At 37.9% G+C, this 144,179-nt stretch overlaps 1 protein-coding gene across 1 annotated transcript; it reads left to right on the top strand.

Moving 5' to 3' along the window:
• Positions 1–43,196: 43,196 nt before the first annotated feature.
• Positions 43,197–135,080, top strand: LOC129250807 (calcium/calmodulin-dependent protein kinase type II alpha chain-like; the record flags this gene model as incomplete). Its single annotated transcript, XM_054890392.1, has 4 exons — positions 43,197–43,285; positions 79,226–79,320; positions 129,447–129,561; positions 133,925–135,080. Coding segments are annotated over 4 exons (447 nt in total), but the record flags the coding sequence as incomplete, so codon positions are not given.
• Positions 135,081–144,179: the final 9,099 nt, after the last annotated feature.

The following is a 144,179-nucleotide window of genomic DNA, read 5'->3' as shown; positions in this document are numbered from 1 at the left end:
ATATTCATAGCAAAAATAACACAAAAGAAATTATGTTCAAAATTTTACATAAAAAAATTTTACACACAGTAAAGCAAATTTAAAGTTTACTTAAAATGTATAGTTTTCAATAAGTCGTATGGTATCCATTTGTTTCAATTACACCCTTCAGTCGACTTTTCATGGAACATACCAGCTTTTTGGTTTCATCAGGCGAAATATTTTGCCACTCCTCTTCCTCTTCTCCTCTTCTAATTTTTTTTTCCCCCAAAATATCCCATTAATGCTTAATCGGATTTAAGTCTGGAGACTGGGGCGGGTGTGGGAGCACAGATTTACGATTGTAAGGCAAGTAAGTTCTTATAACTTCCGAACTTTGGGTCATTGTCTTGCACCACCCTGAAATCCGAGCCGAGACCAAAGCAGAGCGCTGCTTTAAATTGTCCTTTAGAATAGATAAATATTTGAATCTATATATAGTGCTTTCTACAAATGAAAGATTTCCAACACCGCTAGCCGCCATTATGCCCCAAACCATTACATTTCCGCCACCACACGTGGTCTGTCAACAGTTGCTGATATCTCACCGTAGCTCTTTCCTTCTAGCTTTAACTTTACAATTAATTTTTTAATATCAACTGATACTCCTAAATGCTTATTTGCTGCCCAACTCTCCATGTCGAAGTGTTAACGATCAAAAGTATAAAAACGCACTAAACAAAACGAGTATGGTTTCTTGGAACTGTACATATGTCACAAAAATATTTACCGCTATTTACAACAGCAAGCATTGAGTGATTTTCGCGATATATATTTGCTGAATGGACAATTATTTCAGCTAAGTTTAACGGAATGTGGGAGTTTACTAAATGAAAAAGAAATGGTTAGAAATTGTCAAAGGATTGTTAAAACTATTTCATCCTCATAAAGTTTACAATTAATCGAGCGTAAAAATGTTCACCAAAAATCTTTTAATCCTAAAGATATTATCACTTTCTTCCGAAAGTCAGTGCTGTATTTACATTTTTTTGATGCAGTGTAAATTTTTTCACACTTGCGTGTCACTCTCCCCTCTCATTTCTCTCCGGCAGCCATATTATCTAATTTCCTACTGTTAATTTGTGGTGAAGTAATTTCTGAGTAGAATTTCTTAGCCGTGTTTTGTTAGAGTCAAAATGAGGAACGGGCCGGGATTGAACCTTCTCTATGAATTTACCATACGTTCTCTGTACGAGCAAACACATAGTTTCTCGCGTTTCGAACTTGTTACAACGGTTCGCCCCTCCTCCCCGCGCCGAAAATAACTGACAAAAACAGTTCGTTTTTGCTTAATGGAGAAATTATGCGATTGAAATGTTTATAACTATTTGTCTAAAAATGAATTTAATTGAAACATAATAATTTAATTTGAAGTTTGTATAATTTTCCAAAACTTTTTACATCCTCTTCGGCTTCTACTTTTAATTCGTCTTGTGTACTTTTCTGAATACATTTTACATACATATAACTTTATTGAAAACAGTGTGTTGGTTTATGTCTGTAAATTTGTATATATGTAAGTATTTTATGGTTAAAAAGCGTAGGTAAGGGAATTTAATTTGCGTTTGAAATATTTTGCAAGCATACTTAACTATTTTTAGGTTATAGAAATTTCTATATAAGAACTTGTTTACACAGTTGAATTCTTTTAAATGGCACTGAAATTTTGAGTAATGCATTGGGTCTGCAGACCTTTTATACTGTTTGGAAAATTAATTTTTTAAATTCTTTAGATGCCTAAGCCGTTTGGTATGCCAGGTGTCTTACATATATACTTTCTTATGATACATATGAATGTGCTTCAAACACAGCTCAGAAACCTTAGTCTTAAAAAAATGAAAACAAGAGGTAACATCATTGTCATGGAAGGCATTATCCCAGTCAATACTTAGTAAAATTTCTTTAAAAATTGAGAAGTCGCATGAGTTGTAGTTGAATTTGATGTTAAGTTCAATTTGATGTTATCAAAGTCTAAGAAGAACTTTTCATATACACCGTCGAGCATTTAATCCGAAGTCCAGATATATTTTGAAAATACAATTTTAGTAATTTATTACCTACTAGTGATGGAGTTAGCTGCAGCGGTTACGGAATTAGAGGTGGAGTGAAAAAAAGTTGAAAAAGAAAGAGTTGAAAAAAAGTGAATGGCCGAATTTTTACGTTCGTAGGCCATATATTCGCATTTAAAAGCTTGTCATAAAAAAACGTAGAAACGCCTACCTTAAAGTTGATTTTCTTGCAATCCTTCTTGATAAGCATATAGCATGAAAGAAATTTACGGTCAATTTCTGCATGTTTCGCAACATAGTCCACAATATCGGCTACTGTCACAGTTCTTGAGAATGACGATATGTGCAGCCACTTCATGTTAGGAACTACATTTAATTCATTATTTTGGTTTGAACCGATAACTGAAGGTTGTTTAACCTTTTATCTATTAGCTCTAGTTACGGTTTTCCATTCACTTGTACGATTAGACAGATCATTCGAGACATCAGTCATGGCTAATTGAGCTGGCACTTCCAGTTGAATGCGATTTGATGTAGGTGGAAGAGAAGTCGGCATTGCCGGTGCTTTTTTGAAAGGTGATGTTGATGGGAAAACGGACGTAGTAGCAGCAGCAGCATTAATTGGCGTCAACTTCACTTTAGCTGTATTAGTAACAGAAGCGCTATAAGAGAGCGGTGCATCGCCAACAGCAGCATGAGAGTGCGAAGCAGAGGAAAACGAATTAGTCTCACCATGTGGAGCAGCAACAATAATCACGTTTGCAGGCGACGTAGCAGCAGTCACTGGTAGTAGTGTCTCCTGTGTCTTTGATTTGCTTGTCACATTTTTTGTGTTTCTTGCTTGACACTCACATGCAAGAACACAACCACGAAGGTCGTTCACCTCAGCGGTTAGCTGTACAAGAGCAGAGGAGGCATCAACCGTTTGATGTTTTCGTAATTCCTTTACTTCTGCACACAGTTCAATTGTTTGCGAAATCAGCAACTGCTTATCCTCTTTGAGAGAGGTAATTGCAGCAATCGCACAAACATTTTGTGATTTCAAAGCAGCAATTTATCTGATGATTGTTTTCAGACTGATATCTGAATTGTTTACATCTAGTAATACAGCTGACCCTGATTTCGGCACTTGTTGATGTGGTGATATCTGTGCACTTAAGTTAGCTGGATTTACTGGTACATTATCAGCAATAGCAATTTCATCACCCTGGTTGATGAGAGCTGATGGTGCACGAAGGGATTGACGTCGAACAGCGGCACATCTATGACAAATAAATTGCCTACCAGTTTTAAGCAAAAACACTAAGTCAACAGGTTGTAGATTGATAAACTTTATGTGAAAAAGATCATCACTCTATTACTTTTCGTTTATTCGCGTACACGTTTATCTTACTACTTATGTACATGTGATTAATAACTATCGTAATTTCTAGATTTGGCAGCTCGTATCTTCTGACGAGTTCTGCTGTAGCTTACTAGTCACCTGTCGTCTACGTCTTACTCATTTAGCGGTAGGCCCTCTGCGTAAGTCTGATCCGATTAGACATCAAATCTTTCGATCTAAATAGAGCCAATCAGTCACGATGCACTACTTTGACTTTTCCCTGTTGAGTTTTGCATTGTTGTATTCAATTCACCACTTCATTCAATCTTTTATGGGCCTTCCCAGAACGCTTGTAGTTATGGGGAAATCCCTTTTTTCTTTGCGGATTATAGCGAAGTACTAAACTTCCTTCGCTGAATCCTTCAGAGTGTGATCTGTTCTTCATCTTGTTACTATTTAAGTGGGTATGTTGCCTCACATGATGGTGTAATTCTTCTATTGCATCCTGCCTACGTCCATTTCAGGAGCGGCAGCTCTTCCGAACGATAAATCACCCGGAAGTCTTAAATTGTTTCCAAAAATGGCCCTAGCAGGCGATCGGCCAGTAGTTTCGCGTACAGATGAGCGATAGGCCAACAGCAACTTCTGGATGTGCTTATCCCAATTTCGTTCGTGCTTTTCTACAACCTTTCGCAAGCGCTCCTCCAGAGTGCGGTTGAATCTTTCGACCATTCCATCTTGTTGGGGGTGGAAGGGTGTTGCATGTTTTTTCTTAACTCTCAACAAGCAACACATTTCTTTGAATACTGCGGATTCGAAGTTGCTTTCTGGTTTGAATGCAACTCAGTAGGTACTCCAAACTGACTCGCCTAATTCACTTCTGGCCACTTACTGAAGTAATCTGTAACAACTAGCACATATTTATTGCAGGAATCACTTGTTGAAAGCGGGCCTGCAACATCCATGGCCACTCGCTCGAATGGCGAACCTGCACTGTATTCCTGTAATCTTCTACGACTTCCCTCCTTTGGACCGTTCGCTGCCATACACTCCGCGCAATTTCGAGACCCATCAGCTGTTCAAGCTCTTTCTTAAGCTGCTAAACCCTGAGTTCGCCTAGTTTTGCTATTTTCACGATCCTGTTCTTGGGACTTTATTCGACAATCCCACTTCTGACACCAATTGTTACGAATTTTCTTACGTTAAAATTCAAATAAATCTCTTACAGTAACTCTCTGAGTTCCATCACTGGATTGTGGAACGAAACACACAAATGAGTGGCAACACACTTGTTCTACTTTATTTCCAATACTATACTTCTCAAGGTGCACGCATACCTTAAGACTGAATCACTTTATAACTTTTCGTTTATTCGCTTACACGTTTAATTTACTACTGAGTACCCCTTTCGCCTGCACCTCGGCTTATATACAGGGCCCGCCATCTATCGTTACGGATTTGAACTAGGTATTATTTGAAGAATGGTAACACTTAGCTGTCATCTGATTTGACAGAAAATTAGTTTTATTCTTCCGCTGAACGAAAATGGTTGTGTATACGCTCAAAGAACGCTGGGAAACATTGCGACATTACTTTGAAAATCATGGTAATGTTGCAGAATGTGTACGAAAATTACGTCATCTTTTCGGATGAAGCTCATTTCCATCTCGGCGGGTATGTTAACAAGAAAAATTGCCCCATTTGGGGCTCAAAAAATCCGCACGCTCTCGAAGAAAAGCCGATGCATTCACAACGAGTCATTGTTTGGTGCGGATTTTGATCGAGAGGCATCATTGGTCCATTTTTCTTCAAAAATGAGAGAGGAGTGGCCGTAACCGTCAATGGAGAGCGTTACCGGGCCATGTTGAACGAATTTTTGTTCCAAGAAATTGAAGAGGAGGATATTGGTGTCATTTGGTTCCAACAAGATGGCGCTACTTGCCACACAGCGAATGCTACGATCAATCTTTTGCGCACTGTCTTCGAAGATCGCATTATCAGCCGAAATTCTGATATCGTTTGGCCGCCTCGGAGCTGCGATTTGACGCCGGTGGATTATTATCTTTGGGGTGCCGTCAAAGATCAGTGTTATGCCAACAAACCAGCAACAATTGATGCGCTGAAGACCAACATACGCGATGTCATAGCTAAAATACAGCCGCATACAATCGAAAATGTGTTGAAAAATTGGACCGATCGTATGGGAGGGTGCATGGCTAGCCGAGGCAGCCATATGAATGAAGTTGTGTTCCATCATTAAACGGAATGATTGTACTTCAAAATAAAAAAAAAAAACAATTTGGAAAAATATTGAGTAGTTTCTTTTTTATAGCATTTTTAATTCCGTAAAATTATATGGCGGACCCTTTGCATGTGCTAATAATTATCGTAATTTCTAGATCTGGCAGCTCGTGTCTTCTGGAGAGTTCTGTTGTAGCAGCAGCTTACTAGTCATCTGTCGTCTCAGTCTAACTCATATAGCCGTAGATCCAGGAAGCGAGCAAAGTCTCACTATCTGCTGTCGCCATCAAGGCCAATTCATGTTTTTGTTATGGCCTTTCGTTCGTTATTGTTGCCAGTCGGTTCGCAAAACTTCGCGATTGTAAAAATATGTTCAACTGAAGTACCGGTATTTCCGTCGGTTGGCGTTTTAAAAGTCTTTCCTCCCAAAGTATTAATTTATATTTCCTTTTTATTTCTTTCAGATATGCCGGCATTTCCATCGCCTGGCTGTTTAGAATATATTTTCGAACTAAATATATTTTGTTCCTTACCATTTACGGTTAATTTTCCGTTCTTCAAACGAAAGCATGCTTGAATCTTCTTCAAAAAATTATATCGCAAGAAAAAATCAGCTTCTAAATTTTCTATTTCGTAGAAAATTTTTATCCTATTAAACATATGTATTTCATGGAAAAATTGTATCATAGTGTACCCATTTATGGTTTTAACACTTTTGGGCACAAGCAACATTTTTTTATTTTTATACAATCCTTTTCTTATATAGCAACTGGTTGCTCCTGTAACGATTTAAATTAAAGTCCTTCCGTAATGCTTTGCCCTTTTTTCAAATATAAGGAATTCCGCTATTATCTCTATGTTTCTTATTCAATTCATCTACATTGGGGTATCAGAGCTTTGTGTAATTATTGTTTTATTAATTAAAAGAGTTAATTTCTTATTACCCTGATTATAATAATCAATGAAAGACATACTGCCTTATCGCAAGATGCTAAGTTCCTGCTCGATAATGTGAATAGGACATTTGTCGGCATAGGCAAAGTCAAGTTTGTAAGTACAGCGTCAAAATTTATAACTGCTACATGATTCGTCAGTACATTATTAACTTCCCATTGAATTTTGTCATTGGGGCAGGCTACATTTGGATCTATCGTTTGCTTCGTGTGTTCTCAAACGTTAATAACGTTAACTACTGCTACTAATTTCCTCCTTCATTTCTGCTGTATTCGTAGCTATTAACCTTGCAACAAATTTCCAATATCTCTAAAGTCTTCTCCGAATGCCCTTTTTTAGCCCTTTTTTAGTTATATAAATTTTTTTTATCTTACAATTTTTATAGCGTCAAACATTGAGTAAGTACTAAGATAGAGTCATTATCACTCAATTTTTGGTAAACGGGGATATTGATGCGGTCGGTCGGGTTAAAAGAAGAGGAAGGGCGAACCGTTGTAACAAGTTCGAGACGCGAGAAACAATGTCTTTGCTCGCATACAAATGCTTCAGAAAAAACATTTTTAACTTTCATTTTAGACTTAATTTTATCGAAAATATGAAAGCTATGAAAAACCAAAAAACAAACCCGAATATAAAGGATTCAGCGTAGCCTGGCTCACTAAGGAAATAATTTTTATCAAAATTCCTTCGTTTTTTGCCCACTGTTTATATTGAGCTTCACTCTTTGCGTTTACGAGCAAAGTCATCATTGCTCGGCATTATGATATGCGTATATTTATGCATTGAGTAAGTAATATTATGATATTACCACCAAGTCGAACCAACATGCTTTAAAAGAGTTAATTTTGACACTGCCGTTCTTTTAAGGCTTTGTCACCATAAACAGCACATAACTTTTTATAAGCTTGCGATGCGGTTTTCCCTTTGCGGAAATAAAAAAGCAAGATATGGCGAAAATGTTCCTTTTGATTTTCCATTTTTCAATGAACGCCAAACGAAAACTACGCAACCGATCAAACAAATAAGAAAATGTGTTGTACATTTGTACTACGTGTGCAAACCTAAAAATTGAACTGAAGCCATCTATGAGTGAAATCCGCAATTGCTTAGTTACCCAATAGATTACAAAAAAAAAATTTGATAAAATACCGCACAGTTGGTTAATAAAAGTCTTGAAAATATCCAAAAATACATCCCAGTTACTTATTTAATTCTTCAAAAAAATATGACAAACTGGGTAACCAACATTCACCTGCAAACTCACTTAGAAAACATCATCACAGAAAAAATAGCAACAAAAACAGGAATCTTTTTGGAAGTTATGGTTCTGCATATGTTTGAATTCTCTCTCAAGCATACTGAATAGAACAAAATACGGCTTTAATAAAGGGTTTTCCAATAAGGGGTGCTATTTTGAAATTCAAAGAAAAGTTATATATTTTAATATAAATGATCAGATGTTTATTTCATTATAAAGAGGAAGGTATGTCGTTAATAGTGGAAAATAACATCAGGAATTTGACGCTTACAGGACAATGTCCTTTTCATGAAAGTTTTCATAACCGAATTGCAAAGTGGCTGCCCTATGCCCTCGATATCCTCATGAATTCCATCTTGAGGCCTTGAATCGACCCTGGGCTGTTGGCGTAGACCTTCTCTTTTACGTGGCCGGCCCCAATGAAAAAAGTCACAAAGTGTTAAATCACAAGATCTCGGTGGCCAATTGTGATCACCTCTTCGAGAGATAACACGGTTCGGAAAGTTTTCCACTAAAAGATCAATGGTTTCGTTGATTGTGTGGCACGTAGCGCCGTCTTGTTGAAAATAAACGTTGTAAAGATCAATACCATCCAATTCCGGCCATAAAAAATCGTTAGTCATCTCCCGATAGCGCAGCCCATTCACCTGTTATTGGAAAACCCTTTATTATGTAGAATTGTAGACATATATGTAGGGTGTTTTCTTACTCTCATATCGTATATGAATGATTTTTTCAAACTTCAGAATTTTTACTTCATTTTGTGTATTTAAGTCCATGATTACAATAACCTCACAGAGTTATATATTTATTAAAAATTAATTTCGCTAGATGCTAGAATAAAAGGGAGCTATTCTCGAATCCAAAAGAAAATTTGACGTAGTAAAACTTAGGTCAAGTAGTCTGTAGATACTATTTAACTCAGTAAGAGCCCTCGTAATGGGGGCAAAGTTATAGTAGTTTAATTCGACTGTTTTGGCGTTAAATGGATAGTAAAACCGTAAAGTTTTGTTAGGAACATTGAAGCCAATCGGTTTCAGAACTTGGGGATAATCAAGATAAACGCAAATAACATCACAGGTACGTTTATTGGCAATTTATGCCAGATTTATTAACATCCACCGAGAACTTTAGGGTGGTGATGGCTCAGAGAAATGAAAAGGTTGCAGAGTGAATCGAATAAAATTTCGGTATACCCTTTCAATTCTATTTGAGTATAAATTGGATTCCAAACCAAATATGCATATTCGTGCTTAGAACGGCTAGGGAGTTACATAAAATGTTTGTACTATAGGGGTTTCGTTGCTAAAAATACTTTTCGAAAGACATTTTACATTTATTTTCATACCAAGTATAGTAAAGTCGATAACTGATTTGAAATGTTGTACTCGTATTAGATTGTATTATCGTTTATCAAATAAAATACCACCCGTCTTCAGCAAATACACATTATTCAACTGCTCTGTGTTTGTTATTTCAATTGATAGCAGAAAAGCAGTAAAGGATATTCATTAATAAATGCAGATCTGTAAGCTTTCCCGAATTTACAGTGGTTTCTACGATATATCTGCTTTCTGCAATTTATACTCGTTTAGTACATAGTGATATCCATTAAGAAACAATCGTTTAATGTAATTAATTTCACAGGATTTAATTCACATTGTAGTACTCACACGAAGAGTTTCGTTCTTTATTCATTGTTATAAATCACAGAAACCGCGAAAAGAAAACCTAAACCTCTCGAAAATTGAACGAAACTTAGAATTCATCTTATTACTTCGGACCGTGTAGCAATATCTAAAGAACAATCATTCGGAAATTAAATATTTCTAGAATCCTTTTTATGAATTCTACTTTCCTCTTTTGTCGTGGACGGATTTCTAACCGGAGTCAAAAGTGCGAATGACTAGTACATCGCTATGTTCAGATTTTCTTTCCAATAAACGAGTTTTTAGCTGGCAGTTGTCTCAGTACATATGTATGCACATTTTAATCGCTTTTGCTTATAAAATTATGGGCGTCGTTTTGGTTAGTTACCTGAACATATAGAGATCAGTATATTTTCGTATTTAAAAATCATCCTGTTATTTTTATAAACGTACATAAGTGCAGTCAGTAGCTCCGATCACGGTAAGAAACCGAGCCAAACGGTAAAATTTGTTTTGAACCTCGCGGTAGCAACATTGCAATCCTTCTAGATATTTATTTCTTTTATAATCATTCTAACAGTATTCTGGGATAAACCGTGAAGGTCTGCTGTAATACAGCAACATTAAGAAATTTTATTTAGCAAATGTAATAACGCTCTATTAACACTTTATCGACCGGTAGCCTATTTATAGGCTTTTCGATTGCCAGTGCTTATTGACCGGTAGCCTATTAATCGGCTTTTGGTTATCGACGGTTTTTGTCAGTGGGTTGCTCTTTTTATAACTACGCAGCGCCAACGTCGTTAATTATTTGCAGCTTTGTATTTTGCAATAAATTAAATAAAGTATAAATATCAATAAAATTCCATTACTTTAAAACAAAAGGAATAAGCACAACACAATGCATAGTGAAAATTTAGCCGGTACTTACTGAGTGGCAGCCTCAAACACAACCGGTCGATAAAGTGTTAACACACATTAATTTTCCCCTAGAAGTACAAGGAACTTGTATGCTCGCTCGATCTTGTGAATTCTGCAATGACTTTGTCAAACTGATTACGAGAATAAAAAACACTGTAGTCTAATTGAAACAGATTTGCCTGTTTTTATAAATTGTTGTCTTTTCCTTTCAAAACAGTTCACATTTCCAAGTAGATTATCTACCGTTTCGTACTTAACTCTCAATCCGTAAATAAAAAGCGAGATTACCCATACAAAATTTCTCTCCCGAAATCTGAGAGGAGCACCCAGCTGTGTCGATGGAATCTCAAAACTTACAATCTTGGAGTTATTTTCGCATTAAAGGGCTGCACAAATACATTTAAATAGCCCAACAAGATATTTGTTGGCAGGGCAATTACTTACTCTCTTTGTCTCTCCTTTCTCTTTTTAAGTGCGGGCTTGCCTTGCAAGCGACAATTACGTTGCCTGAAAAGTATTCGCAAGTACAGAACTCTACTTGCAAGTACTTGAGTATTTTCATAGAACTGCTTATTGTTGGTGATTTTGTGTGGCTAAATATGTTATACCTACTATGTATGTACAATACATCGAAGATATTTTTGATGTTTCCAACAATTGCTGTGCAAATATATTAATATGTTATTTTATGTAAAAAAATATGTGTATATGTATACTAGCAAACCCCGCTCCCTTCGGTGGGCACACTAAAATAGAATAGATATGGTTTAGAACAGAAAATATATGGTTTTCATATTATTTATTTCTTTATTCTTTATTCAAGCGCTTTGGCATAAACAATATTTTTTGTTTTTCTATTTGTTTTTGAGTAAATATAAAATATAAATTGAAAATCAGGAAAAAAGAAGATTGTTTTTAAATTTCAAATCAACGCATATGAATAAACAATCGTCTTTTTTCCTGATCGTCCATGAATTTTTCGTTTCAATTTATATGTTTTATTAAGCATTGGAGCTTTTTTAACCATTATCCATTTATATTTTTCAAAAAAAAAAAAACGAAAAAAATTGTTTTTTCCACGAACACATAATTTCATTCGGATTTCACATTAAATTCTCAAATTTCGTAAGAAATTATTCACTGTTCCAAAATCCACTCCAAAAAAATTCACAAACAATTTTTACATGTTGCACTTACGTTTTTTCCTTATGGCATCCAAATCAGAAAGAAATATTGACACATTGTAACTCACACTGTCAATTTGACAGTTCAGTTCCGCCCCAAGCGTTAAAAAAGTAAGCGACATTATGGCTGGCTCAAAAGAACGTTGTACCCGTTGCCACTGCTCCGAATTACAACCAAACTTTACGAAACCCATTTTCAATACTTACTTAACAATGTGCATAAGTTTGGTTTAATTTGGTGCAAAGACACGGCGGGTCCATGTTTTGGCATATATTTCGAGACCCTAGTCATCAATAGGTATGAAAATTACCCCGTATTAAAGCACTTATCAACAGCTTTCATTTGATACCCATATTGTACATACACAACCAAAGGTTATCCGGGTCCACGTTTTGACCTATATCTCGAGACCCCAGTCACGTAGCGGCATGAAAAATAATCTGTACTAAGGCATTCACCAACAGCTTCAATTTGATATCCATATTGTACAAACACATTCTAGGCTCCACGTTTTGGTCTCTATCTCGAGACCCAAGTCACGGAGCGGCATGAAAAATACTCTGAACTAAAGCATTCACCAACAACTTCCATTTGATACCCATATTGTACATACACGTCCGAAGGTTACCCGGGTCCACGTTTTGACCTATATCTCGAGCCCTATCCACCAATAGGTATCCAAACTATACGGAAACCATCTTCAATACCTTCTTAACAATGTGTGTAAGTTTGGTTTAATTCGGTTCAAAGACACGGCGGGTCCATGTTTTGGCATATATTTCGAGACCCTAGTCATCAATAGGTATGAAAATTACCCCGTATTAAAGCACTTATCAACAGCTTTCATTTGATACCAATATTGTACATACACAACCAAAGGTTATCCGGGTCCACGTTTTGACCTATATCTCGAGACCCCAGTCACGTAGCGGCATGAAAAATAATCTGTACTAAGGCATTCACCAACAGCTTCAATTTGATATCCATATTGTACAAACACATTCTAGGCTCCACGTTTTGGTCTCTATCTCGAGACCCAAGTCACGGAGCGGCATGAAAAATACTCTGAACTAAAGCATTCACCAACAACTTCCATTTGATACCCATATTGTACATACACGTCCGAAGGTTACCCGGGTCCACGTTTTGACCTATATCTCGAGCCCTATCCACCAATAGGTATCCAAACTATACGGAAACCATCTTCAATACCTTCTTAACAATGTGTGTAAGTTTGGTTTAATTCGGTTCAAAGACACGGCGGGTCCACGTTTTGGCATATATTTCCAGACCCTAGTCATCAATAGGTATGAAACTTACCTCGTATTAAAGCACTTATCAGCAGCTTTCATTTGATATCCATATTGTACAAACACATGCTAGGGTCCACGTTTTGGCCTCTATCTCGAGACCCTAGTCACGGAGCGGATGGAAATACTCTGAACTAAAGCATTCACCAACAGCTTCCATTTGATACCCATATTGGACATACACGTCCGAAGGTTACCCGGGTCCACGTTTTGACCTATATCTCGAGCCCTATCCACCAATAGGTATCCAAACTATACGGAAACCATCTTCAATACCTTCTTAACAATGTGTGTAAGTTTGGTTTAATTCGGTTCAAAGACACGGCGGGTCCACGTTTTGGCATATATTTCGAGACCCTAGTCATCAATAGGTATGAAAATTACCCCGTATTAAAGCACTTACCAACAGCTTTCATTTGATACCCATAATGTACATACACAACCAAAGGTTACCCGGGTCCACGTTTTGACCTATATCTCGAGACCCCAGTCACGGAGCGGCATGAAAAATACGCTGTACTAAAGTATTCACCAACAGCTTCAATTTGATACCCATATTGTACATACACATCCGAAGGTTACCCGGGTCCATGTTTTGACCTATATCTCGAGCCCTATCCACCAATAGGTATCCAAGCTATACGGAAACCATCTTCAATACCTTCTTAACAATGGGTGTAAGTTTGGTTTAATTCGGTGCAGACACGGCCGGTTAGCGAACACACACAAAAAGTTGACTTTATTTTATATATAAGATGTTTTTCAGTTTGTGCCCGAAAAATCCACATATATTTCGGAACCCTATTTTTTTCCAAAATAAAATGTAATCCATGTTACTTGTGGATAATGTAGTTTTCGAATGGTGAAAGAATTTTTAAAATCGGTCCAGTAGTTTTTGAGCCTATTCGTTACAAACAAACAAACAAACAAACAAAGTTTTCCTCTTTATAATATTAGTATAGATTTGCATATGTAGTTATTTCAGCGAATGCCTTTTTTGCATAAGGTAAAGAGAACTAGTTAAAATTTAAATGTTAAAGAATACTTAAGAAAAGAAAATACAAACTTGAAAAGAAACGCTTTTCAAAAATAAAGATTATAAATTAAATGAACTCGAATTCTGGCTTTTTTAATATAACTTTAATCTATGCTGGAATGCAAGAACATTATCTTGTTTATTGCACTGTCATTACAACTAATACTGCAGCGTTTCTCGGTGATAATATTCTGGGCGGAGCTGAGGATGCTGGAGTTGCTAAAATTCGACAGATCAGTTTATACAAAATTGGGAAATCACTTTTATGACCGTCCCACCACCGTACAATATCGAAATCATCGTAAAATTCGACGTCAGTGTTCTCGTACTTATGTATTTCCCTGATAATTTTGCTTTCAACATTAAGCGTTTGTCTTGTTTGAACAAAATCTATAAATAACAAACTATTTTCAGTAGAACACGACGGCGTAGAATCTGACTCAGTATATAATTAGGGTGACCATAAATTAAAATTGAAAAAACAGAACAAATATTTTTTTTCTTGGAAATTTTTTTTTTATTAATATAATAGTAACATAAAATTTGTTTGAAAAAATTCACATTTCATAGATCACATTTCATAGATTTTGACTTCAGTTTAAAACTATGTAACAAAAAAAAAAAATTTGTAATCACTGATATTTTTCACAGCTATAAATTTGCTTAAGTATATTTTCCTCATTTTGTAAATATTCCTTAAACTAAGCAATTAAGTTCATAATTGCATCTTGTTATTAAAATTGATTTAACAGTCTCAATTATCATTTGTGATTTTTCAGCAGTCCATATATTGTTTAATATGGAAAATACCCTTTCGGTGGGGGCATTTGAACCTGGTAAACACAAATTAAATTCTACAATTTTTAAAATATTTTCATACGGTATAGTATTTTCTATAAAATGCTGGAATATTTCAGTCCATTTACTGTCGACTAGCTTTCCAGCGTCCGCCCATTCCTTCAATTTGTTAGGAGTAACATAGGTTTTAACACATGTGAACTCATCAAATAATTCGCTGTCATTAATTTTAATATGGCTTCTCTTGTCTAAAACATAAATCAAGTTTCTTTCAACATCATGCCAAGATGGCACCGTACGCAGAAGAACCCATTGATTTGAATATTATACGCAATTAATATAAAAATGTTGGACATTATCTCTTATTTCACTTATATTTTCAGTTCCTGTTTTCTGAAACTCTGAAACTATTTTCTTCATCGTGAGTGGTAAAAAAATTTCATCTCTGCGTTCTGCGAGTTTTAGCTTGAGTTCTTTTATTAGTGATGCAACCTCGACCATACAAATATTATTTGATTCAATTGGCGTAATGTAATATAATTATGGAAAAGAGATGCTTGGCAATGTGTAAAAAAAAGCCACATTTCGGAGTTGGAATTTTCAAAGAATGCTTTTAAAATGTTTGGGCAATGAGGTTGTTCTAAAAAGTATTTCTTTAATGGTTTAAAAAGTTTTAAAGTTCGTTCAATTGCTGGCTTTAAAGTAAGCCATCTTGTTTTACTAAATCCCAGCAATTTTTTATATTCAACATCAACAGTATAAAAAATTTCCTTTAATTGCTCTACTCTAACCGTATAAATGTAAAAGTATGAAAATATTTTTACGACAATGACTTCAATGTCCATTGGAAGGCAATCTATCGATGCTTGTATACAATTATTCACAATGTGAGCAGCACAATTTACGCCAATAAGTGTACTTCCGGTAGACGCAGCTAGTTTATGAAAAAGATTATTTTTTCCGCGTCTTGCGGATCCCCCGAAGTTACAATTAGTATTGTCTGCACAAAGGGCGAGTAATTTCTGACTTAACTCAAACTTTGCCATGAGATCAAAAATATATTTTTTGAGTATATCTGATGATTCACCGCGCAGGTCACTTACTTGTAATATTTTTAATTGCACACCTTTTTTCGGTAAAAAATATCTAACTAGTACTGGGCATACTTTGATACAACCATGATTCGAGCAATCAGAAAAAACAGTAACAAAACTAAGAGCATTCAAATCTGCTACGACTAGTTGCATTGCATTTGGTGCTAATACATTACAGATAATAGCTTCATACTTTGCGCGACCTGATAAATAATTTTCATCGAAGCACCTTTTTATTAGTTTCGATGTGCAGTCATTTGATCGAAAAGAAAAATTATGTTTCACAGTATGGAATGCCCAGGTCCCTTCATTTATACTTGTTTGTTTTCCTTGAGCATTCATTGTACGAGTCCGCACAAAGTTCAGTACACTTTTGCTGGTTGAAGCTGCAATATCAGCATTACGATGTTTTCGTGTTTGTAAATGGCGTAGCACATCATGTTTGCCTCCATTAGCAGTAGAAAATACAGCCATACATTTTAAACATTGCAGTTCACTGGTTTGGATTCTTTTTAAGAACTTGTATTGGTTTTGCATTTTCTAAATAAATATCCACTTGTGAAGCTAAAGTTTTATATCTACTTGCAGTAAAACTTACCTATTTTTATAATTTTAGCGGTGAAATGCAAAAAGCAACTTAGATTCAATTTATGTACATATATTGCACAGTCAGCTGTTTAATAGGGAATGCTAAGTGATATCGATAGCAACATACATTTTGATTATTAAAGAGTTGCCACCGCGAAAAAAACACAACAAAAAAGGTACATTTTCGCAAAACAGAAAATTCTTGATTATATTTCTTAAAAAAAAAATACGCAGAACAAGCGTTTTAAAAACAGAACGGTTCTGCTAAAAACAGAACGGATGGTCACCGTATATAATATAATGCATCTGCAGTGAATTCTGCCACTAACCGCTTACATTCACTTTTAATAGAAGTTTTGTCGAGTTCGGAAAATAGTAGAAGTTTATTTGCAGGAACGAATAGAAAAAAGTGCAATTTTATGAATAATGCTTAGATTTTCGATGACTGTAGACTGTATAAATGTGCACAACTTTGTCTTGAATTCTTTGATAAGTTCGGAGTCGGTGATGGTAACAATACAGACTTTTTGTAACCTATGAATTAAAACATGTACGAGATAAATTGTAGCGTATTTTTCTCCCTCCAATTTTTTAGACGCTTGTTCGAAATACTCCAAAATAGCAATTAAAGCGTCCAAGTTATTTAGCTAAATACTGCGGAATGCTGCAACCATATTGGATCCTCTGTCTGTCACAATAATTGCTTTATCGTCAAGACCCAGATTGAACTCTTCAAGGATTTCGGAGACTTTCGTATGGATATTTATACCTGAAATTAATACAAAAGGAAAAATGGGATTGTCTAAAAAATAACTAAATAAATTGAAACAGTAAATATTTTACATAACTAACATATGTGTAGTTTGGGATAATGAGCAGATAGCACAGCTTGCAATTGCAGGCTATGTGGTGAAGGTTCACAAAATTCTTGGAACTTCAACTTTCAACTAACCATATGTACTATTTCATATGTAACCAAACCCAAAGTAGGTAGTGCAGTTTTTGATGAAAACTCCTTTTAAAGGGTTAAAATATATTTATTAATGTGTTGAAATTTGTTAAAAATATCCTTGAAAGGGGCAACAGCACTCAGGCAATTTTTTGGAATTTCCCTTTTAAACACAACTGACTACTTTTCATGTATGTATCTATTTCCAACAAAAAAAAAATAACATCATTGGTCATGTGACTAAAACATTACCTGCTCTAGCGTTGACTGTTTTCGTACAGTTTTATAAAATCACAAATGAGATTCATATTCAAATTCTAATATGTGTGTATTTGTAGGCAAAATGTTTAGCTGCACATTCTGTCGATCTATCTTTTTTATTTGGCTGTTACTCTTGAAAGGAATTCAGTTCTATTTCTAAATTTATTTTAAGAAAATTCTATTTGTTTGCTATTTTCTATAGTTAATACATAAAAGTTATATTCTTGTATTAATCTTAATCAAGATCTTGGCCGATTTTATCATAAAACTATAATAGCATAATAGGCAAAAGGTGGTTGAAATGTTTGATACATACTAGTATGCATGATAGAAACGTGCTTTTAAATCTTCGAAAATGACTTACTTGTATTTTTTTCTTCGCCCATAGATCGCAAGCCAAGAAGTCTGTTTATAATATTTCCATTTTTAATGTATTGTACTGTTACCGCCAAATAAGTTTTCCTTAAAAAATTATCTGTCCAAAGATCTGTTGTCAGTCCATATCCATAAAACTTGCAATATCCAAGGTCGGCTCTAACATTGTTAAAATATTTGTCGTATATATTTTCTATCTTTCTTGAAATTGATGCGGCAGCGCGCTTTGCACATTGATATACTGGCCATATGACACACCAATATGAGCAAAATATTGCAATAATTTATGTAGCCCAATGTCTTCAACTATTTTGCATGGCCTGCAGTTCTTTATGACCCATTCAGTTATAATTTCCAGTGCTTCTTGTTTACGTTCTGCGCTTATATCCACTTTATTGATATTTTTGCTGTTATTATTTGTTGAATAATTTATAAAGCACTTGTGTTTCAATAAGTTCGATGTTGATTTTTTGCAGTGCTTAAATATATTGAAGCACGTTTTGCACGCCACAATATTTGGAATTTGTTCATTTACTGCACTAACTACTATTCCATATACCTCCCAAACTTGGCTTTTTCCAGTAACTTTAGATATTTTCAATTCGCCTCTAATAATTTTTTCTCGTATGGCACTATTATTTAAACTGCTATTAAAACTAACGTTTGTAGTAGGTGAATCACTGGTAAATGACTGCAAATATTAATACATTAAAAGAAAAGAAACAAAATATTTAATAATATACTTACGTTGTCAAGTTCCATATTGTTAATTAATATTTATGAAATTTCAATGGTCACAGCATATGCGGTATCAGTTAAGCCGCAAACAAAACAAATTGCAAATACACAAGTACTTGCGAGTAATAGGTACAAGTAAGCATGTATTAATTTTTGTAATCGCTGTTCTCTAGTTCGAGTATATGGTATTCGTGATCAGACAAGACGCGTACACAATTTACTTCAACAGAAAAAGTACGATTAGTATTTATACTGCCAATGCAGAGTAGCGGCCTTGCGCGAAGAGAGATTTGTATTCAACTTTGAGTAGAGTACAATGCAAAGAGTACTTGAAGCGTAGAAGAAGCAAATGTATTTTTGCAGCCCTTTATTTCGCATTGAGTATTTTCGTTAGTCCATCGCAGGCACAGCACCTCGGACGTCGTTGACCAAGTCAAGGTCATCTGCAAGCTATGAGTGCATAGGTGTCAACAGATTTGGATACGTTACGAATAGTGACGGCGTCATACCTGAAGAGTAGCTTTTATTTCTCTTTTCGGGAGCCGGAATGGCGTTCGTGGCATAGTGCTGTTTGCTCATGACCGAGGTTGATCTTAACGGGAGCAGGTGTATGCAGAAGGGCGGTGTGTCCCATCTGGCAGCCATCAACCGCACACCTACTCTTCAAATTGCATCGGCAAACATAGTGAAAATTTGAAAGAGCTTCTGTAGGATGTGTGTATGGCGTTAGTAAGAAATTGCAAAAAAAGGGCATAAAATGTAGCTTTAAAACTGAAAACGGAATAGATGTAATAAGATTTCAAGAAAAGGGGAACAACAATACATTTACACCCTTGTACGAGTATATAAGAGGAGCAGCTTGGCATGAGGAAGCAGAGTTTGTGAAGGAATTTTTCAAGGAAACGCCAGAGAAAATTGCAGTGGTTATGGGTGACTTGAATGTCAGAATTGGAAATATGCAACAAGAGATCGAAGACATGTACATAACCACTTTCAAAGCAGACATCGGCAAAAGGACCTCTAGAGATGATGTACTAAATAATGAAGGTAAAAATTTCTTGGAATTCTGTAACGATTATGGCCTTATAATCTTGAATGGCAGAACAGTTGGTGATGAGGAAGGCTATTTTACGTTTATTAGTGCAGTAGGCAACTCTGTAAATAACATCTGCGCAGTTTCGCATGAAGGATTGAGCTATGTTGAAAGATTTGAAATCGAATCAAAAGTATGGTCTGATCATATGCCAATTAAACTGACACTACAGCAATAGAGCGCCGAACGAAATGGAAAATATAAGCCTGTTACCAAAAGTAATACTCAAAGAAAAAGATGTATAAAAATATCAATTCAACCTAAATAAAAATCTGATTAAGCTGGCAAAACGAGGAGAAATGATAAATCTTGAAAAACTTAGCAAGTAATAAAAATGTCGGTGCCGAAGACAACAGCGAAAAACACTAAATCCGTTTTGAAAAGCGCTTGGTTTAATATGAGATGCTTGAATGCAAGGAAGCTTTCCTTTAAATATTTGAATGAGCTCAGCAAATCCAACAAAATAGACGACAAGCAAAAATATTTGCAGGCAAAGCAAGATTATTATGAAGAACTGGAAAAGAGAATCAATAAAACCGTAAATTCAAAAGAATGGTGGAGCCTTGCCAAAGAAATAAGAGGAGAATCATTTAAAGTTGGTGTAGATATTACACCATTATGCACCTGCTTTGCTTACAGATACGGCCCTTGATAAAGATGTAACGATAATCGAAGTCCAACAAGTAATTAAAAATGCTAAAACAAACAAAGCACCTGGAGAAGACATAATACCTTATGAGCTACTAAAGGCTGCCTCAACAGAATTTATCACGGAGCTAGCGAAAGTATATAACATCATCTTCGAGACCGGAAGAATCGACGAAGCATTATGTAAAACCATCGTTTTTCCAATCTTTAAAAAGGGAAATGCAAATACAGCAAGTAACTATCGGGGAATATCCTTTATGAACTGTATCGCAAAAGTTTTAATGGGATTGATTAATAAAAGACTTACAAACTGGATTGAAAACATTAACATTCGCAGAATATAAATATCTTGGTTTCATTCTCACATCCAAAATGACGTTTGCTAAACATGTGCAAGCCAGAAAGAATTCAGCAAAAGCTAGCATTAATAGTACATGGAACGATTTCTTAGCTAAGCCATACATCTCATACAAAGCCAAATGGAAGCTGTTTCAGGCTGTGTGCAGAGCCATACAAACATACGCCGCTCAAATCTGGGGTTATACGCTGTTCGAAGAAGTAAATAAACTTCAGCGTTATTTTATTAAAAGAATTTTCAAATTACCTGACTTCACCCCGAATTATGCAATAACGCTAGAAACTAACGTAGAAGATAGCTAAATACTTATATTCGTTAGAACTACATATGAAATATATTTGGAAAACTATCTATAAATACAACAGCAGTAGACTCCCGCACAAACTTACACAGTGAATATTACGAAAAAATGTGTTCTGGCTCAAACAACTCAATGACTTAGGGATGGAGTTTGGCATAAAACTTGAATAAAATATATCTGCTACGGACTGGCAAGATCGCTGTACCCAGCTTTTATCAAACATTAAACTACAAAATTTAAACACGGCAAAAGTACAAAAAGTACTATCAAGCACCACACGAATATATAAACACTTAGATCACTCAAAAGGAGAATCATACTTTAGAGAAGATATGCGGTTAGCTGACATATCAACAATATTTAAAGTAAGATGTGGTTTGTTAAAACTGAATGCAATAGCTTATGGAAACGCGGTAAAAATTTGCACACTATGCAACTCAAACGAAGAAGAAGACATATACCACTTCTTAGGAAGGTGCCCTGTACTGAAGGAAATCAGACAAAGATACTTAAATGCAGAGAAGCTAAACGACGCTGAAGTAATATATATACTAAATGGCCAAAATTGGAGAACACTAACTGGCTTCATATACTCAGCCTGGCCCTATAGAGATTTTGTTACAGCAGAGTTCCATTATTAATTAATTTAAGAGCTGTGACAGACAACATCGTTATTGTCACAAACATTTTTATTTATTTCTTTATTGACGTGATAACGTCTTATAATTCGATTTAGCCGGCTGCACGCACGAAAAAATGTGTCGTTACCTTGCTCATTAGTGTTACCTTGCTCATTTGTCGTTACCTTGCTCAATGAACTGCAAGCGAAAGCGCGGAACGAACAAAGCAAACGAACGGCAACGTTCGACATCTTGCTCTCTCCTATTAAAGTGAGCGTATATATGTATGTATATGCGCATATGTACATATTATATATAAATTCACGTATTTGTATTTGCATATGCCTTCTTATTGATTATTATTAATTTCATTTACTTGAAGAATTTAAAATAAAACCAAGTTTGTTAATAATACCTGTTGTTTTAATGTTATTAGTATTAATTTTTTTATTATATATGAAGGAAAAAATGTATGGTAATATTTACCATATACCTTATAAGATATGTTGTATACTAATATATGTATGTATATAAACATGCATATATGTACATATACAATTTCGCGCAATTTTCAAAAAGAACAAATCTATATGTAAAGATGCATACAAATCATATGGACATATCAAATATACGAATCTATTCCGTACGCAAGCAAATGTAAGCTAATGTGCTTGAACTGCAAGCGAGAGCGCGGAACGAACGACAAAGAGCACAATCGGCCCCCGCGTTCGGCAACGTTCGACATCTGGCTCTGTCCTACTTGAGTGAGCATATGTAACATATGTATGTATATGCGCTTTGTATATAAATTCACATACTTGTAAAGCGTTTTTCAGTAAGAGCGCTTCAACTTTTTTTTGAATAAAACACAAACGGTTTGACATTTTTAATTAATTTTTTTTTTATTATCGAGTTTGAACATATACATTTAAGTATAAAATTCGATTTCTTTTGCATGATCACCGCGTGCACGTTTTACGAAGTCCAATCGTTGAACCCAATTTTCGACCACTCTTTTGCATAAATCGGCTGAAATTCCAGCAATTTCGCGTTCAATATTGGCTCTGAGCTCACAAATCGTCGCCGGCTTGTTACTGTAGACCAATGACTTCACATAACCCCAAAGAAAATAGTCTAGAGCCGTCAAATCACACTAGCGCGGCGGCCATTCGACCGGTCCATTTCTGGAAATAATGCGCTCATCGAACTTACTCTTCAACAAATCAATTGTAGCGTGTGCTGTGTGGCTTGTGGCCGCGTCCTGTTGAAACCACATGTCGTCTAAGTCCATACCATTCAATTGCGGCCAAAAATAATCGTTTATCATGTCGATTTCCATTCACAGTTACGTGGCGATCGTTCTCGTCAACGAAAAAATATGGGCCAATTACGCCGCCGGCATGTAAACCGCACCAAACAGTGATTTTTTCGGGATACAACGGTGCCTCATGAATCACGTGTGGATTGCTTTCTGTCCAGTAACGCATATTTTGCTTGTTGACAAAGCCATTGAGCCAAAAGTGAGCTTCATCACTGAAGATGATTTTTTGGAAAAAATCTGGATTAAAGTAGCAGCAACAGAACGATTACTTTCATAAAAAATTTGCACGATTTGCAATCGTTGCCCAAGTGTGTAGCGTTCCATGATAAAATGTATACTAATGAAGTTTACAAATGACAAGCGAAAAATAAAAAATCTTGCGTCGTTCGCCCTCCCTATCGGAAAAAAGGTGCGCTTCACCTATTGAAAAACGCTATATTTGCATATGCCTTCTTGCTGTGTACATGGTAATGAACCATTTCTCTGTTGAGAATAGGACGATGATAGAAAAAGTAGGAAATGAAATGAAAATGTCTTGAAAAAGGCAAATCGATGATGGTGCCTCTTAGTGTTGTTGACTTATTAACGTCTGATGCACAATCGAAATTGAAGATATCTTTCATGAGTTTGATAAATGTTTCGTCATTTTGCACGTTTGTGTAAATGTACAATAACTTGACCTATTCCATTGCAATTTCATTTACCTCCTTCTCTATATCCATACAAAATATCTATCAAACAAATAAAATTAAAATTTTGTTTTGAAAATTGCAACCATTCCACCAATATTTTCTTATGACGTTGTCACGTTAAACTATCGTCAGTAAATCGACTTTACAGACAACCTCTTTTTTTACTTTAATATATTAAATGGATTAAGGTATGAATCAAATCAATTGTTAACCATAATTTTTTTATAGATTAAATAAAGAATTACCTACCTACCTACCTACATAGTGAAAATTGAAACAGCGTAAGCAAAGTTTTTTCTAAAATTCTCGCCTTGTGGGAATTGCGTGGAATTGCGGGCACCTCTATTTATTTCAATATTGTCAAAAGTGGCTGTGGTTGTCGGTGGTTCACATCCTGCTATATACTTGACTCGCGCATGTAGCAAGTCCAAAAAGCCAGTCATCAAACACAGCAATGTCGACGCGACTGAGCGACATACTATGATAACTGCCAACACCGATAACACCAATTCAGCTTTTGATCGCTTAACAATTTAGCAACTAGGTCACTAAGCAGCACAGAATCGTTTAAATAATCAGCCAGGCCAACAGTCTGGATTGTAGCGCGATAGTTTTGCACTGCATTGTGCACAACAATTGCAAATTAATCCAAGATATAAGAATGTTCCAGAATCCAAAGCTAGCGAAGTATTTCTGATTCCGAAAAAGGCAACATATTTCAGAATGTTGTCCCGACAATTGGCGGACAGCAATTCATAGAATACTTTAGTTTCCTTTTCAATGAGCTGAAATCTTTACTGAATTCAATTGTTTTGTATGGTACTTATGCCTTAAATACCATGTGGTCAGTCTATCTTTCCCAATTGTTAGAAGGTGGATAAGGTTATTCCTATTAAGAAATCCAATGGAGATTATAAACCTATCGCAATTTTATCTTTTGAAATCTTTATTGAAGCATTGAGCATATGTGGTAACAAAAATCGTGCACAATTTGTTATGAGGCTAACGCTGAAATTTCAACCCAACTTTTTAGACTTCGTGGTTCAATTGCTTGATCGAATTTTTTTATGAATAAAATAATTTTGTATATTCTGTGACAAGCTCTTGAAATAGTAAACCTAAAGTTTAAAATTTGATGAAGCATAACAGGATTTTTCGTTCTTCATTTTTTTTACTTTACTCGCACGTTAAGTGTCTAATAAAAAAAAATTTAAAAACAATCGCTACCTAATTCATAATTTTATTGAATTTCGAATGAACCTATCTTCGTAAGCAAAAGATATGGCCTTCTTTACACACTTTTTCATAGTGAGACAAGATAAGCTTTAAATGACCGTAATTCCTAAGGTATTCGAGTTGGGCCCCAACGGTTAGATCACTTTCGTCATCAAATTAACTACAGAATGCAATCTTCAAATCTTCTCACTTTCCTCTAGTATCGGATAATAAGTCCCGTTAAGGGGGGGTAGGGTCACAAAATCGAAATTTTTTTTCTTCACTCATCTTATAGTAAATCATTTCAAGAATGTTGTGTCAAAATTTTAAGTGGATCGGAGCAGAACTCTCAAAGTTATAGCCTTTGTAGGCACTCTACCTCGAATGCGGAGCATCGATAATTTTTCAGTCATTTTTTCAAACGCGTTTTTCCCGAAACGACTTCTTAAAAGTCGGTGCCAATCACAACTGCGAAACTATTCAACCGATTCTTTTCAAATTTGGCACACGTTTTCTAAATTAAAAATACCTCCCCCCCCACTGTTTTTTTTTATTTTTTTTTTTTTTAAGGTTGTTTTTCACTTACAAATATGGCGAAATTTTTCGCCAAAAATGCTCGTTTTACGTTTTTTGCCACCAAAACTGCAAAAATGAAAAAAAAAAAATTTTATTAATGTAGGGGGGAGCATTACGTCATACTTTAACTGAAAAATTCGACTTTTTTAGTTTCAGATGATTCTACGACGAATGCCGATTGGCACCGCAGAGCACCTCTCGAAAAACATATCTCCAAAAAAACTCTGTCATGGGCTTATTTGTCAATATTTTATTATTAATATTTTTTAAAAACTTATTGAAAAGATGTACAATAACATGCAACTGATTTTATTAAAGTATCTTAAGCCATATTTCTGTAAAAAATTCAAAAAAAAAGTGTTTTTTTTTAGCGCTAAACCCTACCACCCCCTTAATTTTTTTAATGTTTTTTTGCCATGTTTAACTCGTAATTCGTTATTGCTTTGGACAACCAAATAGCGCAGTTCCGGTTCAATCTTTAGTTAACATTATTAAAGCTAAATTGTTCGGTAATTTTTTGTTTTGTTTTAATTGGAAATATAATATTTCCCCTTAACATCATTATTGGGCACGAAAGTAAGAAGAGTTCCGCCCTGCTCCCTTGAAAAGAAAAACAGTATTTAGGACCTTTACGAAATAGGTACCTACTAAACAAACAAAAATTGCAGAAAGAATGAGTTGTCCTCGTCAAATGGTATACAATGTCATCAAATAAATATACATATATGTTTCAATTAATCATCATTATATGTATAACATATTTCTCTGTCAATATCTGTATTTTTTATTTTTTTAAATATAAGTTAACAATATTGCAACGCGATAGATAATAAAAGAATAAGCGAGGAGTAAGGGGGGCAGTTCCACCAGACAACGAGTTTTTCAATCATTTTTTGCAAAAAAGTGAGATTATTTATTATCGTAAAATAAATTACATATTAATATTCATGCTTAAATGAATACACAAAAATTTGTTTGAAATAAAGAAAAAAAAAATGGCGGCGCTACAGTTGGTCAGACGTGGCTTCTTTAATTTGCGCCGTGGAATGTACAGCCGTTTGTAATCAACTGAAATCCATTCTGTATTAAAATAAGTTATGCCGCTTTGAACTTACCTATTTTTAACAAAAAAAAAAAAATGAAAATTTGAAGTGGGAAATAATAAAGTTACACTTTTTTTATCGATAATTTATATAAAATTTTAGGTACATGCAAAGGCCAATATGTAAGATTTTAAATTGATATCTTCATGGTTTTTTGAATTATTGTAAATTCGACAGCGCAAAAAAACATAAATATTTCGATCAAAACGCGATTAAAGATTTCGTTCTTATTCACTTTTCGTTCGACGCCTATCACTTCAATGACTTTATAAGGACTTTTTAGACTTTCTATTAAACTTAAAACATTGAAAAAATATTCTATAGATTGTAAATGAATCTTTAAAGCAAAAAAGAAACATGGAAATTTTGAAAGGCCTAGAGGAGCTGTCGTCCCTTATATGTTCGCCAACTTAGGTAAACAAAAAGCAATGAACTGACTATATCATAAAATTTATATCCGTCCCCGTTGCATGCCCAGAAAGAAGTGATTTGTATAAACTATTTCACTTAAAATCTTTCTAAATATTATCAAATATTCTTTCACTGCTGTCCGAATATTCTTAAGTAAATCAATCAAGAAGTTGGCATCGTGGACCCGTTGTGGTTGAACAGACTATATTATAAAATTTATATCCATCCGCGTTGCACGCCCAGAAGTGATTTGTATAAACTATTTCACTTAATATCTTTCTAAATATTATCAAATATGCTGTCACTGCTGTCCGAATATTATTAAGTAAATCAATCAAGAAGTTGGCATCGTGGACCCGTTGTGGAGCCAGCCGCACCGTATACGCGCCTGTCTTGTCAGTCTGTCTGCCGATATCTTGGGTAATCTATATGCTTTGTGGTGGGAATAACTTATGCTAAATAAAAAATATTTTGAGTGTTGGAAATCTTTGTTTTGATTGAATATAATTGATGCAGGACTCAATTTGCAAAAAATATACATCTTCGGATAAGGTAATTAATGTAGCGTCACTTGAATATGTGCAGTGCGGTCCATGGAGTGTCTTTTTAATCCTAAGACGCACATTTTCATCTCGGGCACTATATTAATAACCAAATTTCCCGCATCTGGTGATGAGAAAACTCGCTCGTAATCTTCGAGAAGCCAATGATCCTCAGAGAGTGATTTATTTATTTTTGAAATGCACTTCAAAACGCCATTTTGGTCAACGCGCCATGCCACACAGCCAATTTCGGTAATCATATTATCAGCCGTCTAGGCGTTGTCCATTGGTTACGGAGCTACGATTTGATGCCCTTAAACTTTTTGTGCGAAGTCCTGCTCCATAGGTAATGTGAATGCTTGCTCTTACGAAATATTAGGTGCGCAACTAAGGTCTCGCTGTTTTTTGATGTAAATACAACTTAATTCTAAAAAAATAGTATCAAGTGAATCATTTAAAGTATTGCCCATCGCTGGCTACTACTTTTTCCCATCTTTCTGGTAGATCTCGTATACCGTCGCGGTAAAACTGTTCATCTTTTGAGGCTATCCACGGATCAAGCCATTTTCCGATTTCATATGAATGGAACCGCTGGTCAGCTAGACCATGTGTCATCGATCGGAACAGGTCATAATCGGACGGCGCAATATCTGGATAATATGGCGGGTGGAATAAGATTTTCCATTTCAGTGTTTCCAGGTAGGTTTCAATTGGTTTGACAACGTGAGGCCGAGTTGTCACGCTGTAGAATCACTTTTTCATACCTCTCCGCGTATTGAGGCCGTTTCGCTCAGTATTCGGCTCAATCGCATCAATTGAGGTCGATACCGCTCCCCAGTGATGGTTTCGCTTGGTTTTAACAGTTCATAATAAAAAAACATCAACTTGCTCCCGCCAAATAAATAGCATAACCTTCGCAGCGTTAAGCGTAGGTGGCGACGTAGAAGCATGACCGGGCAGTGCTCATGATTTACTTTTCTTTGGATTGCTGTAATGAATCCATTTTTCATCCCCCGTTGCGATGCAATGAAGAAAACTCTTCTTTTTTGCCCCTGGAGCAGTTATTCGCAGGCGAAAGAACAACGTTCAACATCCCTTGGTTTTAACTCATAAAGAAACCAAGTCCCCTGTTTCTGAATCATTCCCAAGGCACGCAATCGCTTGGAAATTGATTGGCGGTTAACTCCTAATACTGATGCAAGCTCTTCTTGCGTTTGACACGGATCCTCATCGAGCAATGCCTCCAATTCAGCGTCTTCGAAGGTTTTTGGCCTTCCTTCACGCGGACGGTCGTCAACATTAAAATGACCGTCTTTGAAGCGACGGAACCAATCTCATCACGTTCTTTCACTTAAAGCAGCATCTCCATAAGCTTTTTGTAGCTCTCGATGTGCTTCAGCCCCCATGTTTTTCGAATGAAAGAGGAAAATCAACACTTCCCGGAAATGATGATTATTCGCCACAAAATCAGACATTTTCACAAACCCAAAAGTATATGATACCAAAACAAAACCACTATTGTGTCGAAGCGGTCTGCACCTAATATAGGGTGGGCCATGTAAAATTTGCTTTTTGAATCGGCTATAAAAAAAAACGAATCAATAGTTTTTCAAACTTTTTTTTTTATTTTGAAGATAGAACATTTTCATTTATGAAAGAAAAATAATATTGTTCAAATTACTGTCACGACTGGCTTTACAGTAGGCCATTCGATCAACCCAATTTTTAAGCACATTTTCGATTGTTTGGGCTCCAATTTCATGAATGGCAACTTCGATTTCGTGTTTTAAAGCATCAATCGTCTCTGGATGGTTCGCATAGCATTTGTCCTTAACGGCTCTCCACAAAAAATAGTCCAACGGGCTTAAATCACAGCTCCGAGGCGGCCAACGGTAACGCTCGCCATTTACTGTTAACCGCGGCTCCTCGCTTATTTTCGAAAAAAAATGGCCCGATGATGCCGGCAGCCCAAAAACCGCACCAAGCAGTGACTCTTTGTGGGTGCATTTGCTTCTCTACAGTAACGTGTGGATTTTCTGAACCCCAAATCCGACAATTTCGCTTATTGACGTAGCCACCGATGTGAAAATCAGAAAAGAAGAAGAACACTCACCACTTTGGAAATAGGTTTTCAGTATTTCCCAATTTTGTTCAAGCATATAGCGTCCCATTTCGTAAATGTCAAAGCTTTAATAACCTTCATGATTTAACAGATTTGACATGTCATTTGTGTTACCATTCTCAAAAAAAGAGGTGGTTCAAAAAGCAAACGCTATATGGCTCACCCGTAATATATCGAAAAAAAATATAATATTTTGATGGTCCAAGATTTAATTATTTATTAAAATGAAATATTATATATTTATATATATATATATATAATTGGCACGTACACCCTCATTGCGTGTTTGGCCGAGCTTCTCCTCCCATTTGTGGTGTGCGTCTTGATGTTATTCCTCAAATGGAGGGACCTAATATATCAAGCCGACTCCAAACGACAGATATTTTTTATAAGGAGCTTTTTCATGGCAGAAATACACTCGGAGGTTTGCTATTGCCTGCCGAGGCGCGGCATTTTAGTCTTTCACCGAGTCACGCACCAACCCAGGGCCGTGCGCAGGTCTCAGCCCACGGGTTTGAGGGGTTCTGGATTGAAATTTCATTCACAAATAAAATTTGATAAATGCAATTAACCTCTTTTTATATACGTTAAACGAGTTAGTAGAGAAAATTTGCCTTTTTGTTGAGTGTTTAAGGATCATGTGCAGGGATTACATGTAAAAAGAAATAAAATAGTTTTTCTGTTCTGTTATACAATGAATATGTTAGAGTAATAATAGGTCTATGGATAAGTTCGTGCGGTTTTACAACAGATGGCGTAACTTGATTATTATTCCATCGATCCACATTTCCAAACATTCATTGGAGAGCTACTGTCGTAAGGCACAAACGTCAGTATAAGTTTTTTATTTGAAGCGTAAACAACAATATTTTTACCACACTTGAAAATGTCGAATTTCGTGCCAAATAATGTGTTTTTGCGGGGAATTCTTTAATATGAAGAAAAAAGCAGCCGAAAGTCATCGTATCTTGGTGGAAGTTTATGGTGAGCATGCTCTAGCTGAGCGAACGTGCCAGAAGTGGTTTGCACGCTTTAAAAGTGGTGATTTTGGCCGCGCCGCCAAAGTTCATGGATACCGAATTGGAGGAATTGCTCGATCAAGATCCGGCTCAAACGCAAGAAGAGGTTGCAAAAACTTTGGGAGTTGATCAATCAACCATTTCCAAACGTTTAAAAGCCATGGGAATGATCCGAAATTCAAATTTCGAAAAAAAACCGCACGAACTTATTCAAAATATTTTGCAATGGCGCTGCTATTTCACTCACTCACTCACATAAGATGAAAAAATTAAAATTAATTACGCCCAAAGGCACAGTTGGATGACATACACAGACTTAATATCTACATATATTAAGTTTATTAAGACTAGCAGTCAAGCAAGCAGTCAGTCGCAACCACTAATTATTTTACTGTATAATTACAATGACGAAAAACATCAGGAAATCTAGTCAGCACAACTTTCCTCGCTGTGTTCTCATAACAATGAGATTGGCTACAGCGCATGCGGATATATTGTACAAAAATGGCCTTTGCTCTGTGGTTCTTCTATTACATGTTTTCAACAACAGCAACAGTTCCCAGAAACAAAAATTTGTTCATACATACAGTCCACAATGCTGCGATAAAGAATCTATATACTATTGGGTACACTTTATGAGTAGTCAATAGTTAATATCAACCTTGCGTCCTTCCTAATGTATTCATATTTTAATTTCGCTAAAACACAGTATTTTTTTTATCAAATAATTGGAGCAAAAATTTTTGATATGAAATATTTTCAATGCAGCGCAAAACTGACTATGTGATTTGCATTTGCCCACGGGTGGCGTTTCGACCTCCCCAAGCGATTGAATGATTAAAAATGTCAACATAAAATTGCCTTTTAAACAGAACAATTGATTTCCTGATCATCTATACTAATATTATAAAGAGGAAAACTTTGTTTGTTTGTTTGTTTGTTTGTTTGTAACGAATAGGCTCAAAAACTACTGGACCGATTTTAAAAATTCTTTCACCATTCGAAAACTACATTATCCACGAGTAACATGGATTACATTTTATTTTGGAAAAAAATAGGGTTCCGAAATATATGTGGATTTTTCGGGCATAAATTGAAAAAAATCTTATATATAAAATAAAGTCAACTTTTTGTGTGTGTTCACTAACCGGCCGTGTCTGCACCGAATTAAACCAAACTTACACCCATTGTTAAGAAGGTATTGAAGATGGTTTCTGTATAGCTTGGATACCTATTGGTGGATAGGGCTCGAGATATAGGTCAAAACATGGACCCGGGTAACCTTCGGATGTGTATGTACAATATGGGTATCAAATTGAAGCTGTTGGTGAATGCTTTAGTACAGAGTATTTTTCATGCCGCTCCGTGACTGGGGTCTCGAGATATAGGTCAAAACGTGGACCCGGGTAACCTTTGCTTGTGTATGTACATTATGGGTATCAAATGAAAGCTGTTGATAAGTGCTTTAATACGGGGTAATTTTCATACCTATTGATGACTAGGGTCTGGAAATATATGCCAAAACGTGGACCCGCTGTGTCTTTGAACCGAATTAAACCAAACTTACACACATTGCTAAGGAGGTATTGAAGATGGTTTCCGTATAGTTTGGATACCTATTGGTAGATAGGGTTTCGAGATATAGGTCAAAACGTGGACCCGGGTAACCTTCGGATGTGTATGTCCAATATGGGTATCAAATGGAAGCTTTTGGTGAATGCTTTAGTTCAGAGTATTTCCATCCGCTCCGTGACTAGGGTCTCGAGATAGAGACCAAAACGTGGACCCTAGCATGTGTTTGTACAATATGGATATCAAATGAAAGCTGTTGATAAGTGCTTTAATACGAGGTAAGTTTCATACCTATTGATGACTAGGGTCTGGAAATATATGCCAAAACGTGGACCCGCCGTGTCTTTGAACCGAATTAAACCAAACTTACACACATTGTTAAGAAGGTATTGAAGATGGTTTCCGTATAGTTTGGATACCTATTGGTGGATAGGGCTCGAGATATAGGTCAAAACGTGGACCCGGGTAACCTTCGGACGTGTATGTACAATATGGGTATCAAATGGAAGTTGTTGATAAGTGCTTTAATACGGGGTAATTTTCATACCTATTGATGACTAGGGTCTCGAAATATATGCCAAAACATGGACCCGCCGTGTCTTTGAACCGAATTAAACCAAACTTACACACATTGTTAAGAAGGTATTGAAGATGGTTTCCGTATAGTTTGGATACCTATTGGTGGATAGGGCTCGAGATATAGGTCAAAACGTGGACCCGGGTAACCTTCGGACGTGTATGTACAATATGGGTATCAAATGGAAGTTGTTGGTGAATGCTTTAGTTCAGAGTATTTTTCATGCCGCTCCGTGACTTGGGTCTCGAGATAGAGACCAAAACGTGGAGCCTAGAATGTGTTTGTACAATATGGATATCAAATTGAAGCTGTTGGTGAATGCCTTAGTACAGATTATTTTTCATGCCGCTACGTGACTGGGGTCTCGAGATATAGGTCAAAACGTGGACCCGGATAACCTTTGGTTGTGTATGTACAATATGGGTATCAAATGAAAGCTGTTGATAAGTGCTTTAATACGGGGTAATTTTCATACCTATTGATGACTAGGGTCTCGAAATATATGCCAAAACATGGACCCGCCGTGTCTTTGCACCAAATTAAACCAAACTTATGCACATTGTTAAGTAAGTATTGAAAATGGGTTTCGTAAAGTTTGGTTGTAATTCGGAGCAGTGGCAACGGGTACAACGTTCTTTTGAGCCAGCCATAATGTCGCTTACTTTTTTAACGCTTGGGGCGGAACTGAACTGTCAAATTGACAGTGTGAGTTACAATGTGTCAATATTTCTTTCTGATTTGGATGCCATAAGGAAAAAACGTAAGTGCAACATGTAAAAATTGTTTGTGAATTTTTTTGGAGTGGATTTTGGAACAGTGAATAATTTCTTACGAAATTTGAGAATTTAATGTGAAATCCGAATGAAATTATGTGTTCGTGGAAAAAACAATTTTTTTCGTTTTTTTTTTTTGAAAAATATAAATGGATAATGGTTAAAAAAGCTCCAATGCTTAATAAAACATATAAATTGAAACGAAAAATTCATGGACGATCAGAAAAAAAGACGATTGTTTATTCATATGCGTTGATTTGAAATTTAAAAACAATCTTCTTTTTTCCTGATTTTCAATTTATATTTTATATTTACTCAAAAACAAATAGAAAAACAAAAAATATTGTTTATGCCAAAGCGCTTGAATAAAGAATAAAGAAATAAATAATATGAAAACCATATATTTTCTGTTCTAAACCATATCTATTCTATTTTAGTGTGCCCACCGAAGGGGGCCGGGTTTGCTAGTATATTATATTTAGAAAACACCATATTTTCGACCCTCTCATAATATTGTATTTGTCAAGAATGTTTTTTATGCTTTTTGTCCTCTTTGGAAGTTCCTTTAGAATGTTAAACTCTGAGTAATTCTTTGGATAGTTCTTTCAGCTGATGTGTAGCTGGGGTAAGATGTTTCGTGTAGAGTGGGAGTAGGGGCCCTCCTACTGTAAGTGTATTCTATGTTGGGGAAATGGGAGCTATCGGGTAATAGGATTCCCTTGGTTGGCGGGTTTCCCAGGTTTCAATAGTGAGACCACTCTCCCACTTATCAGGAATTATGAGAATGGCCAAGGGTAGGTTGAAGACCTTTGTGAGATATTCTACTACACAGGCTTTTCATTATCGATGGAAAAAGCAAGTAACGCACTGTTGTTTGGCAGTTTGTGCAGCCATCTGGTGTTACGACGCTGGGGCCTATCGAACGGAGGATGCAAAATGAACTGTGGGCTAAAGAAACTCGCCTATTTCTTCGGGGCGACAAAGTATAACCACCAAAGGTCATTGCCACTTTGGTCGGATTCGAGAAGCACCTTACAGTGGACCAGAGCCTACTCACACCAGAAGTGAAGTTGCACGTCTTCAAGTGCTCAGCTCATTTGGTCTGCTTATGCTGGTATCTGAAATTAAGGTCCCTTATTCGGGAATCCCCGGTATCGGCTTAATGTCGGTGGTCACGCTTGTTTGCTAGAATGGCTGCTTCGGCTGGGAATGGAGACGTATGTCTCGAATGCTCCCAACTGGGATTAATCGAATCGCAGAAGCGATGATCAACATCAATAGGTCGCCAGGTTACGCTATTGATCAGGTCAGCTCTAGCAATTATTAGGTCAGACGAGTTGTTGTAGTTCCCCACTATCCTGGTGAGGGGGTCGTCGTTTACTGTGCAGAATGTCGAATCGTCTAATTGCTGTACTAAAGGCGGTCGTGCGAGAGATCGTGGTGCGCATTGAAGTCACCTACAACCAATCGTTTTTCACCTCTTATATCAATTTCAGGTTTATATCCACCCGGGCAGCAGCTGACAGAGGGCACAAATATATGTATATATGATTATTTCGAACTCGGCATTACCTGTCCTGACAGCTATTCCTTGAAATTCTAAGGTGCCGTACCTGGGATCGAGGTCTTCATCGATAAAACGATTTTCCACAGTGTGGTGGACTAGAAATTCTTGCTCGCGATCTTTTCGGTGCAAGTTTTGGCCTGCTCTGGTGATGAAACTCCTCGGGACGGGAGACGCAATTTGGGATGTGAGGTATGGGTGGGGTTGTCTACGGTGGGCCTGATGTGCATGCCGCTGTTGCCGCCTGAGGGTGGTATCTGAACGAATCCTACTGGGCGATTACGCGTGCAGAGTTCTAAAGCAGTGGGCAACGTAGTCATGTGTCCAATTTCGAATGGAGCGTGGACCAGACCATCTCCGAAAATACAACAGCCATTGCAAGAATTGCACCTGACTGATTTTAGGTTCCGAGGTACTCTGGTCTTACGCGCAGAACAGACTGTGGGGGATGTTGGTTGGTCGCAGAGTCTCTATTTGTGGTGCTGAATGGTTGCACCATTGAATTGTGTGAAGCTCTGGGCGCTAAGGGCCCCATATGATGGCAGCAAGATGTGAATACAAGCCGCATGAACCACTCCCTATGTGTCTTAAGGCCTGAGCAGGTCTTATGGTGGCACCAATCGTTGCAGTGGTTGCATCTAACTGAAGTATACTTCGGGTCTAGGGTTAGACTCAATATCAGTCCTGAGTAGATTATTGGGAACAGTCTTGCTGCATGGAACTAATCTAGTGACAATAAACGAGGGTTGAAGTACGAGTCAGCCGGTACGTAGAGCCATTGGCATGCTTCTTTTAAGTCGGTTAGAAATCGCCATTGTTCTATGAAGTCGGTTACTGAATTTTTTTTTATTAAAATGTAGTTATTAAGCATGTTTAAAGAAATTTTTGTAAAATATTTGCTGCAATCATATTATGAGAAAGCTCTGCACTACTCAATTTAGCCGATGTAAACTATATAATGTACGTACTTTATGTATGTACTAGCAAACCCGGCCCCCTTCGCTGGGCACACTAAAATAGAATAGATATGGTTTAGAACAGAAAATATATGGTTTTCATATTATTTATTTCTTTATTCTTTATTCAAGCGCTTTGGCATAAACAATATTTTTTGTTTTTCTATTTGTTTTTGAGTAAATATAAAATATAAATTGAAAATCAGGAGAAAAGAAGATTGTTTTTAAATTTCAAATCAACGCATATGAATAAACAATCGTCTTTTTTCCTGATCGTCCATGAATTTTTCGTTTCAATTTATATGTTTTATTAAGCATTGGAGCTTTTTTAACCATTATCCATTTATATTTTTCAAAAAAAAAAAACGAAAAAAATTGTTTTTTCCACGAACACATAATTTCATTCGGATTTCACATTAAATTCTCAAATTTTGTAAGAAATTATTCACTGTTCCAAAATCCACTCCAAAAAAATTCACAAACAATTTTTACATGTTGCACTTACGTTTTTTCCTTATGGCATCCAAATCAGAAAGAAATATTGACACATTGTAACTCACACTGTCAATTTGACAGTTCAGTTCCGCCCCAAGCGTTAAAAAAGTAAGCGACATTATGGCTGGCTCAAAAGAACGTTGTACCTGTTGCCACTGCTCCGAATTACAACCAAACTTTACGAAACCCATTTTCAATACTTACTTAACAATGTGCATAAGTTTGGTTTAATTTGGTGCAAAGACACGGCGGGTCCATGTTTTGGCATATATTTCGAGACCCTAGTCATCAATAGGTATGAAAATTACCCCGTATTAAAGCACTTATCAACAGCTTTCATTTGATACCCATATTGTACATACACAACCAAAGGTTATCCGGGTCTACGTTTTGACCTATATCTCGAGACCCCAGTCACGTAGCGGCATGAAAAATAATCTGTACTAAGGCATTCACCAACAGCTTCAATTTGATATCCATATTGTACAAACACATTCTAGGCTCCACGTTTTGGTCTCTATCTCGAGACCCAAGTCACGGAGCGGCATGAAAAATACTCTGAACTAAAGCATTCACCAACAACTTCCATTTGATACCCATATTGTACATACACGTCCGAAGGTTACCCGGGTCCACGTTTTGACCTATATCTCGAGCCCTATCCACCAATAGGTATCCAAACTATACGGAAACCATCTTCAATACCTTCTTAACAATATGTGTAAGTTTGGTTTAATTCGGTTCAAAGACACGGCGGGTCCACGTTTTGGCATATATTTCGAGACCCTAGTCATCAATAGGTATGAAACTTACCTCGTATTAAAGCACTTATCAACAGCTTTCATTTGGTATCCATATTGTACAAACACATGCTAGGGTCCACGTTTTGGTCTCTATCTCGAGACCCTAGTCACGGAGCGGATGGAAATACTCTGAACTAAAGCATTCATCAACAGCTTCCATTTGATACCCATATTGGACATACACATCCGAAGGTTACCCGGGTCTACGTTTTGACCTATATCTCGAGACCCTATCTACCAATAGGTATTCAAACTATACGGAAATCATCTTCAGTACTTACTTAACAATGTGCATAAGTCTGGTTTAATTCGGTGCAAAGACACGGCGGGTCCACGTTTTGGCATATATTTCGAGACCCTAGTCATGGTAATAGGTATGAAAATTACCCCGTATTAAAGCACTTATCAACAGCTTTCATTTGATACCCATATTGCACATACACAATCAAAGGTTACCCGGGTCCACGTTTTGACCTATATCTCGAGACCCCAGTCACGTAGCGGCATGGAAAATACTCTGTACTAAGGCATTCACCAACAACTTCCATTTGATACCCATATTGTACACTAGCAAACCCGGCCCCCTTCGCTGGGCACACTAAAATAGAATAGATATGGTTTAGAACAGAAAATATATGGTTTTCATATTATTTATTTCTTTATTCTTTATTCAAGCGCTTTGGCATAAACAATATTTTTTGTTTTTCTATTTCTTTTTGAGTAAATATAAAATATAAATTGAAAATCAGGAAAAAAGAAGATTGTTTTTAAATTTCAAATCAACGCATATGAATAAACAATCGTCTTTTTTCCTGATCATCCATGAATTTTTCGTTTCAATTTATATGTTTTATTAAGCATTGGAGCTTTTTTAACCATTATCCATTTATATTTTTCAAAAAAAAAACGAAAAAAATTGTTTTTTCCACGAACACATAATTTCATTCGGATTTCACATTAAATTCTCAAATTTCGTAAGAAATTATTCACTGTTCCAAAATCCACTCCAAAAAAATTCACAAACAATTTTTACATGTTGCACTTACGTTTTTTCCTTATGGCATCCAAATCAGAAAGAAATATTGACACATTGTAACTCACACTGTCAATTTGACAGTTCAGTTCCTCCCCAAGCATTAAAAAAGTAAGCGACATTATGGCTGGCTCAAAAGAACGCTGTACCCGTTGCCACTGCTCCGAATTACAACCAAACTTTACGAAACCCCGTATTAAATCACTTATCAACAGCTTTCATTTGATACCCATATTGTACATACACAATCAAAGGTTACCCGGGTCCACGTTTTGACCTATATCTCGAGACCCTAGTCACGTAGCGGCATGGAAAATACTCTGTACTAAGGCATTCACCAACAGCTTCCATTTGATACCCATATTGTACATACACATCCGAAAGTTACCCGGGTCCACGTTTTGACCTATATCTCGAGACCCTATCTACCAATGGGTATCCAAACTATACGGAAACCATCTTCAATACCTCCTTAACAATGTGTGTAAGTTTGGTTTAATTCGGTGCAAAGACACGGCGGGTCCACGTTTTCGCATATATTTCCAGACCCTAGTCATCGATAAGTATGAAAATTACCCCGTATTAAAGCACTTATCAACAGCTTTCATTTGATACCCATATTGTACATACACAACCAAAGGTTACCCGGGGCTACGTTTTGACCTATATCTCGAGACCCCAGTCACGGAGCGGCATGAAAAATACGCTGTACTAAAGCATTCACCAACAGCTTCAATTGGATATCCATATTGTACAAACACATTCTAGGGTCCACGTTTTGGTCTCTATATCGAGACCCTAGTCACGGAGCGGCATGAAAAATACTCTGAACAAAAGCATTCACCACAGCTTCCATTTGATACCCATATTGTACATACACGTCCGAAGGTTTCCCGGGTCCACGTTTTGACCTATATCTCGAGACCCTATCTACCAATAGGTATTCAAACTATACGGAAATCATCTTTAGTACCTACTTAACAATGTGTGTAAGTTTGGTTTAATTCGGTTCAAAGACACGGCGGGTCCACGTTTTGGCATATATTTCGAGACCCTAGTCATCAATAGGTATGAAAATTACCCCGTATTAAAGCACTTATCAACAGCTTTCGTTTGATACCCATATTGTACATACACAACCAAAGGTTACCCGGGTCCACGTTTTGACCTATATCTCGAGACCCCAGTCACGGAGCGGCATGAAAAATACGCTGTACTAAAGCATTCACCAACAGCTTCAATTTGATATCCATATTGTACAAACACATTCTAGGCTCCACGTTTTGGTCTCTATCTCGAGACCCTAGTCACGGAGCGGCATGAAAAATACTCTGAACAAAAGCATTCTCCACAGCTTCCATTTGATACCCATATTGTACATACACATCCGAAGGTTACCCGGGTCCACGTTTTGACCTATATCTCGAGCCCTATGCACCAATAGGTATCCAAACTATACGGAAACCATCTTCAATACCTTCTTAGCAATGTGTGTAAGTTTGGTTTAATTCGGTGCAGACACGGCCGGTTAGCGAACACACACAAAAAGTTGACTTTATTTTATATATAAGATTTTTTTCAGTTTGTGTCCGAAAAATCCAAATATCTTACGGAACCCTATTTTTTTCCAAAATAAAATGTAATCCATGTTACTCTTGGATAATGTAGTTTTCGAATGGTGAAAGAATTTTTAAAATCGGTCCAGTAGTTTTTGAGCCTATTCGTTACAAACAAACAAACAAACAAACAAACAAAGTTTTCCTCTTTATAATATTAGTATAGATTTAGAATGCCTCGCATGCTGTTGCTGTATGTTATATGTATGTATGAACATTTTAATATTCCTCTATTTAGCTTTTGCGCTATTAAAAACTGTTTTAAGTTATTTTTTGGTCTTTTTGTGAGAACTGCAATATGTTTTAGCGAAGTATCATGCAAAACATCTAAACGGTTAATTTCTTCTTCTGACAATTTTAATAACTACATACAGGGTGGCTGATGAATTTTGCTACATTAAGAAACTCAAATAACTTTTTTTTTAGTGTATGGAACTCATTTTTTTTTTTCAAGTTGAAGGTCATTACATTTTATTAAATGTAGCTTAACTATATTAGTTTTAAAAATAATTTTATTTAAATGCCCCCCATGCTCGTTGACACAAGTGCGGCATCTTAGTAAAAAGTTGTTCATTGCTGCTTTGAGAGTTGCGACAGGAATAGCCGCAATTGTTGCCCGAATGGATTGTTTTAGTTCATCCAAATTTGTTGGCTTTGTTTTATAAACTTCTTGTTTACATAAACCCCACAAGAAAAAGTCAGGTGCAGTAAGGTCAGGCGACCTGGGGGGCAACGAAATTCGGAGTTTCTTGAAATCAGTTTATTGGGAAATTTTCGTCGCAACTCTGTCATAACAGTCTGGACTATGTGAGACGTTGCCCCATCTTGTTGAAACCACACAGAGTTGAAAGGAATTCTCTTTCGGCGTAGTTCTGGATAGAAAAGTTCTTTCAGCATTTTCAAATAACGGTCTCCAGTAACCGTAACGGTGTGACCATTTTCTTCCAAAAAATAAGGCCCGACAATACAGCGTGAAGAAACCGCACACCACACTGTCACGCGAAGAGGATGCAATTCCGTCTCGCGGAGTATCTGTGGGTTAGAAGTACTCCATATTCGACAATTTTGTTTGTCCACATTGCCGTTTAAATCGAAATGGGCCTCATCAGACATGAAAAGGCAGTTTAACATGTTTTAGTCTTCTTCCACCATTTGCAGGATCTTCTGGCAAAATTCCAAGCGAATCGGCAAGTCTGCTGCATTCAGTTTGTTAACCATTTGATTTTTGTAGGGAAATAAGTCTAAATCTTTGTGCATTATTGTTTGCAAAGACTGTCGGCTGACACCAAGTTGAGCAGATAAGCTTCTTATTGAAACCCTTGGATTGCTTTGTATAGCTGCAGCTACAGCAGCGATCGTTTCCTCCGTCCGAACTGGTGGGTTTCGATGATAAGGCCTTCTTGCGACTGTTCCTTGCTCAGCAAAATTATTCACCAGTCTCATGGTCCATCTGCTCGGGGGATCGCCGCCAAACATCCGCCTGTACTCTCTCTGTACCAAAACCACGGACTCCAGTGCGTGATAGCGGCGGACTATCCAAATTCTTGTTTGCGTGTCCCAGTTATCCATTTTAATAAATTTTAAAGATCAATCTGCAAATTAAAACAAAAATGGAACAGATAACTTAAAAAGAAAAAAAGTTATTCAATTTTTTTTTGGTAGCGGCTTTCATCAGCCACCCTGTATATAACTATTCAATTGTACTTGCACTATGGTATCTCAAATCCTTCTCCATTAACGTTGGACAGCATTTGCAGCATCTTCCGAAAACACACCCAGCTATCTCTGATGCCTTCTTAGCTAGTAATGTCCTTTTAGAGCTCTTACGAGAGCATATATATCATCCCTTTTTAAAGAGTTCCCTCTTTACCACCATTTCCATTCCCGTTTTGGTTACGTTTGCCTGGAGATCCGTAAAGCCGTACTTTGCGTCATCTTTCAAGTAATTTATGTAATTTGCCTTTGCCTGTCAAACAATTTTTCTTTTGACTTTTTGACCTGCGACCTCACGAGATTGACAGTAAATTAGATCAAGTTTAGAGTTGAACGTTGTCTCTCATTTGAGGATCTGAAGGGAAAGCAGTACACAAATAACATATTGTCGATTGAATTTCTTTTGTGGTTTTTAGTAATGTGGCTTAAATCTACCAGATAAATCGGAGTAGACTATGTATGTATTTATATTTATATATAGATTGGAACTCGATAAACCATATTCATCTTACCATATGCTTGATTGACAAAGTTGAAAATTCCTGATAATTTTGAAAGCCATCTGGCATGTAATTATTTATCATAATCATAATTTATTGATTTTAAAGCGGAATCTGCTGAAGCCAGTTAAAGTGTTCTGCCAAAAGTTTGTTATAATTTTTATTTATGTTGAAATATAGTTACTTCTTAAGAACAAGTAAATGAAAATTTATAATACGCAGAACCCTCATTGTTATTCATAATACTCTTAACGTCAGTTGAATCCGTATTCGAGGGTTCAGTTAATCAAAATAGCAGCACTATGGAGAATTTATAGTTGTGTATATGTATTTAAATAAAAAAATTGCGTAAGAGAAATTTCGTTTTATTGTAAATTTAACTATCTATGTAATATGAATGTATATATGTATGCATTAGTATGTATAAATGTAAATTTATCTCAACTTGACTATGGATATCCATTAAACAAACATAAAACTAAATGAATACATATTACTATTATTTAATTAGAAGTTAGTATGTAAAATATATTGTTGTATAACAACATTTAACTGTATATATATTTCTAAAAACTATTAATTCACTTAGTTATGAAACTTATTTCAAACTTTAAAATCCGCTTATTAATTTTGTTTTCTGTATTTCTGGGTATCGAATACTGTATTGTTATTTCGTATGTATGTATATTCATATACACAATTGACTCATGCGATCTGTAACCTATCTGGTTCAATATCAACATGTCTGCTACTGCGATGCCTGGATGTTTTTATTTTCAATTTCCGTTTCCACTGTCTTATCCACTCGTTTACCATGCCTTCAATAACAACCCAACTTACCGGTAACCGATAACTACTTAAACATCGAACCAAAGCAGCAAGACGTCAGGAGATAATAAAAATCACTGAACAACTGATTGAAGCTATTAACAGTGGTGATTTCGATGGATACACGTAAGTTTGCTTAATTTTGTATGTATGTATTTTTTATGTAATCCGGGGGATTTATCTAAGAGCAAAAATTATATATGTATATACTTTTTCGTTGGGGTATCAACGTCAAAAGCAATTTTCGTTGTGTTTTGTTACTAATGCTACAAACAGTCACCGACGTAAACGCAGTCCCCTGTTAGCTGTTACGATCAAACTAATGAGGGCCCCATGTAAATGAAAAATCACTTCTCTTCCGTATCGTAGTATCGTAGATTTTATCGCAGGATTTTTGAAAATTCCCGTAGAACCGTGTCAGCTGATTGCTCTCTCTCCACACAGTGTTGCCAAACAGTACATTTTGGAATCATTTTTGTTAAAATAACTTAAAATAATGTTGAATATGTTAATTACAGATAAATGAACTATTTTCATTTGTTGGTTTTTGGCTTTGGTTTATTATACAATGAAAAATTGTAACTGATAAGGCGGATGTGTGAAAAAGTGTGTATAAAAAAATATCAATGGCAACATTGTGTAGATGCAACCAAACACATACATACCCAAACCGATGTATTGTGTAAATAAGTAACTAAAAGAACGCAGTTGTTCTCTACGGGATGTTTTTTTCCTCAATTTTGTGCTCTCTAGGGGCTGCGGTAAGGGACTACGATGTTGAGTCAGAGGGAAACGGGCTTTGGTTTAATGATATCGAGATATGTTTTGATGATGTCATTATATGTTTTGAATAAGTAGGAATTTATACCAGTAATTGATTGTTTCTTTTGTATGCAGGCTTCAGGTTATAACTATAGCTATTTTATAATGGTTAATCTCCGATGAAGTTATCCGCGTTGTGAAAGTTAGCGAAGGTGTTAATTGTCTAACGATGAAATTGTTGCGAGGGTTGTACACGAGGGTGGCAATTTGTATTTCTGAACTAGCAATGGATAAATTATCAATCGTTGTTTTATTGTTTTTCAAAATTTTATCCATGATGACGAGTACAGTTTTGCATTCGTTTCAACCAATTTTCGAAGCACTTTGTCCAATCGCATTTAAAGGGCGTGTTATTAAATCGCGCGAAGGTACCGTTTTTATCACAAGGTGATCATGCAAAATCTTATTGACGGTCGCCATACTAATGCCCACAGATGCCTCAACTCCATGATATGGTATATGATGATCTTATTCAATGATTTCGCATACAACATCGATATTTTCTGACATAATAACTAATTTTGAACGACCTTTCAGTGAGCGAACAGTAACCACGACAAAATTCATTGCACCAGTTTTTACTGTGCTATAGGGTGGTGCTAGCTAATAATTGTATATTGATTTTAGTTCATCGATGCATTCTTGTCTTTTTAATCCTCGTTAAAAATGGTGAAAAATAATCGCACTAAAATATTGAAGGTTTAATTCCATTTTTTTGTCGTGATGAATTTCCAAAGCCACTGTAAAAACACAAATATGGCTAAAAGATCACAACATTCTAAATACGTTTATGGTAAAACTTTCCAATTGAAACTTCAAATAGCGCCTGACAATACTAGAAATGCTTAAGGTGTATGGTATACAGTTCGCTGCTTTTGGTGTTCCGATAGTCACACTACTATACTATACTATACCGAAATAGAAAATGGGGCTGGATTGTCCATGTTCTACCCAGAGGAAAAAGTGACTTAACAAGGGCCGCGATTGACTGGAAGCCGCAGACGCGGAAAACCAGCGAATACCTGAAGATGACTGCTAGAGTCAGAAACCTGCGCCATGCAGCTTTATTGGTTAAGAAAAGGGCGTAAAACGGAATGGAAGAAATTCGTTGTGGCCCTTTGTTCCACACTGAAACTCTTGGACTTTATGATGATGATCACTTTTGCACACACATATTTGAATGACAAGTTGTCCTGATCACGACGTTCATGCTCTTTTGAAAGTTGAGGTTCATCCGAAATTAAAATACTCATGAGGTTCTCATTGGTTATGCCTTCATTAATATTATTATTATCCTGGGTTGCTATTTTATTATACGATTTAACTATATCAGTCTCTAGAAAATTATTCCAATAACCTAATTTCAAGTCCGCCAACTATTTTTCCAATTTTTGCTTTCTATTTTTTTAAACATAACTAAATCACCAACACCCAATTTGGACAAAAACTTTGCATTTCGATCATAGTAGCATTTTTGCTTTCCTTTTTTTATTGATTCCCTCTAGAATCTCTTCTTGTTTTACGTTGTTTCTGTGCAGCAACTGTTTCGATACTGGAAATTTCGTTTTAAGTAGCCTGCCACAGAACAGTTCCGATGGAGCGAGCCTTATTCTCCATGTGTTGCACCAACTTCCTTGTAGAGTTTTAGTGATTTGCATGCTTCTCTAATCGCTAATAGTTCTGCCTGGAACACGCTGGCATAGTCAGGAAGTCGAATTGACTGAGATAGGTTGAGGGGCTCCGAATGGAAGCCAGCTCCCAGACAACAGTTCATCTTAGAACCGTCAATGTAGATTGCAATACCGTATCTTCCAATCACCTTCCCTTTGGCCCATTCGGATCTCCGTGAAAAACGTACCGTAAAGTCGTTTTTGAAGTTAAGGTCGGGGAATGTGTAGTCTGATCTGAGCAGCGAGGCTCCCTGTAGGTGGATCTTACTGTGACCGTACGACCTTGTTGTCCAGCTTCCTATGTCTCTGAGTCTCGCCGCGCTGCAAGTAGCTATTGTTTTAATGTGTAAATCTAATGGTAGCAGATGAGTTAGTACATTGAGCGCTTAAGTAGGACTGGTGCTAAGCGCTCCTGTAGTTAAGATACACGCTGTTCTTTGTATCTTGTTCAGCTTAGTTTTGTTGTATTTCTTTTCTGTTGTAGGCCACCAAACTAGTGCTGCATATGTTAGTATTGTCCTTACAATGGCTGTGTAGGACCAATTGGTTAGTTTTGGTTGGAGACCCCATTTTTTACCCAACATTCTCTTACACGTGTAAAGTGCTATATTCGCTTTCTGTACCATATACTCTACGTTGGACTTCCAGCTGAGTTTGGGGTCTAGGATAACACCTAGGTATTTTGCCTTTTGAGTTAGCATAAGTCTAACGCCGTTTAATTTTAGGCGAGTAAAGTTTGGTATCTCGGTTTCAGTAGCATCAGTTCCGTTTTGCTCGGGTTTACACTTAAACCACAGTCTGTGGCTCAATTGCTGAGTAACCCCAGAGCTCCTTCCATAATCTCACTGATATGGTTGGAAACATTCCTTAAATTTTACGCACTATTTTACTTTATTTTAATTCCCTTTCGGTTGAATGTGGTAAGGATATTGTTGACAACTACATAATAACCACAGCAAAGGGGATAATACCCCTCCCTGGGGGGTTCCCCTGTTGACAGAGCGTTTTTCCGTGTTGCTGCTCTCTACCTCACTGATGATTATTCTAGTTTTAAGCATGTTCTCTATCCATCTGTTGAGACCTATGTCTGTGCGTAACATATTAGGAGCCTCAATTATGGATCTTGTGCTAAGGTTGTTAACCTTCAATGTCGGGAAAAGCAACTAATGAGTATTGTTTGTATTCTATTCTCCCCTCAATCGTACTTGGAACCTCATGAAGAGCTGTTTCTGTAGATTTTCCTTTGAGGTAGGTATGTTAGGATGATGAAATTGTGGTGTTTGTAATATTCTCTCTGAGATATATGTACATCCAACAATCGCTCGAGAGTTTTGAGAATAAAGGAGGTGAACTAATGGGTCTTTTGAAAAAGACCTCCGGCCACGGAATGGATCAAAGTTTCTCATTGCTCATAGAATTCTATCTCGGGATACGATGTGGATTGTACTGGATGACAAGTTGGACGTTTGAACACTGTTACCATTAATCTCAATATATTCTGTTTTACCTGGGAAAAGTGTATTTATAAGATATTCTAATGTATCGGTTGAGGATTTTCTCCATTCCCCGTTATCTTTCCTAAAGAAGGAAGGACAGATAAACGCTTACCTAGTGTGGCCGTATATTTGGTTAATTCGATGGAACTACAAAAATCTCTCCAAGCTTCTATCTGAGCTTCCTTGATTGCTTTCTTGTATTCCCTGAGGCAATCTTTGTAGGGTTTGAAGTACTTGTGTTTATAGCAGATGTTGATGATTTCTCTTGTCATTTTTCTGAGTTGACTTAAATTTTCATTCCACCAGGTGGGATAAGTTGTTTTGGCATATGTGGCAGGACATGAAGCTTCAAGCCCTTTCATCAAAGAAGCTTCGAAAGTTCCTACTTTCTCATTTAAGTCGTTACTTGACGTTGTGGTTTTATTGATGTGTTGAGTTTTAGATTGGGTTACTCTACGGAATATGTTCCAGTTTGTTCTTCTAGGGTTTCTATATGGGGTCAGTTTCTTAAGCTTGAGATTGATATTGACGAGAACCAACTATAGTCCGAAAAGGATTTCTTGACAGATACCCTTTAGTTTGTTAGTTTGTGACTATTTGGGAGTTACTGTTTGTCCATAAAGTAACGTCTAGGACCTCTTCCCAGCCTGGTAAATTTCCCGAGCTCGGAAAAGTGAAAGTTGAGATGGTTCCTACATTATATATGTCGAGATTGGTATTTAATAAGAATTCAAAAAGTGACTCACCTCTTACATTCGTCTCTGAACTGCCCCATCGCCCGTTTCTGGCATTTGCGTCGCAGCCCTGTTCATGGAGTGTGTTGTTCAGTGTTGATAAGAACCGAGTAACTTCGGTTGGAGACGCCGGTTTATCATGTGACATGTATACTGCCAGGTATTTTGCCGATTTCTGCAACTCCACTCAGGAGTACTAAAATTAGAACACAGAAAAGCTTTTAAGTGTTTTTAGTAACGATGCATGATCGGTTTTTGTCTTGGAACCCTTTAATCTCAGTGCCTCTGACCCAGGGTTCCTGTATGAATCCAATGTCGATGTCCACCTCCCTGAAGAAAACATCCAAGCTCTCTGTAGCATTTTGAGTGCTACAGATTAACCTGTATGGCTTTAGGCATCGGGTTGGTTGTCGTCTTCAGCTATGTAGAGCTTTTCTAGCTGTATGTTATTGTCGACCTCATGTAGGTCGTCTTAATTTTTATTGCTGTCTGCTTTGAATATTTTCAGTTTGGCCTTTCTCAGCATTTTGTTGTCAGATTTTCTGAGAACTGCTCCTTTTTTGCGGCTTTTCTGCCTTCACGATTGCCCAGTTGTCCATCGGCACCGCAGGGTAGTGTGATTTAAGGTACTTTAGCACACCTGCATCGCTCAAGTCCATCACTGGTAGCCAAAAGCAAGCGCGAGGAGAGCAAGGTATGTCCCTAGACGGAATGAGCTTAAGCTTCAAGCTTTCCAGGGAGTTGCTGATCTCAGCAACGCACTTCTCTAGGACAACCCTTGACCAGTCGTCGTCGGATTTGATTACCCTACAGCCTAGAAGTACTACTGCCGATTAGAAGGAAGGGAGAGCACCGCCCTGTGCTCCAACTACGTGCTTGTCTAGCACAAGCTTGAGCAATTTGGCTTCTACCTGCCCCCACTTCTGTAGGACTACTCTGCCGCTGTTAGTGTTCTCGACGATCAGTGCATAAAGGAGGTTATCCTTAACCACCTCGCTGAATGGTGGTTAATTTGTTGTTTCCTCGATGCTGTTGGACACTTTAGGTCTCTTCGGTGCCTAATCTATCACGTCATGTGACCTATTTCTTTTCGTCGCATCGCCTTTTTTGTTGTTGTCCGTTTTAGGTTTTTTGGTTATCAGTCTTCATACTCCTCGACTACCTGTTGGTATTTTATGTTGTCAACCGCGTAACGCTCGTCAGTCGCTCCAGCGAGTTAATTCTTAGCAATCTTGCTTGAGGTGTAGTATTGTATTACATGATTCTGAAATTGATGGACTTCATTGACATCATAGCAAGGCCTTAGAATGTTCCTTGCGATTTTTACTCATTTCTCAGCCCTCTCGTTACTTTGCGGGTGTTTTGAATGCTCCAATTAAACATTAAATTCACGGGAAAATTTTGCAAATGCTCTCGAATTCAATGCAACATTGTCACTTTTAATAAACGTGGCATACCCTGTTAAATTGAAAATGGAACATAATACATTAATAACACTGTGGTACAAAAAAAAAAGCTGCAAAAAAACTTTGGATCGGACATGGTGAGGGTTGTAGCTTATGAAAAACTGAAAAGAATGGTATGTATTAAATTTTGAATACACCCTCAAAATCTCGTCTTAGAGCCAAAAAACCGTTTTTAGGCATATTCATGTACAAAATACATCGTATCTTTGTCATTTTTTGACGAAACTAAAATTTTTTTTTTCATTTTCCAGCTAAAAGTTTAACCTTTCCAACCGTGAAAGAATTTTTTTATTATCTTTTGAATTCATGGAGATAGAGACCAAAAACTTTCAAAAAATTTGATTTTTTTACTTATTTTTCAACTTTGAGACTAGTTGGTAGCTTTAATTTTATATAACACATCTATTTTCTCTTACTACATCAAAAGTGTATTTAATTTTGCTTTTAATGACCCCTAATTCAAAAGAATTCGTTAGAAATTATCCAAGGAATTGCGTTTATAAGATTATAGTCACTTTACTAGTTTTACAAGTAATGTGATATTTTTTCTATTCTTACTTCCTCGTATTTTTTTTTTTTTCGCATTTGATGCACTTTTCTATACTTTTTCCACAAAATTATCAGTGTGTAGAGTTTAATAATATGTTTATCTGATACTATAGAATAATAATTAATTTTCCCTCAATCTTATTGAGGGAAATGCATTGAGGGCATCTCTGTTTTTTCATACTTATTCGGTGCTCGACTATCCCACTCACAAAAATAGTATAGATTTTTGGTATATCCATCTTGCATGCCGAACAAAATTGTTAAATTTTTAAATCTGCAACAATTCGCCACTTATGCTCATTATATTTTATCATTTGAAGTATTTTCTCCATTGTAGCATAGGACTCCTTCATCAATCAATAAAACGGAACTGTCATGTCGTTTATGTGCTAAAGATACAAAAAACGTGTGATCAGAAATGATTTGCGAAAATCGAAATAGCTTTTGCTACATTTTCGGCTGGCTTATAGATAAGAAGCATCGTTTAAAATTTGAAAACAATAAAGCAATGGTTCTAGTGTATGAATGAATGAAATTTTTAACCGCGCATACGTAACTAGTAAATGGTATGAACCAGAGTATATTTGTGTGGCTTGTTCTTCAAAATTAAAACTAGCAAAATCAAAAAAGAATAACAATCATCTACAACTTTTGAGTCCAATGATATGGAAAAATCAAACTTATCATAAAGAAGAAGATTGCTATTTTTGCCAAACAAATGTTACTGGTCACCATTACAAAACACTTTGTAATATAAAATATGCTGATGTTCTGACCGTAACAAAACCTGTGCCAGTAGCCATTGACAATTTGCACACAATGCTTGTAAATGATCAATTAAATTGTAATGAAGATCACCAATCTGTAAATATACTAGATTGTGAAGACAGTGATACAGAAAGTGTTCCTTCTACATCACATTCACCTAAACGCCATCTAATAACTAATGCAGATTACAAAGATATTGTACGTGATTTTAAATTTTCTCGAAGACAAAGCGAAGCAGTGGAATGTGGTAGATAGTGACTTCAAGATCACCTCCGGTCGCAATGATTTAGATCGAATGTTCTTCAAACTACTTTTTGAAGAAGATAAAAACCAATCTCTTGTTTATTGTACAGATGTTAATGGATTGTTTATTGCCTTGGATCACACCTATGTACCGCATTAATGGCGCCTGTTCATTGACGGATCGTGTAGAAGTAAGAACACTCTAATTTAACTTTAGATTGACAAAGAAAGATTCCATCAGGAAATGACAGCCGTTGAAAAACGTTTTCAGGGGAAAAGCACTATTAATTTGCTTTCAGAGTATTGTTGGTCGCTCAAACGCGAAGAAGACGGTTCAAAGTTAAAGAGAAAAAGATTAAATAAGCATTTTTAAATTTTGAAAGATTAAAATGTACTAATTTCATCATTGTCAAAAATATTTTGTGTTATTGAATATTGTTAGATAATTTAATAGATTAAAATGGTTTATGGAATTAATAAATTTTATAGTTTCTATGTAACGAAAATATTTATTATTATTCTATAGTATCAGATAAACATATTATTAAACTCTACACACTGATAATTTTGTGGAAAAAGTATAGAAAAGTGCATAAAATGCGAAAAAAAAATACGAGGAAGTAAGAATAGAAAAAATATCACATTACTTGTAAAACTAGTAAAGTGACTATAATCTTATAAACGCAATTCCTTGGATAATTTCTAACGAATTCTTTTGAATTAGGGGTCATTAAAAGCAAAATTAAATACACTTTTGATGTAGTAAGAGAAAATAGATGTTTTATATAAAATTAAAGCTACCAACTAGTCTCAAAGTTGAAAAATAAGTAAAAAAATCAAATTTTTTGAAAGTTTTTGGTCTCTATCTCCGTGAATTCAAAAGATAATAAAAAAATTCTTTCACGGTTGGAAAGGTTAAACTTTTAGCTGGAAAATGAAAAAAAAATTTTAATTTCGTCAAAAAATGACAAAGATACGATGTATTTTGTACATGAATATGCCTAAAAACGGTTTTTTGGCTCTAAAACGAGATTTTGAGGGTGTATTCAAAATTTAATACATACCATTCTTTTCAGTATTTCATAAGCTACAACCCTCACCATGTCCGATCCAAAGTTTTTTTGCAACTTTTTTTTTTTGTACCACAGTGTAATTTGTGCTAACGTTTTTTTACTGACCATCGGTGCAATAAAAAAATGACAGTAATAATCATAAATCGAAATGCAATCATAAATCGAAACTGGCGTATTTGACCGAGGAAATATGGTATTATGGTATTTCGTTCGAATAGTTCACAATGATGCATAATGGAATTAGTACTTTTAACTGCTAATTTGCGGTCAAAACCATAACATCCGGTCAAAACCTTGCATCTTTGTTGAAATTACAGTCTATGGTTTTTTAACAATACCCCATTTTCGAAGTGTAATTCAGATTTCAGTTTATGAAAAATTTGGCAAACGTTATTTAGACGTTGATACTTTGGCCAACCGCATATCACGTATAGATACACACATTATTGTGAGACTTTCATCTGATTCTAATCCCTCTTTGTAGGAGTCATAAATATCTTTCAACACACAGACTCATTGTGTTATTGAGTGAATTACAATATTTATTTTAGGCTAAGCAATCAGCTAGCAACATTTGTCTACCTGGCTCATAAACGACTTCCATTTGTGGATATTTTAGCAGCTTTATGAACATCCTATCACGGATGTTCAGCACCTTAGGTTGTTTGTGATCACTTTCAACTTTCAATGAAGTGACGTCCATAAATGAAACTGTGAAACCGTTTGCGCGCAAAACTTACGCCCAAGAGTTCCTTTTAAAAGCCATGGTTCTGACCTTGAAATCTGAACTCAACCTCGTGCTTTTCAGTCCATTCAAATGGCGTATCTCAGTTAACTTTCGTTTGGAAAGAGTTGGAAATAACTTTCCGAAATATTTGTTTATCACTAGGCTTTTTCATCATCATCGGTATTCTCACGTTCTAGCTTGATTTGAACTTTTGATCACGATTCCAAGTATATACTCATACCCAGCCTTTAACTCTGAACATTTTTTTTTATCTAGCTCCAACTGCCGTTCTGAAAAGTTCAACACCGTGAATATTTTTTTATTTGCCAACTCTAAAGTTAAATTTTCAATTGTGGGAATAACGTAATGTTCGCGTTTAAGATACTCATTAAGTGGTTTTGGATCCAAGCAAAGTACCGTTTTGGATATAATACCATTGGAATATAATACTATAAACCCAATCTGTAGGAGTGAAAAGTAGTGAAATTATTACTTTACTCCTAACCGTTTCATCAAACTTTGGCTTAAGCTTTTAACTATTGAGTATAGGAAAAGTTTTCTATAATCCTTAACTGGCTTTGCGTTTTCCTTTAGATATATGGTAATTCTCCTAGTTTCGTGAATACATCACTCTTCTTACTTAAGAATATCTTCAAATGGAAAGTCCAACTGATTCAAGATCTAGGTCTGATTTAATGATTTAACCACCAACAACCAAGAATTTTTCCTTTTACCCACACATTGCAATCAAGTGTTCAAAATTGCATCACAGCTGTCAAGTACAACTCCGGTGATGATCCGGTCACGCAACATTAAATTTTCATTTGAAGCTCCGTCAAAAATATTTAGTTTCACTAACTTCTGGTTGAATATCTTTGCAAAGTCCTTAGTGAAGTCTGTCTACGAAATAATGCTGAAATAAATATTCCGATAGTCAATCTGCAGTTCCAATCACGCCAGATCGATACAAAGTGCTATACCAGCGAATCTGCAAAGGTAAACAAGTACAACCTCTAATTTATATCATTAATTTAACATCAGTGCGGACGTGTTTTTCTTACGCTCCAATATCTATCATATATCTGTACTTAAAGAAATACCAAAAATACAACAACCAGCGAAATAGACACTTTAATTTTAATCAAAATATTGCCGATCGCAATACAGTTTTATATATATATACTCTGTGGGCAAAAAGTAAGGTGAATTTATTTGTCAATCTTCGCGGGACTAAAATTTCGCTATAGTTATTTTTTTCATGAGTTGGCAGCACTGTTAATAACATCTGGGCCAACTTTCATGTGAATGTCATTATCAGTAATATATTTACGCTTGTGTTTACCAAACGACCAAGAGTGCATTTTTCGATTTTTACAATGTCTGATTTGATTGAGTAGAGAAGTGCCATCAAATTTTGTATGCGGCATTTGAAGGCATTTGGTGATTCGACCATGTCTCAGAAAAATGTTTATAAGTGGTACAAAGACTTCAAAGAGGTTCGAGAACGTGTTGATGACTTGGAGCACTCCGGACGACCATCGACGTCAACAGATGACCAACACGTCAATAAAGTGAAGGAGTTAGTGCTCAAAAATCGTCGGTTGACTGTTAAAGACCTTACTGATATGATCGGAATATCAGAAGGATCTGTGAAAACCATTTTGAAAGACCATTTGGGCCTACGAAAAGTCAAATCTCGTTTGGTACCGAAAACTCTCAATTTCTTGGAAAAAAGTCGTCGCGTTGATGTGTGTGAAACAATGCTTTCAGACTATCAGGACAAGCTCAAATGCATCATTACGGGAGATGAGACTTGGATTAATGCTTACGACCCTAAAACAACCGACCAATCAATCGAATATCGAGCTAAAGGCGAGGCCAGACCGAAAAGAGCACGTCAAAGTCGTTCAAAAATAAAGGTCATGATGACAGTTTTTTTCGATTTTAGTGGTATGGTGCACTGTGAATTCCTTCCACCTGGCCAAACTGTTAATAGGGAATATTATTTGAGCGTTATGCGTCATTTACGTGAAGCAATTCGTCTAAAAAGACCAGAATTATGAGCCAACAACTCTTGGTTTTTGCATCACGATAATGCACCGTCTCACACTGCACTCGTTCTTCGTGACCATTTCGCCAAAAATTCCACGCATATCGTTCCGCAACCACCGTATTCGCCTGATTTGGCTCCGTGTGACTTCTGGCTATTCCCAAAACTCAAGAGACCACTCCGGGGAACGCGTTTCGAGTCGATTGAGGAGATAAAAGCTGAATCGAAGAAGGTGCTGATGGCTATACCGGAAATGGACTATTTGGCATGTTTTGGGGATTTGAAAAATCGTTGGCATAAGTGTATTTCATCGAGAGGAGATTATTTTGAAGGGGAGGAAATAGATTTACAAGAATAAATAAAGATTTTTCATTTTACAACCAAATTCACCTTACTTTTTGCCCACAGGTATATAATTGTCGCGTACACCCTTTTTGGGTGTTTGGCCGAGCTCCTCCTCCTATTTGTGGTGTGCGTCTTGATATTGATCGATAAATGGAGGGACCTACAGTTTTAAGTCGACTCCGGACGGCTGAAATTTTTATGAGGAGCTTTTTCATGGCAGAAATACACTCGGAGGTTTGCCATTGCCTGCCGAGGGGCGACCGCTATTAGAAAAATGTTTTTCTTAATTTTGGTGTTTCACCGAGATTCGATCCAACGTTCTCTCTGTGAATTGCGAATGGTAGTCACGCACCAACCCATTCGGCTACGGCGGCCGGCCAATCAACACAAATAATTAAACTAAAAGAATAAATAAAACAAAAAACAAATAATAGTAAAAAATAAAAAAATTAAAATAAGTAAAGCTTCTCCTGTTATGCCAGTCGAGTGAACACCACCTACACCGAGTTGTGCTCGTCCGACAACAAACTCCCACCGGATAAAAACAATTTTAGTGCGCTCTCTCAAACTTATTTGCTCAGTACGCATAGCCAAAAAATGTCAAGTGAGAATAAAAATGACTCCCTTCTTACCGCCTTAATAGTCAGTCAACAAACAAAAAATGCCGTATCACCTGTAAATCCCGCAGTTACGCTCCCTTTGACTGCTCAATGCAGTACCCCAATCACCCCACTATCCTCAACTACTTTTCGCTGCAACAAAACAAAAAAAATACTTCTATTCCAAATTCACACTCTGATGATACATCCACTAAAAAGTTGACAACAGCAATAACAACACAAAGACAATACATAACTACCGCAATATCAACAGTCACAACCGTATATACTACCACGACAGCGATCGCCTCCACAATTGCATCACTAACAACAAACACGCAAGTACTATATGCAAATAACTTAATTTATACCAACTGTAAAAACCAGCTTAGTCAAAAAAGAAATCGTGAAACTTAATCGCCAAACACACAAACAGAAGGGCTTAAGAGCAGCAAAAAAACATAAACCCAAAGAACAAAATACAGCACATATAACACTAAAAGAGTACTAAGCAATCCGGCCTCTTCAAGCAAGTTTGCTCTCTTAGCGGATGACGATATATTAAAAGAACAAAGCGACAGTGGGACAGTTCCGAATACCAGCCAACAAACTCCACGCATGCAAAAACCTCCACCTATATACATATGTTCAGAATGTCGAAAATATAAAAGCTCTAGCTGATGCGTTGAACTCGATACCAAATATATTTTACGAAATGAAAGTACTTAGCAAAAACGAAATAAAATTACAATCAAAAGAGTCTTTACACTATAAAAAAGTGATAGAACTACTTAAACAAAAAGGAACAAAATACTACTCCTTTAGACCAAAAGATGAACGAGGACTTAAATTAATACTACGCAATATGCACTATTCAACTGGCATAGAAGATATTAAACAAGAGCTAGCACTTTCACTATTTTTACTTGAATTAAAAACAAAGTATAATAACAAAGAAATATATAGTATAACTAATCTTCTACATTGCAAAATTAGTTTTGAACCACCCCGCCAAAGAATAGTACCACAATGTATAAACTGCCAAAGATACGGCCATTCGAAAAATTACTGTCAAATAGACCCAGCGTGCGTAAAATATGCAGGCAAACACAAAACAATTATGTGTCCAATTAAAGACAATAACAAAAATAGCATAATAATAGCGGTGAAAATCACACAGCAAACTACCGCGGATGTGCGATTTATAAAACACTACAAGTCCAGAGATATCCGGCACTACGCAAAAAACGTATGCAAAATGAAAAAGAACAAATGAATAATGAGACAATTGAATCAAACGCAAATACAAATCGAGTGATGCCAGGCATAACATACGCCCAGGCAACACCAATCAACACAACACCAAAAGTACCGAATCAAACATATGAAAAACATCGAACATGTTCCAAAAAATAACGACGATATGATCGAACTAAAATAAATGAAGAAACAATAATAACCCAAATGATAAATATGATGAACAAATTAACAATTCTCGTAACCAAACTACAGGGTGGGCCATATAGCGTTTGCTTTTTGAACTACCTATTTTTTTTGAGAATGGTAACACAAATGACATGTCAAATGTATTCATAATTTACTTAAACGTTTGACATTTACGAAATGGGACGCGATACGCTTGAACAAAATACTGAAAACCTATTTCCAAAGTGGTGAATCTTTTTCTTCTTTTCTGATTTTCACATCGGTGGCTGAAGATTGAACATTGTCATTTATGAATGAAAAATAATATCGTTCAAATGACTGCCACGACTGGCTTTACAGTAAGCCATTCGATCAACCCAATTTTTAAGCTCATTTTCGATTGTTTCGTGTTTTAAGGCATCAATCGTCTCTGGATGGTTCGCATAGCATTTGTCCTTAACGGCTCCCCACAAAAAATGGTCCAACGGGCTTAAATCACAGCTCCGAGGCGGCCAATTGATATCGGAATTTCGGCTGATTATTCGGTTTTCAAAAACGGTAGCCAAAAGTTCGAGTGTAACTTCGGCAGTGCGACAAATTGCAAATTGCAAATTGAAACCAAATGCCGTCCAGTCATCCTCTTCAATTTTTGGAAACAAAAACTCGTTGAGCATGTCACGGTAACGCTCGCAATCTACTGTAACCGCGGAAGAAGAAGAAGACTCACCACCTTCGAAATAGGTTTTCAATATTTCCCAATTTTGTTCAAGCGTATAGCGTCCCATTTCGTAAACGTCAAACTTTTAAGTAAATTATGAACACATTTGACATGTCATTTGTGTTACCATTCTCAAAAAAATAGGTGGTTCAAAAAGCAAACGCTATATGGCCTACCTTGTACAAACAAAAAGACATCAAAATACATATAATCTTACTTTAAAAAACAACAAAATAAAAATCTGCTCAGCAGCAAAATATCTTGGAATATCTATTGACGAAAAACTAACTGTTTCCATGCATATATTGTAATTAACAAAAGAAATCAAATTAAGATCAAGTATGTATTTATGTATAATTGACGCGTACACCCTTTTTTGGGTGTTTGGCCGAGCTTCTCCTCCTATTTGTGGCGCGCGTCTTGATATTGTTCCATAAATGGAGGGACCTACAGTTTCAAGCCGACTGCGAACGGCAGATATTTTTATGAAGAGCTTCTTCATGACAGAAATACACTCGGAGGTTTGCCATTGGCTGCCGAGGGGCGACCGCTATTAGAAAAATATGTTTCTTAATATTGGTGTTTCACCGAGATTCGAACCTACGTTCTCTGTGTGAATTCTGAATGGTAGTCACGCACCAATTCATTCGGCTACAAGTACCGGCAATTAAATTGGCTAATCGGATGAGCATCAAAACTATCACTTCATAATAAGGTGACTATATACCAAACAATTATTACTCCTGTCTGGAAATATCGAATAGAAATATGGGGAACGGCCAAAAACACATATTTTCAGCTCATACAGCGAACACAATCCAAAATATTACGAAATATAACAAATGCTGGGTGGTTTATTTGCAATGAAGCCATACATCGTGGCTTAAACGTAGACACAATCCAAGAAACAATCACAAAATGTAGCACTAAACATATACAGCGACTGTCAGTCCACCAAAACGAACAAATGCGTAAAATAGTACCGGCAGAAAATATCAAACGAAGATTAAAGCGACTCACACCGACTGATATACCTAACTATAAGATTTACAGTGTAATTACAAAAAAAAAAACATTTCTTCTTACATTGGTAAAAGAACATAACAGACCCTAATTGTAGAAAAACTACATATTGTTAATATTATATATAGCAGACTGAAATAAATAAAGGGGATATAAAAAAAATAATATATTAAATCTAACTAACCTAAATAAGCCAAAAAAAAAAACAAACATATCGCAAATCAGCTGTTTGCACCAAAAATATTTTACATATAATTAACTGCTGTATTCTGAGAGAGGATCGAAAAGCTCTTCATTCCCTATACACAAACGAACTGCAGAAACGACAGAGTGCAATAACTCCAATATCTTGAACAGGAACCATTTGTAATAAAAAAGGTTTTCAGGTGTTATCTTATCGAAATAATAAAAATAAATAAATATGAATAATTATTACTTATCATAATATTGTGGTATGTTTCGATCACCGCCGCCGGGAGGATGCTCAGAAACCAGAAAGACACCTGTTGAAGATCAAAGAACATTAAATAAGCAACTACTACAAAAATTGGAAAAAAAATCGAGCGAATGTTTGCGGATGAGCTAAGTGCGGAAAATGCCCATTTAAAACAACAAAACTTGCAACCGGAAAATCAAAATCACAAATATTATATATAAATTAAGAATTTCATTCCGATGAAGAATAATTAATTCGGGAAACTGAATGGATTATAAAGAAAAAACGTACAAGCAAGAAGCCTAAACCTGAGTCAATCTGAAATACCGGCGGTTCTTCTTCCGCCCAAGACCGCACAACAAAAAGAAACGAAATATTCGCCTGCAATCCTGACTCCAAGGCACCGTAGAGCGTCTTCAATAATGAAAACAGGCATAGTCAATTAACAGAAACGTTATTATGGTATCAAAAACCAAGTAGAAAATGATATTTCAGTTAAGCTTGAAAATAATAATGTTCACAAGCTTAGTCTAACTGATAGTATGGATTATCGAAAAATAACACCTTTTTAACATCTAAATACAAATATGCCTTGGCGTTCATATGGTAACAAACAAACGAGAGAAGTTAAAGCAATTGCAAAAAATTTGCACCACACATGCACTCATAATATAATTTCTGATCTGAAGGAGCAGGGGTTGAAAGTAACAAATGTTATAAAGAAACTCTAATGGAAAACTAAAGAGCCATCGTTTATATTTATATAAGTACATACATACATACATTTAAATAATAAAATTAAATTAATTAATAAAATATCGGGAATTGTTCATTTAAAAAGCGCGTGTTACGTCTGAATTTTTTGCTGGAATGTTGGTACAACTGTCCCCTATAGTGTCGCAGAGTTTGAGCGTGATCTGTCAATTAGCTTGTTTTTGGCATTTAATTATATCAGTCAACCGCAGATGTGCTCTGCGATTTTCACTATGGATAAAAATATCGAACAAGGAATTTGTCTTAAATGTTTAGTTTTGACTTTGCATAAAACCTATGGCGAGTGTGCTTTATTAAAAACACGGGTCTACGAGTATAAGGCTTTTTCAGAGGGCCGAGAAGTCATGGAAGATTTGCCCCGATTTGGTCGCCCATCAACGTCTTCAAGGGATAAAAACAGTGTTGGAAATGGTGCTGGAAAACCCTCATTTAAGTTTTAGGGAGGTAGTTCGTGACCTTAACGTGTCTCACGAATCAATTTTCAACATTTTACACCATCAATTGGGCATGAGACGCGTGGCTGCTCGACTCGTTCCAAGAGAGTTCAATTTCTTTCAAAAAATTCATCGGAAGAAGGAGCAAGTGAAATCGGACCCAACGTTTATCCAGCGCATAAAAGGCATCATCATTTTACCAATCAGTGATGATGAGACTCTGTCCACTCGTAAACTCCACGACAACGTTAACAAAATTCTTGAACGGACTATGAAGTGACATATAAAACTTAATGGCAGTAAATCAATCTATGTAGATTTTACCAACAGAAGTATCCAATATCGTCCTGTCGTATCCTACGTATCAGGCACGAAAATTCTCCACTGCAACACTGCGAAGTAATTAGGAATGACACTTGATGCAAAACTCTGCTAGAAAAAGCATATTAAAAATAAAACATGCTGAATTAAACCTTAAAATGCAAAAATTAAATAGGGTTATTGGAAGAACTCTCCTCTTTCTGTTCAAAATAAACTTTTAATTTATAACCAGGTATTCAAGCCCATTGACATACAACTGTGGCGCTGTACTAAGCACATATTGAAAAAATTCAGCGACTCAGATGAGCAATGCCGGAGACTTAAACGAAAAAAACCGCATGATCTTGCTCCAGAAATTTGAACGGGTGGTCAACAGATGTAAATTTCTGCCGTCTTCCAGTATATTTATGTATGTCGTCTTAATATTGTTGTATTCAAATTAATAGAAAAATATTACTCGATACATAGTTGCAACTAGGTGCAATTGAATGAAATGTATAACATTTAAAAATTTATAACATTTCAATAAAAAAATCCGATATCATATATAAACTAAAAAGTCGCATTTCAATTTTTTCAATCCGTAGACAAATTTGAACAATCAAATTCTCTTAATTCTTTCCGTGTAACAGCCATTGTTCATGTGTCTGGGAAAGTATCAAAAACCCTGATGAGCGCAAATGAAATTTACTTTGAATTTTGATTATCAGTTAGTGCTATACCAATGCAATTATTGGCTTCCACGTTCATGTATTGCAATGTGTTTTATATGCAATGAACTTTTATTTAAGTTGGTATTTTATAATGTTACGATCTGTTTTCTATCAGTATCACAGTACCACAGTTGATATGTGTCTTTGTACAAAAATGTCGCTGGTATCTGTGTTGCCATTCTATGAATCTTAACATTAACTCTCATGAGTGCTAAGTGCTGTTATTATATGTTACACCAGTGCTCGCCAACCCGTCCATCGCGAGCTACCGGTAGCTCGCAAAGGCAATTCTGGTAGCTCGCGCTGCTCACGTTGCAAAAAATCCAAAAGTCTGAAAATCATACCAGTATTAGCAAATTTTAGAAATTTTCATAATAAGTAGATAAACAGCGGCAACACTGCGGTAAGCGATTTCGCGCCGACGTCATTGCACGTCGACATTGTGCTCAGTTTAGTACTGAACGGCATTATCAACGTTCTGCGTGCAGCGGTTGGGTTAGAGTTCGAAACATTATGGCAAGCAGTAGTAAGAAGGCGAAGACATACCATTTCCATTCGGAATGGGAAGAACAATACTTCTTCACAGAAGTTAAAGGCAAAAGTGTTTGTTTGTTATGTAATACATCTGTGTCAGTTCCTAAAAAAGGAAATATTGAGAGGCATCATAAAACTGTACATTCGAATTTTGAGAAGGCATTCCCGTTAAATTCTGCCACCAGAAAAGAAAAACTGAAACATTTAAAAATCCAGTTAATTGGACAATGTCCATATTTTTGAAAACAATCGACAAAAATAAGGCTGCAACTGAAGCATCTTATCGTGTTTCCCAGATAATTGCACAAAAGAAAAAACCTTATGAAGAAGGGGGAAATCATAAAACAAGCATTTTTGGAAGCTGCAGATTCTTTATTCGCCAACTTTAGAAATAAAGACGAAATAGTGTCTGCTATAAAATCTATGCAACTTTCTGCTAATACAGTGATGAGGCGAGTAGAAGTAATGAGCAATGATATTTTTTTACAGTTAAGAAGTGACTTAGACAACTGTATTTATTTTTCACTGCAACTGGATGAATCAACAGATGTAGTTGACACCTCACAGATGGCAATATTTGTCAGGATGGCTTTTAGTGATTTTACAATTAAAGAAGATCTTTTGAAGTTTATTCCACTCAAAGGACATACTACTGGGCTAGAGCTGTTTTCTCATTTAAAAAATCTCATCTCTTCTGAGAAAATTCCAATATCAAAAATGGTAGGCCTGACAACTGACGGTGCTCCAGCTATGGTGGGTTGTGATAAGGGGCTCGTGGCGCTATGTCGTAAGGATGAAAGTTTTCCACAATTTCTTAGTTACCACTGTATTATACATCAGCAAGCATTATGTGGAAATTTTCTAAACTTGAACAACGTTATGAAACTGGTGGTGAAAATTGTGAACAAGATTAGAGCTCAAACGTTACAAAGAAGATTACTTAAAACCTTGGCTGATGAAATTGACTGTCCAGGAGATTTGGTGGCTCCTAAAACACTCAGGCTAAAGAGCCCATTGTATTTAAAGCTCTGGAAAGGGGGTAGATAGTCAAGGAGGGAGGGAGAAAAGTATCAGAGAAAGAGATAGGAAAGAATAGAGACAGAGATAGAGATAGTTAGTCCTGTGAGAATTTTCCAGATTCTTTGGCAAATCTGTAAATATCTTCCAGTTTTAGAGAACGAATATTACTCATTCTCATGACATCGGAACCCAATACTCATAGTCGCGCTCTAGCAAAAGCAGGACACTCACAGAGAAAGTGCTCAATGCTATCCGTTTCCTCCAAGCATGACAGGCATACCGAATCCTCGATGATTCCAATGGTGGTCATATGCTGACCCATGGGTTGTGTCCTGTAATGATGCCGACCATCAACCGAATGTCTTTATTTCTAAGTTTTAGTAGAAAGTTTGACAGTCTGTTCGGACTTGTCACAAAACACTTTGCAGTTCTGCAGCGTTCTAGACCGGACCATCGCTCTTTATGTAGATTGCCTACATAATCGTTGATCCAATTCTTGATTCCTGCGGGACTGATTCCGATTATTGGCTCTGGCCCCTGTGGGGGCACCGCTGATTCACGGTTGGCCAATTCGTCGGCAATTTCGTTTCCTTGAACACCGGAGTGTCCCGGAACCCATATAAGTACAAGCCTGTTTTGTCTTGCGACAGAATTAAGCTTCTTCTTACATTCTTGAACAATCTTTGAGGTTTGCTTCGCGTTCTCCAGGGCCTTCAATGCAGCCTGACTGTCACTGAAGACTCCAATCTGTTTCTCGCTCCATCTCCTCTCGATTATCCATTCGGCTACTTTTAGGATGGCAAAAACTTCTGTTTGGAAAACAGTTGCCATTCCAACCATAGCATAGTGATACTTATTACTATCGTTTAAGTACCATCCGGCTCCAGACCCTATTTCAGTCTTGGACCCATCGGTAAAGAAAATATCCGTCAAACCTCCCTGCATGCATTCTGAATTCCTCCATTGCTCACGCAATGGAAATCTGACATCAAATTTCCTTCCAAATGAAACTGTGGGTATCAGGTCATCTTTAGGTGCCAAAAACAGTGGATACTGCTCCGACAGCAACTTAAAGATTTCTCTGTGTCCCGAAGTTCCATCTTCGTGCCAGAAACCATATTTATGGAGTCTACACATTGCTTTCATTGCTTCCTGTTGTATCTTAAGATCCAGGGGGAGCAAGTCAAGCATAGCATTTAGGGCATCACCAGAGGTTGTACTCATGGCACCCGTGATGCATAAACATACACTTCTTTGCAGCCTATATAGTTCCCGGATTGTGGACTTAACCATGCTCCGTCGCCACCAGACCACAGAAGCGTAAGTAATGATTGGTCTGATAAGTGCTGTGTATATCCATAGGACCACAGCAGGTTTTCAAGTTTTGCCAAAGGCTCTACGGCATTGCTGAAAAATCTTCAATGCACGATTCACCTTCAGTGAAACGTGTGTCTCCCAGGTCAGCTTCTTATCCAAGATTACTCCTAGATATTTAACTTCGTTGAAAAGACCAAGTGTCACACCTTTCAGTGTTGGAAGACTGAGTCCACCCAATTTCCGTTTTCTCGTAAACAAGACTATGGTTGTTTTGTTCGGATTAACGGAAAGACCTTGTCTCATGCACCAGTCATCGATTTTGTCAAGAATCCTCTGCACTTTCGTGCAAAGCCTCCTTAAGGATTAATCCGATGTTAGCGCACAGACGTCGTCCGCATATGCTTGGGCGTGAAAACCGAGTTCCTGCATCTCCACTAATAGAGAGTCTACGACGAAGCACCACAGCAGCGGAGAAAGAACACCCCCTTGGGGACATCCTTGCTTGGCCCTGACTGTGATTTGTTCGTCACTGCTCCCACCAGCGGTTAACAGCCTCTCAGAGAGCATGGAATATATCCATTTTATAATGGTTTCATTAACTCCGTGTCGTTCGGCAGAAGAACATATCGAGCCGAAAGTGGCATTATCAAAAGCCTGTCCACGAACACGCCCATTGTGTATTCGTCAGCTTCCAGTCCGGTTTCAATCTTGCTAACAAGATCGTGTAAGGCTGATTCACATGATTTTCCACTCTGGTGAGCGTGTTGATTTCTACTAAGTGGACTTCTCGGCAATACCCCCACTCGAATATGTTTCTCCACCACTCGCTCCAGACTTTTCAACATGAACGATGTCAAACTGATTGATCTAAAACTTTTTGCTAGGGAATAGTCATCTTTTCCTGGTTTCGGAATAAATACTACTCTTACGTCGCCATTGGGATGGTATATAACCAAATGCAAGACAGGCTATGAAGATCCTTTTCAGGGCCTCAATCAGCCTGTCTCCTCCTGTTTTAAGCATTGCTGGATATATTCCGTCAGGTCCAGGGGACTTAAAGTTCTCAAAGGAAGATAAGGAAAACCTTATCGATTCCCTTGTCACTATCCGACTAGCAATATACCAGCTATACCTAGAGGTTCCACCGTTGCTACCGTTATTGTTCATACCACTCTCAACTTCAGAGAGAGTTCTACTACCCGGAAAATGGGTTTCGAGTAGAGCATTAAACGTTTCCGATTTGGAAATGGTGTACGAACCATCAGGTTTTCGAATGGAATCCAGCCTTACTGAGCCGTCTAGATGAAGGACCTTACAAAGTCTCGCTGTTTCCCTCATTTCTTCGACGTTACTGCAGAAATTTCTATAGGATTCAAGTTTGGCTTGCCGTACTTTTTTCTTATATTCTCTCTGCGTAAGTCGATGATTAGCCCAGTCCTCTTCTGTTTTGGTCTTCAAGGCCTTATTAAGAAGTTTCCTGGACCGTACATGAAGCTTCGACAGTTCAGGGTTCCACCAATGAACCGCTTTCCCCTGTCTGCTTTGCCTGAGTGGACACAGTTCCTCAAAGCAATTGATTAAAGTACCTTCTAATTTCTTAGTACCATCTTCAATCATTTCTGCTGATTTGAGTTTTTTCAGGTTTGGTAATGGCTCTGTTACAAGCTCACCATACCTGTTCTAGTCCACATTTCGAGAATTCCTACCGGAAGGTATTGATATTGTGTCAATTCCCGGTCGGAATTCGATAAGACGATGATCAGAAAGAGAGTCCTCTTCCAAAACTCGCCATCGGTTGATTTGATTTCCAACTGACCTATTGGTAAGTGTTAAATCAATCACCTCTTGTCTCCTTCTGGTCACAAAAGTTGATTTGTTACCAGTGTTTTGAATGACCAAATCGGATGACAGGATAAAATCCAATAACTTGAGACCTCTGGGGTTGCATTTGCTGCTTCCCCACACATTGTTCTGTGAATTTGCATCACAGCCCACTATTAGCCCCAGATTATTGGATTCTGCATACTTGACCACTTCTCTTAGCTCCCTCGACACTGTTCTCACTTTTCAAGTACTTATTTTTGCAACAACGATATCTCCGGAACATAGCTCTTTTAACATCGTGTGTTCGATCAACCTCGGCATGATTATACATGCTCGCGGTCTCACCTTCCCTTCACAATGAAGTATTTGTCCCCACGACATAGCACCTAGACCACAGATACGCTTGTGACATACCCATGGGTCTTGTATTAGTATTATGTGCGGGTTTGTTTGCAGTTTTGCATGCCTATGGCACAAGAGAGCCGTAGACGCTTTGCTATGCTGCAGTCATGGACTGAGTATATTTACGCTTTGTCCTCCATCTTATCCTGGACGCGGAAGTGGACTCGCCCCAGATGTAGGTGAGGACGGCACCCGTACTTCGACTTAAGAACCTTGAGGGACCCAAGATCGATACCCAGTACCAGGTGGGAACCCGCCTCCAATGTGGTAGCGGATTTCTGCCTGGTGCACGAGTATACTCTCCAGAGAGTCGTGTCAATATCTTTGTTCTGAACACGGATGCGTGTGAGGAGTTCTGCTGAACTACAGGGAGGATCCGGTATCCAGACACTCGCTCGGAACAGCATTGGAACAGTGCACCTTTACGATGCCGTCCACCACGCTTTTCCCCTCGAAAGTCGGCGCGTCTTTCGACTCACCGATAGCTTTCCAAAGATAGCTGTCAAGATAGTGGACATTACAGAGAAATTAAATGAGCTTAACTTGCAGCTTCAAGGCAGGGATAAAGAATTAGCGGAAATGATTTCTGATATAAATGCATTTATTACAAAACTTGAATTTTGGGAATAAAACCTAAACAATCGCGATGCTAAGCATTTTCCTATTCTTTCCGAAAAGATATCCGAAAATCTATGACAGTAAATATCATATGGAAATAGTTTCTAACTTGAAGGAAAACTTCAAAAATCGTTTCAAGGATTTCAGCAAAATTGCTTTAGTGACGCAATTTGTTGTTTCACCCTTCATGGACATTGATATACAACAGTTTGCAACTTGTGTTATGAACAACTTTGGCGAAGACATTGCTGTGACAGAAATGGAACTGATTGCTTTTCAAAGTGACTTGACTTTAAAATCTTTAGGTTCAAATACAAAATGTATATGGACTTTAGTAAGTAAAGATAAGTATTCAGTTTTATGTCGTGTTGCGTTGAAAGTGAAAGCATTATTCAGTTCAACTTATTTGTGTGAATCTTCTTTTTCCAATATGAAATTTATTAAAAATAAATACCGCAATCGGCTTACAGATATACATTTGGATAACTGTATTCGAATGACAGTATCAAATTATAGTGCAAATATTTAAAAAATTATCGATGAGTCCGAATGTCAACCTTCTCATTAAATATGCTCTTTTTATCTGCCCATATTTTATTTATATTATAATGTACTATTACTGTTTTGTTGTTTTTTTAAGTCGCTTGTGATTTGCCATTATGACTGCAAAAAATTTTGTTACGATTGATGGGTGTGAACATGGATGTAGTTATGCATAAGTAAAAGCACTATAAGTCTTAAGTTTATTATATAAAAAAAAAACGTATATTAGTAAAATAAATACATGTATTGTATGTCGAATATAACTGTGTATTATTTAATTTATGTTGGCTTGTGCAAGTAGCTCGCTGTTTATTTCAAAATCTTGAAAGTAGCTCAACACATTGAAAAGGTTGGCGACCACTGTGTTGCACCTTCTGCTCTGCACCGTGTTGATTTATTCGAATGAGGAGATAACTGTTCTCTAACACCAAAATGCTGTAAATGATAAGCCCTTTAGCATAAGATAGCATTAGATAAGCGACTTTAAGCAAAATACTGATTTAATTTTTCATAAGTGTTAGTTATTATGACACTAGCAGTACTAACCTCAAAACGAAGGCTTAGGTCTGGTGGCGTAAGACGCCATCCGCTAGCGCGGTGACTTTAGAGGGTGTAGTTGTGTTCGCTGTTTCTTATTAGTTCCGGGTAATCATGGTGCCGTACATTGTCGTAAGCTACGGCTTGCAGGCAACAGCCCAGAGACAGAAAACAGAAAGAGTCGCGAAGGCATATTCAAACCATCTAAAAAGTTGTAGACTCATTACATAAGCTACTCATAGTAAAAAAGTGCTGGTAGATATCGAAATGATTATAATACTTCAAAAAGTCCTGAAATAAATATTTTAAAACGTCATATATTGAGAGCATATTAAAGTTATTCCATTAAGAAAAAAATATAGTCACGCAGAACAAAACACCAAGCAGCTAGTCATCCAATTTAGACTGGCTTGAAGACATGCAACTTTATTCTGGTGTGAGTAAGCTTTGGTTCGTCATAAGGCTCTTGTCGAACCCGACGAATCACAATGACAGGATAGCCTTTCGGTGGTTGTACTTCGTCGGACCCGAAGAGATGCGCGGACTACTTTAGCCGGCAATTTATATTGCATCCACCGGTCGATAGTTCCAAGTGTCGTGCTACCAGACGGTGGAACATTTGTGCACCACATGCTTTATCCAGCGAAGAAGCTCAGGTAGCCATCAAAGCTAACACTTCTAAAGCCATTAGCCCCGACGGTATCAACATGCTCATGTTGGAAAATTTTCGTCTGACGGTAATAGAGTCGGTCGCACTGACCCCAATAGTAAAGACTCTTGAAGCCCTCCTACTGCCGCTCTTCACAAAAGACCTGACTTCACCACAGCACTCACTGCCATAAACACAAGGGCTAATCGTGGGCTTAATCAAAACTGTTCCTGCAGGAGTTCTGTCTTAGTACCGTTGAACCTATAGAAGACTTTGGATACAATCAGCTACTAGACGATATTCAAGAGTCGTACCTGAAGAGGTAGTCCGCGAACTACTTCTGTGGTCGACAATCGTCTGATATTTCAAAACCAAAAATCAAAACAAAGGAGTATAAAGCAAGGAGTGATACAGGGTAGTGTCCTTTCGTCTAACTCATCTAAAGGTAGGCCCAGGACACTTGCTGTTTCGGCAGGTTGGGTCCAGAGGAGTAGGTGTTATATGAATGTATTTGATGGGGCATGTAAAAAGGTGGTTAGTGTCGTGCGAGGTGCCTTCACATGCTGGACATATTCTGAGTATGTCGGGGTTATTTCTAGATAAGTAAGAGTTTAACCTGCTACGAATCCAGAACGTAGTTGTGCCAAGGTAACGCAGGACTCTCGGTGAAGTTGGAGCTCTTCGTCTGCGATGGGTGGTGGTTGGACTCTAATGACGTCATTCGGAGGTCGGGAGCTTAAGAAGGTGGTAAGGATCTCCTGATGAATGTCGTTATTGGTCTGTATGTTCACTGTCCGATCCAGTACCTGTCGGTCTGTTTTGTCCTGGATCTCGTCCGCGTAATGGAGGAAGTGCCTCCTGACATGCCTGGGAGGCGCCTCAGGCTCAAGTAGATGTCTGCAAGGGTGAAACCTGCGGTGGCACCCAAGTAAAAACTGTTTGCTGGGTAATTTATTGTGCTTCTTCACTGCGAGCATTTGTGTCTCGTTGTGAAGGTATTGAAGAGGGAACATAAGGAGGCAACCCGTCACTGTCCAAATAGCAGTGTTTTGGCAGGTCTGAAGCTTTATCCACTGCGTGTCACTAGTTCCAAGAGACCAGACAGGCGGAGCATATGGTAGTTTAGAACTGATCGGCCTTACATGTCGATAGCAACATTCCTTTCTCTTTGCCCCAAATGCTACCGGCAAGCGATTTCAGAACCTTGTTGGGATATTGGACTTTAATGGCAATAGCGGCTGTGTGCGCAGAGAAGGACAGCAAACTTTCAAAGGTTACACCCAAAATTTTTGGAATGTTAACAGTCGGAATTGGTGTATCATCGACTTTTACCTTGAATTGCAGTTTGACCTCTTTTGTCCAGGTGGTAAGGAGGGTCGCCGTGGACTTCGTGAGGGAATGGTGGAGACTCCCTGCAGTGAAAAAACGAGAAAGATCGGTGAAGTAGACATTCACTTCGGCGCACAGGCAATTGTGCAGTCATCAGCGTATGAGACCAGGGAGCTCTTTCTGGGGGTTGGGGGAGCTTTGATATATAGAAGTTGAACAGCAAGGGGGAAAGGACACCACCCTGCGGAACACCTTTTACTGATGTGTGGCTGGGGCCAGGTGTTGCGTGAAGAGTGGGAGTAGGAGGGCTTCAAGTGTCTTTACTACTGGGAAAGGAGAGTTATCGGCCGATAAGATTCCTCTTGGCTGGCGGGTTTCCCAGATTTATAGATTATTTGTTCCAGTACTTTACCGAGTAGGCAGATTGGTTTAAAGCTGGACGGTTCCGTGAATGATTTCTCGGGCTTGAGGAGTAGAAGCACCCTTTGTCGCTTCCATATTAATGGGAACGTTCGTTCCGCAAATCAAATATTAAATATATGTAGGAACGTCGATGTTGCCTGGGCAAATGACAGTTTAAGTACCTGATTAGGCACCCCCCCTGGGCCAAGAGACTTGTGATCTTTTAGCCTCTTTGTGGCTTGGAGAACCTCATCTGATGACCTCATCTGTGATTCGCGGAAATTTATATGCGGTGGATCTCGAACTTTGTTTCGGAAAAAGTGTGTTCACCACTTCATGCAAGAAGATCGGGCATGTTGGTATTGATTTCTTAGCGACAGCTTCTTGGTCACCACCTTGTATGTTGTCTCCCAAGGTTTGTTTTTAGCAGTTTTCGCCAAGCTCGCCAAGCTTTGATGCTTACGTTCTTTAATTGGTGTTTTGAGGTGATGTTGCGCAGTTTTCTAAGTGATTCGGCTTTTAAGAAATCAGTCTGCCTCTTGCTCGTTGGAAGCTCCATCGAGCCTTAATGTATTCTTTTCACAAAGAATATATGCTCTCGTTTCTCCAAAAGACAGGAGCGTGTTGGTTTGTTGTCATCGTGCGAGACATTGACGCATCGCAAACTCTAAAAATATCACACATAAGAACATGGCAACACGGCAACATTTCATAAAATATACCAGGATTAAAGGTGCTGGCTCTGCACCCTCGGTGCTTCAAACTTAGTGGTTTTTTGTTTTAAGTTTGAATTCCTTACAATGAATATCGCATATTATTGCTGAGTGATCACTGAGTGATCACCGCTGGTGCTCAGTAGAATAATATCCAGGCATGCAAATGCTTCAGGGAGTGCTCTGCCCTGGTCTATAGGGGTGCTTGGAGGTATGTAGCAACTATATACAGAGTGGGCCATATAGCGTTTGCTTTTTGAACCACCTATTTTTTTGAGAAATGGATGTCAAATGTGTTCATAATTTACTTAAAGGTTTGACATTTACGAAATGGGATGCTATACGCTTGAACAAAAGTGGGAAATATTGAAAACCTATTTCCAAAGTGGTGAATCTTCTTTTTCTTTTCTGATTTTCACATCGGTGGCTACGTCAATAAGCAAAATTGTCGGATTTGGGGCTCAGAAAATCCACACGTTACTGTAGAGAAGCAAATGCATCCACAACAAGTCTCTGTTTGGTGCGGTTTTTGGTCTGGCGGCATCATCGCGCCATTTTTTTTTGAAATGAGCGAGGAGCCGCGGTTACAGTAAATGGCGAGCGTTACCGTGACATGCTCAACGAGTTGTTTCCAAAAATTGAAGAGGATGACATGGACGAAATTTGGTTTCAACAGGACTGTGCAACTTGTCACACTGCCAAAGTTACACTCGAACTTTTGGCTACCGTTTTTGAAAACCGAATAATCAGCCGAAATTCCGATATCAATTGGCCGCCTCGGTGCTGTGATTTAAGCCCGTTGGACTATTTTTGTGGGGAACCGTTAAGGACAAATGCTATGCGAACCATCCAGAGACGATTGATGCTTCAAAACACGAAACAATCGAAAATGTGCTTAAAAATTGGGTTGATCGAATGGCCTACTGTAAAGCCAGTCGTGGCAGTCATTTGAACGATATTATTTTTCATTCATAAATGACAATGTTTAATCTTCAAAATAAAAAAAAAGGTTTGAAAAATATGGATTAGTTTTTGTTTTATAGCCGATTCAAAAAGCAAATTTTACATGGCCCACCCTATATAAAAATATAACAAACCTAGTTTTTTACCACGTTCCGTAGGTGTAAGGAATGTTGTCCACGGGACCGTATTGCAGTCTTTTCGCAAACGTCTTGCGTCCTCTTGGTCTTGCTTAGTGTGGCTACATCAACCTTTAGTCCGCAGTGATTGAGATTGAGTTGTAGAAATCTCATAGCTGTCTTATCTTTTGGAGCGCTACTTCAAATACCAGGCGTTTACTACCGCCGGTAACGTGATCAGTGTGGTTGGGTCGTCTTTCTACGTATAAAAGACACTTCGGATCACTTGTGGATGTTCTCGCTATGTGCACTTCTCCTCCGCATTTAAAGCACACGCCTTTGAGGTCGGTTCCGCTCGTACAATGCCTGTATATATGTCGAAAGTCTAGACATTTAAAGCAGCGTCTAGGTTGGATAATAATAATATTGTTTTGGCCGCCTCAGAAGGTAGTGAAGCGATTGCTATTTGCGTACCGCCGTATGTCTTCCATAGTGATCGAATCTGACAGGGATCTACGTTGAAGTTGAGAAGCTGGGGGTTTAGTGCTAAGCAAACCTCTTCAAGCGTAGTTACTTGGCCAATATCGTGGATCTCAAAGATTGATTCTTCTGTTAGCGATTTTACTTCCTGAAAGAGCCAGACCCACTCTTGCTTGCAGTTTCGCCGTATTCACATCTAATTGCTTAGTCAGCTGGAAAAGTAGATCCACATTTCGAGTTTTTTGGATTTTTGAACCAGCGTGTTCATACCTTTCAGAGGGTCTTAATTTTTTACTGTCTTTAAGATGGCTGGGTAAGAATATTCGCCCGTGCTTCTGACAGTGATAGCGTCGGAGCGAGCAGGCTTACTCTTTGTGAGCTGCGGTTTATTTACAGTTACTCACTTTTCTTCTGCTGCTTTATTTTCTTCTGTCATTGCCGTGGCTGCGATTTCTGAGACACTGATAATAGCTTTTGGGCCCTCCTTCTCTTTTTTAGATGGTACTTGTCAAGATAATACTTCAGCTGGAGTTCGTTCATGCTTGCTTTGTCGCTTGCTGTTCAATTTGCTTTAAAGATGGAGTCGTCTGCGAATACACCGTATCTTTTTTATTATGTTCGCTTACCAAATATCTTGTGGTTGGGTGGCTGTCTAAGGCCATGAGCGCAGCTTGGCTGTCGCTGCAGACACATATAGATCTGCCACTCCATCTGCTTTCCACAACAAAGTTCAACGCTTCTTGAACAGCATACAACTCCGCTTGAAACACAAATGCATGCATTCCAAGAGTAAAGTGTAGTTTTGTTCTGCTGGCTTCCACGTAGACCCCAGAGCCGGAGCCGTGTTCGGTGCTGGAGCCTTCCGTCAAAATGCGAAAACAGTGTTTGCCGAGCTCATTTTCAGAGTTTGACCAGAACTGATCCTCTGGCAGCAATACACTGTATCTTTTTTCAAGTACAACTCGTGATGGCATGGAGTCAAAGGGCATGGAAAGAATCGTTGGATCGAAGTCCATGCCTTCTCTGTTTTCCAATGCCGGACAGGTGCCGTACCAGTTCCCATTGTGTTTCAGCCTGCAGATGGCCTTCAAGGCCTCTCCTTGGATGAAAGCCTCAAGTGGTGGCAAACCAATCAGAGCATCTAATGCCCGGCCTGAAGTAGTCGGAAAGCTCCGGTGCAACAGATGGCCACAGTGCGTTGTAGTCTCGATAAGGTCCTCCTGACTCCCACGAGAGAGAGTCTACTCATTCAAACCACTGATGCATAGGTGATAATAGGACTTATCATAGCCGTGTAGATCCATAGGACCTTGCTAGGAGAAAGACCCCACGTTTTCCCAAAGACAAGTTTGCACGCCCAAAATGCTGTCCGTGCTTTGGATGTCTTAGTTTCAACGTATGACTTCTAAAGAAGTTTACTATCGAGGATTACTCCAAGGTATTTAATTTCTTTGGATAGCTGGATTGTGACTCCTTTTAGCTAAGGCAGAACGAGTCCATCAAGCTTCCTCCTTCTGGTGAAGAGGACAATACCAGTTTTGGTGGGGTTTGCCGATAGCCCATATGTACAGCACCAAGTGTCAATCATATCCAGAATTTTCTGTACTTTTCTACAGATGTTCATACGCGAAGGGTCCGTTAGCAAACAGGCAACGTCGTCCGAATATGTTTGTGTGTAGACTCCCGCATCATTTAAGGTGGTGAGTAGAAGATCGATCACCATGCACCAGAGCAATGGACACAGCACACCACCTTGTGGGCAGCCTCTATTAACCCCGGGCGACACCAGGAGATCCTCCTCCGCCCTCATCGCGACGATTCTTTGGGCTTGCATTGAACGAATCCAATTCACCAGCACCCGGTCTACACCATGTCTACTGACAGAGCTGCCCATACTGTCAAAAGTGGCAAGATCAAAAGCCCCCCATAGCGTAGTCCCTCCTGTCAATGGCCTACTCTATCCCAGCAACAAGGTTTTGCAGTGCCGACTCGCTAGATTTTCCGCTTTGATAGGCATGCTGAAATGGAGAGAGTGGGTGAACCTTCAGCGACCTCTGACGCATATGCAACTCCACTAGCCCTTCGAGACTTTTCAGCATGAAAGAGGTCATGCTGATAGGTCTAAAGCTTTTGAAGCTGATGTGGTCATCTCTCGCAACCTTAGGGATGAAATCGACCCTCACCATCTTCCACGAGCGTGGTATAAAAGCCAGTGCCAGGCATGCAGTGAAGATTTTCTTCAGGACTGCAGTCAATGACTCTATGCCTTCATTCAGCATGGCACGATAAATGCCATCTGATCCGGGGGACTTGTAGCAGTCAAAAGACTCGATAGCAAATCGAATGACAACTTCATTCACCACAGATGTGGCAACGTACCCATCACGCCGAGAAAGTGTAGCAGCTCTGACAGCAGCCTCTTTCGCTATGGGCTGTTGCCGGCCAATGCTTATCTGATTGCCTGGAAAGTGGGAGTCCATCAGCAAGCTGAATGTCTGACTTTGCTTCTCCGTGAAGGAGCCATCAGATTTCCTCAGTGACCCTACCTTTGCGGTTGGATTCCCTTTGAAGATCCTAACCAATTTCGCCCTGCCACTTCGAGATTCAATACCGCCGCAGAATTCCCTAAAAGAAGCCCTTTTCGACTCACGAATTGACTTCTTCTATTTCCTCTGAAGATGACAGTATCGCTCCCAGTCCTCAGCAAGATTAGTTATGAGGGCCCGGTTTAGAAGTTTTTCTCGGTTCCAGCACGGGACGGGAGTCCGATCAAGGAGAGTTCGAATTGGACAGGCTGACTCAAAACATTCAACTAAGGCAGCGTGGGTTTCTCAACTGCCACCTGAATCCCCTGTTCTTTCCGAAGTCTTGGTGGCGTCACCTCAAAGCCCCGAAACGCCGCCCTAAACTTCTGCCAGTCTGTTTTTCTGGGGTTTCTGGAGGGCAATGGCATTTGTGCCTCCTCGCCATACTGAAACTCAATATACCTATGCTCCGAGCACGAATCTTCGGCAAGGACTCTGCAGTTCCTTATTGACCACCCAAATTTTGAATTTGATAAGGTGAGATCAATCACCTCCTATCTTCTAGCAGTAAAAAACCTAAGCTGTCTGCCCTTGTTATGTATGTTTGGGCAAGAGGAAGCCGAGAACCCTGCTCATTGCGTTTGCTGCTGCCCCAGAATGTATGCTGGGCATTAGCATCGCAGCAGAGAACAATACCCAGACTGCAACCGGAGGCAACAACCCAACGCATCAGCCGGCTTTTGCAGTATTTAATCTCTGCATCAGTCAGCTGATGATCAGGCCCTAGTTTTCCGATCACAGCCTCAGGTCGTGGGCCTATAAGATGGCTTGGCTACGCCCTTGGATATGCTCGGGCGAAAATCCAGCTCGCCATCCTCCACTAACGAAATTTTCGCCAGGCAGACAGCACAGCAGAACCATCGCCCGCCACATTGACTGGCGCCGATATCACGCTTGTACCGTGGGGGGTCGTGGCGCGGATATCAGCATCAGCTTCAAGACAGGGAAGTGTGCTGCTTTCAGCCTACGTCACCCTCCGCTTACGTCGACAGCGATACCATTTTGAAGCGCCAGTGCCCGCCGAGGACCCGGTGGGTTCTGTGGGTGTCACTTCCGCCGACCGAGGCCTTTTGGAAAACACAGACGCAGAAGGGCCGACAGAGCCGGATGAGGATTTCTCCCGCATGAGCGTTGCCGTCCGCTTTCTTCTTTCCCTTCTTGCTACGCTCTTCGATTTCCCGGCTTCGTTGGTAGGTCGTGCCGCCACCGAAATAGTCTCACAACTCAGGCTCTCTGAAACTGGGAAATGTGTTTCAGTCTCTGAAGAAGAGGATATTGCGATAGCAACCCCCGTCTCCTCCAGGATGAGCTCTCGCTCGTAGAGCTGAGAGACTTGGGTAATGGTTGGGGTCTCCAGAATCCATACCCCTGCCGCCAAAGCGGGTGGATTGCCGATTGTGTGGGTTCCACCTGGAGTAATTAATTCATCGTTTTACATTATCTTTTCGGTTTTTGTTCGGGACTCCTCCCTAGCCAGATTGGTTCGCGGATGGCAACCTGATTCTATGCCAACTTTGAGTCATCACACAAGTGTTGGAACCTAACCCAGCTGGAAAGGCCACTATTATGATGCCAGGGCTTCCCTATTCATCACCTGGGACGCGCCCGATGGGAGATCAGGCAACTCTACATGAGTTTACGTAGAAGTTATTTCCGTTTTTGCGGAAGCTGTTCCACCTGCTGCTGCGTGCCACCTTCAGTTTAGCCGAGACATTTTCTTTTAATGTGGATGATAGTCTGGATACACACTACAAAATATGGATCGCTGAATTCCTGATTTTTTTTTTTTTTTTTTGAGACTTTTTAAACACTTACTTACTTAATGAGTCTCAGGTAGGGCGAACGTTCTTTGGCCAAACGGTTCCCTACACTTTCGCACTATTCACCATGTTCAATTGCAGGTATAACTACTAACTGTTTCCGCCAGCGAGGTATATTCTTCATCTTCAACCTGATGGACTTTGTGCACTGGCATTCTCAACAGAGCTGCTGTTTCCTGTATCACTGCAAAAGACACTCTTTCAGCAAACGTCCCCGCAGTGTTGTGTATGCTGCAAGGTATCATTCGTCCATCTGGAGAACTGTTGCCTGTGGGCTTCCCGTAAAGTCTCTCTATAACTGACATCAGACTTTCATAGTCACCGCCATTGGCTTCGGGAATTGCCTGCAGTACTTCGGCGGCGGAACCGTTAAGTCAGAGAACCAGTGTGCCGACTTTATCTGCAGCCTTTAATTTGGGACCACTGGTTGAAAAATTTGGAGGATTCAATAGTAATTAACACAGGCGAGTTTTTACTGCATCTACTTCAGCCTCAATCGTTTCGAGTCTTCTCTGCTTCTAACTTAGATATGTTGAAATCATGCCTTTCCATCTGCGCATGTATCTTCGACGACAGCTCCGCTAACATTTATGAAATTTGCGATAAAATTTGTGACTAGATTTTCAAAATCTGCGGTGACATTTCCGATGATATTTGCGGCGACATTTGTGATATTGTAGCCATTATTACATACATGTATGTTCCGAGTGATGGTCGTGAATTCTCCTCCTCTTTCAATTTAGTCAATGATTGTCAGCTTCCAGTTGAAACACATATTCATTTCCATTGACGTCCTCTGCTTCCATGGCCCCACGCAGCAGTACTCTGTGTAACTTCTTCTCTACTATAGACCTGAAGGAAAATAGGCCACTAGAAGCGGGGCAATAAGACATAGTGTGCAAGAAAGGGATCAAATGCTGGCTACGGTCACGTTAGGATCGTAACCATTATTTCAGAGCTTTCCGGACTGGTGAATTATAAACCTTCGCCTGCAATTACCACAACAAAGTTCACAGCACTCCTATCCTGGAAACGAGACCTTGTAAGACATGCTAGCTTACTCATGTAAACACGGATGGGTCAAAGCTCAAGGGTAGGGTGGGCGGTGGATAGCTTTCAGCTCTGCCAGTGTCGTTTCTGTTCAGATGAAGATTTGACGTTCTTAGTAGAAAATTCTTCAATGAATTGGAAGATCTCAATACAGTAAATATCAGGTACCATCTGCAGTTTTTGATCAGTTTACATTGGTTTTAGGAGTGATCGGGACAAGTTCCTCATGCGTCATCATAATGGAATTTGAGCCGAAGTGTATCGTATAGTGCACAACATTTTAGAACATTTACTAAAGGCTATAAAAACTGATTCGGCCGTTGGGCTTTACGCCAAAGGCAACATGGAAAGGATGCACTTCTCCTCTGTTATATATAGAACGTGGCGCTTTCGGAAAACCGCTACTTTATACTTGGCTACTTTGCCAATTGAGTGACGTCAGTACAGAAAATAATTAGACGTTTGTGTGAAAATGTGTGTGTGCAGTATTCATTTTATCATTTTTAACTTCCCACTTATTCTTATTTTTATATGTTTGTTTTCTGCACTGACGTCACAGCTGTTGCGACGGCGCAATCTTGTATTCTTTCATTATTGTATTGGATGCAAGCGAAATATAGGGCGCATTTTTTTCATTCTATTATAGTTTCTTAAATTATAGAATTTATAATTTATGAATATCATGAATACAGACTACTAAGAAAATTGTTGTAGTAAATAGATTTTTGAATACGCAAATATTTATTAATTTACTTATTTTAAATATTACATTTTTCAGAAAAATTTGTGACCCCCATTTAACAGCATTTGAGCCCGAAGCTTTAGGCAATCTTGTCGAAGGAATTGACTTTCATAAATTTTACTTTGAAAACGGTAATTATGAAGAAAATTTATCAGTATTTTCAGTATTACTTTTGATTTGTTTAATTTTTTTAAATAGTCAATTTAAGTAAAATTATGTACATACGCTTATTATTTAAAATCCTTTTAGGGCTAATTTCTCAACGTATATAGAAAGTTTTGTCTATGTAGCTATGTCTTAAATTATCCCATACATTTTTTTTTACATAATCGATCTCTAATTCTGTTTAGTATGTGGCATTAGCTGCTATCACTTATCTAAACAACAGCGGCTATTTGTCGATTGCAGTCGTAGATATGTAATACATAGTACTATTAAGACATGGAGAAATTGGCCCTTAGTCGTTCTTCGAGTGAAAAGAAAGATACATACATTATACTAAATATATTTAATTACATAAGTGGTGTTCTAATCCATTAAATTTTTATTAACTTTAAACTAATACCTGCATTCTTTATGTGATACTATTAATAAGGGGCATCGTCTTCGATCATACGTCCACCACTGGCAATCCATTCTGCATAGCTACTCTTTCGTATATCAGCTAAGTCGACACATTGCGGTTAGTTAGGTTGGTTAAATTTAGGTGGTCGGCCCTAAAAATTGTTAACGTTGAGCAGTAGTTGACTTCCTAAGTGTTGTAGCCTGACTTCGGAGTGGTCTGTACTCACAACTTCTTTTCCGAATAGCGGAGTATATTTCACTAATTACAAATTTTAAGGTTTAAGGAAGATTCATCACTTAGCGATGATCAAGCAAAGCTGTGCACTTGACCTCTATGTTGCCTGGAAGGCTGACAATGTGTTTACGAAAGGTCTCAATGATTCTATTAAACGAATGGCGGCATTTCAACACTACTTATCAAACGGACGTTTTCTAGAGAAACGACTTTTAAGACAGCCACTAAACACTAAAGAAAACAAAAAACACATAACAGCGCCCAATCCTCTGCTCATAGATGGACTCGTTTGTTTTTTCAGTCAATATTGGGGATTGCAGTCAATATTGGGGGTTGTAGATTAGGACTGCTAGTTAGGTAGGCATAGTGGTTGTCGGTTGACACACCTAGGCCAGCTGTAGGCCCATTGTGATACCACCGGGACTCTCCTCACTCTACATTGTCTTCATTGAATCAACCTGTGGCTTTAATATATCTAACAAGGCTTGTTATTTTTATATTGGCTACTTCTGCCAAGTTATTCAGGGAACTTTTTCCTAAAATATTGAACCTTCCTTCTATCTCTTCTTCGTCGATGTTGTTACAGCTTCTGCAGTAGTCGTTATAGGGTGCTCCCAGTCTACCGGCATGCCTGCCAATCAGACAATGCCCCTGTAGTTTCAACAATCGGTTTGTGCGGCCCATGTTCCATTCCGGCCACGTCATTCTACTAGTTGCACAGGTCAGGAACGAGACCATCATAGCCTGTTGGCAGCACTGATAGTGTGTTTATCTATAAGCATCTTGTAAGTTGCTAAAGGTATAGGTATGTTCGCTTTGTCTGGTTGTATCGGTAATGTGGTACCCAATCTCGCTAGCTCATCAGCTTTGCAGTTGCCTTCTATGTCTCTATGACCCGGCACCCAGAGCAGGTTTATTATAAAGTACTGTGATAGTTCTGTCAAAACGTGGATACATTCTTTTACTGTCTTCGAGTTAATATTAGGCGATTTTAAAGCTTTCAGGGCCGATTGGATATCTGAATATATGTTTATATCCCTTGTGGTGAGGACACTATTATTTAAGTCTAGCAGGTCTTCCCTGCTAGCCAAAATTTCAGCTTGAAATACCCTGCAGTGAACCCTTACCGGAATGAGATGTTGGCATTCATTCCTTCAGAATGAAGGCCTCCGCCTACTTGATCATTTAGCTTGGAACCAGTATAGATGCTGATTCCGCTTCTATTCTCCATTACCCCATTGTCCCAATCTTCTCTCGTTGTGAAAGTTGTGGTAAAGGATGTATTTACATGGAACTCTACTGAGCTACAAAAGTCTGTCGTTTGATGTAGGAAGAGGTATTCGTCTATTATTCTTGCGTGACTTCTTTTGTTAGTGGCTAAGTTAGAAGATTCTCTTAACCTAAGTGCCAATTTCGCCACCAGTTGTTTGCTGTAATCGTATGTTTCCACGAGAGCTTCCTATCTAACTAGTCCTAGGTAGTTCGCCTCTTCTCTAATTGACAGTGTGATTCTCTCAAGGGTAGGGGGGCTTAGAACAGGTATCCTGTATTTTCTGGTGAACATGATTAGTTCTGTTTTGTTGGGATTTTTCCCCAAGACTACTCGATGCAGCCCACCGGCTTACATCGTCCAAAGCTTTTTGTATTATGTTGCAGAGGGTATCTGGGAATTTCCCTCCTATTAATATTGCAACATCGTCTGCGTAGGCCACTACGTGTATCCTCCTTTCCTCTAGATTCTTCAACAATTGATTCATTGCCAGAATCCTAGGCAGATGAGAAAGTACACCGCCATGAGAGGTGCCGCTCTTGACGGATCTGTGTATCATCGAGGGGCCCAACGTCGAAATTATGAACCTGCCTAGTAGTAACTGTTCTGTAAGTTTCAAAAGGCCTTCGGCGACACCCAAATCAGTCTTTGCGCTTGTTACCTCCGGTAGGATGTTGTTGAAAGCGCTCTCTATGTCTAGGAAGGCTACTAGACAATATTCTCTATTCTCTATTGATTTTTCTATCTTTGAAACTAGTGAGTTGAATGCTGTCTCTGTGGATCTATCTTTAAAGTATGCATGTTGTGATCTCGCTAGTAGCGACGTTGTCAAGTTTTTCCTTATAGAGGCGTCTATTAATCGCTCTAACGTCTTTAATAGAAATGAGCAAAGGCTAATAGGTTTGAAGTCTTTAGATTTCGTATGCGAGCTGGTAGCCTTTGGTATGAAAACCACCCTAACTTCCCTCCACCTCAGGGGGACGTAATTTAGTCGTAATGTTGTTCTGAATATGGTTATCAGCCATTTCGTAATGTTGCCCAATGTTTGTTGCACTTGCGCAGGGATTATCCTATCTGGTGCCGGTGTTTTATATGTTTGGATGTTTTCTACAGCCCAAATTATCCGGGTTTCTGTGACAATGTTGGGGATGTCGGAACCTAGTATCGCATCCGAAGTAGGGATATTGGTGGTTATCGCTTCCTCTGAATTACCTGGGAAGTGAGTATTTAGTAATAAGTCTAATGATTTTTCGCTGGATTCTGGCTGCTGAAGATACCCTATGGGTTGAGCAGACTTGGTTAGAATTTTTCTCAGTCGAGATGCCTCTACCGTAGTCTCGATCTCCCCACAAAACGTTCTCCATGAAGACCTTTTTACTTTCCTCATTTCTTTCTTATATATTTTTAGTTTGTCATAATAGAAGTCCCATTCGTTTTCACTTTGGGAGAGTTTGGCTATGTTAAATTGTTTCCTGCAGTTCTTTTGTAGCTTATTCAGTTCGGGTGACCACTAGGGTTGCTTCTTCTTCCCTCTATGCTTAGCTGCTGGACAAGCCTTAAGCAGGGCTTGTTTGCAGCAGTTGTTCAGTCTATTGGCCATGATCCGTGGGCAAACGTTTTGCTAGTTCTTGAGAATATCTTAGCCAGTTTGTTTGCCTAGGGTTTCTGCATTCTAGTGATTTAGGATGAATGACCTCATCCTGGAGCGTGCATTCTATATATCTGTGATTAGAGAATGAATGTGCATTGAGTTCCCTCCAATTCACTATTCTATCTATAATTGAGTCTGAAACTAACGTAATATCAAGAACTTCCTGACAATTACGTACAATAAAGGTAGGCTCATTACCGTGATTGCACTGCAGTAATTTGGTTTCCATAATAAAATTAAAGAGTGACTCACCTCGCCCGGTAATATTTGAACTACCCCGGTAGTGTGATGGGCGTTTGCGTTGCCTCCCAAAAGTAGTTTGTTGCCTTGAGCTTCGCTCTCCAGTATCAGCTCTTTTAGCAGGTTCGACGGTACTGAATCTCCGTGAGCCATATAAAAAGACGATAGCCGGTACTTGTTACCATCTGTCTCCCAGCTTATCGTAGTTGTGTCTGTATTGCTATATTTGTAGATCATAAATATGGTTAGTTCTGTTTTTGCCATAATACAAGACGTTGATTTACCTTCACAGTCCGCTGTGTACAGCCTATATTTTGGTGTCGTCAATCCGCTAATGCGCCCTCCATTGATCCATGGCTCCTGAATGAGGACAAAATGAGGGTTGTCTGCTGCCATGCGATCAATTGGGGCTTGCGATGCTAACTTACTGTGATGAAAATTTATTTGAAGAGGAAGCCTTCTTTGCATTTTCATCTTCTTGCGACTCGCTCAAGAGTTCTCTTTCTGAGTATGTTGTACTCGAACCAGCTATAAGCTCAGTTGCCGTACTCGTACTCATTTTCTTGAGTCTAGCTGTGAGCTCAGACCCTGACGAGCAGTAACCTTCCAAGTCGATGCTCTCGACGTCACTTGTGGACTCCATAGGATGTTCCTCAGCGTCATTACTTTCCATGTCTGAGGTTAATTGGTCGCTAGCATCAGCATCTGTTTTATAGGTAGCTTTTCGCCAAAGGTTCTAACGAGTCGTTCGTTAATAACAGCATTACTTGCGTTGTGGCACGTTTCGTCACCACACCGTCTACTGTTTCAGTATTGTCAAAAGCCTTGACAAATTTCGAGCCCGCCGTTGGAAAGCCTGGATTGCATGCATTTATTATTTGCATGATTTGCTGTGGGTCGGAGGGTGTAGGAACCCAAACTCGTGCCCTCGGTCGAGACGGGATATCTTCTTTGTCTACTATCACGAGCTTCGCTCCCGTATAGACTTCCCCGATCTTCGTTATTGCTGCTTTATATAGCTTTACCGACCTTTCGTCGTCGTAGGCTATAATTTTAATTTGGCCTTGATACCAGTCAGCGTCAGTACATGATGGTGGCGGACCTGGATTTCTTAGTATATTTTCAGCGTCACATTAGTTAGAACAGCCTGCACCTATTTCTATTGGGCCCTGGGAACTCTTCCTTCGGGATCACCTTCATCCAGGACGTGAATGATGATGCGATTGCGAGCCACTTCTGCAAACGTTTTATTAGGAGCTATGCCTCGATTTTTCGGTCTTTTCGCTGACGGTTAGACCTCTTCAGTAGACCTCTGTCTCTTGGTGGCAGCTGACGATGTGGTTGGCATTTCGAGCGTGCAGTTAGGTAGTACCTTCTTCGCCTACTCTATCGACTTGTTTACCTCCTTCGTCAGCTCGGCCATTGTTGGTGGTGTTTCTTGCAGCCTTTTAAGTATCTTGACGGCATTACGCCTCTCCAAGTACCCTGCTTTGGTTGGATCAGTGATCCTTACTTCCGGTGAGAGCACTGGCCTCGGTGCTACCTGTGCCAGTATCTTCCCCAGCTCTCCGCATAGCCACAGGATGTCGACTATTTGGTTTAGTTCCGACGACTGTCGCAGAAGTTGCCGATGTACTGGAACTAGGCTTAATCTCAGTCTCAGTGCCAGCGCTTGCCGCCGGTCGACTCTGACTAAGTTTGACTTCAGTCATCGTGGTGGCAGATTGAGAGCTCGTTTTAAACGCTGCTCGTTTCTCGGAGCTTGCTGCCCCTTCTGGTTTGTTTGTTTGTCTTGGTTTTTGTTATTGTTGTTTAAGTTCATAGTTGGTTCCACGAGTGCCGGATAAGAGATGTCGACCTGTGCATAGCTCCGAACTACACAGGCAAGGCTAGTTATTACGGAGGGCCGTAAGCTCTCGTTAACGACTGGGCTATATTTGAAAAAGGGCCCCCAGCTAGGTTGATCCTCGGCACGGGTCGCATGACACCTTGATCCGGCCATTTACCATGCATCATAGTAAAACTCCATTTACAAATGCTGTACTATTAAGGAGTAACGAACAATTGTCCGTGAAGTCTTACCTTAGCTAGCTACCTCTCAACTGTGTGCAGAGTGAGAACTGTAGTATCTATTACCAGTCGGCTCCCTCGGGGAGGGTTCAGTGGAGGGGTTTTTGTCGACCCTAGGACTGCTAAGTAGATATGCATATCATGGTGATATGTGAAACAAAAAATTGGTAAAACTGTTCTTCAACCCCGAATTCAGTTTTACTGTAGAAAAATAAACGAAAACTCCTATCGAAATCGTTTTAAATGACGACAAAATATACGTGTATATATACAAATTATGTATAAAATAACCACACCAAAAACCCACTTATTGAATGAAAAAGTAAATAAGAACAGTCAGACTTCGTATCTAACTAGTTGTTCAAGAACGAAAAAGTCGATGAGAGTGGCAGAGTTTTAGATTCCTCGTCGAAAACTTTGTAGAATACAATATAAGAGATACAAACAATTTTTCAAAAAACATGAAAGGTTATGCTTTCAGCGCAAAATTACTTTGATTTTTTGGACCTAGCTAGACAGCAACATATAAGGATCGGCTTGAGCGGTCTCTGAAATAAGTGTTGTCAACTGATCGACGTTTCATATCAGTATTTCTCAAGACCTGGGTCTTGAAAAATGGAATATGCGGATGTTCTTGAAGCATAGCTTCGTAATGTAAAAATCTTGACTGAGCACATATCTAATAATCTCAGCCTGGCCAACATTTCGTTTCACAGAATATGGACATCATAACTAATAGCTATCCGATGACTCGTTGCTTGAGGAACCTTCTGAGATTTTGAAATATATGCCATGATTAACGAAATTCAAAAGCAGCTTTGAAAAACTACTCAAAAATTTGTTGTTCTACATATTCGTACCTGTTTAAATTGTAACTAACCTACAGAATCTAAAAATTTGAATTTTAACTGAATTTAATTTAAAATATAGACTTGTAACATGGTATCACAAATCAAATAGTTTATTTGTCCGCCATTAATTTCCATGACTGTCTTAATTCTTTCTAGCATGACTTTGTTGTAATGCATAACCATTTCTTTTAGTTCTATTTCATTATTCCACATATCTCTGACATTTTTCCTTAAAGTCGTTATTGTAGGTTTTAGATGTTCGAATACCTCGCTTATAAATAAAATAAGCCCAGCAACTTTCGATTGGACTAAAATCTTCAGGCCAAGGCTTTATTTACCTATATGTACCTACCTACAGTTAAGCACTTAAGTCTACATACAGCAGCATATTTTCTTATTTCCCAGAAAGGGAAAAAACCACTGGCATAGTTTTTTTTTTTTTTGGAATTCATGTTTATTTATAAATATACAAAAATTAAATTATTTCACTTAACCAAAAAAAATAACAAATCCACAAAAAATCAGTATGACAAAAGTCTATATAGAATTCAATTAATTAAAAACAAACAAATTTATTCATTTGAAAACTAGATTTTTTTGAATATTTTTATAGCATTCGAAAGTCTAACACCTTTATCAATCACGGGGTATTGATCAAACTGGTTGCGTAAGCTCTTTCAGCGTTATTTGGTTCCATGCCTCTATCAACTCTTTATTTAGCGATTTTGCGTCAGTTACTATACTTTGTCCAACTTTTCTCTCTAGTAGCTCCCAAACATGCTCTATTGGATTTAAAGCTGGACTATGTGGCGCTTTATTTAGTTGTCTGGCTGCGTAATAAAGGGTGGTTAAATTTTCAAGGCCGATATTGAATGTGAATCACACCTAAACGTTAAGTTTTTTTCTGCATTTCATTTGACATTTTTCAATTTTAGACTAACTCAATTTGAACAATGGAAAGATACACAATCGAGCAAGGTGTTAAAGTTATTCAGGCTTAATATGAAAACGGGCGTTCAAATCAAAATGCATATCGCGCACTTCATGATTTTTTCGGTCAATTTAATCGTGCAAATGTGCGTAGAATCGGAAAAATTGTGCAAAAGTTTGAGCAAAGCGGGTCTGTAGGAGATGTGAAAAAAACCGTGCATGCTCGTACAGCTCGTACTGCAGGAAATATTCCTGCTGTTCGCGATAGTGTGGTTGAAGAGCCGTCCACCTCAACTCGTCGTCGTGCCCAACAATTGCATCTCTCACGCTCGTCGTTGATGAACATTATGCATAAAGACTTGTATTTACACGCTTACAAGGTGCAATTGACTCAAGAACTAAAGCCTCTTGACAATTTCAAGCGTCGTCAATGGTCAGAATGGTGGCAGGAAATGGCAACAGTGAATGACCAATTTTCGAAGAAAATTATCTTCAGTGATGAGGCACATTTTCACCTCAGTGGATTCGTCAATAAGCAGAATTGTCGCATTTGGGCGAATGATAATCCAAGAGTGATTGCCGAAAAACCAATGCACCCACAAAGAGTGATTGTTTGGTGCGGTTTATGGGCCGGCGGCATCATTGGGTCGTATTTTTTCCAAAATGATGCCGGTCAGGCAGTTACTGTGAATAGTTTTCGCTATCGTGAGATGATAACGAACTTTTAATGGCCCGAATTGGAAGATATGGATGTGGACGATATGTGGTTTCAACAGGACGGTGTCACTTGTCACGCAGCTAACGAAACAATGGCTCTTTTGCGCGAAAAATTTGATGGCCGAATAATCTCATGTCGCGGCGATGTGAATTGGCCGCCATGATCATGTGATTTGACACTGTTGGACTTCTTTCTTTGGGGTTATTTGAAAGAAAAGGTGTACGTCGATAAGCCGGCAACAGTTCAAGAGCTAAAGGATAAGATAGTTCGGCACATAAACGGCATAGAATCTCAATTATGCCTCAGCGTCATCGAAAATTTAGACCATCGGGTGGAGGTGTGCTGCCGAGGCCGCGGCGGCCATTTGACCGATATTTTGTTCCATACGTAATTGAGCCATACCCATATTATCATAATAAAGATAAATGACAATAATTTCCTAAAAAAATTGAATTTTATTCAAAATCAACACCGGTCCTTGAAACTTAACCACCCTTTATAAGAGCCCTTCTTCGACACTTCGTGCAGGATGCTTAGGGTCATTGTCTTGTTGGAAACCCCAGCTTTCCTCATGACCCAAGCATTCTACTGATGGCCTAAAATGTTGTTCCAATGTGTTTTTATATTTAGTTTGGTCAATAGTCCTTTGAATATATATGATCTTTCCTACGCTAGATGCAGCTATAGCTACCTCCACCGTACTTGACAGTAAGTATCAAAAATTTTCATTTCCATATCCACATTTCTTCTCCTCCATATTTCAACCTGGCTATCCCTTCCAAGTATATCGAATTTCGATTGATCAGTAAATAAAAGTGCAAGCTCAAGCCGAAGGCTATGGTTTTGTCTGGCTTTTTATGTGGTGTCCTGCTGAAATATCCGCTATTATTAAGATACTATATTTTAATAATTCTCGGATGAACACTTTTTCTGGATATGTAAGACCAATTTCGGAGCCCAAATTTTTGTACTTTTATCGACTTACATCTCTTCTGGACAGCTTTTATGGGCAGGCGGTTCGCTTTTTATTTTCATACGAATTAGTCCCTTTGTAGTTTTTAACAATCGTTTGTACCATTGCTTGAATCTGGTATATTTGCAATTTCGCAGTGAGATTTCTTTTCTTTTCTGTGCTTAATTTTTTTAAATCAGAAGATATTTCTTTTTTCGGGCTCATTTACAATACCAGTGACAAACCATGAAATAAACCATCCATGTAGATACATTTGTAATACATACCTATACATGTATCATATAAATTGGAGCTTCCACTTTTTGTGTGTTTGGCCGAGCTCCTCCTCCTATTTGTGTCGTGCGTATTGATGTTGTTTCACAAATGGAAGCACCTACAGTTTTAAGCCGACTCCGAACGGCAGATATTTTTTTTATGAAGAGCTTTTTCATGTCAGAAATACATTCGGAAGTTTGCCATTGCCTGCCGAGGGGCGAACGGCTATTCGAAAAAACGTTTTCTTCATTTTGGTGTTTCATGGAGATTAGAACCTACGTTCTCTCTGAATTCCGAATGGTAGTCACGCACCAAAGTATTCGGCTACGGCTATTTTTTCAATGCTTGCTTTGCTTGAGTGTACCAAATCGAATAGATGTAGGTAGACTTTTGTCATACCGCTTTGATGTTATTTTGTTAATTTTCTTGTTATAAAGCAAGTGTGAAATTATGTGCTTCATTTGTTTTTTGAATCAGAATTGTTAATAATAATTATCTTGCTCCATCATTGGATGTTTATAGCCTTTGGACTAGGAACCGTATTAGCCCTTTTTTGCACATGCGGCCGGTTATGTATACGGGGCGGTTGGCTACTGACTAAAAAGGTTTTAAGGTTACGTTTGGTTAATTTTATGACGAAGGAGACCTTAAATTTGGGGTACAACTCGAACACCCTAGAAATGTCAATCATTTAATATTTATCTTGCCTGACTACGAAAGTGTGTTTGAAAAAGACTATGGCCCCTATTATGAGTTAGATTCGATCTTCGATATTCGTTGGTTGTCGAAGATCGAAAATCGAATGTCAATTTGGTATTATGAGCGGTGCAGCCCTGTCGAAATTTTCGTTGAATACCGAATTTAGAGTCGAATGCAATTTTGCTTTCGATTGTGTTGCGTATTGTGGGTCAACTTGTTAAAATGTAAGTTGTTTGCGATTATTTACGGTTTTATAGTAACCAAATAATAAATATATACTAATTTTGTTAATTTTATGCAGGTCGAAAGTCGTGAGTACCAAACAGCAATTAGAAAGGCTAGTTTCATTAATGGAAGAGAATCCACAATTCGCAAAAGGGATTTGCACCAAAGTTCAAGCAGCAAAAAAATGAGAGGAATTTACAACGGAGCTGAATTGCTTGGGACCACCAGTTAGAACGGCAGCAAAATGGATTAAGGTTAATAATGGTTTTTTTTTTGTGATGTTTATAGAAATACATTTTTATTTTCCCTTGGCAGGTATGGGCTGAAATACGTAGAGGAACTGAAATACATATTTTTTTCGAATAACGAATAATTGAATAAAGAAAATTTATAATAAAAATAAAACAGAAACTGTGGCGTAAAGGTTTCTATTTAATACTTTTTAGATTTTTCTATAATATTCAAGAGATTTCATCTCTTATGCTGTATTTGCTATAAAAATGTGCTTTTCTTTGTTGTAGATCAGCCTCTGTACTACTAAATTGTATCCATCTTTGGCAAATATAATTTTCCAGGACATCTATTATTTCCGATAGCACAACAGACACAGTGGGTTGAGTAAGTCCAATACTCAATTGGTACGATCCCTGATCATAAAATCGCAGAAATGTGGCTAGCTTTAAAATATTTGGAATGGATTTGGCTCGGGTGCACTGCTGCAGCTGGTTTTCTGTACTGGACAGTAGGTTCATAAACGCCTCTTTAGATAATCTAAAGTTCTTTAAAAATCTGTAAGGAAATTTCTGTAATATTAAGTACGTCAACACATTTCTAGGGGGTTGGATGCGCCCCTCAACTGTTTTCTACTTCTAGCTAGTTCCGCTAATCTTTCATCGTCCGATAAATCGTCGACCACAACTCCGTTGTACTCATTTTCACAAAAAATACTTTTTTTAACTTTTAAAAATGTTGTTAGCAAAGAATTTCAACACAATCGGTTTTTCTTTTATTTTGATTTGCTGTATCAGCTGAGAAAAAATTATCTATTGTAAATGCGTCGAGCGATCGAAATTCACAATAGTCCTATTCTTCAACGAATGAGCACCATAATACCAAATGAAAATTCGTTCGATCAGCGCTTTCGACTACAGTCGAAGATCGAATGTTGCTCATAATAAGGGCCTATATCTTTTGACGCAGAAGTCATAGGCTTAGGAAAATAAGTTAATTCGAAAGCCAATAAAATTATCTACTAGATTATGCTCAAAGGTGTTTTTGTTTTCTTATCAAATAAAAAAAAATCTTGCAACTACTCGTATTTTGATATTTATTTACAGTCAATTATGTATGTAATCTGAAGAACAATATCAAATTTTAAAATTTGTGTTTTCTATTTTAAGAGCAATAGTTGTATTCATTCTGTATGGTGTGGTCATTTTGCATTTGTATTGAATTTGTACTTAGTGTTGCGTTGATTCTCAGTGACCATAGACACGTAAAAATGAATAGTTGAAGTGATATGAAAAGAAAGGACTATTACAAAAATATCAAATTGTGGGATGAAATATCTTTGAAAATGAAGTTGGCAAATAAGTAATAAAAGAAATCGGTGTGTTTCTTCAACTAAAATTTATTGTGCATACATAGATATTTCTTAAGAAAAAGTATATACGTAGTATAGGCAGTGTTTATGTATTTCTGTTTTGAACAAAATAAGATTTATACAAGTCACCTACTCCCATAGCATTTAAAGGAGCTCGGCTACTGCTCTTTGTTCTCTTCTCTGTGCCAATAATAATATTATGCAAAAGGCATATGCATTTTGTAATAGCAATAACCGTGTCAACATTTGTCTCAATTGCCTTCCCTAAAATTCGTCACTTGCTGGTTGTGTGCTCAGAGCGCGCTGTAGTATTTATTGCTTTTCATGGTTTTTCATAAAATTTCGTGTTATCGACAGTTAAATTAGTTTTGGGGAACGGTCGCAACGAATAGTTTTTAAGAGGTTACGCTTTGTCTCCAATTCCAGTTTAGGTAGGTTGTCTCAGGCGTAGGTGTTTTTCATCTATAGTGGCAAAGTAATTTGGGAAATCCTATTTCTTAAAAAAATGCCCGTTTTATAATAAAGCTGTTGCTTACTAGGTAGTGATAAGTGAATTGGTGATAATTTATTCAATATAGTTTCAGTAATCTCTTTTTCTGGCGATATTGTGGAATGTGACAACGAAAACATAATGCTAAACTTCTGTAGGATAGTTCTATGGAAAAAAATCTGAAAATTACAGGATGCGCCATCTTTTATGTCGGTATATAAACGCTGAATAACTTTGTCATTTACCAACCGATCGACTTCAACATACCTGTTTTCGATACGTCAATTCAGTACAATTTCAACCATCGATCGCTTTGCACCAATTCCAGTTTAAGCAGGTTGTCCAAGGCGTAGGTGTTTTCCATCTATAGCGCCAAAGTAGTTTGGGAAATCCCATTTCGTAAAAAAATGCCCGTTGTATAATAAAGCTGTTGCTTGCTAGGTAGTGATAAGTGATTTGGTGATAATTTATTCAATATAGTTTCAGTAATCTCTTTTTTTGACGATATTGTGGAATGTGACATACGAAAACGAAATGCTAAACTTCTGTAGATAGTTCAGAAGAGCAAAGCTGCTGAAGATCGTTTATTAAAAATAGACCAAGAAAAGTTGAAAGTCATTCAGAATAACCAAGAAATGAAGAGTAATGACGATTACAACTTTCTTATTAGTTTACTTCCAGTTATGAAAAATGACGGAAATGCAAAACTGCTGTTTCGCTTGAAAGTAAGCAACATTGCCCTTGAAACAATGAACCCTAGTAATTCAACTTCTGCAACACGTTGGACTTCGAGAAAGGTTGATGCACCAGAAACAATTTATTTTTCAAATACACAAAATAAATTTATTTTACACAGCATTAATTTGTTTGGGTAGCAAAATAAACATCCAAATAAAACTCATTATTCGAGTGTCTCTTATCTTAAAATAACAGCTAACATCTCTTCAGGTGTAGTGCTAGCGTTTGGATTTCTCTTTATTCCGGGCTCAATATTTGTTAGAATATAATCGAGTTTATCTGGAGTCATTTCGTAATACCGAGAAAAAGAGCCTCGCTTTCCCTCAGTTAATTTTTAATTGTGAAATTCTCTATCGAATTTTCCAATAAAATTTATTTCACTTTCTGACATTTTTAATATTCCATGGACGGCATTTTTCAAAGCTGAACCGCTATTTACAACTTGACGCAAGAAAATTAAAAGTTCATTGAAGGCCAAGCATGCGCCAATAAAAACTGTACACTAAAACCCCCCTCACTCGCGCGAATTCTCTAATATTTATTTGTATTTTACTCGCGCGAGTGAAATTCGCTGCCATCGAAACCGCAACCTTATACTTTCAAACACGCTAATTCTTTGTAATTTCGAGACTAATTTTCATGCAATTTGCGCGTACATTCTTTATTGGGTATTTGGTTGAGCTTCTACTCCGATTTGTGTTGTGTGTCTTGATGATGTTCTACATGTGAAAGGACCTACAGTTAATTTAAGTTCTTTTACTCAGTTATTTTGTAAAATCGGTGATTTTATGTTGTGGCTAATTTAATATTTACTTCAGATTATTTTTTTTTATTTAAAATTGGAAAAGTAATGAATTACAATCACAATGATTTTAAAGCATTAGCGGCTAGGCCATCAGCTTTACGTATCATAAGTATTTACAATATTTATATAAGTAGGGGAAAATGGGGAGTTGTGAGACATTGTTACCTTTCGGCATTATTCATTTGTTTACATTCGATTTTAAGTGTCAACAAGTGTTCTCGATGCGATCTCACTTTTCAGCTAGCATTGGTCATATTTACACCAATTCGACGCGTCTCTCTAGTTACTGAAATTTCTCGGTAAGTTTTTTTCATCATTTGTTTTGCGATACATTCGATCAGTTGTTGAAGCAAATCGCAAATGTTAATATACCTATACAAATTATTAATTGTCCTATTAGCTTTGAATTTACACATTCACTTGGGCATGAACATTCGATGTGTTTATGACTACGCGGTCATTTATAAAAAAACGATTTGGGGAGTTGTAAGACAACAAATGTGGGGAGTTGTGAGACACCGTTTTTTTCGACGTTTTAACGCATCTTTCAGCAGCAATAATTTCACTTTCATCAGAATTTGAAGAAGAAGAAGATTTTTGCATCATCTGCAAAGGTGCAATGCCGAAAAAGTTAAGCAGAAACAACTCCATTCATTGCAATGTATGCGCTCGAGCTATGCACCTAAAGTGTGCAATTTACGAACTGGTTATTATACATGTTCTCACTGCGAATCATCAGATTGATGGCATTGCATTTTTTATACACTTTTTTATAACAATTGTCTTTTCTTTTTCATTTTTCATCTTAATAAAGAACTAACAACTAAAATAAGTCATTTTTACTGATTTAAACCATGGTGTCTCATAACTCCCCACATTTTTGTGTTTTGTAATATATTATATTTTATATTATTATATACAATTTTAATTTTAAGGAAAATTGTAGTTTTGTTAAATAGGCCATACCAATAGCTTCCAGTATTCATTGACTAAAGATTCCATTGTTGACATATGCAGGATATTAAGATTTTGAGTAATACGGGTCCAAAAACAAAACCCGTCTCACAACTCCCCGTTCTCCCCTACTTTATTAATATCCGTGTATCATTTATATTTCAAAGTACAAATTAATTTTGCAAATAAAGTCTATACAACTTTTAATGTTTTCTGCGTTTACTTCGGACAGGAGTTCTTCTATTGTGTGGCTTAATGTTGATTGCCTTATTGAATGCAATGCTTAACAATTTATAACGATGTGTTTGATAGAAAGTACCTCTTCGTTGCAGAATTGACAAACGTGGTTTTGTGGATTGTTGTTTTGAAAGAGGTTGCTGTGGGTCAGGCGTGTATGTCCAAGCCGCAAACGGGTATATAACTATAATCGTGTTTCGCCTTGTGGTTGTTGCTGGGAAGATTGGAGGGATGGAACTTGGATTAATGCATTTATAATAATGGTTTACGTTTTGCCATCGTTTTGACATTTGTTGTCGATTTGCTTTGTTGGTTGCTTTTTTAGGTCGACCCTGTTAAAGCTGTATGTTGTGTGTAACGGCGATTTGGTGACAAGTTTTGCTGCTGCGTCTGCTAGGGTGTTTCAACGTATTTAAATATGGCTAGGGATCCAAAACAACATTATTTTTTCGGGGTTTGATATTAGCGTATCTCTGATTTGAGATATCAATGTATCGTTGTTGTTTATGTTTTTTATTGAAGTCGAAGTTGAAAGTGAGTCACTGCAGATAAGCCGTTTTCCTCCGTTTTTTCCGCTGTGAAAACGGATGCATAATATTCTCGTTTAACAACGCTGAAGGTGAGTAAGGTGAGTACATCTTCATATTTGGAGCCGTCAGTATATAGTGTGGGCCAATTATGGTAATTGTTGCGTTGAAAGTTTTGCAGAAATATGGACACCGGAGTTTTTTGTTTTTTATATTGTGTTAACTGCAGTAGAATGCTGTTCGTCGGTAATTTCCATGGAGGATTTTTTATGTTGGTGGTGATATTGTTTTCCAGCGGCATGCCAAGGTTTTCGCTATCTCTATTAGTCGTTATATTGCTGTTTTTTACGTGATTTTCGTTTTCGTTTCAGCCCGGTTTTTTACTATCGATTTACAGGTAATGTCATCATTTTCTGTTAGTTTGATTGCCGTTCGTCCGGATATATAACTGATTCTATCTTTGATTAGCGGAAATCCCGCTTCGGCGAAAATGTTGAGGATGGGAGTGGTGCAAAAGGCGCCTAGAGCCAGACGAATCACAGAATGGTATACCTATATATAGGTGAAATTTTTTAAACATTTGTTTGTGATGTAGCGCCGTATAGAGATAATCCATAATCGATTTTCGAGAATGGTAGCTCTGACAATATTACATAGTACATTTGTATTGCTTTCAGGTTTGATGTTGCTTAACTCTTTCCGTCTCGGTGGTAAGCGTTGCTAACCACCTATTTTTTATTTTTTTACGACGGTTGGCGACATCTATGTTTCTAATTTTGCACGAATATTGATTATTGCTCCCTTTTAAGTGAAGAGGGCGCTAATAGCTAGAAATACCCCCACCACGTGTTGAGGAAATTTAAAGTAAAAATCCGTGGCCGCGCGTTTTTGTGAAAGCTAGAAGTAAAAATTCATAACAAATTCAATAACGTAATTTATGGTTTGATTTTTGTGCAAATTTAGTTCTTGTGGTGTGTTTGATAAACAGTGGTTGCTTTCTCGCTTAAATTTCGATTATTTTACGAATATTTTTTATAATCAGTGGTGGTTAGCAACAATAACCACCGTGGCGTAAGTATTCCTAGAATTTGCTTTTTTATACGGTTACTATGAGTGGGACTTTCTTTGGTATTTACAATATTTTAGGCAATTATTTCAATAATGCAACGATCATTGACGCAGAGGGAAATTGAAGAATGTTTGTATGAAGATTTACCTTCAGGACCTGAAAGTGAAGCCAGTTCTGATGAGGATGAAAATCTAGACACGCCTGAGTGGCCAGTGTCAAAATCGATATTGGATATGTGTGGGACAGATGTATAGAATATCCATGAAGAGCTATTCGACGACGAGGATGACATACCATTATCAAACTTTGGACTTTCTCTATGGATATACCTGGCGAGTTTGTTGAGAGTGTGGGCTTATCAATAGCTATATAGCTTACAAAGAGCTTCTGATTAACAGACCTCATTTGGATGAGTTGATATTGAAGGACTTTCGCCGCTCAATTTATCAGGGGCTGTTAGCCCCTTGCTACGTAAACAAGCGAGCTCCAGGAAGTTCCGCGATCAGCAATGTATGAAGCCCAAGATCTCATTATCAGTTGCTATAAAACGGTATAAGCCTAGCGTGCCTGCTGAAATCCGCCATGAGAGTAATCGACACCAACCGCTTAGAGGCACAACTAGAAGATGCACCTTTTGCAGTACCAAAAGCGTCCCTGTCCGCATAGTATGGCAATGCAGAACATGCCACGTCCCACTTTGCCTCCGAAAAGGAAAGACATGTTTTTCAGATTTTTACAAGAAATAATTATTTGTAAATTTATTACCAATTTTGTATTGTCTTTTTTCTAAAAATAAATAAAAAAGTGAAGTAATTGAGTGCATTAGTTTTAATAAATTTTTGTACCCTTCAGTCGTGGTGGTTACTGGTGGTGACCACCTTGTTTCTCAAAAACCTAACGGTAAATATTTTTTTTTTGCATTCGTGTGTTACTTGTATTCCATATTCACCAATTAACAACAAAAAATAAATTTTTTATGTCGCAGTAAAGAGCGTGACGGAAAGAGTTAAACATTTTATTACATTAAGCCTCTTTTTTAGTGATTTGTGCAAATAGTTTGTGTGATCATTCCAGTTGTATTTGTTTTTAAAAAATATGCCTAATATTCTAAGTGATGTAACATTTTTTATGTGTGTATCTTCTGTATTTACGACAAAGTCTGGTATGTCTGTTGCATATACCATATGTAAATGATTAGATTTGGCTATGGATATCTTAGCTCCGCTGATGTTGCACCAGTTTGTCATTTCTACTAAAATGCTATTGAATTTTGATTGGAATGTCGTTATGTCTTGCACTTTGGCATATATACAGGGTGAACGATATGAAGTGTTACCTATTCAAAACACCATAACTTTTTTGTGTGAAATTAGTCTTTATTGATTTCAAAGACAAAACTGTTCAAAAGTGATAACAATTTTAACATATATTCACTTTAATTTGATATGACCACTTTTTGCTTTGACTATAGCCTTCTAACGGTCAAAAAATGAGTTGCATGATGCACGAATGTGATCTTGAAGTATTTTGGCCCATTCTCGTATAATCGCTTTTTTCAGCGCTTCGGATTTGCGTCTGGCGAATTCGAAAGCCATTGTGTGGACGAAATGAAGCGTGGAACATGATTTTTTAACCATTCTTGATTCACACGAGCTTTATGAGACGGTGCCGAGTCCTGTTGGAACGTCCATGGTGTACGACCGAAATGTTTGCGTGTCCACGGCTCTAAACAGCTTCTAAAACATTTTCTCGATAATAAGTCGCATTTACTTTGACACCAGCCTCGATAAAAACGATTGGAGAGCGTCCATCAGCGGTCACTGCGGCCCAAACCATTACTTGCAATGGGAAATTGCTTCGAGTGGCCATACGTAGGCTCAAATTCTCGTATGAACGTTCGGTCAAGTAAACACGATCATTTTGAGTGTTTATAAACTGCTCAATTGGGAAATTTCTTTCATCAGAAAACACAATGTTAGGAAATTCGCCACGTTCGTGCAAGCGCAACAACTCCTTTGCTCTTTCGCACCCAACTTTTTTTTGCTGGGGTGAAAGATCGTGTGCTTTTTGGAACTTGTTGGCCTTGACCTTGAGCTCATTTTTCAATATGCGTCGAATGCTGTCTTGCGATATTTTCAGTTCTTCGGCCATTTTTCTTCCACTTCGACGTGGATTGGTCCTCCTCCATAGCGTTTTGCAATGCTACCAGTATCATTGTAACGTTTTATAGTGCGATACACAAACATTTTATTCACTCTGAGGTGACTGAGCTTACAAACAATGGCTGGTTCTGATTTTCCAGCCAAATAAAGGTCCGCCATATAACTTTACGGAATTAAAAATGCTATAAAAAAGAAACTACTCAATATTTTTCCAAACTGTTTTTTTTATTTTGAAGTACAATCCTTCCGGTTAATGATGGAACACAACTTCATTCATATGGCTGCCTCGGCTAGCCATGCACCATCCCATACGATCGGTCCAATTTTTCAACACATTTTCGATTGTATGCGGCTGTATTTCAGCTATGACATCGCGTTTTGTTGTTGAGAACGACGGTGAACTGATGTTCCTGGTGATTCATGAACACTCTCGGCCACAGCAGCAATATTTTCGGGTGTACGCACGGTTTTTGGTCGGTCACGCGTTGGTTTGTCAATAAGAAACCCAGTTTCTCTTACTTTTTTCGCAAAGTAACGCACATACGCTTCATTCGGTGCTTTTCTTCTTCCCCCTGCCGTACGTAATTTTCGTGCACATTCTGCAACATCACCATGATTTTCAAAGTAATGTCGCAATATTTCCCAGCGTTCTTTGAGCGTATACACAACCATTTTCGTTCAGCGGAACGAATTTGGAACTAATTTTCTGTCAAATCAGATGACAGCTAAGTGTTACCATTCTTCAAATAATACCTGGTTCAAATCCGTAACGATAGATGGCGGGCCCTATATAACGCAATCACATTATTACGTTTGAATTCCATCACAGAAAAAAACAATTCAACAAAACTGAGACGCAAATGCTTTTGGTGGCTTATAAACAATATTTGAACTGTCATTAGAACAATTTTGACGTTGAAGTCATGAGCTGTTTTACAGATACAAGCAGTGTGAAGTTGGTAACACTTCATATCGTTCACCCTGTACATAAATCATCTGCATATAAGACATGAATGAAGTATTTGTTCTCATTGATTACTCGACTGAGCTTGTCAAAGGCGACTAGAAAGAGAGTGACAGATAGCGGGGAACCTTGAGGTAAACCAATTTTCAGAGGCAAACAATCTGTTATAGTTTGGTTTGCTTTAACCCGGAATTCTCGATTTCGCATAAAGTTTTTGATGTAGTTAATTATTTTTGGGCCTAACTTCCAAGCTAAAAGTTGATCTATTATGGAGTGTAAACCAACTCTATCGAATGCCTTTTCCATGTCTCTGGATATACTATACTCTGGAAATACTATTGGTTATGTATTCGTCTAAGCGAAGTAATGCGTTTAATGTGTTGGTTCCGGACTTAAAGGTGGTTTGGTTACTTGAGAGAAACTTATTTGTGGGAAGATACCACATAAGTCTCCGCGATATCATTTTTTCTATGGCTTTTGATCGGCAAGATGGAAGGGTATTAGGCCTATACCCTTCTGTCAGGTTCTTTGGCTTGTTTGGTATCGGTATGGGTACAGCAAGGGCAAATTTCCATTGTTGTGGTATAGTGTGTGTATTGTAAATGAGGTTGTACAGTTAACATAGCTTGTTTGGTATCGGTATGGGTACAGCAAGGGCAATTTTCCATTGTTGTGGTATAGTGTGTGTATTGTAAATGAGGTTGTACAGTTAACATAGCTTGAGCTTGCCAACTGAAAGAAGTTCTTTTATAAACTCATAGGGGATATTATTTTAGCCAGGTGTTTTTCCTTTCTTCTATAGTTTTCGCCTTTTTACTTAGTAGATAGACTACGCTTATTGGGTTTTTATATCGATTTTTTTGTCCTGTGAACTGTGCTGAAAAGTTAGTGTCTTTTGAGTAGTTTGACCATGCTTTTGCCAGCGTATCACCTATTTCAAGGGAGTTAGATGTAGATAATTTGTCATCTCTTTCAATAGAGTGAATTAAGTTCGATGGGCGGTGCCCGTAGAGTAAGTTCACTTTGTTCCACAGGACTTTTGATACAGTTTTGCAGTTAATATCCTTAGTGAAATTTGTGAAAGCCACTCGTTTAGAAATTTTTTTTTCACGTTTAAATTTAGCAGTTGCCTTTTTATAATTTAGGACATTTTCAGTGGTAGGATGTTGTTTGACTAGTTTACAGAGGTCTTGCTTTTTTTCCTAAGATCATGTAAGGTATCATACTACCAATATGTTGAATATTTTGTTTTCCTATGGGTAGTCATAGGAATTGTTTTGTATGCACTTTGCTTAATTTTTTTGGTAAGGATCGCAGCGGCTTTGTTTGGATTCATTGTATCGACCCTTAAGTTTTCCAGGTCGTTTGTCAAGCGCATTTGGTATTGGGTCCAGTCTGCAGTTTTTAATATAAATGTTTAGGGAGAGGGGTTAGAGTGTGTGTTAAATAGTGTTATGCTGATAGAAAAATGGTCACTCCCACTAAGTTCCTCGTTTATTTTCCAGGTGGATGCAATGTTTAGTGGTGGAGTGCACATGGAAATATCAATGTGTGTGAGTGTGAGGTGCGTGGACCAATGGGTAGGACTTTTGTCGTTTAAGATGTTAAGGTTAGTATTTTCAATAAATTTGGTGACATTTTGGCCCTTATTGTTAAACCTTGGAGATCCCCATAACGGGCTTCAAGCATTTAGATCACCTACAATTAGCATAGGTCCATTTTTTGTGAAGTGAATTCGTGCAAATCATGCTTAGCAATTTGTTCGTTTGGTGGTGAATATATAATATAATATGTTTAGTTGAGTAAAGTTCATTTGGGATTTTATCTTGATTGCGATTGCAAGTAACTGAGTGTGTAGCTCAAAGGGAGTATGTTCAATATTATCTGCAACAAGAACAGCGATTCCTCGTTTTGGGTTTTCTTCTGTTGTTATGTTATTCTTTCCATACATAGAGAAATTTTTGGGTATAAATCTTGTGGCAGGGTTTTCCTTAATGTGGATTTATTGGATTGCTGCGATTTTATAGTTATTTTCTTTTAATAGTAGGCATATTTCATTATAATTGTTGTGGTACCCATTAATGTTCCACTGGAGAGCTTTAAGTATCATATTGAAATTTAAATTGTACTTACTCTTCTAATGTATAACGATAAAATCTATAGGTGAGAGGAAGTTGTTTTAGTTTTGTTGCATTTTTTCACTGTCTTCCATTGTGGAATTTGTGGAGTCTATGCTAGGGAGTGGGACGTGTATGTTTCTGGTCATTGGTGTGTTTGTTAAGTTCTTAATCTGACTAATAAATTTGTATTGTTCATAAAGTATTCGGATCTAAGTATAATTGGGTTGATGTTAGTGCAGAGTTGGTTGATAATAGATCTGTGTTTTCTTTGTTATTTGTTTCGCAGCTTGTGCTCTGGGAGCGGATTGTAGTTGTTGAGTTGTGTTTTATATAGTTGTTGTTTTCGTTTGTGGTTCCTTAATTCTTTTTTTGAATTGCTTCTTCAACGCTCTCTTCAGGTACATTTTTACTTTGGTCTGTGTTGTATTTGTTGACTGACTCAATAGCTTCCTTAAAAGAGCATTTATTTAAAATTTTATGTTTTATTATATCTTGCCATTTTCTATACGTTGGACATTGCTTGTTGTTTGAATGAAGGTTATGTTTGCAGTTTATGCACAACACTTTTGAACAAGGCGTGGAGTAGTGAATGCTAGATGAGCATACATTGCATTTTCTTTCAGAGGTACAATGTTTAGCTGTGTGATCGATCATGAAGCAGTTTTTACATTGCAAGGGAGATGGAATATATGGCTCGACTTTTGTTTTAAGCCATCCTACGTTCACCTCTTTTGGTGGGGTATAGGTGCTGAAGGAAACGATGTGCAGAGGGGTGTTGGTGAGTTTTCCCTCTATGTATTTCTTGATTTTTTTGCATTATACTGTGCCGTGCTGTTTCAAACCTTCTACGATTTCATCTTCGCTTAAGTCTTTTAATACTCCAAAGTATATTACATCTTTTGAGTTATTGAGCGTTGGGTGAAGAGAGGCAGATATATTTCAAATAGTGTTCAATTGTGTTCAAATTGTGTTGCTGTAAGGTATTTATTCGCCTGTTGTTGAGTTTTAACTAGAATAAATTAGTCTCCTTCTTTAGTGAATGATATTCCTAAAGGTTTTTTCTGTTTTTATCGATTCTAGTGCTTTGTTGACTGCGAAAATGTTGTAGGTTTTAATTGATTTCTCGGTTTTGCTTTTTAATAATAAGAATTTTGGGCATGATTAGTTTTGTTGGGTACTTGCGGGTTTGATAGGTTTTAGCGCTGGAAAGTCATAGTGGTTGCTTACATTGTAGGCTTTTCGTTAAGTTTTTGGTTCTTCGCCTAAGATGGCGAACTAGTTACTTCTGGCTCTTTCGGGGTCTTCTTCCATAGTGGTTTGTCAAAAATAAGCAAATTAGCTTTTAACCGGTGTTATAAAGAGAGTTTGAATTAATAATTGGTGGCACCTTGGCACGTAAAAACTACACTTGTTCGAGTGTTATTTGAGCACTGCACAAGCGACTGTTCCAACGTGACCGCACTGTTTTGTTTTTTTTTATATTAGTTTAATTTTTATTCAATTTCCAATATTTGAAAAACAAATTAGATTAATGTACTTCAGAATTATATCAATGTTTACTTTAGAAGAATTCGAAATTAGGACAATTTTACGAGTATTCCGTGATAGATACATTATTTACAATATATATATAATAACCGAATTCCAAATGTAATTATCCTTGACTCTTAACACGATTCTTTAAGCGGTTATCAAAATTCGAATGATTTTTCTTTATGCACAATAACTCTAGCTCCTTATTCGCATACAAAGTCCGGAATACAAAAAAAATCTAAATTTGTATTTCCTTAGAATCTAACATCTAACATCAAGCCGCACACCGCAAATAAGAGGAGTACCTCAGTCCAAAATATCCGACGATGGGTGCAAGCGCCATTTCTACATAATATACCTATAGTACATACATATATACATTATGCATAATAAATATACTTTATATATGTACATAATAAATATTGGCTTGACAGATAGTACCTAAGAGTCTGACTAGAACTATCTTGACCCTTTCTTACGTATTTCTTATAAATATTCGGATACGAGGTGTGTTAAAAAATATCATGAATTTTGAATTTTCGCAGGTTACTTATATTCGAATTTCGATTTTTTTGTGGCGATATGTTGGTACTCATGCCCTCACTCATGCCGACGAGTTCGGCCATTTTGAATGTTCAGTTAATTGTTGACAGCTGCTTTGCTTGCCAGTGTTTCGGTTCGTCTTCGATTTTTACCTATTCAAAAAGATGGATCAAAGAACCTGTATCAAATTTTGTGTGTAAAACGAAATTAAGTGCGCGGATGCCCTCCGAATGTTGACTGTGTCATACGGAGAAGCTACTTTGGACCAAAGCAACGTTTATCGGTGGTATAAAATGTTCTCAGCCGAGAAGATGTGAACGACGAAAAGCGTGCCGGACGCCCGAACACTTCAACAACTGACGAAAAAATTGAAGTGGAGAAAATGGTATTGGTCAATCGTCGAATCACCGTTAGAGAAGTTGCTGAGGCCCGAGATATATCGATTGGCTCGTGCCATTCGATTTTTTTCAGTGATTTGGGCATGAGACGGGTCGTCGCAAAATTCGTACCAAAACTACTAAATTTCGACCAAAAGCCGCATCGCATGAACATTGCTAATGAGATGTTGGGCTCTGCCCGCGACGACCCAAATTTGCTCCAGAGGGTCATAAGTGGTGAGGAATCGTGGGTTTATGGCTATGACGTAGAAACCAAAGCTAAATCATCTCAATGGAACCTGCCGCACGAACCAAGACCAAAAAAAGCGCGCCAAAAGTTTTGGTTACCGTTTTCTTCGATTGCAGGGGTGTTGTTCATCATGAGTTCTTGCCACAGGATAAAAGGTCAATAACAAATATTACCTGCAAGTTATGCGCGATTAGCGCGAAGCAATCCGCCAGAAACGCCCGGATTTGTGGAAAAACAAAAATTGGCTCTTGTATCACGATAATGCCCCTTCTCCCAGATCAATGCTTGTGCGCGACTTTTTGGTCAAAAACAAAACACTAATGATGCCGCAGCCACCGTATTCCCCAGATCTGGCCCCCTGTGACTTTTTCTTGTTGCCGAAACTGAAGTGGCCCATGAAAGGACTACGCTACGCTACGATTGACGAGATAAAGACGTTCGAATGCCGGAGCTGAATAAGATAAAAAAAATGATTTTTTGAAGTACTTCGAACATTGGAAAAAACGTTAGCACAAGTGCATAATATCTCATGGGGACTACTTTGAAGGGGACAAAATAGATATTAATGAATAAATAAATAATTTTTGAAAGAACAGAAAATTCGCGATACTTTTTGAACACACCTCGTATAAGAATGAAATAAAACATTTAGCCTTTTCTTTTATCCGTGTACATAAATTCTTAAAATACATAGTTTTGCGAAAACTTTAATCGTATAATACATATATAGTAGCAAGATTTTGACAGGGCGTATGACAACATTTTCGCAAAGTTGCTGCATATTAGGCGAAGCTTTTTTGTGAGAAGTTGCTCTGAGTTTAAGGATCTTTATAAAAGGAAGTAATGGCACAATGCATTTATGATATCACAATTAAAATATGGCTCTATAATATCGAATCTGTTCGATAATTAAATATGTTTAAAGAATTTTGCTTCAAATACTGCTTAACAGATTTTAATCTCAATTTACCCATTTCCTTTTACATAGTAGATGAAGGTGCAGACTAAGAAGTCTACACACAATCAAAAGTAGAAAAGTAAAATCAACAATAACTTTTGTATATTAGTATAATGTTATCAAGAACAACATTGAGTGTCCGGAACTACAGGGTGGCTGATGAATTTTGCTACATTAAGAAACTCAAATAACTTTTTTTTTAGTGTATGGAATACATTTATTTTTTTTTTTTCAAGTCGAAGATCATTAAATTTTATTAAATGTAGCTTAACTAGTTTTAAAAATAATTGAATTTAAATGCCCCCCCATGCTCGTTGACACAAGTGCGGCGTCTTAGTAAAAAGTTGTTCATTGCTGCTTTGAGAGTTGCGACAGGAATAGCCGCAATTGTTGCCCGAATGGATTGTTTTAGTTCATCCAAATTTGTTGGCTTTGTTTTATAAACTTCTTGTTTACATAAACCGCACAAGAAAAAGTCAGGTGCAGTAAGGTCAGGCGACCTGGGGGGCCAACGAAATTCGGAGTTTCTTGAAATCAGTTTATTGGGAAATTTTCGTCGCAACTCTGTCATAACAGTCTGGGCTATGTGAGACGTTGCCCCATCTTGTTGAAACCACACAGAGTTGAAAGGAATTCTCTTTCGGCGTAGTTCTGGATAGAAAAGTTCTTTCAGCATTTTCAAATAACGGTCTCCAGTAACCGTAACGGTGTGACCATTTTCTTCAAAAAAATAAGGCCCGACAATACAGCGTGAAGAAACCGCACACCACACTGTCACGCGAAGAGGATGCAATTCCGTCTCGTGGAGTATCTATGGGTTAGAAGTACTCCATATTCGACAATTTTGTTTGTTCACATTGCCGTTTAAATCGAAATGGGCCTCATCAGACATGAAAAGGCAGTTTAACATGTTTTGGTCTTCTTCCACCATTTGCAGGATCTTCTGGCAAAATTCCAAGCGAATCGGCAAGTCTGCTGCATTCAGTTTGTTAACCATTTGAATTTTGTAGGGAAATAAGTCTAAATCTTTGAGCATTATTGTTTGCAAAGACTGTCGGCTGACACCAAGTTGAGCAGATAAGCTTCTTATTGAAACCCTTGGATTGCTTTGTATAGCTGCAGCTACAGCAGTGATCGTTTCCTCTGTCCGAACTGGTGGGTTTCGATGATAAGGCCTTCTTGCGACTGTTCCTTGCTCAGCAAAATTATTCACCAGTCTCATTATGGTCCATCTGCTCGGGGATCGCCGCCAAACATCCGCCTGTACTCTCTCTGTACCAAAACTACGGACTCCAGTGCGTGATAGCGGCGGACTATCCAAATTCTTGTTTGCGTGTCCCAGTTATCCACTTTAATAAATTTTAAAGATCAATCTGCAAATTAAAACAAAAATGGAACAGATAACTTAAAAAGAAAAAAAAGTCATTCAATTTTTTTTTGGTAGCGGCTTTCATCAGCCACCCTGTACTAGAATTGGTAAAATTGTATGCCCTGCTAAAATTCTTATACGGCACCCACATTTGATTTTGATGCCTGTAAAGCTAATAACGCTATGAATGGACCAATAACTTGTATGAATTTATTTAATTTAATTTTTGTACGGCTTTTATCCACTCCGACAACACTAACACTGACAAAAAATAATTAGTGGCACATTTTCTTTTGTCTACTTTAATTGTTGTAGGCTCTTAAATATTTAGCGAAAAATTGTAAATTTAACAGAAAAAGCAAAATAAACAGCTTTTAATTAGTTGTCATACAGCAGGCATCTTATAAGTTCGGAATACTTAATGAAATAAATTATTATTATTATGAGGGGATTTAGTACTGTGACTTAAAAGACCTTTATAGATGGCAACACATGTTCGGCGGTTTCATCTTCCTTCCTGCAGAACCTGCAAAGTTGATTAGAGTATATGTCAGGTTAGTAGGATGAGGATTCAATACGCTGTAAGAATTCCTAAAATGATTCTTATTTATTTTCGTGCAATATTTAAATCGGTGGAATTTAAGGCTACTTATCATTGATCTTGTTTGCGATAAATACGGTGGATTGACCCTCTATAATCTTCTCTGTATTTCCTCTACTTCTTTAATAAGAGAGGAGAAGTTACCAATTCCTAAGCCAAAAACTGGCTCTGGGCTGCTTTTCTGTTTAATTTATGTGCCATTTCGTTCCCGTAATTCCCATATGCCTTCGAACCCACAGGATAGGTACCTGGTTTTTCTGGCCTAAGATATTCAGCTTATCGAGACATTACAGCACCAGTTTTGATGTAACCTGGAAAAATTTGAGATCCTTGATTGCTGCCTGGCTGTCAGTGCATCTGTTATTATATTATAGTTGTGTTTAAGGTTCTTTCTATTGCTTCTTCCGTTTAAGATATACTTATATTATATTCTTTCCAAGTGCTTCTGAGTATACTTTTCCCGTTCCGCAGGCACCTGCCCCTGCACCTTTTTCGGTGAGAGATCCGTCCATGTACCATGTCACTATGTTATATCGGTCGTTTGACAAGACCGAAAAACCAGCAAAATTTGTTCAACTCAGAAGTGTGCTGTTATTTGAGCTAATGACAGTTTCCGTTTCAGATTGAGGAACAGAAAAGAAGCAAATATTAGGATTTTTGGTGTTTTTCTTTTTGTTGTTTATAAAATCTACTTATTCTTACTTCGCTCTCAGTTTTGAAGATGTAGTTCTCTTTTTGCAAACTAACATAATCTTAATGCCCAGTTCACATCGCTACGGTGCGAAATTACGCAATTCTCAAACTCTAATTTCCTTTGCTTATATTTGTCTGGCAGCACTGCTTTCTTACCAATAGTTCTTTTGGCAGAGAAATGCCTGTTATTTTTGGGTAGCGTTGCCACAAATAATTTTGTCTATTATACGTTCATCGCCAATCACCAAAAATATTAATTATTGAATATATTATAGTAAAGTGTTTTCAACTTACGTTTCACCTTTAGCCATCTTCTAAAAGAAAATCATATATGTCGACAATGTAATGCCTACTTAGTGATGCCAATGCATTCCTGTTCATATTTAATGCTTTCGCGAACAGAAAACATTGCAATATTTTTGCAGTTTCAGTTACAAAGATGGAGATATAAGATTTTATTAAGTAGAGAAACGTTACAATATTTATTTAATATTAATATTATATTGTATAAGGTGTGTTCAAAAAATACGGCGAGCTTTCAAATTTCGCGGGCTACGTGCATTTTACTTTCGATTATTATTTTTTATGTCTCGAAGATATGTTCATGGTTTTAGCAATATACAGGGTTTGATTGAAAAGTAATGGGCCTTATTTTTTTAAGCAAAATTTATTAGACCTTTTGGGTCCTTCCCCTGCAGGAAACGTTTTTTAAATTCAAACACGTTGCTCCAACGATCGCTGCATTTTCGACACTGCAAAATCCTAACACACTTTTAAAACAGCTTTCACGCGCGGAGCGATGTTGACTGCACCGCTGTTGCCAGAGAACTGGGACCGGTTTCTAGTGGAAGGGGAAGGTCCAACGATCCCCCACCAGCCGATTCGGTGGTTCGCTTGGCAGGCGCTCCGCGCAGGAAGGCTCATTACTTTTCAATCAAAGCCTGTATCATATTTAGTTTGTTGTGAAAGGCGTAAATAAGACCAGTGTTTTGCGTGTTCGGCCATTTTCTGTTCTGCTTCGTCAACTCTTCGCTCTCCTGGACTCTTCCATTGAGACGATTTGGCTTTAGTTTTGATGTCATAATTATATATCCATGATTCATCAGTTATGACACTTTTAAGCAAATCTGGATCATCGTTGACGTCATTTAACAATTCCTGAGCGATGCTCATGCGACGTGGTTTTTGGTCAAAATTCAGAAATTTTGGAACGAACTTCGCTGCCACATGCTTCATGCCCAAAATTTCCGAAATGTTTGCATAGCATAAGCCAACCGATGTGCCGACATCATCAGAAACTTCTCTAATTGTGATTCGACGATTCTCCATAACAATTTTCTTCACTTTCTCAACATTTTTTGTCTTATTTATGTCTCTCTGTCATAACAGTCTGGGCTATGTGAGACGTTGCCCCATCTTGTTGAAACCACACAGAGTTGAAAGGAATTCTCTTTCGGCGTAGTTCTGGATAGAAAAGTTCTTTCAGCATTTTCAAATAACGGTCTCCAGTAACCGTAACGGTGTGACCATTTTCTTCAAAAAAATAAGGCCCGACAATACAGCATGAAGAAACCGCACACCACACTGTCACGCGAAGAGGATGCAATTCCGTCTCGTGGAGTATCTATGGGTTAGAAGTACTCCATATTCGACAATTTTGTTTGTTCACATTGCCGTTTAAATCGAAATGGGCCTCATCAGACATGAAAAGGCAGTTTAACATGTTTTGGTCTTCTTCCACCATTTGCAGGATCTTCTGGCAAAATTCCAAGCGAATCGGCAAGTCTGCTGCATTCAGTTTGTTAACCATTTGAATTTTGTAGGGAAATAAGTCTAAATCTTTGAGCATTATTGTTTGCAAAGACTGTCGGCTGACACCAAGTTGAGCAGATAAGCTTCTTATTGAAACCCTTGGATTGCTTTGTATAGCTGCAGCTACAGCAGTGATCGTTTCCTCTGTCCGAACTGGTGGGTTTCGATGATAAGGTCTTCTTGCGACTGTTCCTTGCTCAGCAAAATTATTCACCAGTCTCATTATGGTCCATCTGCTCGGGGATCGCCGCCAAACATCCGCCTGTACTCTCTCTGTACCAAAACTACGGACTCCAGTGCGTGATAGCGGCGGACTATCCAAATTCTTGTTTGCGTGTCCCAGTTATCCACTTCAATAAATTTTAAAGATCAATCTGCAAATTAAAACAAAAATGGAACAGATAACTTAAAAAGAAAAAAAGTCATTCAATTTTTTTTTGGTAGCGGCTTTCATCAGCCACCCTGTACTAGAATTGGTAAAATTGTATGCCCTGCTAAAATTCTTATACGGCACCCACATTTGATTTTGATGCCTGTAAAGCTAATAACGCTATGAATGGACCAATAACTTGTATGAATTTATTTAATTTAATTTTTGTACGGCTTTTATCCACTCCGACAACACTAACACTGACAAAAAATAATTAGTGGCACATTTTCTTTTGTCTACTTTAATTGTTGTAGGCTCTTAAATATTTAGCGAAAAATTGTAAATTTAACAGAAAAAGCAAAATAAACAGCTTTTAATTAGTTGTCATACAGCAGGCATCTTATAAGTTCGGAATACTTAATGAAATAAATTATTATTATTATGAGGGGATTTAGTACTGTGACTTAAAAGACCTTTATAGATGGCAACACATGCTCGGCGGTTTCATCTTCCTTCCTGCAGAACCTGCAAAGTTGATTAGAGTATATGTCAGGTTAGTAGGATGAGGATTCAATACGCTGTAAGAATTCCTAAAATGATTCTTATTTATTTTCGTGCAATATTTAAATCGGCGGAATTTAAGGCTACTTATCATTGATCTTGTTTGCGATAAATACGGTGGATTGACCCTCTATAATCTTCTCTGTATTTCCTCTACTTCTTTAATAAGAGAGGAGAAGTTACCAATTCCTAAGCCAAAAACTGGCTCTGGGCTGCTTTTCTGTTTAATTTATGTGCCATTTCGTTCCCGTAATTCCCATATGCCTTCGAACCCACAGGATAGGTACCTGGTTTTTCTGGCCTAAGATATTCAGCTTATCGAGACATTACAGCACCAGTTTTGATGTAACCTGGAAAAATTTGAGATCCTTGATTGCTGCCTGGCTGTCAGTGCATCTGTTATTATATTATAGTTGTGTTTAAGGTTCTTTCTATTGCTTCTTCCGTTTAAGATATACTTATATTCATTCTAAGTGCTTCTGAGTATACTTTTCCCGTTCCGCAGGCACCTGCCCCTGCACCTTTTTCGGTGAGAGATCCGTCCATGTACCATGTCACTATGTTATATCGGTCGTTTGACAAGCCCGAAAAACCAGCAAAATTTGTTCAACTCAGAAGTGTGCTGTTATTTGAGCTAATGACAGTTTCCGTTTCAGATTGAGGAACAGAAAAGAAGCAAATATTAGGATTTTTGATGTTTTTCTTTTTGTTGTTTATAAAATCTACTTATTCTTACTTCGCTCTCAGTTTTGAAGATGTAGTTCTCTTTTTGCAAACTAACATAATCTTAATGCCCAGTTCACATCGCTACGGTGCGAAATTACGCAATTCTCAAACTCTAATTTCCTTTGCTTATATTTGTCTGGCAGCACTGCTTTCTTACCAATAGTTCTTTTGGCAGAGAAATGCCTGTTATTTTTGGGTAGCGTTGCCACAAATAATTTTGTCTATTATACGTTCATCGCCAATCACCAAAAATATTAATTATTGAATATATTATAGTAAAGTGTTTTCAACTTACGTTTCACCTTTAGCCATCTTCTAAAAGAAAATCATATATGTCGACAATGTAATGCCTACTTAGTGATGCCAATGCATTCCTGTTCATATTTAATGCGTTCGCGAATAGAAAACATTGCAATATTTTTGCAGTTTCAGTTACAAAGATGGAGATATAAGATTTTATTAAGTAGAGAAACGTTACAATATTTATTTAATATTAATATTATATTGTATAAGGTGTGTTCAAAAAATACGGCGAGCTTTCAAATTTCGCGGGCTACGTGCATTTTACTTTCGATTATTATTTTTTATGTCTCGAAGATATGTTCATGGTTTGAGCAATATACAGGCTTTGATTGAAAAGTAATGAGCCTTATTTTTTTAAGCAAAATTTATTAGACCTTTTGGGTCCTTCCCCTGCAGGAAACGTTTTTTAAATTCAAACACGTTGCTCCAACGATCGCTGCATTTTCGACACTGCAAAATCCTAACACACTTTTAAAACAGCTTTCACGCGAGGAGCGATGTTGACTGCACCGCTGTTGCCAGAGAACTGGGACCGGTTTCTAGTGGAAGGGGAAGGTCCAACGATCCCTCACCAGCCGATTCGGTGGTTCGCTTGGCAGGCGCTCCGCACGGGAAGGCTCATTACTTTTCAATCAAAGGCATAAATAAGACCAGTGTTTTGCGTGTTCGGCCATTTTCTGTTCTGCTTCGTCAACTCTTCGCTCTCCTGGACTCTTCCATTGAGACGATTTGGCTTTAGTTTTGATGTCATAATTATATATCCATGATTCATCAGTTATGACACTTTTAAGCAAATCTGGATCATCGTTGACGTCATTTAACAATTCCTGAGCGATGCTCATGCGACGTGGTTTTTGGTCAAAATTCAGAAATTTTGGAACGAACTTCGAGCCACATGCTTCATGCCCAAAATTTCCGAAATGTTTGCATAGCATAAGCCAACCGATGTGCCAACATCCTCAGAAACTTCTCTAATTGTGATTCGACGATTCTCCATAACAATTTTCTTCACTTTCTCAACATTTTTTGTCTTATTTATGTCTCTCTGTCATAACAGTCTGGGCTATGTGAGACGTTGCCCCATCTTGTTGAAACCACACAGAGTTGAAAGGAATTCTCTTTCGGCGTAGTTCTGGATAGAAAAATTCTTTCAGCATTTTCAAATAACGGTCTCCAGTAACCGTAACGGTGTGACCATTTTCTTCAAAAAAATAAGGCCCGACAATACAGCGTGAAGAAACCGCACACCACACTGTCACGAGAAGAGGATGCAATTCCGTCTCGTGGAGTATCTATGGGTTAGAAGTACTCCATATTCGACAATTTTGTTTGTTCACATTGCCGTTTAAATCGAAATGGGCCTCATCAGACATGAAAGGCAGTTTAACAAGTTTTGGTCTTCTTCCACCATTTGCAGGATCTTCTGGCAAAATTCCAAGCGAATCGGCAAGTCTGCTGCATTCAGTTTGTTAACCATTTGAATTTTGTAGGGAAATAAGTCTAAATCTTTGAGCATTATTGTTTGCAAAGACTGTCGGCTGACACCAAGTTGAGCAGATAAGCTTCTTATTGAAACCCTTGGATTGCTTTGTATAGCTGCAGCTACAGCAGTGATCGTTTCCTCTGTCCGAACTGGTGGGTTTCGATGATAAGGTCTTCTTGCGACTGTTCCTTGCTCAGCAAAATTATTCACCAGTCTCATTATGGTCCATCTGCTCGGGGATCGCCGCCAAACATCCGCCTGTACTCTCTCTGTACCAAAACTACGGACTCCAGTGCGTGATAGCGGCGGACTATCCAAATTCTTGTTTGCGTGTCCCAGTTATCCACTTTAATAAATTTTAAAGATCAATCTGCAAATTAAAACAAAAATGGAACAGATAACTTAAAAAGAAAAAAAGTCATTCAATTTTTTTTTGGTAGCGGCTTTCATCAGCCACCCTGTACTAGAATTGGTAAAATTGTATGCCCTGCTAAAATTCTTATACGGCACCCACATTTGATTTTGATGCCTGTAAAGCTAATAACGCTATGAATGGACCAATAACTTGTATGAATTTATTTAATTTAATTTTTGTACGGCTTTTATCCACTCCGACAACACTAGCACTGACAAAAAATAATTAGTGGCACATTTTCTTTTGTCTACTTTAATTGTTGTAGGCTCTTAAATATTTAGCGAAAAATTGTAAATTTAACAGAAAAAGCAAAATAAACAGCTTTTAATTAGTTGTCATACAGCAGGCATCTTATAAGTTCGGAATACTTAATGAAATAAATTATTATTATTATGAGGGGATTTAGTACTGTGACTTAAAAGACCTTTATAGATGGCAACACATGTTCGGCGGTTTCATCTTCCTTCCTGCAGAACCTGCAAAGTTGATTAGAGTATATGTCAGGTTAGTAGGATGAGGATTCAATACGCTGTAAGAATTCCTAAAATGATTCTTATTTATTTTCGTGCAATATTTAAATCGGTGGAATTTAAGGCTACTTATCATTGATCTTGTTTGCGATAAATACGGTGGATTGACCCTCTATAATCTTCTCTGTATTTCCTCTACTTCTTTAATAAGAGAGGAGAAGTTACCAATTCCTAAGCCAAAAACTGGCTCTGGGCTGCTTTTCTGTTTAATTTATGTGCCATTTCGTTCCCGTAATTCCCATATGCCTTCGAACCCACAGGATAGGTACCTGGTTTTTCTGGCCTAAGATATTCAGCTTATCGAGACATTACAGCACCAGTTTTGATGTAACCTGGAAAAATTTGAGATCCTTGATTGCTGCCTGGCTGTCAGTGCATCTGTTATTATATTTTAGTTGTGTTTAAGGTTCTTTCTATTGCTTCTTCCGTTTAAGATATACTTACATTATATACTTTCCAAGTGCTTCTGAGTATACTTTTCCCGTTCCGCAGGCACCTGCCCCTGCACCTTTTTCGGTGAGAGATCCGTCCATGTACCATGTCACTATGTTATATCGGTCGTTTGACAAGACCGAAAAACCAGCAAAATTTGTTCAACTCAGAAGTGTGCTGTTATAAGAGCTAATGACAGTTTCCGTTTCAGATTGAGGAACGGAAAAGAAGCAAATATTAGGATTTTTGGTGTTTTTCTTTTTGTTGTTTATAAAACCTACTTATTCTTACTTCGCTCTCAGTTTTGAAGATGTAGTTCTCTTTTTGCAAACTAACATAATCTTAATGCCCAGTTCACATCGCTACGGTGCGAAATTACGCAATTCTCAAACTCTAATTTCCTTTGCTTATATTTGTCTGGCAGCACTGCTTTCTTACCAATAGTTCTTTTGGCAGAAAAATGCCTGTTATTTTTGGGTAGCGTTGCCACAAATAATTTTGTCTATTATACGTTCATCGCCAATCACCAAAAATATTAATTATTGAATATATTATAGTAAAGTGTTTTCAACTTACGTTTCATCTTTAGCCATCTTCTAAAAGAAAATCATATATGTCGACAATGTAATGCCCACTTAGTGATGCCAATGCATTCCTGTTCATATTTAATGCGTTCGCGAACAGAAAACATTGCAATATTTTTGCAGTTTCAGTTACAAAGATGGAGATATAAGATTTTATTAAGTAGAGAAACGTTACAATATTTATTTAATATTAATATTATATTGTATAAGGTGTGTTCAAAAAATACGGCGAGCTTTCAAATTTCGCGGGCTACGTGCATTTTACTTTCGATTATTATTTTTTATGTCTCGAAGATATGTTCATGGTTTGAGCAATATACAGGCTTTGATTGAAAAGTAATGAGCCTTATTTTTTTAAGCAAAATTTATTAGACCTTTTGGGTCCTTCCCCTGCAGGAAACGTTTTTTAAATTCAAACACGTTGCTCCAACGATCGCTGCATTTTCGACACTGCAACATCCTAACACACTTTTAAAACAGCTTTCACGCGCGGAGCGATGTTGACTGCACCGCTGTTGCCAGAGAACTGGGACCGGTTTCTAGTGGAAGGGGAAGGTCCAACGATCCCTCACCAGCCGATTCGGTGGTTCGCTTGGCTGGCGCTCCGCGCGGGAAGGCTCATTACTTTTCAATCAAAGCCTGTATCATATTTAGTTTGTTGTGAAAGGCATAAATAAGACCAGTGTTTTGCGTGTTCGGCCATTTTCTGTTCTGATTCGTCAACTCTTCGCTCTCCTGGACTCTTCCATTGAGACGATTTGGCTTTAGTTTTGATGTCATAATTATATATCCATGATTCATCAGTTATGACACTTTTAAGCAAATCTGGATCATCGTTGACGTCATTTAACAATTCCTGAGCGATGCTCATGCGACGTGGTTTTTGGTCAAAATTCAGAAATTTTGGAACGAACTTCGCTGCCACATGCTTCATGCCCAAAATTTCCGAAATGTTTGCATAGCATAAGCCAACCGATGTGCCGACATCCTCAGAAACTTCTCTAAATGTGTTTCGACGATTCTCCATAACAATTTTCTTCACTTTCTCAACATTTTTTGTCTTATTTATGTCTCTCACAAACAAACAACATGCTACAACATATTGCTAAAACCGTGAACATATCTTCGAGACGAGTGTACCAACATTAAAAATAATAATAATCGAAAGTCATGTACGTAGCCTGCGGAATTTGAAAATTCGCCTTTTTTTTAACAAACCTCATATATATATGTATATGTATATATATGTCATCTTTTATGTCGATATGTAAACGCTGAATAACTTTGTCGTTTACCAACCGATCAACTTCAACATACATACATGTTTTCGATACGTCAATTCTGTACAATTTTAACCATGGATCGCTTTACAACGAAACAACCGAAATCGACGCTTTGAAACCCGCAATACTTGACAAAGTGATGACAGACGCAGAAAAAATATCGCAGTTTGTGATTGCTGATAAAGGTGGCCACTTGATTGATATTGCATTCAAAAATTAGTTTTAATAAATTGCAAATAACCGAATCAAATAAAGTTATTCAATATTTTCATACCGACATAAAAGATGGCACACCCTGTAATTAGCTCTTGCACTTTTTTTGGTTGTCTGCCCGACCTCCCCCTCCTATTTGTGGTCTGCATGCAGATGTTGTTCCACAAAATTCAATTAATTAATATTATATTAAAATTCTACATCATTATATTTATATATATCATAGGCTTCGGTGTTTTAAAAGAGTTTGTCAAAGGAAAAAACTACTATGGAAAAAATCCGCTTTATATCTCAGAAGCCATGGCTTAATTAAACAGATACCAGCAGATTGTCCGGAAAACAGGACGAAATTTGAAATGTTTCAGAGAAGTTCGTATTTAATTTGAAACAATCTTAGTGTTTGGATTGTCATACAGCTCTCTGGTGCAGAAATCCAATGGGAGTCGTAGCATCATTTTAACTACCTTATTTTGGCAGACAAAATCCAAGAGAAGAAGAGGCACGTTTTTAATGGAATCACCTCACACTTAGTAACGACGGTTACTATATGGTGCAAAGGCATTTTCAACCCAACCTCACTGTCAAAAAAGAAATATAAAAAAGGTTACAACACTATATTTGGATAACTTTGACTGCAGTTAAGTGGACTCGGATGTCCAGCATTCGCGCCTAAGAGATGGTGGCCGCCCGGGTGGTCAAGTGTGGACTATTCTGCCATTCATCACCATACTTGCTATGCGTTCGGTCCACATTCTGCGAATATTATAATATTTTTTCCTCTTATCCTCCGGTTTTGGTCTGTTACATCACAAATTTCTCTAATTTCGTCATTTGGTATTATTTCATGCAATGTGTATCCTGTTATTGTCCGTACTGTTTTCCTTTGCCAATATACTGCTGCGTTATAGAAGTGTCTGCTCTTTCTTCCGCTGCATACGTTAGAATTAGTCGAATGCATGTCTTATAACGGGTGATTTTTTAGCTATTCTCTTTTTAAATAGTTGGCTTAAACAGCTGACGCACGTTTCGTGTCTTGTTTCACTGTCAAACATTTTCAATTTGGTCTATAATTTAACCATGAATTGTCTTACAAACGAACAACGCTTGCAAACCATTGAATTTTATTATAAAGATGCGTGTTCTGTTAAGAAAGTTTATCGCGCGCTTCTTCCATTTTATGGTCAGTTTAATCGACCCACTGAAACGGCTATTCGAGTTTTTGTGACTAAATTTAGAACCAAATTTACATTATTCGACATCAAACCCCCAACACACTTACGTAGAGTGCGAACTGAAGAAAATATCGCAGTTGTATCGGCCAGTGTTAATGATGACCATCAATTATCGATTCGTCGTCGTTCGCAGCAATTGGGCGTCTGTTACTCAACAACGTGGAAAATTTTGCTAAAGGATTTAGGTGTGAAGCCTTTCAAAATACAGCTGGTGCAAGAATTGAAGCCGAACAACCTACCGCAACGCAGAATTTTTGGTGAATGGGCTCTTGGAAAGTTGGCCGAAGATCCACTTTTTTATCATAAAATTGTGTTCAGCGACGAAGCTCATTTTTGGATCAATGGGTACGTAAATAAGCAGAATTGTCGATTTTAGAGTGAAGATCAGCCAGAAGAATTGCAAGAGCTACCAATGTATCCAGAAGAGGTCACAGTTTGGTGCGGTTTATGGGCTAGAGGTATCATTGGATCGTACTTATTCAAAGATGCTGCGAATCGTTCCGTAACTGTGAATGGTGAGCGCTACCGTAAAATGATATCCAACTTTTTTTTTACCCAAAATGCAAGAGCTTGACTTACATGACATGTGGTTTCAGCAAGACGGTGCCACATGCCACACAGCACGCGTAACAATGGACTTGTTGAGAGGCGAGTTCGGTGAACATTTTATTTCACGTTCGGGACCTGTCAATTGGCCACCCAGATCGTGCGATATAACGCCTTTAGATTATTTTTTGTGGGGCTAAAACTCATGTCTATTCAGACAAGCCCACTTCAATTAACGCATTGGAAGACAACATTAAAGCATTTATATGTGAGATACCGGCCGAAGCATTGGAAAGAGTATGCCAAAATTGGACTAAGCGGATGGACCATTTGAAGCGCAGTCGCGGCCAACATTTGCATGAAATAATCTTCAAACATTAAATTATTTTATTTTCCGATTCTTTAATTTCTGCACATTTGCAAGGAATTTGCTTACCCCCGTGTTGGCTTCGATATAAGGACCCGAATGTTAAATATATTGGACACATCAATATATATAACATTCGAGTTCTTATTTCGAAGTCTAATTTGGCTTTAAGTCCTATTATCGAACTGATCTAAAGTTACACTACTTAACTTGAAGTTTTCACACTGTTTATTGATCTCCGCTGCGTATGGGCTAAAGTCCATGTGGGAAGATTTTGCCATTTGAAGGCAGTTGTACCTCATACTGATTTGGAATTTTTGACTCCCAAATAATTACTTTAATTTGTCTACAGTACAGGCGAAGACAAATTCCCTTGAATGATTGGGTAAGAGCCCATCGAATGGATCACTAGATCTCGATGAAATGAGTTGTGTTGTAAGACCTTGCATAACCGCGCTAACCTGTTCCCGTTGCGTTGTATTTGGTTAAAAATGATTGCATTTGCTCTGAATTAATTTTACCTGTTTTTTTTTCTTTCATTTCTAAAGAAAAAAACTTACCACCTCGTCGCTACTGTTTGGATTTCCGGATGTTGGTAAAAATAAATCCATTGTCGTTTTAAATGGAAATATAGGAACGAAGTGCTATGCTCGTTATTCCAGCGTTGCCACCTTTCTGTCAGGCATATTTCAATGGAGTGATGGAAAACGGCAGGGACGACGGCGCAATTTCTAGGGAGGGATGGAAGAACGTCGCGTCCGCCATCTCTGCAGTTTTGATGAGGGTAATCAGCGAAAACCAGGACCCCCCACGCTTCAACCTCTAAGAGTGCCGGATGGCATTACGACACATACCTACAAGAGGCTGGTCCGCGCTAACGAACGGTGTATGTACAGGGCGGCAGTGGCCTTGGTGGGGGAGGTACGAAAGGGAACCAAGCTGAAGGCAGTGGACAAAAAGGATCTATTTCCGAAGTGATGGAGGAATACCTGCGCTAATGTAATCCAAAACTTTCCGAGCAGAACTGGAGGGTTCAAGGTGGAGAACACTGAGGGACCCTATCGGCAAGCGCTGATTCTCGCTGAAACAAAGAGTGCCATAACCTATGGCTCCGAGAAGGTAGTTCTTAAGGTCTATCATACCGATGTCAGAGGGTATGCACCTGCACATCCGGAGGTGATGGGAAAATAAAGGAAGCTCCTGTTAATATGGAAGTAGAATCCGTCTCGTCGGACCCCACCCTTGAGGTGCTGGAGAGGATCATGGAAGATGATTATTCTTCAGATAAATCTTAGACTCTAGGGCGGCGTCCGCTAATTTGTTACTCCACCTTGAACAAGGTGGAGCTGGTATAGTCCTGATCCAGAAGCCGTGGCTGAGCAGTAGCGCCGTTTTTGGGCTTAGGACGAAAAGCTACAAACGAGTGGCGCACAGCTGGACAGGTAAGCCAAGATCAAGTATGCTCATCAGGAAAGAATTTAAGGCATTAATTTTGGCAAACTTCCTGATGGAAAGTTGATGTCGGTCTACATGGCACATGATGACTAGGAGGAGCCAACTCCGGTGGTGCTAAGGGAAGCCCTCGCTTAAGCGAAACGCAAGAAAACCGTGTTATTATAAGTACTGACGCGAGTTCCTATCACACCTGCTGTGGAAGTTGATGTCGGTCTACATGGCACATGATGACTAGGAGGAGCCAACTCCGGTGGTGCTAAGGGAAGCCCTCGCTGAAGCGAAACGCAGGAAAACCGTGTTATTATAAGAACTGACGCGAGTTCCTATCACACCTGCTGTGGAAGTTCTAATATCACCGAGAGAAGTGAGCCACTTTTTGATGTTATTTTAAACGAGTACTTGTTTACTTTTATTACCGCAACCAGAGAAGAGGTGCTTGACCTCACTATGACTTCTTCCACACTGTTTAACCGAATCTGCGATTGGAGAGGGCTTAATACTCACTCTTTCTCAGATCATAGGTATATTTAGTTCTGTCTCAATAAAACCCGTCCAAAAAAAATCCTCCTGAGGAGAACGGACTGGGATACGTATTGCAGAAATCTGCTGAACTTCTAGATCTATCGACGAATTGGTGGAGATTTTCATCTCAGCTTGCAACAGTGCCCATTGAAAGCTCTTGTCCACTTAGAATTCTCCCTAGGAAGAAATAACCGCCTTGGGAGGCAACTGAACTATTTGAGCTTAGGGCTTCGTGGCGACGCCTATTCAACAGGGCTAAAAGAATTCATTCTCTTGCTCTTGAAACTGTGTAAAATAGAGCTAGAAATCTTTAAGTCGGAAATTAGGAAGGGTAAGAGGGACTCTTGAAGAAGCTTCTGTGAAAGCGTGGAGTGCTGATGCCTCCAGGTTTAGACGAAAATTCACGAGGAGTTCCCCTCCCTTGAACTGAATCGGGACGTTGGGGGTTGAGCGGCGAGGAATCAGTAAAGTTGCTTCTGGATGCGCATTTCCCGACGAACCCAGCATATAGTAACACCGACCTGGTAAGCACACCAACCTGTATTCGAATCCATAGCTGGTTGCGGGATAAGCGCCGCCTGGCTTGGGGCATTGACTCCTTTAGACCCTTCGAGTCCTCTGGTCCTCACGTCATCATACCTGCCCAACTGCAGAAATCTGCGGAGATGTCATACCGTTGAGCCCTATATATGCGAGCCAGGGGCTATATTCCAAGAACATTGAGGGTCGCGAGGATTGTCTTCATACTCAAGGCAAGAGGCAAGAGCTCATATCTCATCCCTAAGTACTTCAGGTCAATCAGCCTTTCATCCTTCTTGCTGGAAACCCTTGAGGGTCTGGTGGACCTGCACATAAAAAGCGAAATTCCTCGGGGTCGTTTGTCACATACCCAACATGCTTATTGTAAAGATAGATAGGTGGAATCTGAATACAATTGCAAAAAATTTTGAGGAGTTTCTGTATCAGAAAGAGCTTGGGGTGGGCGCCTTCCTCGACATTGAGGAGGCTTTTAATAACGTCCTCCCGGAGGCAATTACTAAGTCTCTGGGAAAACTGGGTGTCGGAGCTGACCTTACCAGACTTATCTGCAGAATGCTTAGCGACAGAATAGTCGTGGTAGAGTAGGGCGGCGTCTCCCTTCGCCGGCAGGTGCGTAGTGGCACCCCGCAAGGCGTTGTTTCCTCACCACTCCTCTGGGTTGTCGTTGTCAATGGTGGAGGAGCTGGTGAGAAGAGGCTGCAGGATGATTGACTACGCGGATGACATGGAACTAATTGTTAGAGGTAAATTGATTTAAGCTCTGTACGATTTGATGGACGTAGTTGTCAGATGGACAACGGATTCCGGCCTATCGGTGAATACTCCCAAGACGCAGCTCCTATTCACGAGGAAATATAAAATACCCAGAGTTGAACTTTCCTCAATAGGGGGCGCTCCGTTGTTGCTTTCTGACAAGGTGAGGTACTTGGGTATCATCCTTGACAGTAAGTTTACGAGGAAGCTCAACATTGAGGAAGGAGTAAGGAAGGAAACAATCGCCTTGTATGGATGTAAGGGCGCAATTGGCAAAAGATGGGGCCTTTCGCTCAGGGTTGTATTGTGGTTCTATAACACTATTATAAAGCCAATTTTGTTATATGGAGTCAAGCTGTAGAGAGTTCAAAGGACTTCACTCATTGGAATCAGTGAGGCGCTTCGAACTACTTCTACTCTAGCGCTTGACGCAATGTTAAATCTGGTACCTGTAGACATCGCAGGCATTTCCGCTGCACGAACCGCAATCAGATGGAGAGTTCGGGTTATAGGCTCGACCTCACTTAAGGGCACTTAAGTGTCCTTGGGTTCATCTCCCTCGTTTAGTCCTAGCGAAACCTTCTCCACGCACATTCCATTAAAGGAGTAGACGGGGGCTACAGTTGGAGACAGTGCCTCGTGAACTTATTCACGGATGGGTCAAAGGAGGTAGGAAGGGTTGGCGAAGGAGTATTCCGCAGGGAGCTCCCCATCAGAGTCAAATTCAAAGACCGCACCACTGCAGTGTGTTCCAGGCAGAGGTAGTCGCACTCAAAAACAGTTGACTGGCTACTTATATGCATACCAACTGTCAAGAAAGTAAATATGTATTTCCTCCGATAGCCAAGCGGCAATTGAGCCCTCGGATCAATGATGGTGCATTCGAAACTGGTCAGGGAATGCCTGAGTCACTTTCAATTGCATCCGATTTTTTTAATATAAGGCTGGGTTCCCGGTCACAGTGACAATGCGGGAAACTGTGAGACGGATGAGCTGGCCAGACAAGGGTCATGTGAGGTGATTTGCGCCCGAAGGGAGAGGATTGGGATGCCCTTGACTACCTGCAGTCTGCTCCTGGAAAATGTGCTTCACACCAACTCAGCGGGCATTGCGAAAGTATACAAACTTGTAAGGTCGCGAAATCCTTTTGGCCACGTGTAGATTGGGGGCGGTTGACCGATTTTTTGAGGCTCTCGAATTTCGTGGGTGTTCTCACATGACATGACAGAAATCTTATGGACTTCATAAGGGGCGTAAAGCCGTTAAAAGTGGTACTGAAATGTTAGAGCGGCGCTGTATTGATTGCGTTGTTCTTGATGGAAATTACATTAATGAATAAAGCTAATATTGAACAAAATCAAGTGTTCTCTATGATAGGCCCGGGACTCATCAGCCCATGTGATATCTTGCCGACGTCTTGCAAAGTATCTTATACTCTGTTCCAAAACTTGAGTGAAATTAAAGATTTTTGTGTTATTTCTTTGAGTAAATTTTCATTTGAAAGAGATATAAGTCATATTATTTCCAAAGCTTACTCGGTAATAGGGTTTGTGAGGTGAAATAGTTCCAAACCCACAGAACCTTAATGGGGTAAAAAAAAATTTTTTTAAATATGCTCTATGTTCTTTTCGCTTTGTTGAAAAAATTCCTATCAAGCTCGCTTGCTTTTGATTAGCCTAAAGTCGTAGGAAGTAAGAAAGACTTAAAGGCAGAATTGACTGCTTAATTTACATCATGTGCGATAGTTCTTCTACTTTTAGTTGTAATTAGTCTGTAAGAAACTTATATTCATAGACTAAATAATAATAGACAAGCATTTCAGCCCTTTGCTGGCAGGCTTGAACAGATTGAAACACACGAGACCTTGCAGGGCGGGGCCGCCACCGGACTAGTTGTGGCTGCCGGTGGCACTGAGAACGAAGTATCGTCATTTAGACGACGCGCCACGGAATTGGGCATCACCGGACGGACCCTAGAGCGGGAAAGATCTAAGTACACATGTTCCATAACAAAGTGCAAGCAGTACATCAGTTAATGACTGCTGATCGTCAGCCACGTGAAATACTGTCAAGCAATCCGAAATCTTAACAATGAAGAATATGATTTTATGTCGAAAATCATCATGAGCAAAATCTTCGTTTTTGGGGAACCAAAACTCGGCGTATAATGCCGATATATATATATATAAAGGCTCTCCTTGCATTATACGCCAAAAACTCAACTATTTAACACCCTTCAAGAGAATTTAAAGAATGAGCATAATATGAGTATATTCCGAAGAAATATATTAGTATTAAATACCTATAAATCACCCTTTCCAATCAGTAAAAGTCAGAAGCATTTAAAACAAAATTGTATTAAAATTAAGAATAAGTGTAAAATAGACTATGAGAAAAAATATTAACAAAGATGAGTAATAATTATATTAATAATAATAATTGAGGGGCACCGTTGAAATCATGTGTTGTCGTTGATGATGACATTTTCGCTCGTTCTTTCACTGAGCCGTTTTATGTTTCCCAGGTAGTTTTTTTGGGAGGCTAACTTCTTTCTCACAGGACACAATGCGCGAGGAATGCATGCTGTGAGACTTGGAATCACCTCGAGTCCTTTTTGCGCTGGATGTATGGAGGATGAGGTGGAATCATCTCAGCACCTTCTCCTTAGCTGCCCTGCTCTGGCGGGGCTAAGATCTAGGCATCTTGGCTCCTACTTCTTTGTCACGCCTGCTGATGTAGCTGGCGCTGACATTAAAAATCTGATGAATTTCATCAGCAGTATAAAGCGGTTGACGCAAACATAGTCATCGTTCGTAATCCGCACGCTCCTAACCATCCCAGCACCACCTCTCCCCGCCCTCTCCCTGTATCCCATCGGTCTTTCTCTCCCGCCTCACCCCTCCTTAATGGCATCACAAAGGACGAATCCTTCTTCGTCCAAGTGTGCCCATTCCCTGGGCAACCATATCAACCTAACCTAACCTAACTTTTTTCTCGAAAAATATGTATTTATTCATCAATATGTATTTTGGTCGTTCAAAGTAATCCTTTATCTCCTCAATCGTGTAAAACCTCCATCTTTACATGGGTATTTTCAGTTTTAGGAACGAGATTAAGTCCCATTGGCCGATGGTCGCATACGGTACGATGTTGTATTTGGCCACAAAATATAGATTGATTGAATCATTTTGTCAAAAAAAAAACTAAAAATGTAAAATGGCTGATTTTATAGGGCATATTTTCATCTTATGAGATATTGATATTCAATACTGCTATGCATTTTTTATACAACATGTTCGTTTTTAAAATTTTTCTTATGACACTCTCGTAACAATAAGTGGTATGTAAAGGGTGTTTTTTTTAGAGGTTAGGTTTTCAAGATGAAATAAAACGTATATGATTTAATGTTATGGCCAAGAATTTAGCTTTATTATAAAGATAAGGGTTTGCCATTATGTTTTAAAAATGATTTCGGGCAAGTGGCCGCCGCGGCTGGCTCGAATAAATTCCAGCCGAGAGGCCCAATTTTCGACCACTTTTTGCAGCAATTGGGGCCGTATGTCAGCAATAACGCGCCGAATATTCTCTTCCAAGACGTCAATCGTCTCGGGCTTATCTGCGTAGACAAGCGACTTCACATAGCCCCACAAGAAATATTCCAGCGGTGTTATATCGCACGATCTTGGAGGCCACGCCACAGGTCCACGGCGCGAGATAATGCGCTCACCAAAAGTTTGCTTCAATAAATCGATTGTTGCGTTGGCTGTATGGCATGTAGCGCCGTCTTGTTGAAACCAAAGGTCGTCCACATCAACATCGTCCAATTCCGACACGAAAAAGTCATTAATCATGGCTCTATAACGCTCTCCATTGACTGTAACATTATGGCCGGCTTCATTTTTAAAGAAATATGGACCAATGATTCCCTCTGCCCATAGAACACACCAAACACTGACTTTTTGAGGATGTAACGGCGTCTCAGCAATGGCTTGTGGATTATGTTCACTCCAAATGCGACAATTTTGCTTATTGACATACCCATTCAACCAAAAGTGAGCTTCATCGCTGAACAAAATTTTCTTCGATGCGTCGCGCGAACCGAACCATTATTTTCGTAATAAATTTGCACGATTTGCAAACGTTGTTCAGGTGTAAGTCTATTCATTATGAAATGGCAAACCAAACTGAGCATAAATCAAGTGACAGCTGTCAAAAAGACCATCTACGAAAAAAGTAGTGCCAACTTGAAAACCTAACCTCTAAAAAAACACCCTTTATTTGAATTCGCTGCCACATGTGTTCATCAATCTATATCATACGAAACGTATCTCCACACATAAATAAAATAGTTTTTATGTGCATTTAGCAAAATTTAGCTTAAGTTAGTGATCGCATTTTTCTAAAATATTTTTCTTTCAACCGACGCGTCGAAAGTGTGAAGTTAGTAAAAACAATACAGTGGATCGTTTACACACATATATACTTATCACACATACATATATACTTGATGCTTTCCATTTCAATTGGGGTCATGTTCTTCGATTTCGTTGTAACTCAAATATGTTGCTCTCTGGTCAAAATAATGAGACACGTATTTTTTTGTTCGTCCGAAAAAAATCTTTTTCAAGAGTTATCGGCAATTTTGTTTTTCGGCTCAAAATCGATTTTTTTTAATTAAATAAGAAAATTTTTTTTTTAAATGCCCATAACTTAGTGAAAAATGAACCGATTTTAATAATTCTGGGTTTAAAATGATCGTCATTACTTACACGAGCGACTTCATGTAGAAACAATTGCAAAAAAGTAGTTGAAAATTTTTTATTTAGCAAAAATGAAAAAAAAATCAAGAGAACACCTCAAACTTCAATTGAGCTGAATGCCCAGTAGCTAAAATGAGTTGTTTTTAAGTAATGAATTTTTCAGTAAAAAACCTGTTTCGCACTTTTTGTTTTTTGAAAATTAAAAAATGTTCAACTAGTTTTTTGAAATTGTTTCTACATGAAGTCATTCGTGTAAGTAATGACGATCATTGTGAACCCAGAATCATTAAAATCGGTTCGTTTTTGACTAAGTTATGACTATGTGATGCTGGTGATGGAATATTTCAGAATGTGGGAATTGCACTTTTAAGTGCAATACGTTGGCTTTGCGTAAGGGTGTCTTATGGCCAGACGTATCGTCAGCAGTTTTTGCAAATGCGCGATCAATAGTATGATATTTGATGCTTGGCTCTGCACGCGCTGCAACGTCAGCGATTTTGTTTGTTTGTTTGGTTAGCGTGTAGATTTGTATACTGTGTTATGCTAACAAGCCCCCCTTTTAAGGTCGAACGTACCGCTGTCCTATCAACTTAATGGATCGATTCTTTTTGGCCTTCTCGGGTCAAGGTTAACGACTTTGCTAGGAGTAGGATGATGACTATTAGTACTGTCAGTAGGCTGATGTTGGTGGCGTAATTAAAGTAGTTGATTGATTTTGTGGAAATTATTTGTTTTGTGTTATTGAGGTGTAGCTGCTTTAGCATTTGTAATGATAAGGTTTCTTCGCTCTTATTTGTTTCTGAAAATGTTTGAAGTATAGCGGGTAGGGGCTTGTGTGACGATCTTTCTGCATTGGAAAAATGTTTCTTGTTGATTGTAATTGTAGCGTTGCTGTAGTGAATTATGAATGTACCGTTATCGGATGTGGGCTCTTCATTAATTAAGATTTCTCCTCTAAAATCGTTTAAGAATATGATGCCTGGTGATAGTTCCTCGATCTGGAATGTGTTCGCTGTTGGTCACTGTGCAATTTGGCAACCGGCTACTTCATAGATTTCTTATACAATATTCGTTACTTAAGTCTAATACATTGTTTTTTGAACATATTTGGAGTGAGTTGTACTGTTTACAATTTCCTAATATTCCGTAAAGATTGTTTTCGCAATTAAGGATTGATTTGAAATTAATTTTATTGATTTTATTATTTTTCTTAACGGTCTAATGTCTATTGTTTTACAAATTTCGGATTCTACTGGGGGTAAACTTATAATGTAGATTATTGTTTTGCCATTGGTTACTATTTTAATTTCTGAAAATTCAAGAGCCTCATCTAAGTTTATAAATGGAATATTATCTTTATCAAATATTTGTTTGGCAATATCTATTTCTTTACTTGACGTGGGCTTTTGCCCAGTGTATTGCGTATGCGATATTTACAATTTCTTCCTTCAAAATTTCCAGTTTATATTTTAGTTTTAAAAATGATTCAATTTCTTTGCTTTTATCATTTTGCAAGTCTTTTGTGATATGACTTGTAATGTTCGTAATTTCGTTAACTTTTCCTATGGTGAGTTTGTTAATAATGACTGTGTTATGCTAGCATGTATATAAACAAGTGACAACATATTATTAGTAAATAAATAAATTTCTTTAAGCGAAGTGTCATTTAAAATGGGATTTTTAAGGTGTATAAAAAATAACAATAAAAAAGTTGCTCACAAAATTGTAAGGCACTAATTCATATATCATACTTGTATAACATAAAAACATTAGGATTACACGAAGAAATATTTTAACACAGTGGCAAATCATTAAAAAAAAATAGCGCATAATCTAAAAATCCCAATTTCAACTATTGAAAAAAAGTAGTTTGTGGTCACAATGAACGTTTGCGTAAACTTCAAAGTTCTGCTGAAATTTTTTTTTAAATGATTTGTATCTAAAAAAAGAGGAAGGTAAAAGATAAGAACACAGCAATATTATAAATTAAATATGTATATTTCCTACCAAGTAAGTGTTAAACAAAAATGTATTTCAAAAGTGACCTATCGAGTGTTTACTTTTCACTTTTTGTGCAAGGTAGAAAATGTTGCCTATTTGCCCAGTTAGAGGGCAAAATTTAGAGAAAAGAACGCTCAATATAATTGGCGCTTACAATTTTTTTGGGAATTTGGCCGAGCTCCTCCTGTTTGTGGAGTGAGTCTTGATGTCGTTCCACAAATGGAGAACCCTGCAGTTTAAAGCCGACTACGAAAAGTAGATAATTTTTTTGGCTGTTTGGATATTACCATGGACTAAATTTTTTCCACCGTTCTCAGATTTGAACAGTAATCTCCGCAGGCCGTCTTCGTTTTTTGTTATGCAGAAACTCGAGGCCGCTGTTTTAACTTGTTCTATAATTTCATCCATAATAACATTGAAAAGTGCTGGACTTAAACTATCCCCTTGTCGAATTCCTGATGTAACCGGAATCAACTTAACTTTAACTTTAATCGCTGTTTAATTCGGATAATGAGTACTTTATGTAATCGCAAAAAGTTGCTTTTTTATCAATAATCATCCCAATTAAATAAATATTATTTAACTAATGAATTTAAAGAGCTTATACCTATATGTACATATGTAATAACTTATTTCGATATTTTTAAATTTTTTATAACTGTGTTTATTTGGTTTAATCTATTTTTAACTTTATAGTATTAGGCAAGAATTGCAAAGCCATCAACACTACTATTCTGAACCCTCATGTTCACTTACTGGGAGAAGATGCAGCATGCATTGCCTATGTTCGTCTCACACAATACATTGACAAGTAAGTTGAGCACATATATAAAAACGAGGAAACAAAAAGAAAAAGCTTTGTGACACCATGCCACAATCGATTTTTTGGGCATCAAGTTCGGTAATTGCATTATCAGCTGTCTCGGCGATGAAGGACCTCCGCCGCAAAGGACTGGTATCATGCGCAGAATCCATTAACGATTTAGGCTCTTAAGGCGAATACCAGTCGATTCAGCCACATGAAGCGTGTTCCATAAATAATGAAACGTTCAAACGAACCAAAATTATACCGAAAAACATTTATTCATGTTATTTTTTGAATTTTCTAAAAGAAACAACTAAATGGACCACCCTGAATGTTTAAATATTAAGGGGGAAGTCTACTGTGGCAAGGGGAAAAACAGGCTTATTTTCCGGATTTTATTTCTAACAAAATATTGCTCGTACATAAAATCTATTTAAACTCTTATCTTTATTATATATTTAAGTTTTTGAAAAAAAAATTTTAAGTCAAAATATTCAATATGGCCGCTGTGGCACTTCTGCAAGCGCAGGTCCGCTTTTCTTAGGTGCCTAAACGGTGTACATGAAATCTTACGTTTCGGTGATCTAAAACAAAAAAACAAAATATTGTTATCACATACATAGTATTGACTCTCGTCTGACGTAGGATTATGTCGATAAAAAATTTTGGCGTTGAAAAAAAAATTCTTGAAATTTTTTTCTTTTTTTTTGCCTAAAATTGATGTTACTATTGTTTATAACAATTTAACAAATAACGATATCAAAAAAATCCTATGTCAGACGAGAGACACTATTACAGAGAATATATAATTAAATTTTTAAGCTGATTCATTTATCAGAACTCGAGATATCGTGTACACCGTATACAAAAACTTAGTTTCGAGAAAAATGCGTTTAAAGTTTCATGTGCCGCAGGTACGCGCTTTGGAGCGCTTCGGGAAAAGGTCGAAATTTCAACGAAGAAAAATATAGCCAGCTGTAACACATATTGTACCTTATTTAAGAGGGTTCAAAGTATTTTTTAAGCTAATAAAAAAAAAATCCATTTTTTGAAAAATTCACAGTAGACTTCCCCCTTAAAGACAAATTATTGTAAATGTAACTGCTAAATCAAAAGGAATTAGTGTATATGCAATTTCTAGTTAATTGCCAAACTTTTTTTGAACTGCAATTGTGTATAAAAATGGCCAGATGCAGGTTTTTTTTATAAGAATAAAATAGCATGGAGAAAATTAATTTTTCTTCCGGCGTGCTTCTTGAGGTCCTGTAAATAAATACTAAAATTTTAAACCCAAAGTGTTAACTAATGTTGAAAACTGAAGTGTCTTATATTGCTGTAAGGGGTTAAATGATTCTAGAATTTTCAAACGGATAGGAAGACCACAATCTTGAACAGAAAGAAAGAAGAATAAGAAAATATTAATTTGGCGCACACATTACATATTTTCTCCTTAGAAATGAACGTGGCGAGAAACATCTGTATAAATGTCTTTTTTTAATGAATTTCAAAATATATAAATAAATATATTATATATTTGCTCATAAAGGTTAATAAATATATTTTACATTTCTTTAATTTTTTTCTTCGTAAAACACTTTTAAAGAAAGGTTAGCTTTTGACGATCTAGAGTAGTTTAATATCTTAAGTCACCTTCAGATGATTCATATTTTCAAAATTCGAACAACGAAAATGATTTTTACTTTAACTTTAGCTAAATTAGCATTAAATTTGTAATAGGACTATGAATAAGTTCGTGCGGTTTTACAACAGATGGCGTAACTTGATTATTATTCCATCGATCTACATTTCCAAACATTCGTTGGAGAGCTACTGTCGTAAGGCACAAACGTCAGTATAAGTTTTTTATTTGAAGCGTAAACAACAATATTTTTACCACACTTGAAAATGTCGAATTTCGTGCCAAATAATGTGTTTTTGCGGGGAATTTTTTAATATGAAGAAAAAAGCAGCCGAAAGTCATCGTATCTTGGTGGAAGTTTATGGTGAGCATGCTCTAGCTGAGCGAATGTGCCAGAAGTGGTTTGCACGCTTTAAAAGTGGTGATTTTGGCTTGGAAGACGAAGAACGCGAGGGTGCGCCGCCAAAGTTCATGGATACCGAATTGGAGGAATTGCTCGATCAAGATCCGGCTCAAACGCAAGAAGAGGTTGCAAAAACTTTGGGAGTTGATCAATCAACCATTTCCAAACGTTTAAAAGCCATGGGAATGATCCGAAAGGTAGGCCATTGGGTGCCGTAGAATTGAAGCCAAGAGACGTTGAACGCCGTTTTATGGCATGCGAACAACTGCTTCAACGGCACAAAAGAAAGGGTTTTTTGCATCGAATTGTGACTGGCGATGAAAAGTGGGTCCATTACGACAATCCAAAACGTCGGGCAACGTATGGATACCCTGGCCATGCTTCAACATCGACGTCGGCGCAGAATATTCATGGCCTGAAGGTTATGCTGTGTATCTGGTGGGACCAGCTGGGTGTTGTGTATTATGAGCTACTGAAACCGAATGAAACGATTACGGGGGATGTCTACCGACGACAATTGATGCGTTTGAGCCGAGCACTGCGAGAAAAACGGCCGCAATACGCCGATAGACACGACAAAGTTATTTTGCAACATGACAATGCTCGGCCACATGTTGCACAAGTGGTCAACACATACTTAGAAACGCTCAAATGGGATGTCCTACCCCACCCGCCGTATAGTCCAGACCTTGCGCCATCCGATTACTATCTCTTCCGATCGATGCAACATGGCCTGGCTGACCAGCACTTCCGTAATTACGATGAAGTCAAAAAATGGATCGATTCGTGGATTGCGGCAAAACCGACCGAATTTTTCACAAAGGGAATCCGTGAATTGCCAGAAAGATGGGAAAAAGTAGTAGTAAGCGATGGACAATACTTTGAATATTAAATTTGTAACCATTTTACGTCAATAAAGTTTCAAATTTCGAAAAAAAACCGCACGAACTTATTCATAGTCCTAATATATTACTAAATTTATTCGTGAAACAGTCAACGTTTTTCTTTTGTGGAAATAAATTTTTGTGACTTTCGATAAAAAAAACAACATAAGTGCTATATTTTACTTAGTTTTGATGCTTCGAACTTTTGAGCATAGAAAAAAAACTCGAGAATGCAAATATAGCAAATCAATGTCAAAACCTTCAGTCGAGTAAACTTATCTCTCTCACTACACCATTTACTACCAAGGTACAACTCCTTTTATATACGTACTTTGTATAATTATGTCATCACTATCTTAATGCCATCTGATAATAATATTTGCCAACAGCATGTTTTTTATGGGAAATTTATTCATGGCAAAAATGCTTGATTTTATTGTTCGCCACCCTGAACCTACTGCCGATGCGGTATCTACAGGCGTGGATAAAGCAAATATTCTCATTATTTATGGAATACGATTTTGTTCATGAGATTTTCAGGGCAGGGTTCGCCGTGTCGCATCCTGTCAAACCATTTTCTCACGATCGTTTTATCTCATGAACTCCGACGGTACACTTTTTATATGCCTGAAGCTGCTCTGGATTATCTCCAAAATTTCGATCTCTCATGGCATTTTACAAATATAGTATAATGGTGTCGAATCGCAGTTCCAGGGTAACGGATAACATGTTTACCTATCTTGACACAAAAAAATTGATTTTGATGGACGTGAAACATATTATTGAAACTAAAGATCGTCGATCAATACAATTAAAATACAATTACTTACCCCGGTATATAATTAGTACGGTTTCTCGGCATTCAAATGGTTTTATTGGCGAGTTCTTTTTATGTAGGCTCCCAAGCCTAGCATACAACCAGTTTGCACCAAGGGGTAGGCCTACTTGCAACCGTACTACTCAAGAGACTGATGAGCTTTCAAAACGACTACGTGGCCATGTCCGCCTTCTTAATCGTCCCCAAATGTTTCTTTGATTGCTATCCAAAGGATACTGATGTCGAACTGTTTCTAGCAAATCTTCAGTGGTTGGCACCATTTTCCTTTAGTCGCTAACTACCATTAAACAATAAATATATGAGTCCAGTGGTTTTAGTGACCACGCTTGAATGAGAAGCTCAGGTCCCAAAGTCTGATTATAATAAGAAGTCCGCGTGCGTTTTGAATTATTCTTTTTCTAAACCAGTTGAGAACTGCTACTTTTGGTCCTGATTAATGAACTAATAAACTCATAGTACAACTCGCTTAAGCAGGCTTAAACAGCAGACCTCAAAATATTGACTAAGTAAGGGCTGGAGTTAAAAAAAATACTAAAAAAGAGTATACTTTAATTATTTTCCATTACTTTCCATAACTTTTATCTGCATTTCTTCTCCCCATACAGGCAAGGACATGCGCATACGCATCAATCGGAGGAAACACGTGTGTGGCATAAACGAGATAACAAGTGGCAGAATGTGCACTTTCATCGCAGCGCATCTGGCAAGATTAGCGGCGCAACAACTTTCGATTTTATCCAACAACAAAAGTAGAACGACCCCTGCAGAACGACAGTAAGCACACTAACTATTAACGGTTGAAACATATAATTATGTAAGATGGCAATAGCTAAAGCCTTAGCTCAACAACAAAATAACAAAAACATTTTGAATCAATATAACAAACCAAATTTAATAAGACGCTAATTTAAAACAATTAAACCAGCTAGTCGAGCTTTCATGCATGTAGACGATACGATATATGAGGCGTCAAAATATATAAAGGTGGATTGCTTGAAGAGAGGCCGAAAAGAAAGAGGCTTATGATAAGTACCATGGTATCAGATAAAATTATGTACAACCAAAATAGCGATGAGATTATCGATTCATAATAATATGCATATATATAATATATATTGTTATTGTGCACTCTCAACAGCAACTCAAAAGATGCAAACTGGATTTACTTAATTTCTAATAAATATCATATTAAGACAAACAAATAAAATCATACACACCGGTGACTTCGCTTCGCGGTGAGAAGTGTTTTAAGGAAGGCACCGGAGAAGAAACCTTCTCAAAAAAGAAAACATTAGATAATGCGAACTACAGGTACTAGGGAAGAACGCATAAATATTTTTATGGAAGAAAAAGGGGAATGAACAACTGAGACAACCTCAAAAAGGAAAAAAAGTTGTATACAAATTGTGGATTGAAGAAAAATAAAAAAATTAATGAATATGAAGAAGATGCATGTAGAGTTCATGTTGTGCGCAAATTATTGTAGGTTTTTTTTCAATTTATATGGTTTAAGTAAAAAATGGAGATACAAATTAAATAAAAAGTGTATACTTTTATGTAACTATTTAAGTATGTATTTATTGATACAAATTTTCAGAGCTAATTACACTAACCGCCCTGCTTTTTGTGGTATTGGGTTTTATTTGTACTTTGTTGTTATCCACTACATGGAATTCCGCCAGAGCAATGTTGAATGAGTTAATATTAAAGCATGCGAAAAATCCCTATTTGCTGTGCCTCATCTAAAGCCGAAGAAACAAGAAATAAAGGGTGAGCCAAGAGCAACTAAATTTTATAGTAACATTTGAATGATGAATTTCCTAAGCAAAAAAACTTACACAATTTCAACATTACAATAATCGATAAACCATTAATTATTCAACCAAAAATCATTAAAATATATACAATACTGTAGCCTAAAAATGCAACTTTCCACTCAGAATGAGGAACAAATTTCTCGTTGCATATTTTTTTAATACTTGTACTTAATTCATGTATCTATTATGTGCTGTTCTCGAAACTTATAATTATTACTGCATATAATTCAGGAAACTAAGCAAACGAAGTTATTCAAGTAATATTTGATGTATTTATAATGAAATGTAATTACTACTTGCACTGAATATAATAAAATAGTAAAAATTTAAATTATCAAAAAAAAAACATTGTAATGGTAATTGTCAATACCATGTTAGTTACACGGTGATGCAAGAAGAGCAGCAGGGATGTGTAGTGACGATTCAAATATTAGTGGAAGAAAAAGTCTACACAATTTTGACTTTTACTAACAATTTACTTTTCTAAAAAAAAGAGTTAAAAAATAAGCATATAAATTAAAATACCGTTTGGCTATTTGAAAAAATGGCTCGATAAAGCTTTTTACGCCGATTGTGTTGGTATTCAATTTCTTTTGGGGAAAGTATCAAATGTAATACAGGGTGGCTGATGAATTTTGCTACATTAAGAAACTCAAATAACTTTTTTTTTAGTGTATGGAATTCATTTATTTTTTTTCAAGTTGAAGGTCATTAAATTTTATTAAATGTAGCTTAACTATATTAGTTTTAAAAATAATTGAATTTAAATGCCCCCCATGCTCGTTGACACAAGTGCGGCATCTTAGTAAAAAGTTGTTCATTGCTGCTTTGAGAGTTGCGACAGGAATAGCCGTGTGGGTTAGAAGTACTCCATATTCGACAATTTTGTTTGTTCACATTGCCGTTTAAATCGAAATGGGCCTCATCAGACATGAAAAGGCAGTTTAACATGTTTTGGTCTTCTTCCACCATTTGCAGGATCTTCTGGCAAAATTCCAAGCGAATCGGCAAGTCTGCTGCATTCAGTTTGTTAACCATTTGAATTTTGTAGGGAAATAAGTCTAAATCTTTGTGCATTATTGTTTGCAAAGACTGTCGGCTGACACCAAGTTGAGCAGATAAGCTTCTTGTTGAAACCCTTGGATTGCTTTGTATAGCTGCAGCTACAGCAGTGATCGTTTCCTCCGTCCGAACTGGTGGGTTTCGATGATAGGGCCTTCTTGCGACTGTTCCTTGCTCAGCAAAATTATTCACCAGTCTCATTATGGTCCATCTGCTCGGGGGATCGCCGCCAAACATCCGCCTGTACTCTCTCTGTACCAAAACTACGGACTCCAGTGCGTGATAGCGGCGGACTATCCAAATTCTTGTTTGCATGTCCCAGTTATCCACTTTAATAAATTTTAAAGATCAATCTGCAAATTAAAACAAAAATGGAACAGATAACTTAAAAAGAAAAAAAGTTATTCAATTTTTTTTTGGTAGCGGCTTTCATCAGCCACCCTGTATTTTCAATATTGAAAAATCTTAATATTATATTTCGAACCATCCGTATAAAAATCTAAAGGGTTTTCCAATAACAGGTGTTACATGTGAATGGAATGCGCTATCGAGAGATGATTAACGATTTTTTATGGCCGGAATTGGATGATATTGATCTGGACAACGTTTATTTTCAACAAGACGGTGCTACGTGCCATACAAGCAACGAAACCATTGATCTTTTACGGGAATAGTTTCCGGACCGTGTTATCTCTCGAAGAGGTGATCACAATTGGCCACCGAGATCATGTTGACTTAACACCTTGTGACTTTTTTCTTTGGGGCCACGTGAAAGAGAAGGTCCACGCCAACAGTCCAGGGTCGATTCAAGACCTCATAGATGGAATTCATGAGGCTATCGAGGACATAGGGCTGCCACTTTGCAATTCGGTTATGGAAAATTTCATGAATAGGATATTGTCCTTGAAGCGTGGTCGTGGTGATCATTTGCCTAACGTCATTTTCCACTATTAACGGCATACCCTCCTCTTTATAATGAAATAATCATCCGATCATTTATATTAAAAAATAGAATTTTTTTTAATATAAAAATAACAACTCTTATTGTAAAAGCCTTTAATTACTCTGGTGTGCAAAATTTATCTTATATTCCCCTTTCCAATAATTTTATTATTATATTTTCTTTCATATGAAGGCATATTAAATTAAAATACAGTTTTTCTAGCATGTCGAGATTTATTTTTGTTAATGGCATGCATTATAGCAATGGGATGCATGCATAAATATTTACTACCTAATACCTACCAAAATTGCTAATTAATTTTTTAAGGGGAAGTCATCCCAGACCAATGCCAGTTAATTCAGTTGGTCTCGAATTCGTTGGCTACTGTGAGCATGAAACATGAAAAAGTTTTTTTTAATAGTCGTGCATTGGCCTTCAGTTTTGTACACCGTTTGAAACTTTGCGTTACATGGCTTTTGTTGTAGTATAAGCTATATATTTATTAAATTATGGTGGTGTGTTTATAATGTTGCAACGGGGTGCATTAGGGCAGGTGTAGTTTTGGTTCAGCGACCATTTTGAACGGTATAACACTTTTTCTTTCGCGCAAAATTTTTGGATTTGCAACTGATCTGGTTGACATGGAATGTTTCGAACACCCCATTGCATAATTAAAAACGCACATTAATCTTACTTATATTTTTTATTGCGTTTAAGAGAAAATATTTTTACATTCACTGTTTGCTCAAGCGTGTTAAGAGGAAAATGTTCAAAAACAACATCATGTGTATGTATTAGGTAGGGATAGAGTAGACAAATAGATAATAACTGTTGCATTATAAACGAACTTTGTGAACTCTTTTAAACTACTTTTTATTTGCTTTCCATAGTAATGTGTGGTATTTTCATAATTTTCAATAGCTCCAAAGATCATGTTCGGCATTGAATTAAATCATTTTTACACTAGTTGCGTGCTAAGGGAGTTCCATGAATGATGAATGGAACTTTCAACTATTCCTTTGTAGAGTACTGCTTATTTCCTCTATAATCTGCGCGACACTGCTCAAAAAACCAACTCAAAATACGACGAGATGAATGGCAGGCCGCATTATCGTACTGGAAAACAAGACTTTCGCCAAAATGCAGATTGAGAAATGGCAGCAGTTTAATCGAAAGTAAACGATATGTGTTGATGGGAAAGGGATACCTTTTTTCGGAAGCAAAATTTAAAATTTGAATTTTTCCATTTCTGTAAGTTGTGTACCACTCTGCATTTCGATATGATATGACAAAACACCTTGAAATTTATACATTTCTTAATAACCGTACTCACGTCTTCCCTAATACAAATGATGTTTATTTTGTTGCTTATAATATGAACTTGTTTTCTTATAAACAGCGTGTAGACATGTACACTTAGGGTCATACGTCTTTCTTGTCTCCTTGGGGGTATTGAAAAAGTAAAACACGTTTTTAAGTTTTTGAAATTTTTATTTTATTTTTAACTATACAACGACAATAAACTTATTAATTAAATTCGTAACTTTTATTGTTTTCAAACGGAAAAATTACAAACTCCAAAAGTGTATGCTCGTTAATAAAAAACCAATATACTGAAATAACTCTCAACAAATATGAACTGTTTTAGTAACTTATTGGGTACCCACGACTTTTCAACACTTAATTTAGTCTATTTGGCATAGGGTTCACCAATTTGGTAGTCCCTTTGACAGTACTCTTCTTCCACTCCTCCCTTTTAACACTTTTGCTTGTAATTTATTATTTCCTTAAATTTCTTTCCGGAAGCAACCAAAGTGTTCAATAAGGTTTAAATCTGTCGATTATGCAGGTGTTGGCAATAGCTTGGAAGCAATATAGAGAAGCAATAACTTTACTATATGAGCCGAATGCTTGAGGTCATTGCCTTGTTGAAAGCAGTAATCATTTAATAGTCCCAGCATCGCAACAATTTGCTTTAAAATATGTTTTAAAGAAGCAAAATAAGCAAACTTATCCAGTGTTAAATCAATAAACTGCAATTTTACCATGCCATGAGCTGCCATACCTTCCATCCACATCTCCTTGCCGGGGTCACTAGTTGGAAACGAACACGCGTTGTATTGCTGTAATATTACATTACTTCTTTCCTTTATGCCTTTCGTTGCCATACACTACACGCAATTTCGAATCCATTTGGCTACTGATTTTTTGCAATTTACCCAGTGAAACCGCTGCTTAATCTTCTCCAGTGTCTTAGTAATACCCAGATGACCTCCACTTGGCTCATTGCGGAACTTCTCTAACCCGGATATAATTTTGGATTTAGGAACTATAATCACATTACGCGAATAATTTCCGTATTCGCTTTCTCATACCTGATGCAGAACTCCATAAATTATTTTAAGGCTATTCCACTGTACCCAATATGCCTGAGCCACAGGACTTTCCTTCGGCCTTTCAGTTCTAGATGGTTTCTCTCAGCGTCTTTCGCTTCTATGACCTTTTTCTTATCAGCATCGTTCAATTGACTTTTCCTTATCGTACTTGGTCCCCACACATCATAGGGTTGCAAATGCATTGATCTGATGTTGCCTATCACTTGGATCTATCGATCTCGAAACAATCTTTACACTTGATATCACCAGGTAACCGAGGTTGTCAATCAGCTACACCATGTTGTTGTTGTTCTCCTTTACGATGAACGAAATGGTTTCTCTCCAGCGTATCTTGCTTCCCTCCGCCTGAGATAGTCTTCGGTTCGCTACGTGGTATTCTACAACTTCGTGCAATATGCCTAGTCTTGCCGCAGTTGTAACACTTTATATCCATAATGTTGAGTGGTAGCATTTGAGGGAAGGACTTTCTTATTATTCTCCTAACTATTTCTTCCACCGAAGTATTCTCTTCAACTGCAACCTGATGGAATTTGTGCACTCAAGGGAGCTGCTTTTCCTGTGTCCGTGCAAAAGACACGGTTTTTTTTCAAACGTATACCTTTTATGAATGCTTCGGACTTCATTTTTTCCACGAAATCTATTGTTTCCTTTGCATACGACAAATGTACTAAACGCTCAATCTCTCTCGCGTATTCCTGTAAAGTATCATTTGTCCTCTGTCAGCGATTCTTCAGGTCCATCTGGAATATTTGCTGCCTGTGTACACGCCCGTAACGCATCTTTATTGCTGCCATCAGACACTCATAGTTACCCCATTTGTCTGCTCTGCTCCATTGATTTGTTGTTGCTGTTGTTTCGAACTGGAACTTAAATATAGGAGATGGTACAGTGCCGACAATGGGCTTTTACTTTGGGACTATTGGTTGAAGTCCCAACTACTGTCTATTCGGTTGACATTTGCGGTATCTGCGATGACATTTGCGACGCCATTCGGGATATTGCAGTAATTATAACATTCATGTATGTACCTGATGATGATCCATTTTGGTCGATGATTCCTCAGCTTCTAGCTGGAACACATATCCCCACAGATTGTTGCCCTCTGCCTCCATATCCTCGCATAGCTGTGTTTGTAATTCTGCTTTGTTTACAAAAATTTGCAACCCACGCTAATCCAACTCCTTCTTAAGTTGCTGAATCTTAACTTCACTCAGCTTTGACATTTCTACGATCCTGTTCCGTGGGACTTTATTCAACAATCGCACTTTTGACATCAATTGTTACGAATTTTTCATGTTTTTATTACAAAATGTCTGGCAATAATTCCTCTGAGTTTGATCACTGGATTGCTAAATAAAAGGCACAAATTGATGGCAACACAGCTTCCCTGGTTTATTGAATCCCTTCATTATTTTACAATACTTTTCATTTACATGTTCACACGCTTATTTTAAGACTGAATACCTTATACGCGTGCACCTCTGCCAATATAATAGGACTATGAAAAAGTTCCTTGCGGTTTTACAACAGATGGCGTAACTTGATTATTATTCCATCGATCCACATTTCCAAACATTCATTGGAGAGCTACTGTCGTAAGGCACAAACGTCAGTATAAGTTTTTTATTTGAAGCGTAAACAACAATATTTTTACCACACTTGGAAATGTCGAATTTCGTGCCAAATAATGTGTTTTTGCGGGGAATTCTTCTTCATTATTTTAATATGAAGAAAAAAGCAGCCGAAAGTCATCGTATCTTGGTGGAAGTTTATGGTGAGCATGCTCTAGCTGAGCGAACGTGCCAGAAGTGGTTTGCACGCTTTAAAAGTGGTGATTTTGGCTTGGAAGACGAAGAACGCGAGGGTGCGCCGCCAAAGTTCATGGATACCGAATTGGAGGAATTGCTCGATCAAGATCCGGCTCAAACGCAAGAAGAGGTTGCAAAAACTTTGGGAGTTGATCAATCAACCATTTCCAAACGTTTAAAAGCCATGGGAATGATCCGAAAGGTAGGCCATTGGGTGCCGTATGAATTGAAGCCAAGGGACGTTGAACGCCGTTTTATGGCATGCGAACAACTGCTTCAACGGCACAAAAGAAAGGGTTTTTTGCATCGAATTGTGACTGGCGATGAAAAGTGGGTCCATTACGACAATCCAAAACGTCGGGCAACGTATGGATACCCTGGCCATGCTTCAACATCGACGTCGGCGCAGAATATTCATGGCCTGAAGGTTATGCTGTGTATCTGGTGGGACCAGCTGGGTGTTGTGTATTATGAGCTACTGAAACCGAATGAAACGATTACGGAAATTGTCTACCGACGACAATTGATGCGTTTGAGCCGAGCACTGCGAGAAAAACGGCCGCAATACGCCGATAGACACGACAAAGTTATTTTGCAACATGACAATGCTCGGCCACATGTTGCACAAGTGGTCAAAACATACTTAGAAACGCTCAAATGGGATGTCCTACCCCACCCGCCGTATAGTCCAGACCTTGCGCCATCCGATTACTATCTCTTCCGATCGATGCAACATGGCCTGGCTGACCAGCACTTCCGTAATTACGATGAAGTCAAAAAATGGATCGATTCGTGGATTGCGGCAAAACCGACCGAATTTTTCACAAAGGGAATCCGTGAATTGCCAGAAAGATGGGAAAAAGTAGTAGTAAGCGATGGACAATACTTTGAATATTAAATTTGTAACCATTTTACGTCAATAAAGTTTCAAATTTCGAAAAAAAACCGCACGAACTTATTCATAGTCCATTATATGTGCTTAATAATAATGGTAGTTTCAAGACTTGGCAACTCGTATCTTCTGGCTTCTTGCCTTGATCTGTATTTTCATCTTGTGTCAAGGCGAATGGATGTTTGCTAGTCACGACGTTTCTTGTTTCGCTACAACACATTTACGAAGTTAGCCATTATTTGAAAATTTTTGAAGGCAAAGAATTTTGTTAAGTAGCTTATTTACATTACAATACACAATCTTCGACAAAAGGCCCATCATATTTTCAACAACATTTTCTTACACACATTTTCATTTATTGAACTTATATAATAAATTATATCCATGCTTTTTTTGGTAAAACCACTTATTTGACTTATAGCGATGAGTTCTAGTCTTTCATAGAAAAACTTGATAATTCAATACAATTCGCAAGCTTGTTATTAAAGTTGCTACTTAATGATAGATATGAATAATTTTGTTTTAAATACAGGGTCCGGCACTCGACGTGTAACCAACTTCAGACCGCTCGCGCAGGTGATGCACGAGCATCATTTTTGTTTATCAAATGGGGAAAGAACTGAAAATATCTGACCGTAGCATCGACCGCATACTGAAAAATGATCTCAATGTTAAGCCTTACAAGACCCAAACGGCTCATGATCTCACACCAAAGCAGCAAGAAGTCAGACTTGAGAGAGCGGAGGAGTTGCTACGCTTGGCCGAAAGCGGTGAATTTCCGAACATTGCGTTTTCTGATGAGAAAATTTTTCAAATTCAGCAATTTGTAAACTCCCGCAACGATAGGGTTTATTTGACCATATTGGGTATGGGAATAAGTTTCCGTCCTTTCTTAGCCAAAAACACGAATTATTTAAATAATTAATAAATACATGATATTATGTGAAGTATGTGCCATTGGAAGCTTACTCCATCTTTCAGGCAGCATACGAACTCCTCTGACGAAAAACTCGAGTTCTTTTGACGTGATCCGTTCATTAAGCCAGTTTGCGATGCTTTCGAATGAAGGGAACAGCTCTCCAATAAGAGCCAAGTGCATTGATCGGAACAGATGGCAATCCGCAGGTTCAATGTCTGGGAAATATACCGGGTGGGGCAAGATGTTCCAATTCAGTCCCCTACGGTCCCATTCCAGCCGCTTTTCATCGCCAGGGACAATGCGATGCAAAAAATCTTTTCTTCTCTGCCATTGCAGAAGCATCTCACACGCCACCAACCGTCTCCCGTCATCCCTCTCCTTCAATTGATGTGGGGATGTCGCGTTAATACATATGTTCATATAGTACAGACGTGTTTTTCGAACGCTCTATAAAAAATTGCTTATAATCGCATATATGATATGAAATATTTAAAACAAAAATCGCTGATTAAATCGGTCGTGTTTTACCTTAAGTCTTCTTCTTCTTAATTGGCGCGATAACCGCTTACGCGATTTTGGCCGAGTTTCTTTCTCGTGCTAACCGGCGCCAACTGGTCACACCAAGTGAAGCCAAGTCCATCTCCACCTGATCTTTCCAACGAAGAGGAGGCCTTCCTCTTCCTCTGCTACCACCAGCTGGTACCGTATCGAATACTTTCAGAGCCGGAGCGTTTGTATCTATTCGGACGACATGACCCAGCCAGCGTAGCCGCTGGATCTTTATTCGCTGCGCTATGCCTATGTCGACGTAAAGCTCATACAGCTCATTGTCCCATCGCCTGCGATATTCGCACTTGTGGGCAAGAGATATTCTACGTTGGAGTTCAAGGCTGACATTGTTATCGGTGTTAATGCCGGTTCCTAAATAAACGAAGTCTTTTACAACTTCGAAATCTTAACTTTCAACAGTGACGTGGGTTCCGATACGCGAGTAAGCCGACTATTTGTTTGATGACTGGACGT

This window comes from Anastrepha obliqua, chromosome 6, assembly GCF_027943255.1.
Source record: "Anastrepha obliqua isolate idAnaObli1 chromosome 6, idAnaObli1_1.0, whole genome shotgun sequence".
NCBI classification, from domain to species: domain Eukaryota; kingdom Metazoa; phylum Arthropoda; class Insecta; order Diptera; family Tephritidae; genus Anastrepha; species Anastrepha obliqua.
The sequence above is the reverse complement of the archived record's forward strand: the minus strand, read 5'-3'. Positions and strand labels throughout refer to the sequence as shown.